Genomic DNA, 121,896 nt, shown 5'->3' with positions numbered 1-121,896 from the left:
AGCTGCAGTATTTGTGGGCAGCTGGAGTACAGGAGCTGAGTCACACTGACCTTAGACTCATTGTTGAAACTGCATTTTGAGCTCTTACCATGGTGCTGTTGTTCAGTCTTGTTTTATTGCAGCTCTCACCCACTTTGTTTCTGATGTGTCCTTTCTGTTTTTTTTAAGACCACAAAAAACAAGCTGTCCCTCTTGCCTGTTTTTGTTGCATTTGGGGTGGAGATGAACACTTGAATTGCAGAGCCCTGAAGCACTGGGGATACTTTGCCTCCCCCAGCACAAAGGTGAACAGTGCTTGGCCCTTCCCATGCTTTTATGGCTGAAACTGGGAGGTGTTGGACTCCATCCAGCTCTCTGTGTGCCTTGTGTGTTTTTCTACCCTTGCAGTTAGGGTACAATTATTTAGAGACTTGGCTTCCTTAAAATGAAGAGCTCTGGCCTTTGTTGGGGAGGTGCTGTGGCAGTGACAAGTTTGGGTCAGAGATTTTTGGTTTCCAAACAGCCTTTTGTGAGCCATGACATCCATTTTGCCTGAAGCTTTTCCTTGGGAGGAGACACAGCTCTCCTGTGATCCTGAAATGTGCTCTTGGAGCAGCAGAGACGTCTTGGCACTGCCATGGGCAGCTTTGCCAGCAGCCTGGTGAGTCAGGGTCCCCTCCCACTGCTGCCACCTGCCCTGCCCTCCCTGTGCCACAGCCTTGGCTAAGCCAGGCTCTCCTGTGACCATACAGAGCTGGAACAAACTGCCAACTTCTCTTTAACAAAGCAGTGAAGGCCCTAAATGTGCTGAAGAAAGGTGTAATAAAACTAAAAGGCAGGTGTTAAGGTTTGTGAAAGAGGCCAAAGTGATGCAAACTAAACTGCTGCCATAGGAGTGACTGTTAGAAGCAGCTTTAATAAAATTTGTATTGATTCAGGAAAACACAAATCTGACAGTGGTGGAGGTTTTTGGTAGCAGATTAAGCCAAAGTGCCTGTTAGAGAGAAATGCTGCTTGAAGATGAGAATATATTTCAGGACTTTATGTCTAAAAATACATAACATTACACCACCCTTGCCATGTCACCACAGGAAACATGGGCTGAACAGGAAACTGGAAGAAGTATATTACAGTAGTGTCTTGGAGGAAAGAATCCTCAGGAAGAAAAAAAAAATATATATATATTACATAAGTGAGAATACATAAAGTTTTGCATTTTGAAGGTAGGACAGAATAAAATCAAGCCAACTGTCCACATCCATCCTGGCCCTAGCTCCTCAGGGTGGCCAACCGTGACTGCATGGCCTCGATGTCCTCCTCCTCATCCACGGCAGCAGCTGCTGCCCCCATGGGCTCAGGCTCTGGCAGAGCATCTGTGACTTTACTGGGTGCTTTACCCAAGGCCCCTGCAACAACAAACAGGCTCATTAGTGACTGTCAGGTCTTCATTTGATTAGTGGCTTTTGGGGACATCTAAAACAACCCAACCGGTCATTTCCCACGGAGGTCAGAGCCCTGAGCTGGGCCAGGGCCAGCCCAGGGGGGTGCTGGCTGCCCAGCAGCCCTGACCTGCCAGCTCAGCCTCTGCTCCTTCCCCTCTGGGAGGAGGCTCCCAGCTCCCCACAAGCCCTGCTGCTTGCCGCGAGCTCCCCCTGCCTGCTCGGGAGGAGGCAGGGAAACAGGATGGAAAAAGCAAATGAGGGTGAGAGAAAGAACAGGGCAATGTGCCAGGCACTGAGCACAAGGTGCCAGCAGGGTGGGCCCTGCACTTGCAGCGTGCTGCAGCTGCTGCTTGTTTTTGTCACACCACATCACAAGCAATCCAGGTGAAAGGAGCATTCTAAGCATTCTCCAAATCAAATAACTGAACCAGTAAATCATTATTACTTCATGAGCTGGAAGGCAGAAGTTGTGGTTTTGGCTTTAAGAGGGTTTTTGTGTTTGTTTTGGGTTTTTTTCCCCCAAACAAGACACAGCATGTTACTGCCAGGACTCACAACACAGCCTATGACTCAAGGCAGTGCAGCAGAGTTTCTGGTTTCATTAATAACAATACCTAGCCAATCATGTTAAGTTTCACCTTGGTAAGAGGATTCACTGCATAGCCAAACACAGATCTGTAAGAACCTCAATTACAAAACTGCACAGAGAGCAGCTGAGGGATCTTAGTTCTGCCCTGCTGAGCCCCACTGAGCCCCACCAGCCAGTATTCCCTGAGAAATCAGCTTGTCAGAGCTCTCTGCCCACCACCAAAGGAGGAGATGCCACAGAGCAGGGACCTGGCTCTCAGCAGTGCCCACAAACTCACCAGCTGTAATTTCAAAAAGGATTTTGTCAATTTCTGCTTCAGCTTCCTCCTCCATCTCCTCCTGATCCTCCAGGCCTTCAAAGGTGTCTTCCAGCATTTCCTCTATAATTCCAGCCTAGCAGAAAAAAACAAGGCAGCCTATGATACCCTTGGAAACAGCAGAGTAAGAAAACTCATTTCTACTTGGGAGATGGGGTTATGCCTATCCAGGCATGTAACATGAGCACACATCTCTACAACTGCAGAGGAAAAGCAGGAAGAAAACTGAGGATTAAAGGCACCTGTTCTCACTTGGAAAACCTCAAGTTATTTAAACCAAAAGAGGAGAGATTTAAATTAGACATTAGGAAGAAATTCTTCCCTGTGAGCTGGAACAGGTTCCCCAGAGAAGCTGTGGATGCCCAGTTCCTGGGAGTGTTCCCAGCCAGGTCAGATGGGGCTCTGAGCAACCTGGTCCAGTGGCAGATGTCCCTGTCCATGGCAGGGGGGCTGGAATTACATGATCTTTAAGATCCTTTCCAACCCAAACCATTCCATGATTCCATGGTTATTTATTGTTGTTGCACACCTAAACCAAGACCCCAGCCTGCTCCAGGCATGTGAAATACAAGGGTTTCAGTCATGCAGCATGAATTGTGTAGCACACTGTAAAACTGCTCTTTGACACAGCTTGGTTTTTTTATCTGCATTTGACCCTGCATTTTTTAATCTGCATTTGACCCTGCATTTAACCCTAACCCTAACCCAAAACATTCCTTTGCAGGCCCTTCAACCTACATATGGTCAAACCATGCTGGTGCACAATGATGAAATTATTTAGAAATAAATTTATTTGAACTAAACAGTCTAGAGTGGTAAGAAAGGGAAAAGCAAAACAACTTTGGTAGTTGAAAATGTAATAGTCATAATAGAGAATTATGTATGCTTTCAAATCAGAGCACTCCCATCACATGGAGACACTGAGCTGGATGCTTTAAACCACTGACAGTGCGTTATATCTGAATTAGCCAGGAGTTTTGTGATTCTTTAAAAATTTTGTAATAAACTTAATTAGTTAAGGAGTGTTTGATTGCATTATTTTGGCTGGTATTGGTTTAGATCTGTATTGGCTAAGTGTCAGTAGAAAACCCTGAGAAATTACCTCACTGCACCTGCAGAAAGGAATTCTATGGACCTAGACCCCTTAGAGAATCTATAGTTGAAGAACAAAATAAATAATTGTTTAGTGGTTATCATACAACTAGAGATTAATTAGATGTCATAGAACAAGAATGGTATCTTGAGAGAGTTAAGGAGTCAGAGACATCCCAGAAAACTTGATTTATACATTGCAGGTGTAGTAAGGGAGCCACTTCATAGGCTTGTACTCCCCAGAAAACTTAATCAATAGTAATTGTCTAAGCAGGACAGCACATTTAATAAAGCACTGTTAGCTGGGTAAAACTCAGGTTATCCATTAAACAAAGACAGATGAGATGTTCTGCTAGTAATTAAAAGGAAACAAAACACCTCTACCATGATGCAATAAATTGGGCAGATTTTTAGGAGTGTCTATTAAAAAAATCTTGGCTGTTATAGTGTATATAAATGCCTGAAAATTGTTGTTTCTTTGAACATGTCTATGGTGAATAAATTCCCCATATGCTCTCAATTTTGGCTCAAAATTGTTATTAGGAATGTTGGTCTAACAGCTTTTTGCTGTTAGAGTTTCAACTCTTTGTGTCACCAGTATCAGGCTGGCCATGGAGTCAGAGTGTCCTGAGCTCCCTGTGACAAAGGGGCTGCCCAAGTGACTGCACAGCTCAGTAACAGCCACATTGTGTTCACCCCAGTCTGGTTTATGTGCCAGACCTTACCTTCATCATCTCTTTGGACAAGTCCCTCATCGTTGCTTGGATTTCTGGGATTTTTACTAGATTTTGCATAGCTTTCATGACTTCTGTGCTCTTCTGCAATGAACCTGCTACTCTGAGGACAGCTGTGAAGGAGAGAGGCACAGAACAGTTTGAACAATTCATGCACTGCTGAAAGCACAGGAATTATATCCTCCCTACGTGGAAGTTTCTTTACATTTAGGCATTTCAATTTAAAAATTAAATGGGCATTGCACTTCTTCACTCTTGACTAAATTCCTGGAAAAGCCCAACTTATATCCACACTGGAAAAGTGACATTTATAGCAAAGCTATAAATGTCCTGTACAATGAGGAGCCCAGGTGGTCTGCAGAGAGATTTCAACCCACCTGCACCCAGGTCACCAAAGACAGGGAGAGAGTTGCCCCTACCCAGCCCCTCAGCATCAGAGCTGCAGTGACTGCTGAACCAGGGATCTCCTGCCTGACACCAGCTGCTGGAAACCAACCCTGGCAGAAGCTCTGCTGCAACAGTTCCACAGCAAAGAGTAAGCTACAACATTAATACTGATGCAGACAAGCCAAAAATAAGCTTGTTTAAACTGAATTTAACAACACCCTTTCCAGAGGCTATTCTAACTTCTAAGCTCTCCTCATATGTATTGATACATCAAGATCAAAAAGCAGTAATTAAGGATACTTTGAAGATGTTTGAATTCTGCCATCTAGCTGTGCAGCTTCCTGGACATGGAGAACTTACCTGTTTGTATATAAAATGGTCACTCCTTAATGAAGCAAAATGAAGGTACAGCACATATTATTTTTTATTTTAGTAATTTAAGAGCCCTACACTTGTAACAAACTAACAGACACCTTGCCTTGAGTGGTCATTTTTCAAACAAACCCCAGACTGAATTTTAGATTCCTCTGTATTTCCTATCTAAGTGTATCAGAACATTCCCAGGAAGATGAAGATGCTGGCAGTGATAATAAGGAGGAGGCTGTTTTGAATTTTTCCTTTTAATGGACACCTTAAGCTACAAGGATGGTCCTACCTTCCTTTCCTGAGTGAGATGCATGGGGAGCCACATTTGAACCATCATAAAACTACCCTTAAGGTTCACAGTGTGACTTCCTGTTTTATCACTCATCCAGCATTAAAATCTACTTGGATGATGCTGGGGTGGAGGAAATGCTTTGACATTTCAGCAGCTTGTTCATCTCCACCAAGTCTTCTCCTGTCTTTACAGCTTTCTGCTCTGCTTGTTACAGGCTGGACTGTTTCCAGCTATGGAAAACTCTGCATATAGGAAGTATATTATAGCAGATTTCTGATGTGGATAAGGAACAAGGGAAATCTGCTGGTTCTGGAGGAACACAAAGGACCAAGGAGGGTTTACAGAACATGGGTGTTAAGCCAAAGGGCAAAAGGATTCATCCACACTAAGAAATCAAGCACTGCTGCCCCATCCCCATGCAGGTTGTTGGTAAATGCCCCCAGACTCTTGCTAGGGAAGCAACCATCTACAAGATGAAGAGAATTCTACTCCTGTGACAGATCCTGTCAAGATCAGTGACACAGGCTCCACCAGGACACAGGGGTATTAGGGATGCATTCCAACTGTTTAGAAATGCACACTAAGAATGTGCTCCCAATTGCTGTGAGCTCAGTTCCAGAGCATGTGATTCTCACACCACTGGAACCCTCAGGCTCTGAGGAGAGGTGTTACATCATCTGCTGAGCAGCTCATCACAGCAAACAGGGAACCAGCAAGGATGTGGGGAACAATGAGGGCAGGAACCCCAAGAAACCAAAACTGGGAGCTCCCTGATTGCTTCACAGCCCAGGGTGGGACACCCATCCAGGCAGGGCACTGGAGAAACAGCCTTAGAGCATCCTGCAGACTGAGGGGGTTACTGCCTACAGGGATGCAGGGGAAAAGAGCATGTTTGGACATGGGGGAAACTTACAATGGATCTTTTAAGGGGAATACAGGAACATACCTGAATCTTAGGGGAATGACCAAAGGTAGATTGGGGAAGGACTGAAGTGGATCAGGGAACACACAAACCTCAGGGGCCTGCAGGACCAAGTACCAGCAGTTCAGGCAGAGAAGGAGATCTGGGGCAGGTACCAGACATCTGGCCAGCTTGGACAGAGCATCTGAGAGCAGCTCCTGGAGCAACTGATCTGTTGTGTGTGTTGTGTTCTACCAGTGGACCCGAGGAAGAGCAGGTGGAGCTGTTCACAGTGTGTGAAAGCTGTGTGTGTTTATGGGGTGGTGGCAAAGGCTCTGCTCTGACAGTGTGGGTGCATGTGCCTGCTGGGATTAGGGGGTAGAACTTCAGCAGCCTCACAGCTCTGGGAGAATCTTCCCAGGCTCCTGAAGCCCACTGGAAAAAGCTGCTTTCCACAGGAGCATGGCTGCTCCCACATTCAAGCTCTGCCTGCATTTGATTTTGGTTCTGGATAAGGAAACCTCAGACCTCACTTCTACTGCCAGAGCAGTGCTTGGACTCAGGATTTGCTCTTACCAAGCTGGTTCTTCATCCCCATGAGAACTGAGTTCATGTGAGCTTTGGATGCATAGAGTTTGCTTACAGCCCTCCGAGAGCGGACCAGCTCCTTGGCCAGGATCACACACACATCTCTCTGATTCTTTTTGGCAGCATCCTTTATTGACCTCTTCACCTTCTCCTCTTCCCTCTGGATATCTGGAGCACAGAAAAACACAGCAAACAATGATCAACTCCTAAGGATATAGAAGAGAAATCAGTCATTTGTTGAGGTGTGTTTCCAATGCAAAGAATTGTTTCTGCTTGATTTCAGGTTCCTTCTGTTACTCAAGGACCTTGTTCTGGGTTGATTTACATGTCAGCTGATTAATTCAGCTAAATCTTAATAGGAAAATTCTCATTACTGAACATCCAGCTCTGTAATTTCCTTTGCAGTCAAGAGTACTCTAAAGGACTGTCTGAGAATATTATCCATGATGCTGAGCTGACTAAGAGCTTACAAAGCAAAAAAAGGTCCTGTAAGAACAAAGCACTCTGAGAGGATGACTTGACTCACAACTTCAAAATAACTTCCTGACTGTTAAACTGGCCTGATACAAACACACATACACAAAATATACATCTAACTTGAAACATCCTGTTCAAACTCTCCTGGCATCCAGCTCTGTTCAACAGGTTTTTTTAAGAGTGTGCTTAAGTGGGAATACTGAACTAAACATGGGCAAAGAGTTGGTTGGACTATTAAACACCAAAAAGGCCTTCTTAAATACCATTGGTTTCTCCAGCAAATCTGATGTGACTGTTGACAGTTCTGCCCTGCCAGGTAACACTGGCTGTGAACAGCAGGAGCCAGGTACTCCAAAAAGCCCAGAGTAAAAAATGCAAGAGTAAGCAGGGACAATATTAACTTCCTTTCTTTTCCAGACTCAGCAATAAATTAGTCACTGATGAAATGTGGATCTCAGAGTCCATAAGAAAAATTATCCTAAAGTAAATAAAGAATTCAGATAGTAAGGGTTCCTCACCTTCCTGTAAAGAGTTGATTGAAATGACCACAAGAACAATTTTTTCAAAGAAAGCCTCTGTTCAGATTTAGCTTTGAGTCTTCTTGATTTATGCCAGACAAAGTTATACACTGGAAGAATCAGAAGCTGCCCTTTTATAAAAACAAAGGCACCAACACACTCCTTCTGGCACAGGCTAACTTGGAGCCTTCAACACAGCTTCTCAGGTGGGAGTGAATGAATCCTGTACTCAAGACCAGTAAGTCTCTCAGTATCATTCACTGAGGTGTTTACCTTAAAGGACTGGCAGAAAGCTGTAGGATTATAATCAGAAAAACATACCTTTGCTGCTTTCCCACTATTATTTTCAGAAACACCACAAACTTGATGACATTTGTGTGTCAGACATGGGACTGAGCTGAGCTCCAGGTAAAAAAGAGCTGAAGTGCTCCAGCAGGAAACAGAAAGCACCAGAAGAACCCCAGCAGCACTGAGGAATTACAACACTCACTCTGTCAGGCTGAAAACAACCCTAATATTGTGTCCTGCAGCCAGGCTGGAGTAGGACAGCTGTCCCTGAGTGAATGCTCTCATGGCATTGAGTGCTGGCTGTGAGATCAGTGGCACAAGGATGCAGGAACAGCCAATCCATCTTTGAAGGGCAGTGCCAGCTACACTCCTCAAGGGAGACAAAGTCACCTCCCCAGTGCCTCTGCAGCACTACCAAGCACAAGAGGCACAAAGCAGCCCAAAGCACCTGCAAGAGGGACTCACAGCTCAGCAAAACACAAAGTTACTGTGTTACTCCAACTCTATCCACTCAAAAATTTCAATTCTGAAGTAACAAGGACACCTTTCATTTCTCCAAACCTTCCAAGCCCTGAAAAACAACCTACCCCAAACAGAAATCACTACAGCAGCACGAGTCCAACAACAGATGGTTTCAAAGAGTGTGCTGCTATTTTAGTAACTCTGCTGACTGGGCAAGCCAAGTGCTCAAGTGATCCAAGCCCACTCAGTTCATCCCAGGTGGATCTAGTGTTGCCTTGTTCAAACACATCCAGCACAGCTTTCCCCAAGGAAACTAAGACAGGTTCCAGCTTAGCATCCTTCCTTAGAGATTGCAGGGATTTCCTGTGTCAGGCTCAGGTGAAACAGGAGAGGATGGCAGAATCCAACTACAGTGAGGAACTTCTGAGGAAACCTTTGGTGGCACTTGGCTGCCATCCTTCAGGAGCAGCCTGCTAGCCTGGGAAGTGTCCAGCAGAACCAATCCATAGGTGACCCTTGGTAAAATGTGAAATCCTGGCACCAAGATATTATTTACTTTATTTTAAGGGCAATTATCAGTGTAGCAGATGGTTGGTGGTTAGTGCTGAACTGTATTTCTGTGAATGTAGGACTCTGAAACACAGACAGGTTTAGAGCTGCTAAAATAATTAGATTAATCTAATTAATTATTAGATCTACATCAAAATATCACACTACCATGTAACCTAGTATCTGTGCAGGCCATTAAAAGCATTATGGCATGTAAAAGGTTAAGAGAAACCCAAAATTTCCAGAAACATCAGTAGTGAGCACGTGGGCACTCTGCTCCTGTGGAAGATGCAGCCTCTAAAACATATTTTGCTACTAAGATCAGAGTTGCAGCTCCTCTGTGCCTGATACAGCCACACAAAGTGCCCTGGAGAAAGTAAAAGAATTCACATCCCTGTAGATCAGTTTTCCTGGGAAAGACACAAACTCTGTTCCTCATACTGGAGACAAGGACAAAGAGACTTTGTACTGCACAAGCAACCTTCTCCAACCAACTCCTACAAGTCTGCAAGACACAAACCCTGCCAGGTCACTCCAGAGGCACAGGGCTGGGGAAGGATGGGGAATGCAGGATGTGCTCTGCCAGCAACCAGATGCTGACACAAAATATCCTCCCATGGACAAATCCCAGAGACAGGCTAGGGATTTGAAATAAGAAATAAGGGGAAAACAAAACCTAGGCCCAAACCTGGTTTCAGGCTCAGGGAAGGCAGGTAGAACAAATTCTGAACTAACAGCAGTGCAATACTAAGCAACTTGTCTGCTTTTCAAGACACATTCAGCAGTGTAATGTTCATTATTTAATACCAAAACACCCACACACAGAAAATACTTTTTTTTTTCTTCCACTCTTCTGTTTGTAATTTTTCCAAGCTGACAGCAAGGTACTTTTGCTTGGCATGTGCACTTTCACACCAGTACATGCCAGTGGAACTGTCTACATGTGGAATTATTTACCATACTGATACTACTCATTAAATCAATGTGGGTGAAATTCTGGCTAATAAGTCTAATACAAGTTATCCAAAGGGATTTAAGAGCATTATGTCTTACTGGAGCATGAAATATTCATGTTCTTTTGAAAATTTTCCTAAGATAACTTCACAGAGACATCATTTTGTAACACAGACTGAGTCTGGCCCCAGGACCACATTTATCTTCCTTTACTCCAGATGTGACAGACTACCCCAAGTTATTAAATCTCACAGCCTGCCTCAATTAAAGTAAAAAAAAAGCCTTGAAGACACACAAGGAGAGTAAAAACAAAAAATGAGACACAAGTACAAACCTCTGATCTGTCTATCAATCACTCTCATTTCTTTCCTTATCTTCAAGGACCATTCATTGACCTTAAAAAGAGAAAGTGAGAGTTACTTGAAATTCCAACTTCAAAACTATGCTTTTATACTTTCATGTAACTTAAACATTCAGTATCAAAAGCAGCACTTCAAATTGCATGAGCTGCAAGTTATGAGTGATGTTAAAATATTTCATTATTCAAATAATAAAACCCCCAAACATTGCAGAGATACCATCAATTCCTGCACTGCTCTTAATGCTCAGACAAGGAGTTAAGGAGGACCTTAATAGATCCTTCCCAACCAAAACTCTTCAATGACTCCAGGATGTGATTTGTGAGTCAGATGCTCACAGCCTGGCTACCTTCCCACATCACAGCCCTGTCACTGTACACAGGGAACTTGCCACAGGGGGTTTCAGCAGCAGGGACAGACTTTGGCACAGATGACAGCCCCAAGAGTGCTACTGCCCATTTCAGTCAGGAAGATCCCCAGCAGGTCTCCAAGCCAACCCCTGCTCAAAGCAGGATCAAGTTCAGAGCTCAGACAGGCTCAGGTCTCATCCACTGAGTTTTGATACTGTTTGAGGGCAGAGACTTCACAGCCACTCTGAGCAAATGCACTTAAATTACTCCTGGGTGGGGAAGACTTTTCCTCATGGAATCCTGGAATGGTTTGGGTTGGAAGGGACCTTAAAGACCACCTATTTCCACCTTCCACTAAACCAGATTGCTTAGAGCTCCATCCAACCTGGCCTTTCATGTTCAATTCAAAACTCTCCTCTGGCCAACTGTGGTGTAGCCCCCCTCCTGTCACTGGACACACCTCAAAGGTGCCTGTCTGTGCCTTGACTACAACCCCAGCAGAGGCAGCGAGGGGCTTCAGACCCCTGCTCCTTCAGCTTCTCTTCTCCAAGTCAAAATGAGCCCAGTTCCCACAGCCACTCCTCCTGCACCACAGGCTCCAGCCCTCCTCCATCCTGATGGCCTCTGCCACCCTTGCCCAGCTTGCAGAGATCCCTCCTGAGCTGGGTGCCCACACTGGGACATTTCTGCAGCCTCTGCCACCCTTGCCCAGCTTGCAGAGATCCCTCCTGAGCTGGGTGCCCACACTGGGACATTTCTGCAGCCTCTGCCACCCTTGCCCAGCTTGCAGAGATCCCTCCTGAGCTGGGTGCCCACACTGGGACATTTCTGCAGCCTCTGCCACCCTTGCCCAGCTTGCAGAGATCCCTCCTGAGCTGGGTGCCCACACTGGGACACTCCTGCAGCCTCTGCCACCCTTGCCCAGCTTGCAGAGATCGCTCCTGAGCTGGGTGCCCACACTGGGACACTTCTGCAGAGTAGCACAGTGACTGAGCACTCAGCACTGTGACCACTCTTCCCAACACACCCTGTTTGCCCCCATTGCTGCAGAGGTGCACTGGGAACTCGTTTATTATCCATGGGAAAGCAGATCCTTTCCTGCAGAGCTGGTGCCCAGCCAGCCCCAGGCTGCACATCCCTGTGTGCAGGGATGGTTGGCCCAGTCTTGCATTGCTCAACATTTTGAGGTTCCTGCTCTGGGTTCCTCCCACTTGCTCAGGTCTCTCTGCCCTCCAGCTTCCCTTCCCCTGCCTTTGGTGGTGTTCAAACACAGCCACTCCTTCAGCAGCTCCCTCCTGGCACTTGCCAAGATCTCTCTGTTCCAGATCCTCTGGCTCATCCAGGAGGTGAGGAGCTCCACTTGCCCTGACCATTCCTCCAAGGAAGCAGAGTGAAGAGAACTTGTGCAATGAAAACTTGTAAAGCAAGTTCTCTTTGGTGCACAAGCCCAGCAGAGCAACAGATTTAGACTTTCACCAGTCTCAAAAGACTTTCTCTTGGTCATGGTGAACAGGACTGTGTTTTGACTGCAGACAAAAGCCAGCATTTGAAGTGCCCAAGCACAAAATCAGCTTAAAAACCCCCACATACATCCCAAAGCCCTGCAGAGGGGCAGAAGTTTCTAACAGGTTTCAGAAAGCTCTTGTACCTTTAGTTAAACTCTGTGTTTACAAGCAAAAAACCCCAAACCCAGAACTGAGTGCATCCTCCTCTCTTGTTCTTCAGAGCAGAAGAGATAATCCTGGAGAGTCATTGCTCACCCTGACAGAAAGCCAAGAAGGTCCCTTTTTTGAGTATGGACTACATGAGAGGAAAAAAGCAGGGGGAAGAGAGACTGAGAGAAACATGACAAGCTCTGGCTGGCCAATTGTCCTGTCTCAAATGTAACACCTGCCAGAGATTTGCTCCACAGCTTGTATTCTAGAACAAACCAACACACAACAAGCTTCATGTACAAGCACAATCAGCAACTGTCAAATGAACCACAGCAGGATCTGCAGCTTCTGTCTCTGGGGTGCACAGCCCAGCACAAACACACCATTAAATCAAGACTGGTTGTGGAAACTCTTTCACAGCTCATCCCTAGCACTGCCAGGGGTTTGACATGACTGTCCCAAAGGCACAGCTGGGTGTTTATGCCTTCCCTGGGGCTCCCAACTCCCCTCCTGCTTTGTGTAAGAGGAGGAGGAAACACCACTGACTCTTATCCAGGCTGGTCCATGCTCCCAGCTACATGAGACTGCAATTTGCTGAGCTGTAAGGAAGTCACACTGCCCATCTCACACAGACACAGGGACATGGGTGCAGACCATGGCACAAGGCAGCAATGCTGGAACGGGAGTCTGTGGTCCAGCTGAGCAGAGATAATCACCCTGAGCACAACTCCAGGCTGATGAAGCAATTCTGCTTCACTCCTGATCTAAACAAAAACATCACTCTCACAGCACTGCATCATGCCAGAGCCAGCCAGCAAAGCACTCAAGCTGAAAAGAGCCAACTCACACTACACTGGAGGAAAATCCACTTTTCAAGTTCAAATGATCCAGACATGGCATTAAAAGTACAATAAATCCCCAGCTTTAGTCAGGCTGAAATGTATCACCAGCTCCTCACAAGGGCTGAAGATATTTGCCTTGTATTGATCATAAATAAACTATCTCACATCAACAGAGGGGGCAGACAAAAGAACTGAGGGCAAATCATTGCCATCACAAAAATCTCAACTCCTCCCCATCCTCCTGCAGTGCTTGGATGGGTCCCCCTAGCCCTGCTCAGGGACTGCATCTGAGCACAGCTGCTGGCAGACACCAGCCAGGATGCAGAAACAGCTACTGCTTTTTCCTTCTAAAGCTGCAGTTAGGTACAGGAGGAAAGGAATTTTTAACTAATAATGGGTGTGTCAATATCAGTGTTAGGCCTGTGAAGTCACCATGCCAGCCTGCAGCCCCAGGGAGGGCTCATGACAGCAAGAGGACTCTTGTCACCTCTCCCTCCCCCTGTCCCATGCTGCCTTTTTAGGGTTTTCTGCAAAGAATCACAGAAACACTGGCTTAGGAAGGGATCTCTGGAGATCAGCCAGTGCAAGCCCCCTGCCAAGGCAGGGTCACCCAGAGCAGGTGACACAGGAACGTGTCCAGGTGTGTCTGGAATGGCTCCAGAGAGGGAGACTCCACAGCCTCCCTGGGCAGCTGCTCCACCCTCAGCATAAAGAAGCCTTTCCTCATGTAAAGGTGGAAGTGTGGTTTATTTTATGGCCACTGCTCCTTGACCTGTTGCTGTGCACCAAAAAGAAGGTTCGAGGTGGCTGGCACCATCCTCCAAGAGCTCCAAGATGCCCCATAGGCTCTGTGCTACTGGAAAACATGGCAAGCTCACCAGTTAGGGAAGGCAAAAGAGCAGGAGTGGCCCTCAGGCAGGAGGTGAGAACTCCTGAGTGCAGCATGAGCACCTGTGAGGGTTCCACAGCTGCCTGATGTGCCACCCACCCCTGAGAGCAGCAGCCCCCAGCCCCAGCTCTGCCTGGGCTCTCTTGTGCCACACTCAGGAGCTCAGCACACTGACCCAGCCCACACAGTGCTCTGACACAGGCACAGGAGGAAGGGAAGGACACTCCCAAAGGTACATTCCTCATTTGGTTCTCTCACCCACAAGCAACAGCCACAGCCTGCTCCCCTGGGACTCAGCTGCTACAAAGCACCAGGGAACATCTGTGACACTGCAGCTTGTCTGAGCATTCAGCTTGTGTGCCTGTCATTCTTCTCCCTGCTGCTCTTCCAGTACCTCTAATGTATTTGATCTTCCTCTCAGCAAACAGCAGATTTTTTTTTAACTCATTCATAGCTACTTATGAAAGGCAACAGTGAAATCTACCAGTGTCTTGATTATTTCATTCCACTGTGGCAGCAGAAAGCTGTTCCTGAAAACACAGTTTATTAGGGGGTTGAAAGGAGCCTTACAGACCATATAGCTCCTTCCAAGCACCCCTGCCACGGGCAGGGACACCTTCCACTAGACCAGGTCGCTCAAGGCCTTATCCAGTTTGGCTTCGAACATTTCCAGGGATGGGGCAGCCACAGTTTCCATGGGTAACCTGTTCCAGTGTCTCACCACGCTCAAAGGGAGGAATTTCTTCTTAGGATCTAACGTAAATTTCCACTCTATCAACTTGTGCCCCTTCCCTCTTGTCCCGCCACTCCACTTCCTCACAAACAGCTCCTCCCCGGCTCCCTGCAGGCCCCTTCAGATACCGGGAGGTTCTATGAGGTCTCACGGCCCGGTCCCGGCCCGGGTGCAGCCTCCGCCAGGGCCAGGCCGAGCCCGGCCCCTCTGCAGTCCCCGCCCGACGCCATAGCAACGCCACACGGCCCTGCCGCCACTCCCCCCTCAAACTCCCGGCCCCGCCGCCGCCCGGGCCCGCTCGGCGGCTCCGGCCCCTCACCAGCTCCTTGGGCGGCTTCTCGGGGGTCTTCCCGAAGAGCCCCATGGCGGCCGCACCGCCCGGCGCTTCCGGCTTCCCACAGCCGGGCCGGCCGGAGCGCGCACTGCGCCTGCGCCGCCGCGCACCCCGCCCACTCCGCGTGAGGGAGGGGCCTGAACGGCCTCGCCCCGCCCCTCGCGGCTTCCCGCCAGTCACGTGGCGCTGCGCACGGCCCCGCCCCCGCGGAGGGGCGGGAAGGCGCTGAGGGGCGCGGCGGGAGCGTCGGGCTCTGCACACTGAGCGTGTTTGTAACTCATTCACGGTCAGTCAGGTTGGGAAAGACTTCTGAGATTATCGAGTCCAACCATGACCGAACACCGCTATGGCACTGGGTGCCACGTCCGGTCTTTCCTTAAACACCTCCAGAGACAGTGACTCCACCACCGCCTTGGGCAGCCCATTCCAATGTGAAGAAATTCCTCCTAATGCGCAACCTGAACTCCACTGCTCCAGCTTAAGGCTGCGCCCTCTCGTCCTGTCGCTGGTTTCTTGGGATGAGAGCCTGATCCGCACCTGGCTGCCCCTCCTGTCACAGGGAGCTGTAGAGAGCAATAAGGGTGGGGATCACCCTGCCCCTCCTGTCAGGGAGCTCTAGAGAGCAATAAGGGTGGGGATCACCCTGCCCCTCCTGTCAGGGAGCTCTAGAGAGCAATAAGGTGCCCCTGAGCTCCCCCAGGCTGAGCCTCCTCAGCTCCCTCAGTGCTCATCACACCCGTGCTGCAGAGCCTTCCCCAGCTCCGCTCCCTTCTCTGGAACTCCGCCATCTCCGTAACTTCTTGGTGCAAGGGCTGACCCCCACTCCGGCCTTTCCCCAGGGCTCGCCCCAGCTGCCGGGGCTCTTTTGGAGAAATGCCGCTGGCCAGGCTGGCTCATCCTCACCCTCCTCTCTGCAGGGTCACCTGGCAGAAATGAAGGGACAGCTTGGAGCTGCTCTGCTGGAGCTCCAGAGAGTCAGTCCATCTCTTCACGCCCCAGTGCACAATCTGAGACTGAGAGCATTAGAAATAAATCAGTGATGCACAGAGTGCAAAAGAAAGGAAGAAGAAGGTGCTCTTAACTTAATCTAACTCTTTAATACCTTACGATTATACGTACCCGCATTATTTAATTACCAGAGACAGACTTTTTAATGAGTTACAAAAATGTACAGTTTCACCTTGGTCATCTTTCCCTCCAGAATCTAATGCAGAAAGAAGATCTAAACAAGCTTTGGAAAAGAGAGCTCTCATTTTGGACTGAGCACCAGCAGTGGGAAATCCAGTGCTAATAAAACAATAATTGATGAAATTGAGAGTGTCAAAGAGCTTTAGAGATTATTTAAATCCATTCTTTATAATAGCAGCACCAAACATCCACTGCCTTTACTAAACCTAACAAACAAGTGAATACCCTCACCTCAGTGGTTTGACATTTTCTGTTTACAATTGGTCTCCAGCTTCCAGGCACGAGACATCAGAGAATAAAACAACGCTTTAGGAATGCTTAGCATCTCAGTTAAGACACTTCACAAGCACTAGCACAACCCAGCCCCGCGAGGCAAAACATGTGAGCAGCGAAGCCGCTGACCTTGTTACAGGCACAGTCTTTGCTCCTTTGCTCCCTTCTCCGGATGTTCAACTGTCAACACGTCAGGGAAGGGCTGTCTGAGATCCTGCACGGGGTAGAAAACAATGTTACTTGGATGCTTCTGCTGCTACTGACACGAGCATTTCATAACATAAACACATCCAACTGCTTTTTCTGTCCTGCTGGGACTCTCCATACACTACGCCAGCTGCTCAAGATTCTGTAACAGATGCGTTGTGGGGAACTGCATCACAACAATTTATATAACCCAGACACGAGGGGACTAAACCTTCCTCCACAGCTACCTGCTGGTCATAATTACCTGCTCCTGTGGATGTGCCCTCAGTGGCTCTCCTGCTAATTAACCAGCAGTTTGGGTCATCCATCAAAAGAACAGGATGAGTAGAGCAACTGAGGCCATTAAAACAAGTCTTCAGCTGAAACAGGTGTGCACAAAGGTTTGCAAACAAGGTTGAGCCAGTGCACAAGAGCAGAACTGCTGGGCTGTGTGTGAAGGTGAGGAGGTCAGCCTTCATCACTCCATGAGCACTCAGTGCTCCAAGGACACAGCTTAGCACTCACAGCTTTTGGCAAATTGCTGAGGTACCAGCGAAAGGCTGCAGCGGGCTGTGATACAGCACCTCACTTGTGTGTGTCAGCACCTCAGCTGCAGCCTTATTTATACTCACAGAACTTCTCCTTTCCCTTGGCAAGGCCTCAGTTCAGTGCAGATTTCAAAACAGTCCTGAAACAATGCGGATTTCAGCTACTCATGACAAGCACATACGCTGTGCTGCTGCACAAATTGGAAGCAGAAATGATCTTTGCCCTCATTATGCCTCTCTGCTGCTCTGCTGAGGCTGTAATGACACAGACAGGACATGTACTGGCAGGTCTCAACTGGAATAAAAATTACTTTCTGGACCACATGAGAGTTGCTGATACTGTGCCCCTTGTACCTCTCTGCTTCAGTACTGCCCTGGGAAAAAGGAAATGAGAGAGAAAAAAGGACTCAGTAAATTAAAAACAGCTCTTCTGCTAATTACATGAATATCCTCTTGGGAACACACCTGGTGACAGAATTTGTTAATAAAAAGAGCATGTCCAGGTACCCTGGATAGATGAAACAATGCCAGCAGCTCTTTGAGCACCATCCTCCCAACTCTATAAAGACACTGGGAGATGGGTTGTAACTGCAATGGGGAGCTGTGTTTGCATTTCCTATTATCATCATCTTTATGTCACTATCCTCCTTTCATATCACAAAGGCAAGATTTAGGAAAGAAATAAGACAATTGAAAATATCTTTCTAGTTTAGTCTTTTCCTCTACTCATATAATCTCCAGCTCTTCCCCCCCTCTTTTTTCTTTCCAACCAACAATTCCTCTCTATTTTCAGCCAAATGATTTCTGAAAGGTACAACCAAAATCAGTGTTTCATATGGAAATATAAAGAAAACAACAGACTTATTTTTATGGCTCCAAAGAACTATCAAAGAAACCAGAAATCACTTCAGAATACCAGCACAGTTGGAAGCTGGCAATTTGTACCTTTACAAGCCACTTTTATCACTGCATGACAATATTCTGCTCTTCTCAACAGTTTACTTTGAGGCTGTAGAGGGAGCTACCCTAAAGTCTTCCTAGATGTCTGCAGATGAGGGTACTGGAGAGACAGCTGCTAGGAGAGGGTCTCCATCTGGAAAAGCAGCTTGTAATCAACTGGAAAACCACATCCAGCAGAGAAGCACCTCAACCCAGCAGACTTATGAAGGAAACAGTTCCCAGTGAAACACCACTGCCTTCTCCTTAGCCAGTGGCTCAGAGCACTGAATTCCTGCATCCCTAGGAGATGATTTATTAGTCACAAGAGTTGTGTTATATTTTTATTGTCTTCACAGATAAATCAGGCCAGCAAGACATCCGTAACCATACACACAAAATATTTATCAAAACAATTAACATTACAAATCTCCTTTTAAAATAATTTATTTCACCGATTTCTTTTTAAATGGTACTGTCTTACAACATACATTATTCAACAAAGATGTGCAGAACAGACTCTAAAATAAGAAACACTTAAATTAAGCAATTGTCTCCGATTAGAATTTCAATTTCACCCACATCCCAACTTGTAAATGTTTGCTGGAATACGCTTCTCTTGTAGGCTTGATTTTTGTGCTTACAAAAACAGCATCAAGTTTTCAGATGTTGAAGAGAACAAATTATTTGTAAGGTAAGTTTGCATTCAGTTCAACATACAAGGCAACCAAATGATTCTGTCATTAACGTTAGCATCATGTATATTTTAGTTCACTGCACTAACATTTAAACTAAAACTTCAAACCACGTAATCTTTTAAGTGACTAACATTTAAAAGGCAAGCAGTAATATCCTGAAAGCTTACAAAAGACAAGGGCACACAGCTAAGACGGGGGCTCACTCGACAAAGGCTGCGGGTGTGTGTATGGCTGCTTTTTTTTGTAGGACGCCCACCTGCAGACGGGACAGCAGTGCCGCCCACCCGCCAGCCACTTCATGATGCAATTCTGGTGGAACACGTGGCCGCAGGGCAGGCCCATCAGCAGGCAGCCCTTTGCAAAATTTTCTAGACACACCACACATTCTGTACAGTGCAACATGTCGGAGGGCCAGGCTGACCAGTCTGGCTCCAGGTCACCCGCGGAGCTGTAGGAGCTGTAGGACCTGGCTTTGCGCTCGCATGGCTCGTGGTGACAAGAGTGACTGGCACAGGAACAGGCATCCACACCTCCTTCACTGCACCCGTGACACAGGCTCAGCTCATCGTCCTCCGAGACCTCTCTGTCGCTACTGAAGACCTCTTTGTTCTCACTGTCAGAGTCACTTTCGCTGTCTGGAAAGGTTTCCAGCGTTTCCTCGTCAGAGTGGGTGCTGAGGCATTGAAACCTCCACATGGGTAAGTTTTTTATATAATCAGTTGGTATCAGAGGGTGAAGCCAGAGATCAGGGAAAGCCAACCGCTCCAAGAACAAATCTGGGTCTTCATCCCAGTCTGAGTCAAAAGGGAAGTGTTGAAAAGAAGCAATGGGATGAAACAGGTAGCTGGTGTACCAGTCCCACAGGCTCGACAGCCACTCCAGATTATTGGCATTTACTTCATCCGTGTTGTTATTGCGCCTTCGCTTCTTCTCAAAGTAATCAATTAGTAAACCATGGCCAAGGTACGTGCTGAGGAAGAGGGCTGGATGAGAGGAGTAGAACATCCAATCTGCCCTCACCCAAGAAGCCAAAGTAGTTGTGTTCGAGTACCTGAAGAGTTTTAAACTGTACTCATAAAAGCTGTCTAAGTAGGGTAGTTGCAAAAAACCTAACACTGGTAGCCAGGAAATAATTAATAGTGAATTATACGTCCCTAAAGTGCTTATAAGAACCACAAAACGCTTTATAGTGGCGCCTTGTGTAATAAACAGGTCCATCCAAGCCATCAGATTAACCAAAACTAAACTTAAAACAAATAAATCGTTAACTTCTGGTTGCAACGAGCGCAAAAAGGAATCCATGGCACGTAGTGATATAAATTCACCAGTGTTATTTCCATACCTGTAAATCCCTTCAGGAGTCCTCAGTATATATGATGGTGTTTTGTAGATACCGATTTCTGCCATGTAACTTTTATTGTCCCAGTTTTCCACGTTGACAAAAATAAACTCCACTCTTCCAGTAAACTTTACACTCAGTGCAGAGAAGAAGGCCGGAGGCTGGTCGAGGTTGGCAAACAGGTATATTTTCACTCGGTACTGGTCACTTTTGTTCCATTCTTCTTTCAAATGCTCAGAGTTGTAGATGGTTTTGATCCGAGAGGCAGCGTGGGCTGTGATCCATTTGAAGATGTGCTCCACTTCGATCTTGCGCCCGTTGTATTCCTTCAGCATCACTTTGCCCTTGGAGGTACTGGTCTGTGGAACCGACATAATGAGGGTGGATTTCAGCCAGCCCCTCCTCTTGCAGTATCTACAAAGAAAATGGCAGGTTAGATTCCAATTTCATAGCCCCAGAACTGAGTCCTTACATTTCTATTCTAAGCCCAAAAATGAGACATGCTGAGCACCTGGGAACCCTTATAATACAATACCAGGAAATAAGAGTACCCAATATTCTCTGCCAAAGCATATTTATTCTTACAATATCTTTATATCTTACAGGAATATTGTAAAGAGATATGCATTCATAAAACAGGAAGAGTAATAGTGTTAATTTTCACAGGTCATTAAAGTAAACAAAGCCATGCAGCCCTTGATGCTTTATAACTGGATTTGAATAATACACAAGCTGACTCTTTGCTTTAAAGCTTTAGTATTAAAAGCTACTTTTCCTTGGCCTTCCAGGCAAGAAGAAAACCACTCCAGTGTAACTCAATATCCCACAGCTTTCCCAGTGCTTCCTTCCATCCTGGTTTTGCCAAACAGCCGTGGGGTGAAGTTGAGCAGACACTGGTCTCTTTGCAGTTGCTTTAATGAAGCTGACAAGTGTCCACTTCCTACTGGGACCATTTTGTCAAGATGCAGACAGGCTAAGGGGTGAGGTGAGAGAGCTGGCCACAAAACCAGCAGAGCAGGAAGCACACACATGGTGCTGGATGATTTGGGCTAAAAAAAATACCCACACTGTCTGGCAGGCAGATGGGATGAACCCCAAATCCAAAACTAAAAGAAAAGGCTCCTTATGGCTGAACCCTGAGTCGTGGTGCAGAGCACAGTAACTCTCACAAGATCCCTTCTCTCATGCATCTTTCCCACCAATATCACTACACCAAATTATCTAGTCCTCCTTTAAGGAAATATCTGGCAAGCTTCAACAATCAAACTATGACAGAACCAACAGGAATGCACACTGTCTGAGAACCCTGCACATTGGGACCACCAGCCATCTTCCCTAGCTCCTCTGTGGTTTTGCTCTGTCAACATGTACTTATAGACAGTTACAACTCCCCTTCCCAAGAATCTGAATGCAGCATTTTTAGAAAGAGCCATAAGATATTACCCTGCTAATAAAGGTATGCTGATTACTGCAGCATGTAGTATTCTTCTGAATTTCAGTTGCAACCTGATGAAAACTATTCACAAGGGTTTACTCGATAAAACATTTCTTGTATTAAAAAATGAATTAATTTAAAACATGGTATTTGATCAGAACATTAAGGCTACTTAGATATGCAAAGAGAAAACACTGCCAAATTTTTAAGATGTTCAAATACAAGATTATTTTGCCTAAGCACTACAAAGCCTAAGAATTTCCTCTTATGATTAACATTGAGATTTCTGTAAACATTTAGGACTTAAGCTGCATAAGATGTGCGTATCCATACATGCCACTGGAATTCTAGACAAAGTCTCCTGTCATGTAAAGCAAACGCCTCCAATAAAATGTTTAAAAAAAGCCTCTTTTTACAGCAGCAGAGAATTATTAATAGCTTCTTTGGCTCTGCTCTTCTTTCCTGGTTAGAAATCATAGGCAAACACAGTGACTCTTGCACAGCACACTGCGTGTTGTCCAAGGGTGTGTGCCAGTTTATATATAAACATACATTTGTCAGGGAACAGGATTTGGCAGTAATTCTGGGAGGCAGGCACTGTATGCAAGGTTCATGCTAACCTGTGCTTTCCCCTTCCAGATGGTGATATATTGACTAAAACTGATCTATTCAGCTTTGTCCTAAGCAAGCACAGTTCCTTTCCCTGAATGCCTAACCTGGAAGGCCAAACTCTTCTGTTCATTCCTCTCCACTGCTGTATTATGCTCTCCACAGTCTAATCATGCATTACCCACACGATGCTTTAGGAAGCTGCAGAGCTGATAAATAATGTAATGGAGCATTCTGAGCAGACTTTAGGAGAGATAAAAACATGAATAAAGCCACCTTCTGTCACAGCTACTTTTACAACACAGCAAGCCCTGCTGCTAGAACACAGCTGAGCCTTAAGATACTCTTGGGATTTAGATAATCCTTTAAGGATATACCTGGGGTCACTGGAGCAGTTAAAAGTGCCAGTACGGATGCCGAATCTCGAGACTTTCTTCACCATTTTCTCCCAGTGGACTTTACCCACCAGTGGGCTTCTGTCATTTGCTATGACCTATTGCCAAAAGGAAATACCAGTTTAGTATCACAGTCAGCTTGGTTCCTGAAATAAAGAGCAAGTTTCAAGAAAACAGAGTGCTGGTCATGCTTGATAGTCCTTCCCCTTCTTTTAGGGCACAGAGGATGAATGTACAGCTGGGAGTCATGGTAAATGTCTTTGGAGAGTGAAGCACTAAGACAGAAATGTGGTTCTACAGAGAGAAAGAAGTGCATCATCATGTTAAGTACACGTTAAGATACCAAAATCAGTGCTAGTTAACAAAAACTTTGGTAAAATAACAAAACTATCATTAACCAGTTCATAGTGGGGGAGAAAGGAGAGGGGTGCAGCAGGTTCCTCTTCTTTGCAATAAAAAAAAGACCATCATTTTATTACAATTCTCCCTCAGAACTTACAACACACCAAAGAAACCTTGTCTCAGAGCAGCAGAATGAGTGGGAATGCATGTACCTGGTACCAGATTAAACTGCCAACAGCCATTCCTGAGCAGTGGAAACTGCTGATTAAACCCCCAGATAGTGCCTAAGGATCTTGACTCCTTCCAGCTTTGCCCCAACTCACTCTGCAACTTGATGTGACTGTTCCACCAACTCCAGTGTCCCATCTGCCATTTCAGGACGATCACTTGCTGTGATATATCCCAAGGTTTAATTTGCTCTAACCCACTATATTAAAGCTGTACTTGAGGTTACCTCACTGTAAGCTTCTCCTGACACAGATGACAAAGAAGCACATTCATCCTCTGACTTATATCTGTGCAGGGAGGGGGGAAAAACCCACAAGGAGAAGAAAACTCTGCCTGCTGCCAGCTGACAGGTAATTTTGAATGACATGACTGATCATGCACTATTCCACAAGCCATCACATTTTCTATTTTAGAAACAACTCACATGCTTCTGCAGGCTTACTGGCAGCCACTTAAAATATATTTTTAAATTAAATATTGAAACTTCCATTTGTTAGATATTTGTTTACCCGCCATTAAACTTATCCCAATCGTTTTCTGACTTAATAACCTCAAATGTCAGCTTGCCCCTGGAAGCTGGGCTGTCACCATGATTAACAGTTCTCTGTGGACATGCTGAGATTCAGCCTAGAAAGCGTGTCCAGCCTTTGAGACTCATAAATATTATCTGCTTTGTGGTAAGCAGCAGCCTCACAGAATCTTAAAATAGAAGAATTCACCAAGCAGAATGCTCTACATAGGGAAACAAACTGAAGTCACAGATTACATTTCTATTCCACTAAGCCCAAAATGTTTAAATAACACTGGAGGTGAAAATCTAGGTAAGAATCCTTCAAGTTATTCTTAAAACACACACATCATATAGAAAAGCCTTTTTGATTAGATAAATGAAACCATCACACACTGAGACAACCAGCTGGGAAATCTACTGTATTACTGTATTACATCACCCAATGTGACTGAAGCTTTGGGTATTTTAAACTTCTTTCTTTCATGCACTTCAATCAAGGGAGACCAAATTCCTAAAGACACCCTAAAGCCATAAAATATCCTTAAAATATCCTCAGAGCTACTATGGCATGATAAATGTACCCAACATGGGAACCAACCACTATGTTTTATTAGTAAACACAGAAGTAAAACTCTGGTGACTGGATTACTCTTCAATACAACTACTCAGAGATTGGCTTCTTCTAAAACTCTGTGTGCATGCTGTGAAACAGAGATGAGAGAATGTTAATGTGTGCAGGAGGACAGATCCTGCTCACTGCTTCTTCTGCCTGGCACCACAACATTCACTTTAAGTGTCAAGACAAAAATTTGTTGCAAATACAGTCACCATTATATTTTAACACCAGCTTAATTAATTTCCTATGAAAAAGTCTTTCCTCCTGGAGAAAGTTATTTATACTGAAGAACAATGACCTAAGGAGCAGTCTGTATTTTGTAACTACATAGAGGAACTCTGCTATGGTTTTGCATACTGAAGCTTCATAAAATATTTTGGGCTCGTGCTTTTTTATGTCATTATGGAAAAAAAATCCAAATAAACATGTCCATTGCAGCTGCTCTTTGCAGACAACACCCACTTACAGCACTGGGAGCTCACCATGCCAAGGCAAGGCTTTGTATTTTGGAAAGCAGTCACCACCTCTGTGCATGAGGGAGTCCAAGAAAACACTGCAGGTTAAGCAATCAAAATGTACTTCAGTTTAAATTAAAAATAACCTGCAAACACTTGTAACAGATTTTATTTTAAAAGTGTGAATTTTGATAAGTTAAGAAATTTAGCTTAAAAACCTGTGACTGAGGAGATTGGGAATTTGAATGTGGAAGAGGCCTGGAAGTTCTTCAAGCCCATGGTGTTAAAGCTATCAGGATTTTATATTTCAAGTAAGAAAAAAAAAAAAGGTTGCCAAGTCCTGCACTTCTTCCTAGCAATCACTTCCAAAGAGAGGTTAGAAATAGTTTGACAATCTACAAGGATTGAAAAAAAGGTCAAAAAAAGAGCTATCAAAGAAAGATATGTAGGAAAAAAAAAAGTAAGGAAAAATGAGCTATTCAAGTTAGGTCACACAAAGACTATTACAAGTTGTACCAAAAGGTTTTTCAGTCATATGAATAAGAATAGAAGAGGGGGAGAAACAGCAGGATCACCAAACAATGAAGATAGGATAGAAATGTAGGATAATTTTCTTTTTATAGTTAAATTAATACTGTGACTCAGTTTTCAGTGGAGGGGAGAAGTGGCTGGCCATGGACCAGTTAAGCAAATTTATGGGAAGAAACTACATCATCTGAAGGTGAAAGCAGAACTCAAATAACTTAATGCACTTAAATCAGAGTCAGCAGGGTATCTCCATCCTAGAACAAGCACACAGGATCACAGGTGAACCTGTGAAAATTTCCTGCAAACCCCTGTCAGACCAATTCACATTTTGACAGGACAGTAACAAGTTTGTAGCTATATTTAAGAGCAAATGCAAAAAAATCCCACCAGGTTGATTTCAATAGGATGCAAAACGATAGAAGTTTTAGAGGTGCAGAGACAGTTGCATTTTCCACCTCTTTCCAGCATGCAACTACTAAAGATGTATCATTCCTGATTGACAGAAACCTTCCCTGAAGGAAAAGAACTGAATTGCAAGAGAAAAAGGAAATGTAGTACCCTCTTTGTAGTTTGCTAGTGTATCATGTATTATGCCACATGGAAAAATTACATAAGAGCCACAGATAGGCTTTTATAGTGAGTGGAAAAAAAAAAGTTTTAAAATGAGCAAGAAATTGGCTACAGCAAAAAGACATCAAAATGCCAGAAAGGTGCTAACAGACTTAATAGATTTACCTTAGAGCTCAGTTCAGCATATATTCCCATTAATGCCCTTCCTGTGGGAACTTGAAGTCTCCCAAAGCCATTTGTAGAAGACATAAAACTGGGAAGCACATCTATGTGAGAAAGAGGATTACAACACCATGCAGGAAGAGCTGCACAAATCTTGTAATGCAGAGTGTCACACATGGAATTGAATTCAGTAATGAACAGGACACTTGGGGAGTTCATCAGTTAGAAACAGCAACAGGAGCAAACGCTTGGGGCTATCAGCTGCTCCACGAGGAAACAAACACAGCCATCAACAGGAACTGGCTGCAAAACAAGCAAAGCCCAGGGAACATCACAAAACAAACTGGTCGACTGACCTCCCTTACTGGGAGGAGTGTGGTTGACATCAGGACACTGAAACTAAAGGGCAATGTCAATTCATGCCCAATAGGAACAAATTAGCCCTGAATACACCCAAGCCAGAAGTCAGACACACATTTCCAAGAAGAAAACAGTCAACAGGAGTATTTGAACAATTTACAGTGTAAGAGAGACAGCAAAATATTTTCTAAACACATATTCTACAGTCTAGCAGAAAGCTGAACTAGCTCATCAGAAAGGTCCCTTTCAATCACACACTCTATTTAATGTTACAGAAATAAAGCCCAAGCTCCTAGGAGAAGGTACCTTCTAGGAGATCAGCTAACACAGATGGGAAACAAACACCATGTCTGGAGAAGCACAAACCCTCTCAGCTTTGCTTATTATTAGCTATGTTCACAATCTGTGGCATATCACATGTCAGAGTGACAAGTAAGACAATGAGGGGAACTCAATTAATCCATTAATCATCTTAATGGGCTAAGGGAATCCAATAGGATCACAGTAACCCTGCTATTTAACAAGTTCACACCACAGAATGGATCTGCTCCCTAACCCAGGCCAGAGGATCAGCAGGGTCTGAATTACCATCTCTGTAATACTATAAATGCTGAGATTCTGATTATTTCAAAAGACAATGGAATAGGGAGCTTTTGCACTGGAAGAATTCTCATGACACTGAATTACACAGAATTACCCTCAAAGAGTTCAATCAAGAAAGTAATTAGAAAAATCAGTAAATTAGAAAAATAGAAATACTTTTATCTATATGTTAAAAGTAGTCATAGTTATGACATTAAAGAACAGACTTAAAGAGCAAATATCCCAGAACCCACTTGTAAAAAGAGGACTAAGTCAGCAAGGCACTCTGCCTCTCCTGCCTAATCCAAACCCAAAGTGTACTGGGCAGGTGCATCAATATTGCAACAGCTACTTTATAACCATCACAGATCCAGCTGCTCCTTAATTTCCAAGTACCATTAAGCATTTTAAAGATTATTTTATGAAACATAGATTCTTAAAATACAAGTAAAAAATATGACTGAAATGGAAGAAGCTTGAGGAAGCCCAGCTGATGTTAGAGTTTGCTGTAGCAATGCAATATGCAAAGAAAACTCCTTTTCTGGTACCCCTGAAGTACTTGAGCATGACAGGACCTCACTTGAGCATTATCCTGTTTTCTGTGCATTTAAATCAGATTTTGTCCAATTTCTTTCAGACAGGTACGCAGAGATCTCAAAGCAGGTCACAGGAACAAGATTTGCTCTCAGGAAGTTTTGAAGCTCGCTCACAACTAAAAGTGTTCGAATATCACAAGGCATGACAGTGAGTCAGAGAGGGGCAAAAGCAGAACAAACACCTCATGTGCTCTAGCTCTCCTTCTTTTAACCAATTCTAGCTGGGCCAGTGAGTGTCAGGCTGCTCATACCAACAGCACACAATTTCAAATAGTGCAATAGTGTCATTTCAAACAGTAATAGTGACAACTTGGTTCTACAGCTCAGCCACAAAGACAACGACTCCAAGTGCTCCTCTGGGCACTAGGGCACTGTGACAGACTTTACACCATCAGGAAGAACAAAACCCATTAAGCAAGAGACACCATTCCCTGCTGCACACACACACTTCCAGGTGGTTCTGTCAGGAGCAGTCAGTCTGAGCCAGCCTCAGAGAGTCACTCTCCACATAAGGAATAAAGACATTTCAATTGGAAAAAGCCTGTGTACTTTTGCCAAAGACAAAACTTATTTGTAACTCATTTAATGAATTGGTAAGGCTGTACGAACATGAGAATTGTCTGTCTGCTTCAGTGGTTTCCAGTTTGAGACACCCATGCACTCCTCCACAGTGACTGCAGAGGGTAAATGAGCAGAGGAAACTCAATATTACTGTAAAGATTCCATGCATGACCTGGAAGATTTCTAGGGCTCCACAAAGATAAAAAGGTTCAAAAACTCTAGTCATAGAAGCCTTTTTCATCAACAGCTATGCTGCAAACTCTGCTTCTATATATAAAACAGATGTAAAAATACAATTAATTATAAATGGACTGGTAATTTACTTATTAGAAGCTTGGAAAAAAGCTCACTTATTCCAGATAATGTCAGTAAGTTTCTACATGAATGTCTGCACTTCTATTAATTCTGAGACATCTCACTTTCTGTTTATTATCTGACAATGTGTTAATGGAACTGAATTTCCACTTAGATTCTCTTTCCTAAGAATTCACAACTCATTCAGAATCCATCCATATGGACTGCAGATATCTGGAGATTTTTTGCCTTTCTTTTCCCAGAAAGAGATTGTGAGAAATCACATCCAAATAGGCAAGGACTACATCCATCACAGCATGCAGAAATTAACCACCTCAAAATTATGTGCAGTTTCTCCAGGGAGGTGAGGTGACCTGTGCACTGATCTGGACAATCAGTTATGCTGTCAGTTAAGTCAGAGATTGAGAATAAATGGCTTCTGCAATGAGTTAACACAGATACAGAGGCAGTACAAGGACTATTCTATTCCAGCTGATGGCATTCTGCACCCTTGACTGGATATGAAGCCTCTCAAGAAGAAAACTGAAACTTAAAATCAGGTATCTTGTGGTAAATGATCCTGAAGGGCTATTGGAAAAGACACAAAAACTGAATTATGTATTTTGAAAGAATTGAGTGTTTCTGCTTTGTTTCTTTTTAGCAACATGAACTGATCACCTGGCAAAATTCAGAATGCAAATAAATATGAAAATCACTCATCCTACATGCAAGCAAAAGGAAGAACAAACAAACCATCACCACCAAAATGCTATAGGCACATCCCTTGCCCTGTGACTACACCACTTGAACTAGAAACTGAGATACAGAATAGACTGCAGAATTTTATATCCATAATAATGGCCTTTGCAGCTCTACCAGACACAATCAAAATGTCTGTCCTTGTACTTCAATGCCAAGAAAAACGTTCCCTTTACTTCTCTCTGCCACTATGTTATAGTAGAGACTTTAACAATAAAAATATACATTCATTTAGATTTTAACTTCATTCAGAGAGGATTTTTTTCTGTAGATAATTTTCAAAAGCCATAATGACTACAATACTGTTGGATGTGACAGGCTTCTAGAGACTAACCAGAGCCTGGCAAAGTAAGAACATTACATGTAACTCCCCTAACCAACAAAAGCAGCAGCTCCAGAAACTAAAAGCCACCTTCCTTGCCAGCCAAAGAAGTGCACAACAGCAGCTGGCAAGCAAGAAGAACAACATGAAAGGAAAGGTGATGAGATCATGAGCTAAAAGGAGAAAGAACATGCTGCTGTCTGTGGCTCTATGGAAGTGCCACACAGGAGCTGTGAACAGCTACACTGGTAAACAAATTACCACTGGACCAGGATGCTTTGCATGTGGATTTCCAGAAAATAAAGAAACAAAGCCACAAAACACTGATTCCCCGTGTACTGACTTTGACTTTCTTCAAGGAACTCATCTGGCTGACTCTAAATCATAAACTGGCACCTCAATTTTTGTCAAACATATCAAGAAATAGTAATTGTTTCCTCTTTTTTCCTTTGATTCTCTACAGACAGTGATGGCTATCACACTCCCAGCCTGTGCCACACCAGAAATTTCATCTATATGCACTGGAAAATAAAAAACATCTTCAAAGTCTCAGTCCTCTCACAGACCATCCCAAAGTTCAAACCAACTCAAGCAGCAGCCACTGTTCCAGCTGAGGCAGAACTGCTCCTCTCCCTCTGCTCCTTCCCAGCAGCCCCCAGAGAACAGGGATTCAGGGCTCAGGATACTGAAAAGGATCTGGAGATCCTTTCTGCTTCCCAGCCAGCAGCAACAGAGCAGGGGAATCTCTGACCTTGCCCAGGGTCACCAAATCCATCCTCACTCCCCTACATGAGCATCGAGCTGCTTAATTAGCTGGAAACTTTCCACAGGATTCCAAAAGCAAAGGAGGATGGGCAAGGGAGGGAATCCAGAGCTAGAACTGGGAAGTGATGGTAAAAATCAGCTCTGCAGGGATAAGATCTAAGAAGAGTGGGAAAACCTGTGAAAGGACATGAAGAATCCAGCACAGGAGTTATCCAGGCAGGAGTTGTGGTGGGGAATGGAGCAAATGAAAACTCAAAGTGATGAAAACTCAAAAAGCAAGAATGAAAAATAGAAATTCGACATCTCTTGTGGTTTTTATTGTAGAGAAACAGACAAATAGTGTTCAGCAAGTAAATTATTCTGTAAATTCCACTAATTTTTTTTTCCACAGCTATTGTGACCAACTGAATAGCTGTGCAAATATTCCCAGAATGATGACAACATCCATCACACTGGAGATATTAAAACACAGCCTATCTGACCTGCTATTAGGATGCTAGTGGAAAATCCATTACAAATAAAATTCTGCAAGCAAGAGACAACAGAGAACTATCATATTTCACCCTTTTGAGCTGCACAGGGAGGAGGGAAGGTTTTTCACCGCATATTCATGCTTGTATTTGTCAGCTAGCTTGGGGACATGTAAACTGCCTTTCAACACTCTCCCTCTGCTTGAGGAATACCCTCCTGTATGATTTAAACCTCAAACTTGGATTCAATAAACTCCAAATGTATGCTTCCCAAAACATAAATGCCATCCCGAGTCTGAAGGGAATCTGTGCTCTGGTCTATTTTGGGATGAGATCTGATGTGCTGACAGTACAGGTGTAATAAATAGCTTATCAAGATTTAATGACTTCCTGTTCAATAGAAAACATGACGTGAGACCAGACAAACCAGGTAGGAGCTGTCAGTGGAACAATTAATTGCCTGGTGGGGAATTCACCTGTGTGAATTCCACCTAATACGGGTGTTAGGAGGAAAAATATGCCTTAAAAAATACCCTCTTGTCAACAGACAAGTTGACACAGAAAAATAACTTCTACATTTTGGTCTAGGTTACTTATGTTCTCAGGAATGATGATTAATTGCTTCAGTATCTATCCTATTGGAAAAAGTCTGTCTTTATTTTCCTAAGTGATCCCTTGTTCTCATGAAGCCCTTGGAAAACAGGCTGTAAAACTGCTGGGCACAAAAGGCTTGGGAGAAAGTTAACTTCAAGCCACTGGAATATGTTGCAGAAGCAGCCTGCTAGCCTGGGAAGTTGGCAGACTGAGATTCTTCCTGCCTTTGTGAAGAGCCAACAGCAATTTTACAAGTGCTCTAAGCCCCTTAGACAAGCAGAAACTTAAACTGGTTGAGTCTGAGCATGCAATGCAACCAAAGGGAAGAGCAGCACCAGGAGCCTGTGCCAGCTGAGAGCATCTCTACTAAAGCACCTACTTCACACATCACAAGGCTCTCACAAAACCAGGGCCAAGGACTTGCATACTCTGTGTACTTCAGTGTGTGCTGCTCTGCTTGTTTCCTGGTTCTAAAATGCCTGCTTTTCAAAAAGCAATCCAAAGAATAACAAGCTTTTTTTCCCTTCCTGTCTGTATAGGAATTCTGGCACTTCCAGCCTTTCTTGTTTTATTTCTCTATTCCTCACCTCCTGGATGAAGTTTATCTTTGTCACCATCTCCCTGTTACACATTTTTACAACTAGTTAACTACCCTCATCAACTCCTCCTTTGAAACACATTTTGGGTGTGATCAATATATATTAAAACAAAAGGTCAAATTTATATACCTGTACCAGCCAGATCCCATCTTTTGTGTCTTCTACAAGCTCATAGAAGTGCATTTCACCACTGAAGTTTGTACTGGAAACCGATTCAGAGGCCTCTTCCTCCTTGAGAGCTGAATAAAGCTCTCCTTCCATGAGGTCTCCTGAAAAAGAGACAATTGGAAAAATTCAATTAAATGGCACTGGAGAAAGATTACTTAATGAATTCTAGTAACAGTTTAACTAACTGTATTTGCAAGGTTGCTCAGAGAACCTTTCAGTGCAAAGGTATCTAAACCTTAATTTGTTACTATAATTCTATCTCCTGTGACGTGACTGAACAATTTGACCTCAGTGAGACCACAGAAGACATGAATGCTCTGTTTCTGATTACACAGATGCACCACACATGCATGAGCACACAAAGGAATAAAAGAACATCTTCTAAGGCTCATTCTCTGCAAATAACAACATTCAGTGGCTGAGAACAATTTTAGCCTGTACATCTTTGCTTTCGTTTCACAGGATTGCAATTTTGCAGCAAGCAATTTCTTAAGACTGATAATTCCAACAGACTTCCAGAATTTCACTCATTAATCCCGGACCAAAACCCGATGTTTGTGGTCCTGTTGCTAGTAAAAATCTCAGGCAGAATAATTTAGCTGGTGGCTTTTGTTTGCACAGTTGGGAAAAGTTCCCATGAACTCCAAATGCAGCGACATAAAGAGCTCACGGTAAAATCATCTGATTATGTTTCCTGCGTAATCTCATTTCCTTCTCATGTTCTGTTTCACAATCATTACAAACACTGTTAATGACAACCTGCATTCTAGTAACTAATCTACTAAGCTTCAAGAAATAAAGTCTTGTCCAAAACCAGTTTCCTTAAAAATATAAAAATAAGTGCAGCAGCTGAAACCCTTTAGGGGTTTGCAAAAATATTCGTAAAATTTAGAGGGAAAAAAAACCCAACAAAACGCAACCACAGAAAAATGCTGCAAAGCCTGTTGGTATGAGAAGTGTTTCCATGACATTTGAAGAAGTTGGTTAATACTGTTTGTTTGGAATTAAACACTTCCCTGCAGCATATGCAACCCAAACATCATGACATCATTAAAGTACCTGACAGCCAAGGAGTGAAAGTGATTGGAAACAAAAGTGAAAGTGCCTAATGCTTTTTGCTGTTGGAGCAGCAAAGCCAATAAACAACATAAAAACATAAATAAACAATGAACAGCAACAGCAAAATACATTTAAATGCCCAGGATTGATATCAATTATTTAAACCAGCATTTTTAAGGTTATATGGCAGGCACTACATCCATCCAAATCCTTCTCCCTCTCTGTCGAGACATTAGAGACCCTCACTGCCTATCCTGACTGCTGGGATTTCTCTCTCGCCTGGATCACCAGCCCTTCCATCACTGATTTAAAAGCAACTACTCCCATTTTCCTGCTTGGCTGGCACTACAGCTATTACATCAGCCCCATCTCCCAGTCCTTGGGGCCAGCTCCCTCCGGCTGCTCCAGGCAGCATCCTTACTTTCAGGGCACTTCTGCCATTCTTCCATCTCCACTGCTCTTCACCAGCCCCGAGAAGTCCATCTCCTTTACCTGGTTCTCCTTACTTCTGAAATGCCTCCCTGCCTTTTTCCGAGCTGATTTTTGTATGCAGGAACTAGTTCTGCTCCCCTTGTATAAAACCATCTCAACCCAGGGTACCCATCCCTTGCTCTCCTCAGCTATGAAATCATCGCTTTCCTTGGGGCCCATCTTGATAACCGTACCTGTAATAAACCCAGCAAACGGCTGGGCATACACGGGAACAAGCTGGCCCCAGCTGTAAACAGTAGCCTACTGCAGCTATTCGGAGTCTCTCCTCCTCGTTTTTCACGGCAGACGACATCGGGTCGCATCTGTGCCACCCGCACTGACCCGAGCGCCCGCAGCGGAACTCCCGGGGAAGGGGAGGGCCGGGCCGGGCCGGGAAGGGAAGGGCCGCTGCTGGTGCCCCGTCCAGCACAGGCCTTCCACTCGCTCGGGCTCACAACGCCGCCGGGCTGTGACCGTCACCCCCCGAGATCCCTGCGTTCCCCCCACGGACCCCCCTTGCCGGGGGGAGCCAGCTCGCTCCCCAAACCCGCCCTGCCGAGGGAAGCAGCGCCCGCGTCTCCATCCAAGGGCGGCCGGAGCCCAGGCGGGGGTGGCCGGGCGCCGACCTCCGTCCGTCCCCCCGGGTCACGGGGCAGCTCCGCGTACCTGACTTCTCCACCAGCTCCCGCACATCCTTCTTCTCGGGCAGCCCCGAGTGCCCCAGCCCGCGGCACTCCAGGATGGTCCGCAGCTTCCTGAAGCTCAGCGCCACCGGGTCCACCAGCTGCGTGGCGAGGAAGCCGCTCTCGTACCACGCCACGGCCTCGAACACCCGGGCCAGCACGAAGAGCGCCAGGAAGTAGAGCAGCAAACAGCACAGCTTCACCCACATCTTCCCGGGAGCGCCGAGCCGGAGGCCGGGCTGGGGAGGGAGGGGAGCGGGGGCTGTCAGGGGAGCGGGGCCGCGGCCCCCCCGCCTCCCGCCCGCCGCTGCCGCTGTCCCCGCCCCGGCGGAGCCGCGGAGACATAACAGTGACGCGAGCAGCCGGCACCGCCCCCCTGCCCCTTTTTCCCCTTTTCCCCTTCCCCTTTTCCCCTTCTCCTTCCCCCCGCCGTGATTCAGCACTGCGGCCCGACCCCGCACCACCGGGCTCGGGGGGCGGTCGCGTCCTTGTCCCCGGCTGCAACTTTGGACCCTGCGGCTGCGCTTTGCTGCGAGAAAAATAATATATATAAATACCTCGGATAGCGGGGAGGGAGAGGGCAGGATCCGACTCGGCCGACGCTTTTCATGAAAAGAAAAATATTTACAGAGCCAGAACTGGGGGCCGGTATTTGCAGGGCCGATGTGTTCGGGCAGTTTTAGGGCAGCTTAGTGGACAGAGTTTATTTGGATTCGGGCTTCTGGGTGTAGGGATGATCCCTGCGCTCCTCATTCCCGCACGCCAGCCCCGCTCCCAGCCCTCGGCTGGCGCGAAAGCAAATTCCAAAATTCCACAGTGAGATTCATCTGAGCGGCTCTGAAAGCAAATTCCAAAATTCCACAGTGAGATTCATCTGCGCGGCTCTGAAAGCAAATTCCAAAATTCCACAGTGAGATTCATCTGCGCGGCTCTGAAAGCAAATTCCAAAATTCCACAGTGAGATTCATCTGCGCGGCTCGGAGCTCGGACTCTGCGGCTTGGCCTCGGCACTGGGAGCTTGTGCCAAAGCGACAGCCAAAGGCAAGCGTGAGCTGCACCCCGACTTCGGACAAGGGTTTAAGTTGGGGCTGTGCTCACACTGGAAGCGTTTTGGAGCACAGCGTGGATCCCCGCTGAAGTGGATCTTTGAAGAACCGTGCTAGGCTGTACAAAGAAGTGTTGGCCTGCAAAGATACAATTTAGCCTGCTACAAAAAAAAAAAAAAGTACTAAAATCAAGCTACTGCTTCGAGATGAAGGCTCTCCTCTGAAAGAAACTCAACAGTGCTTCTGTATATTGGGTTATTTTAAGAATCCATAATTTGCATGAAAATTGGCAGCTCATACAGATGAGCACAAAAATAGCACAGCTTAAATTTAAAAATACTGAGAACCCCCCAGAGTGTACATGCTGTAATTCTGTACTATCCATTTTCAAAAAGGTACACTAATAATGATCTGGAAAAAAGCATTTAAATCATTGTACTCCTCAGAGCCTTTACAACATGTTTAAACGTTTCTCAGTGTGTTGATATTATTTTTAAAGGAAAAAACTCGACAATCCATGTTCAGCTCATTCTGTGACATGGCCAACACAGCCTCTTCCAGAAGAAAATTCATGGCACTGTGTTCTTCAGGAATGGGCTCTTTTTGGTTCTTGAAAGGGGAAGAGTGGAGGGATTGCAGATGTAGCCACTCACAAAGCTCTTATGGGCTGGTAAATGTTGTGCCCTTCCACTGCAAGTCATATACAACTTTATTCTTCAACATTTTTATCTGGAAAAGATAAAAGTAGAGTGCAAACCTTGTATGTGCTGGTACCACTCTGTTAAATACAAAGGGATTTCAGCAGCTCTGTTGGGTTCGCAGCAAGCTTCAGGTGGCAGGTCCAGGTGGGACAGAGGGTCCCAGGGGCACAGCTCCCAGAGCCCAGGTGGGACAGAGGGTCCCAGGGGCACAGCTCCCAGAGCCCAGGTGAGACAGAGGGTCCCAAGGGCACAGTTCACAGAGCCCAGGTGGGACAGAGGGTCCCAAGGGCACAGCTCCCAGAGCCCAGGTGAGACAGAGGGTCCCAGAGGCACAGCTCCCAGAGCCCAGGTGGGACAGAGGGTCCCAAGGGCACAGTTCACAGAGCCCAGGTGGGACAGAGGGTCCCAAGGGCACAGCTCCCAGAGCCCAGGTGAGACAGAGGGTCCCAGAGGCACAGCTCCCAGAGCCCAGGTGGGACAGAGGGTCCCAGAGGCACAGCCCAGTGGAGGGGCTCCCAGAGCCCAGGTGGGACAGAGGGTCCCAGGGGCACAGTTCACAGAGCCCAGGTGGGACAGAGGTTCCCAGGGGCACAGCTCCCAGAGCCCAGGTGGGACAGAGGGTCCCAGGGGCACAGCTCCCAGAGCCCAGGTGGGACACAGGGTCCCAGAGGCACAGCTCCCAGAGCCCAGGTGGGACAGAGGGTCCCAGGGGCACAGCTCCCAGAGCCCAGGTGGGACAGAGGGTCCCAGGGGCACAGCTCCCAGAGCCAAGTGCTGCTCTCTCCTTCCCAGCCCCTGCAGCCTGGGAAACCTGCCCTGCCTCAGCCAGGGCCCATCCCCTAATGAGCAGGTGGCAAAGCATCAGGAAGATGAATCCTTTGCCCTTGGCAAAAGCAAAGGGAGTGGCTTTGTCCCTGCAGCTGGTGGAGCCAAGGACAGTCAATAAAACATTTCCCATCACCTGTCTGAGGGCCTCAGGCGGGCTCTGAGCCCTGGAGTGCCCCAGGAACAGGGTTCTTTTCCAGAAGCTTTGTGAAGGCCCTTTTCTTTTGTCAGTTTTGCCTGATTTCTCTACCTTTTGTTGCAAGTGAGTGTGAAGTAACTCCCACCCGTGTGAAGTGACGGTGGGAGTTTGAAGAAGGACTTTGTATATTTAACTTTAGTTAGAAAACATTGTTGGGTTGTGGTGGGTTTTTTTTGTTTGGTTTGTTTTGGGTTTTGTTTGGTTTGGTTTCTTTGTTTTACATGAGCACCTCAGACCCTATTCCAGAGTTTCCTTTGATTCTCCCCTGTAATTTCTTCGGGGTGCCCTGGCTTCCCCCGGCAGGAAGGCACCTCACAACAATGACTCCTCTACGCTCACAGCTGAACTATTTGCAACACCAACTGCTGGGGAGGCTGTCACCAGCGTGTCATTTCCAGTGCTCATGGCCTGAGCTCAATGAGGCCCCTGCAGAGACAGAGCCAATCATCTGCCAGAACTCAAGGCCCTGGAGTAATTTCAGAAAAGTACAAATGATATTTCAAGCCAGTACCCAAAACAACCCAAAACAAAGCAGCTGCCAACACTGAAGCATCCGGATCAGGGGAGGATGCAACCAAGAACTGCAGATGAGGAGTTAACCAAAGGTCTGGCAGAGCAAACCTAAATGGATCCAGTGCCTCCCCCAGGCTCTCTGATCCTCTCTTCCCTCCCCACCTCTGCATCCCTGATGCACTAAGCTGACCCTACCAGAAAATGTTCCATTTTCTAGATGTAGCTGTCATTTGGTTTCCAGTTGCAGTTCAGAATGTCTTTGACATGTCACCTGCAAACAATCTTTCAGGGAGTTTTAATTATCTGGAAAATCTAAATATCTTAAGAGTGAATTGAAATTCATTGGGGCTGAACACAAAGATGACACACACTGGCATTTTTAAAGACCCCAGGGTTAACACTATTTAATTAACATCATTAAACAGTCATCAGTCAGTCAGTCCTATGCTCACAGAGCAAATATTACAAATGTGAAGAGAATGGAGACTATAAATTCCACCTTTAAACAAAAGCTCAAAGCAAGGATCTGCTTTTAAATAATTTTGGCAGCAAAGAAATTTTACTATAATTTAGGAGCTAATGAGCTGAAATCCTGAGAACTGGGACAGTCACCTTTCCTTGTCAGACAGCTAAATCTGCAGTCTTTATCTGCTGCCCCTTGGTAAATGGCAAGGATTCCCTCTCCTCCCCCATCCTCTCCTACTGGCAGTTGCTGACTGTGCAGCCTGGGAATACAGACAATAATCCACTTTCCAGACTTCTGGGGGGAACATAAGAAAAGTATTGTCATTTTGAAATCAGCAAAACAGAGGATTAATCATAAAACAGGGGATTAAACATCTTAATTTAATTCTTTACCATGTTAACATCACACCATTTTTAATGAGTTTACCAAGATAACAGCTCAGCAAACTAATATTCAAACGACCTGAAGGACAGTTTTCCCAAGAGCCAACTCTGCAATACAATTTACTTGGATGACAGGAACTGGACCTCGATGATCCTTGTGGGTTCCTTCCAACTCAGGATATTCTACAATTCTGTGAATTTCTGGGAATTCACCAACACAGAAACTCTTGATGTGCTTCTTTATCAACATGGGTGCATCTTGACATGTTTTAGGTGTCCCAGGAAACTGTGCCTCCTTGTAATTGATATTGAACAAATAACAGAAGCTTCTATGAGAATCTCAAAGCAATATTGCAGCAGCCCAGACATTATTGTGTTGTGGGCAGAGGAATTTTAAATCAGATGTTTCCTGCTTTTTAGGAGTGGCCAAGGGGAAGCAGATTTAGCAGAGGTGTGAGTGTGTAACACAGTGACCACTCCTGAGTGTGAAAAGGCTCCAGGCCAAAGCCCTGGCTGTGGAACCGTGGAACCCTGGCGTGGTTCGGCTTGGGAGGCACCTCAAGGACCGTCCAGTTCCACCCCCTGCCTTTTGGGTGAGGCAGTCCCGGCGATCTGGTGATGATTCACACAGGAATTCGGGTTGGGCTCAGAAGCCCAACCCCCTGCTCAGGGTCAGCTGTGACACCCGGGCAGGTGATCGGGGCTTTCTGCAGCCACAGCTGGAGCTGATGGTCACCCCCTGCGGGAGTTTGATCTGCTGTAAACACACAGTGATTAATATTAGTCAAGGCAAACCATCTTACAGGAGGAGAATAAAAAAATTAAAGCTTCAAATGAAGACGCTTTTTTCCCAGGCAGTTTGCATTTTCTGGTTTTGTACCAGTGAAAAACTTTTGTTTTTCGAACAAAAAGTTGTTGCCCCCTTGGAGAAGACCAGCTCTGTTTAACGTCCTAAATAAATAAATAAATAAGTAAGGAGCCCTTGCTTGAGTGTGCTGAGATGACCAAGGAGCCCACAGCAGAGGAGAACTTCACAAATTAAACCCCTGTGCTGATAAGCCAAAATACCAGAAGATAGTGCTTAAGCATAATTTGTGATTAAATAAAGAGCAAAAACATAGAAAAGCAGGAGTTTGGGCCAAAATGCGACCAATTACTGACACTGCACATCACACAAGTCCTCTGTTCTTGTGAGAATACTGAATTCCTGATTTTCCTGTCCCACCCAGCACTGTGGACACAGATGAAGCAACAAGACCCCAGGCTCAGACCAAGTGCTGGTTTTCCAGTTCACTTTGTCCAAATTTATCAGGAGCTTTGTTTGTACTGTGCTACACAAAACACAGAGTCCTGTGTGTCCTGGGCTGCTGCCTCCAGACCCCAAAGCTCATAGAGCCATCAGCATAAAACCACAGAATGGTTTGGGTTGGAAGAGACCTCAAAGACCATTCAGTTCCAAGCCCTTGCCATGTGCAGGGACACCTTCCACTAGCCCAGGTCACTCAGAGCTTCATCCCCAAACACTTCCAGGGATGAGGCATCCACAGTTTCCCTGGGCAGCCTATGCCAGTGCCTCCCCACCCCCACAGTAAAGAATTTTTTTCCTAATATCCAATCTAAACCTTCTTTCTTTCTCTCTGTAGCCATTTCCCCTTGTCCTGTCACTACATGCCCTTGTCAAGTCTTCTGTAAATTCCCTTCAGGTACAGGAATGCCACAGTTAGGTCAATCAAAGCTTTCTCTTTTCCAGGCTGGACAATCCCAATTTCTCAGCCTTTTCCCACAGAAAAAGTGCTTCATCCCTCTCATCAGCTTCATGATCTCCTCTGAATTTGCCTGAGTACAATTCGACCTGAGCCATCTCTTTGAGCACATTTTTATAAGCCGCTGCCAGTCCAATGCACTTCAGCCTTGTGAAAAATGCCAATCACTTGTTTTTAGAATTTTCAAAGTTTAATAGTAATAAAATGGTTATAAAAATAGTAATAAAATTAGAGTAATACAAATTTGGACGATTAGGATTTAGGACAATACAAGACAATAAGAACAAAGAGTTACAGATGGTCTGGGTATGTTTTTCTGGGCAAAATAAGCTCGAAAAAGGACACACGTTAACGGAGGATTAACCCTTAAAAGCAACAGCCTGTTGCATATTCATACACCTCATACTTGATGCATAAATTCCATTCAAACAAAGGATTCTGTCTGATTAGTGTCAGCTTCTTCCTCTGAATCCTAACCGCATCTTCAGGGCTGAGCAAGGCGGGATCAAGTTAATTTTTTCTGATAAGAGAGCAATAAATTCTTTTTCTCTGAAAGATTTAGGTGTCCTGTGGCTGCTATCTGGTGCAAGTACCTCACTCCTTTCTTTAAAAAAATATCCCACATGCATAGTTTCTATTTTAACATTATGTTATAACCTAAAACTGTATTTAACGCACTACTTAAATAAATTTATACAGCATAACTTTCTAACATAACACATACAATATTCATTTTAATATTTGTGAAAAGCCAATCATAAAATCCGCATTTTTCACAGCCAAGATCCGGAGGGACCGTCCGGGGCCCGGCGCCCCTCAGGCCTCGGCGTCGCCATGGCAACAGCGCCCCTCAGGCCCCCCGCGCTGAGCTGCCCTTCTCCCTGCCTGACCGCAACAGCATCCCCGTTCCCCAGGCTGACTCCTACACGCCACCTGACCGGGAAGCGCTTCCTGATCCTCCCGGGACACCGGAAAACACGGCCCGCCCCCCTCCCCACCGCCGGCGGCGCGTCCGAGCTGCCCGCCGCGCCGCCTGACCGAAAATCACCGCTCCGCCCTGCATTGCGCCAAGGCCCCTCGCTGAGGCGTCCCCGGCGCTGCCTGCGCGGAGAGCTCTGAGGTCCCCGCGTGTCCGCGGCGCTGCCTGCGCGGAAGTGCGGCGGCCCGGGGTGACGGTGCCGCGGGGTAGCGGGGCCGGGGCCGGCCGGGGGCCGGGGCTGGCGGGGGGCCCGGGCGGCCCGGCCGCGGGGCAGCAGGAGGAGCAGGACGACGAGGAGGAGGAGCAGCGCGGCCCGGGCGCGATGGACCAGTGCGTGACGGTGGAGCGGGAGCTGGAGAAGGTGCTGCAGAAGTTCTCGGGATACGGGCAGCTGTGCGAGCGCAGCCTGGAGGAGCTGATCCAGTACGCGGGAGGGCTGCGCAGGGAGATCCTGCAGACCGAGAGTACGTGCAGACCCCCCCCGCAACCTCCTCTGCCCAGGGGACGCGGCCCCGCTCCTCCCTCCGGGGAGGGGAAGCCTGAAATTTGGGGTGTTGTGGGCTGGACACCCGCGAAAACTTCGGGCTTTGTGGGCTGGGAGCCCCCCTGAGGAGAGCCCCGGCTCCAGGGTCCCCCATCCTGAGGGGAGCCCGGGCTCCAGGGACCCCCATCCTGAGGGTTCTGTGCCGGGGATCTTCTCCCGCAGCCCCCGGAGCTTTGGGGCGTTGTTGACAGGGAACATTTAAAAGGTGGGAGCAGGGGAGGTTTGTGTTGAATATCACAAAAAGGTTTTTCACCCAGAGAGTGGCTGGGCACTGACCAGGCTCCCCAGGGCAGTGGTCACAGCACAGAGTTTAAGGAGTGTTGGGACAATGCTCTGAGCCCTATGGTGGCATTGTTGGGGCTGTCCTGTGCAGGGCCAGCAGCCGGACTCGATGGTTCTGGTGGGTCCCTTACAGCTCAGCATATTCCATAATTCTGTGATCAATCTCACCCTCCCGGGCCTCCTGGAGAGGTTGGTTTGTTCCCGGCCAGCAGCTCTGGCGTGCCCCTGGTTTATGTTGGGTTACAGACAGGTTGTTCATCCCGGGGGAAATACAGAGGAAATAGGGCACAGCTGACCTGTTTGCTTTCCCCCTCCACTCCCCGCCCCCGTTTCTTTTCTGTTTTTGTCTCTCTTTTCCTGTGTCCCTGAGCTGTGTTCCTTTGCTGCGGCCGGCTCTGGCGGTGAAGCAGGAGGTAAACAAGCCTTGTGTCTGTGTCACAGCTGATGCTGGGCACTTGCAGAGCTGTAAACACGAGGCGTTTAAAGCTTGCGAAATCCCGGGGACGGAGGTAGTGCCGTGTTTGCTGGAGTGGGAGGGAATGGAGAAGCAGCTGAAGTGATTTACCCAAGGCCATGCAGGAAGCGGGTGATGGCTCAGGGATTAAAAATAGGAACTTGCAGGCTCCTGAAACCAAACTTGAGAGCAACTGTGCTGCTGCTCTGCTTTTGTTTTTGTTTGGATGGGGGAGAACGTGTTTGCCGTTGTTTGCCTGTGCAAATATAGGTGCAGAGCTCACTCAGGAGTGTGGATAATTCCAGGAACACAAGCACCAGTGTGCTGGAGCTGCTCTATGTGTACCCAGAAGTTTCTGTGGAGAGCAAACATGGAATTCTGATTGTGAGGTGTTTATTTGGGATGAAATAAGGCTTGGTCTCTTTGGCATTGTTTTGAGCTGTGTTTCAGTAACTGTTATTTGTGCTGGTTGGAACAGCCTGGGCTTGGGCATTGAGGACAGTCACTAAAATATATGTCTTCACAAAGTGAGGTGCTGACCTTGCTGGAGAGCTGTGTGTGTCACCCTCACGCTTGTGTTGGTCTTTGTTGGGCTGTAAAGGTTTGGCTGTGACATTCCTGTGGCAGCTCCAGAGCTTTTACTCTCTTTGTAATGAATTTAGAAGGTTCCAGTGTGTGATTCCTTCAGGATCCTCATTGGGTTTTCCATCCAGGTTGGATTTGGCACTGTCCAGTGAATAATTTCAGCACTTACCAGGTGATGCTGTCCCAGAGAGCACATCCCAAATTGAATTTTCTTCTAGTAAGTGCTCTAGAATGAAGCCACTACATTGCTAGTGCACCCTCAGATATCTAGGGACTACAATTTTGGCATCTGAGGGTGAGCTGGATTCATAGGGGTCAAAATTCTTACTATTTTCTCTTTTCTTTAACATGTTATTTGTAACTTTCTGAAAAGAACAGGTATTTTCAGCTTTTACACGCTATCTTGAGGATTTTTGAAAATGGATGGAATTGAAGGCAGCCAGACATCTTAATGTGGAAGTCTAATTCAGGGCTATGAACTGCAGAAATAGGCTCCTGGATGTAATTTCAAAGGAAAAAAGAAAGAGAAATGAAAGCCTTCACTGCTGAAGAAGAGGTTAGGACAAGATCTGAGAGCAAAGATGTATGAAAAGACCTTAAATAGGCACTGGATAAAAAAGGAAGTGGGTGGAGAAGGAGAAACAGTTGAAACTGCCTTACCCTCTAAACTGGTTTCCTTCTCCCCCCCTCACAAGTGTATTAAAATGTCTTGAGCTGATTTCATGTTAAAGCCTAAGGGCAGACCAGCCCTATGCTCAGGCCTGTGAATGGGAAGACAAATTTGTTTTCCTTCTCTGTTCTCTTAATAAATCTGTCTTCTGGAGTAGCCAAGGATTGCATATTCTTGGATGGTATAAGTGTGTCTGCCTGAGTAAACTTGGCATTGCACTCTGCTCTGTGCTTGGTGTTTGTGGGCCAATATATTTAATTTTTTTAAAATTGTGCACACACATCACAGAGAGAAGCTGTCTGTCTGTCCTGTGCACCCTGAATTAGCAGCAGGGATGGCTGCAGGCTTTCTCCTGCTGATTTAGTGCAGGTAGCTCAGAGTTTGATTGCAGCTGATGGAGAGGGGTGCAGAGGGGAAACCTTCTGTGGCTCTGATGGCTTTTCCTCTGTAGACATTTTCATTGCTTTGCTGGAGTTGGGTTTCTGTACAATGTCAGGGACCAATAATTCACTTCTTTGCTTGGGGTAAGAGCAGGCACCCCTGTGGGTTGTTTGGGTTTTAGCTTAATGGCTTTCAGAAAGTGCATTTCAGCCTTTCTGTTTCTTGGGGAATGAGTATTTCCCTTTTGCTTGTTGCATAATCTCTGGCTGGTCATTTTGCCATGGCAAAATTCATGAGACAGTTAAAGATCCTTCATGTTATTTTAAGTGTTTGTCATAAAACTTAAATAGCAACTAAGAAATTGTGATTATTCTTGAAATAATTTTGGGAGATGAACTTTTTGGAATAGTTGAGTGGAATTTTCACTTTTAATTTGGGATGCACAGAATCACTGAAGTGACTATTTCAGTCTTAGTTCTCCTCACTCATCCCCTAGAAAAAAACCCACAGAACCCCATTAGCCTTTTGCCCAGGAGATGATCCTTGGCTTCATGGGGCTGCAGGGAGAAAAAAGCATGGTAAAGGTTATTTTTGTTCTTAGAAGCCGTGGCTGTTGCAGAAATGCTGTGGAAACTTGCCCAGCTGGGGCTGGGCAGGAGCTGTTGCTGCTCACAGGGGTGGCTCAGTGTGTGACAGTGTCAGCAGCAGCTTTCAGAGGGTGCAAGAAGGAAGGGGCCTAGAAAAATGGCTGTGAAGTTATTATCTACTCCCTATGATTGCAGTTTTCTCTGGATTCTCTTTGCTCTCTGCAGAAACTGGGCTCTTAACACACTGCTGAAAGCAAAGATGTGTTAAAATATGAAATCAAAAAGGAACAAACTTAAAAAGTGAACACGTTTGCCATAAGATCCTTCTTCTAAAGAGATACTTGGGTGATTTTGTTTTTTCACATAAAGGCTTTGGGTCTGGAATATTAGGGAGACATTTCTGAGATCCTCTCCCACTTAAATTAACCTTCCCATGCAGTGGAAGGCTGCTAAGTCTGTGTCCCTAAAGAAAAAATTCTTCAACTTTGAGACAGGAGAGACCTTCAGAGGTAAGACGGGAAGTGAGATTTTTCTTGTATTTTTAAATCAAAAGCAGGAAGAAAGAACTGAAGTAAAGCACCAAAAAAATGTATTTTTTTTTTCCTGACTCAAGCTTCTGAATGATGTTTGAATCAAGGACAAAGGGGGTAAGCTGTGATGTGGTCAGGGGTCTGTAAGCCTGTCCTGTTTATTATTTTCATCACAGAGTGGGTCATACAGCAGTGAACCTGTTGGACATCAGCTAAGAAATGTCACAGTTTCTAGAGAATAAATCTCATAACAAGGCCCACAGGTCCTCTGTGGACTGTTTCTCATCCACTGGGGGGAATTGGAGACTGTTCAGAGCTTCTGCCACAAGTCAGGGAGCAGGAATTTCATTCAGCTCAGACACACAGTCCAATAGCAGTGGGTGGCTTGTGGGGCAGGAATTAACTGGGCCATCATTAATCCACATTTGCTTGCACCCTCATTTTGCTTGCACCCTGTTGAAGTTAAACATTATATTCTCATGTACCTTTAGGGGCTGTCTAAAAGCAAACTGATCCTGCAGTAGCTTCAGTGTCCTTCTGTTGTGTCCTTAGAGATTTGTGAACTGAGTGTTACTTTGAGATGTTTATTCATCTGCTGTGACTGGGACACATGAGACCTTTGCATTAAATTTTTAAACTGTTGTGCTTGTTCAAAGTTATTGTGCACCCAGCTGGATTCCTGATTCCACAGGAGTTTTCATACAGGTGAATTCCTGTACATCTGCCTTCAGTTAAGCTGATCTTGCTTTGCAAAGACTCTCTAGATTGCATTTCTTTAATACCACTTTTTGTCAGTTGATGTTGTTGCATATTAAGAGATTTGCTATTCCCATTTGTCTGTAACAAAGTTGGTGATTTTCCTCTCTTTTGTCTAGATCAAGATGGGGACTTGTCGGGGACGATTTCACTTGTTATGACACAGTGTTGTAAGAGAATAAAAGACACAGTCCAGAAGCTGGCCTCAGACCACAAAGACATCCACAGCAGTGTATCCAGAGTTGGAAAAGCCATTGATAAGGTATTTGTTTTGTGCTTTGACTGCATTCTCACATTATAGCACAAAATTTGGATTTTTGCTACAATTAATCTGAACTAAATATTCTGTCAGCTGCAGAAGCAAAGGGAAGCTGGTGGGCAGCACAGTACTTGCTTTCAGAACTCACTGCAGACAGCCTGTTCCTTCTGGGACAGCTCAAATCTCCTGATTCCTTACAGAACAGACCCTATAGACACTACAGCATGTAGAACTGTTTTGTGTTTTATCAGCTGAGCAAAATGTTTTCTTCAATGTGTGTCTCAGTAAGAAATACTGTTAGATTTTATTTATGTGTATATATATATTTCTAGCTAATTGTTACCAGCAGGTAACTCTAAAGTGCCATTTTGCTGTGTAAGTGGCTGCCCCATCCCTGGAAGTGTTCAAAGCAACTTTGGGCAATCTGGTCCAATGGGGAGACCCTGCCATGGCAGGGAGTTGAATAAGATATCTTTAGGGTCTAACCTAAAACATTCTCTGATCCTGTAAGACCAGAGAATTTTTTAAGAAAGGCATTTTGTACCTCTTAAAGGGATGTTACTGGTTTTGGGAGCCTAATTTTGTAGCAGTGCTCTTAATGAGCAATAGAGGAGATTGAGCATTTCACAGTCTCTGTGTCTAAATAATAAGATAGGGTAGCTTATCTTTGGTGTTTTACATATGAGACATCTGAATTTCAGGTTCAACAATAACTGGGATATGATTTTTGTACCTATTTTTGTAGCTAAATATTAACAATTCTTTGAAATTATACTGAAATGGTGCTACATATGTATACTTTCAGGCCATGCTTTTCTCCCTCAATTCTCTTATATAAAAGTAGTTCTGTGTGCAGGGAGTCTGATACTTGCTGTTATGGACATTTTTGTGATAGCTTCACATCAGATTGTGCCTCTGACAGGGTCTAAACATTTGTTCAGTACACAGCACTGATTTATCCTTTGGGAATCTCATTTCAACTTTGGTAGTAATGGTAATCTGCTAAAGCACAATGTAACAATAATGAGATGAAGAAACAAAGTACATAATGCTGCATTATTAGGCAGAATGTCCATGAAACTTGTATTTTTTGTTTATATCTGACTGCCCATCGTGGACAGTTCAAACTTTGTACTAAAAGCTTTAATCCACACGTCACTGTTATCCAAAGCTTAAGGATGCATCTGTCTCAAATCCTTGCTTCTGTATCTAAACCAATTAACTAGAGTAAAATTCCATCCTTATTACCAGCTTGAAGCCTGAAATAAATCTATGTAATCTTGTCCTAAGTTTTTAAACTTTCCAATTCTGCTTTAGAAAGTGGACTGTGTACAAATTCACTTCTGGGTTTAGCCATACTTTCTTCATTTGAATCCTCTGAGGTAGAAGAGCCCCAGGTTGTATGGAGAGGGTGTAAGTGTTCAGTGGAAATTGGTGATGGTAATTCTTATAAGCCAAAGAAAATGCTTGCAAGCATAATGAAGCTTAGGCTTGAGTCTAATCTCCAAATTGCTGCTTCAGTTGTCATGGGAATAGTTTTTTCAGTGTTCTGTCCTGCTGTTTTAAGTTTATATAGTGTTTTTATTTAAAAAATAATAGATGTAAATAAAACAATTTTTTTTTTAATTTCAAATATGTTGCTTGGTAAAATAGTAGAAAGGATCCCATTAATCTGCTCTGTTCCTGTTGAGTGTCAGAAGGGCTTTTTCAGTGAGGTCTTCAAAGATGAGCTCAACTGGCTGTGTGCAGTGTGCTTGTTCCTCTGGATTTTCAATCTCTCTTATTGTCTGTGGTGTTTGCATTAAAAAATTAAAAGCAGTGGGAGCTGCTCAAGTCCCCAGTTCTGCTTGTAACAAAGGATGTTGTTCTGTGAAGTTCAGAGCACAACTTAGGATTGTCTCCTTAAATAAATCCTTGGTGGAATTTTTTAATAGTTTTCCCCAACTGTAGTATCTTAAAGGGCTTACTTTAAATTATACCCCAAAGTTTAGGCCTTTTTGTCAGATGAATGTGTGTAATGTTTAAATCCAGGTGAAATTCAGCATTTCCCTGAACTGCAACCTTGGAAGCAAATCTTCCATATGTACCTAATGCACTTTCCCTTGTGCTGCTGGAAATAAAATAAATATAAATATAAAGTATAAACTATATATATAAATATAAAAACACATACATATATAAATATAAAATAAATATCAATTTTTTTTTCCAAATATGGTAGTATCTTAAAGGGCCTACTTTAAAATATACCCCAAAGTTTAGGCCTTTTTGTCAGATGAATGTGTGTAATGTTTAAATCCAGGTGAAATTCAGCGTTTCCCTGAACTGTAACATTGGCAGCAAATCTACCATATGTACCTAATGCACTTTCCCTTGTGCTGCTGGAAATAAAATAAATATAAATATAAAATATAATTAATATATATAAATATAAAAATTTACATAAATATATAAATATAAAATAAATATCAATATAAATATAAAATATTTTTTTAAAATTTTCCCAAACATGGAAGTATCTTAAAGGGCCTACCTTAAAATACACCCCAAGGTGTATTTTAAAATACATAAATTAAATAAATATAAATATAAAATATAAATTATATATATAAATATAAAACACATAAATATAAAATAAATATCAATATAATTTTTTTTTATTTTCCCAAATATGGTAGTATCTTAAAGGGCCTACTTTAAAATACACCCCAATGTCTAGGCCTTTTTGTCAGAAGAATGTGTGTAATGATTAAATCCAGGTGAAATTCAACATTTCCCTGAACTGCAACATTGGAAGCAAATCTTCCATATGTACCTAATGCACTTTCCCTGTGCTGCTGGAAACTGCACTTGGAACCTATCAGCAAAGTCTTTGTTGGCACCAGAGTCCCAAACTGGAATTGCCCTCCCCCATCCCTTCACCATAATGTACTTAAGCTTAAACCAGTAGAAGTAATTAAGTGTAATTGATGTAGTGAACTGATTCTCAACACATTCTGGTCAAAATCCTGCTGCTTCCAAACTAAAACACTCATTAGAATTGAAGGAAGCACAGCCCTTGCCTTGCTTCATGAGACTGGAGTTCTGTTTCTGTCACATGTAAGCCCTCACTTATTGTACAGACAGATGAACATCTCCAAAACACTGCTTATGGTCTTGCTAACCCTGCATGCTCAGGCCCAGATGAGTGGCCTGGTTTGAGGTTGGGAAATGTGCTAATACTGGTACTCATTTCATGTGACACAGTCAAATGGCAGCTGCTGTTGCATGTAGAATCAATAGACTTCCTATTTAGCAAGCTTGGATTGTGAAAGAACTTGCTGTATTATCTCCCAGTGGCAATTTCAGGTTAAATTTCTTTTTTTTCCATATGGGACAGGGTTATACCTACATAAAAAGTTGAGTCTGGTCAGTTTTTAAGTTATTGTAGTTGTTGCTTGTGAACTTGCCTGGGCCCTAGACTTGTCTGCCTGCAGAGTTCACTCTGAGAACAGAAACCCTTAGAGCAAAATGTAGTTCAAATTTGGTATCAAATACATTGAAGTCTGAAATGCCAGAGCTTTGTGTGTTGTTTGGAAAGTTTATCTAATAAGCTGAACCTCTTTTCATGGCAGTCCTATGTGGATTGCATGCTTCTGATCCACCAAAGGCTACCCTGTCTTCCAAAGAGCATTTTCTCCTTTGAAAGGAAATGTTTGCATCCAGTTTTTTCTGTATTGTACTGGCAATTGCTCTGCTTGCAGAACTCATCATGTCACTGTTGTTCAGCAAGTTGTTATCAGGTGGCTCATTCATCAGTGTCCCTGTAAATCAGTCACTCTTTGGAATGATTTGAATTAATCTCAAAGCATGTTTGATAGGCTGGTAAATCAGACCTATAGGAACAATCTGAGTAGTGGTTAAATGCCTTCTTTTGGGAAAGTAAGAGGAGTAAAGGGTAGTTCCTTCTGTTTCCCCCCTGAATTTTATATCTTTTATAAGGCAAACATTTTAATCCAGTCTTTGTTTTGGGAAAGCAGCCTTTTGCCTAAATTAGTGTTCATTTCATGTAAAAACTCGTGTATGAACACACAAAAAACCTTTACTGAACATCATTTAATTGTGTTGATGTGAAGAATGAGGCTACATAAATACAGAGTCTTTGCAAGTTGAACTTTCTATTATGTGTAAACAGATTGAACAGAGAAGATAAACAAATGTTTTATTTGTATTTTGGGTAAGAATTCAGAAGGGAGGAATGCACAAAGTAATCTCAACTGAGTAACTGAGGAATAAAACTGTCCTTAATCATCATCCTTCTTCATGTCCTGTTGTTATGAGTAACATGGAGGGTTGTATGTTGGTGGAAAATGTCCATCTTGTGTTTGTGAACATCTTGAAGTCATCATGCTCTAACAGGTATTGATAATGTGCTGTACATTGTATAATTCCTGTATTTAGCACATAATTCTGTACATTTTGGCCCCAGGGTTGCAAATCAAGCTTTTAAAAAATATGTATTCTTCAGGAATACTAGCTGACATACAGGTTATTTTGTGTTTTTTGGGTTTTAAGCTTTCTGGAGTTTTTAACTTGCAGAAATGCTTTTAACTGTTGAAATCTTATTAAACCCCACATGCTGTCAGTTAGCATACTGTTAGCATTTACCAAACAAAACTGAGGGTTGTAGTCACCAGCAGATCCTTCATGCCTGACAGTTGTGAAATATATAAGCCAAAGGCAAGTGATAATTTTTTCTGACATGTGGCAGTCACTCACTGTAATCTGTGCAATCAGTTCCTAAAGCTCCTCGGGACCCAGAGGAGGCAGAGCTGTAGAATCCCACATTTAATACAGACCTCAGAATCGTTTAAAACAAACTAAAAAAAGATTATTAGAATGAGAACCTGACCAGGACTGAGTTGGTCAGAGAATGACTGAGGTCCTCAGGTTGAATCATGGGACTTGACAACTTACTTTGTGTGACTTGGAAAGATCTAATGGTGGGGTTTTGTAAGGGCTGGTAGGTTTGCTGTTTCAAAAGAAAATGAGCATTTTGTGAGAGGACTGAGGTAATTAGTTTCAGCATCTCTCCCCCTGAGCAGTGAAAATGATGTGATAATGTTTGAGGCATAGGTGCAGCTTCCCTGGTTGGTAACTGTCCAGAACTGTCCAGTTTCTGCTTAGGGGATTGTGTCATTGCTAGGACTTGGAATTGCATGAAGAATAACTTATAGTCCATTATTTTTAGATTAAAGATGATCTCCACCCTGGAAGCCAGGTAACAAATGCAAGCTTGTGCATTCTGAGTCGTGTCTTACATCCTTTAGTGCTTTGTTAATGGATTTATTGGTGTTACCTGCTGGTGGTGGTTGGACACTGAGAGCAGAGTCAGCAATGCTGCTGAACCTTTAAGGATTTGAATGGTTGGCACAAATAAGAACAGTATTCCTCAGTCTTCAAGATGCTTGAGTTTTTCAAGATACAGCTTAGAGGTGAACAGCATGACAAGGAGCTTACAGGTTAAGACACCCAAGTGCAAATGTTATTAAATGTGTGACATGAATCAGTGGCAATAATTTAAATGCTCACCTCGCTCCACCATCTCAGAAAGGTGGAAAAGTCAGTTTGCCAGACTAAGGTTAATGTTTGACTGAGAGTTTGCTGAGAGCCCTGAAGGAAGCAGTGGCTTTGGAGCTGTGTGGGCAGGGATGAAAAGTCTGTCCCTTTTTCACGGTGACACAGAGCAGCATCAAAGGGGATGTAGAGGTGCTGATGAAGGAAATTAGTAAGTGGTGAGTAACAGGAAGGTGCAGTGTGAAGCTGAGCTGTGCATGGGAAGATAGCTGGTACCAGCTGGGTGTTATCTGCCCTGCCTGCTGTGACAGAAACCTGTGTTTGTGTGAGGCTGGTGTTCCCATTTGTGCAGGGCTGTGGATCCTCACAGAGCCACAGCTCCTCTGAATTCCTTCTTGGGAGAGGGCTGCACTCATCAGAGCAGGCAGCAAGCAATGCACTGGCTTCTAGACTCTTTATTTTGCAAGAGGCTTCTTTAAAGCAGTAGGTGAGGATTTTTATTAAAATTAACCTGCTTGCCCTGATCATAAAACATGTTAGCAGTTAAAAATCCTGGTTTATATCTTGGATTAGAATAAATGTTGCTCTCCTGCTGCCAAGAGGCAAAGTGCCAAGCAGTGCCAAGTGTTAGCAAGGAGTCAGCGTGACAATGTCTTCAGTTATTCCTGGAATATGTCCTTAGGCCACTGGCCTAAAAATACATGGCACTGGGATCATCTGGGTTAGTTCTAAAAAATATCTCTTGGATCTTCAAAGCTCATCCTGTTGTTGGGATGTTGAGGTCATCAGAGATTTGAATTTTGTTGTTTGGATGTGGGGAGAAATGATTTTTTTTGCTTTTTCAGCATTGCTTAGTCTCCAGATATGTAAAAAATCCTTAAGTTAAAGTATTACTTGCAATTTGGTGTGCTTGTACTGGTAGAGATACATTGATGACTCTGTCTTGATTCTAATGTAGGTGATTTTGTGTTCTGTTCTCTAAACATTTTCAGTTTTCATATATGCAGGTACTTCCTTCATCATGTGGCTTCATCATGGACTCAAACCCCTTTATTAGCTAACTAGGTTTCTAACTTTCTAGTTAAACTTGTAATTTGTTGCTGTAATTCCTTGTAGTGAATAATATTGACTTGAAAGGAGCAAGCTAAAAGATTTCTTCTTCTTCCTACACAGGAGGTAATGAAGGAAGCTGCCATGTATTTATTTCACTTTGGAGATAATTGAGGGCCAAGTGAGTAATAGGCAGAAGGCATCAGGGTGGAGACACAGGTGTCCTGCATGATTAAAGAGAAGTGATGTGGGGTGGTTTGTTGCAGCCTATTAACTGTTAATTTGTGTGTTTCAGAACTTTGACTCGGACATCAGCAGCGTGGGGATCGATGGGTGCTGGCAGGCTGACAGCCAGAGGATCCTCAATGAGGTGATGGTGGAGCACTTCTTCAGGCAGGGAATGCTGGATGTAGCTGAGGAGCTCTGTCAGGTAACAAGTGTGGGTGTTGAAGGTTATCCACTGAGGAAAGCAAAGCTTTGTCTTAGCTTCCTCATTTGAATGTTCCAGATGAATATTTAAACTGTCAGCCAACCCATTGGTTTTCATGCTTTAACTAAAAAGTGCCCTTTTGTTTTTTCTTTTCTTTCTAGGAATCTGGTCTATCAATAGATCAAAGTCAAAAAGAACCATTTGTGGAGTTAAATCGAATATTGGAAGCATTAAAAGTTAGAGTTTTGAGACCTGCACTAGAGTGAGTCCACTCATTTATTTTCCTCACTTTTTAAAAAGAATGCTTTTAACAGTTCTTTAGTTTTTTCACTTTCAGTACTCTCTTTAGTGTATTCTGATGTGTCCCTGCTTGTCCTTTGAGAGGGGTAGTGAGTGAATTTACTGAGTGAATCTTTCCTTTTCCATCCCCTCTGTGTCACTCCCCATGGGAAGTGATTAACTAAGGGTCTCTTTCTTAGATTAAGGGTTCACTTTAATCACTTGTGGTGCTGCTTTAAGGAAGAAACATCACTTGGAGGAAAAGTTGTTGGCCAATGATGGTGCTTGACCTTCTGTTGGATCATTAGTAACCTTATTTTAAGAGGTCCCATTGTGAAGGATACCAGGACTTAGTAAAGGTGTTGGGTTCCATGAAGCCTTTGGGGTGAGCAGAACTTGACTTGGATCAAAGTTCTCACTTGTTCTTCAGTCACCCTCCCTTTCCAGACAAGGGACCAGAGGGTGGGAAGAGCCTGGGGCTGACAGTGGCACTTGTTAATGAGATTCCTCCTGAAAAAACAATAAGAAACCCCCTGAAACCCCCTCATCCTGTTTTTTTTTTCAAACTTTTCTAAGCTTAGGTTGCTCTCAAAAGTAAGACAAGAAATCAAAACACAAAAAACAACCAACCAAACAAAACAACCTAACCAACTTTAAAGTGACCTTTTAAAAATAAAAACAGTGAAACTAAAAAGAAATTCAAAATTTGTCCTTCATTTCAGAGCATAGATCTTACACTTGAGATAGAATTTTTTGCATTATTCAGTTAAGTACATTTTCATATTAAAAACATTTTCTTTTCCCTTTTACATGAACCAACATAGGTGTGTCAGTTGAGCATTTACTGGCATCTAAACTGAGTGCAGGGACACTCTGATATTCAAACCCTGGTGTTCATTGACCAAATCCTGGGTAATGCCTCTGGGTCATGCAAAGTTTGACCTAAATAGTGGGTCATTGAATCTAGTTACACAGGTGGAAAGCTGGGGTGGTTTATTGCTGTTGAATTGGCTAATTGAAGGGAAGCAACTCTGATATTACAGCTGAAACAAGATTTACTGTCAGCTACAACACATACATCTTGTAGTTCAAATAATAGCAGAGCTGTGAAGGATAGTCCCTGAGGAACAGTAACTTGCTGTTATGAGTGTTCCCCTGAAATCTCTAAATTCATTTCAGCTCCAGTTTGCAGTGCTTTAGGCCTTACTCTTTGCTACTGAGTTGTATCATGCAGTTTCTGCAATGTGTTAAATGTTTTTCAAACAAAGGAGAAGGCATGGTTGTCCCTCAAAGGAATTTTTATTTTCCAGCTGCATGGGCAGACAATGGGGTGTATTGTCAGCACAGTTTGTGTGTTGGCCTACCCCTCCCCATCTTATTTCTGTCTATAATGTTTATTCTGTTTCAACTGGACAGTGCAAATGCTGTCTGCCTCTCTTGGCTGCTGCTGGGCACAGAGGGGCCTTATTTATAGTGGTGCTGCTGATATAAAAACCATGGCTCTTGGGGAGGATGATCAACATGTGACAAAATGTCATGGTTTGAGCTCTCTGGCTGAGGGGGTAACCAGTGCATTAGCTGCCCACAGAACTGCTGATGCTTGTGAAGGTATTTCCCTTTTATTTCCTGGCAGACACAAGTGTGCAGGAGGAGGGATAGAAACCAGTGCTGTGTGAATGGCCTCCATATGACAGAAAGTGGCACTGTGTTCCTTGGGCTAAAATTGGCACCAGTGAATAAAAGTTCAGCCTGAAACAGCCCCAGACTGGCCCATTGCAGGGTCAGGCTGCTGACAGTGGTGTTGAGGCAAAGTGTCACACAAGGATGACTAATTACAGTCTCCTGAACCAGGAAGTGGAGTATAGCAGGTTTTATCCATGCAAAATTGTGAAAAGCTGGGATTAAAAGCCAACCAGTTTCTCTGGCTCTGCCAGCACTCTCTGTCTGTGCTCAGCTTCACTCTGTGCTGGAAACAAAGCAAACACAGGTGGCTCCTGGTCACTGCCATGGGAAGGGAGTTGTCAAATTAATGACTTTTCAAAAGGACCTGCTGAGGTGATGGAAATTAATATTTGTGTCTCAAAAAAAAAAAAAAAAAAGGACCCTAACAGTATTTGTTATCCAGGTTTTCTTTCTAATACAAATTTCAACACTTCAAAATATGACCTTTCAGATTTAAATACAATGTGACTGGCCATAATTTTTTTGTTTTCCCATGTGGGGTGTGGAAGTTGACTTTTATAGAGGCCTAATCTGGCCTTGCACTCTGAGCTGTGTAATCTTTGTATGCCTGCAAGATCCCATTAACTTCCTCACTGTAGTTTGGTGATGGGAAAAGGAATCCAGTTATTTTTCAGGATATATTCTGGCCCTTCAGAGCCCAGGTTGGGCCCCTGTGTGAGGTCCTGGTGGAAATGACTTGGAGGCTCACAGATTTGGCTGTAATTTGTAAAAGAGATGCTCTCTTCTCTTCTGCCTGTAAACAGCAAGTTGCACAGGTCCTGGTATTTGCTGGGTCCTTGGGGATTTAAACTTAATTTAATCTTTAGTAGGCTTTGGTAAATTCATTTTAACATCTAAATCCCATGTGGGAGCTGAAGGGAGTCCTGTGGTTTGCAAAGTACAGTGTAAACTTTAAAAAAATTCAGATGGATTTGAGTCTCAGAAGTGAAAATGACTGGGTGTCATTTTGAGAAGAGGTAGGAAGACAGGTGATGTGATTACTAATAATTTTGGGCAGTGGTAGAGAATATGTGGATTGAGTGTTTTAAACCTCCCTTGCTGGTTTTTTGTTTTTCTGTTGGAAATAGGAACAGCATGTCCCAGACTGAGCACCTCAGGCCTTGCCTCTGTGGTTGCTTTCTTCTGATACAAATTTGTGCTGCCACTCAAAGACCTAAAAATGGAAAGCCTGCCTAAAAGCTAATTTGGAAAAATAGACTCGACCTCAGCAAGATGAAGTACTCTGTCATGTGGGTGCAAATATTGGCAGGGAGAGGATGGAGCTCTTTTGATGCAATAGAGATTAATATCTCATTGATGGCACTGTGGACTAGTCTTAGTGTTTATTTATAATAGATTTTGTCCTTCATCTGCTTATTAGTCTATGGTTGTTAACCTCAGGCTCTTGTTTTTGTAGCTGGGATTGTACTTTATTGCCATAATATCCTGTTGTCCACTGTGCCCACTGATCATAAAAATACAATTATACTCCCCCAACTTATGAAACCACCCCAAAAATGCACTCAGCACCCATGGTCAGTGAGTGTGCTCTTCACTCCTTCCTGGTGGAGATTCAGGAAAATCTGAAACTGCCTGAAACTGGGGACAGTAGGGCTTGTTTTTAGTTCAAAGGCTCCATTTTTCACTGTTTCCTACTGAAAGGTTACTGTGTCTTTACAAAGCCTTGCCAGTGAAGTCAGGCTCCTGATACTTCCACCACAACAAATTGAAAGTGGATACTTGCTCATTAATGCTACATCCTAATGCAGAAGGCTGACTTGCTTTGAAAGCCTTCCCAATACAGTAAGAATGCTTAATTTTCTCATTTTAGTATTGATTGAAAAGAAGCCTCACATACCCTGTTTTTTTTTTTAAGGAACACAGACTTCCTCACTTCCTTGCTAAAAAGTGAAAAGCTTTTTGCTTAATAGGGCCCCCACAGTGAAAATAGTAGAACTAATTAACACTAATGAGAAACAGATGTACTGGAGGACATTGAAACTTGAGGTTCTTAAGAGAAAGATTGGATTGATTTAGGCCTGACTAAATGGAATCAAGGAAAAAAAAAAAAACAGTACCAAAAAAAACAAGAAGGGGATGGATAAATTCTAAATAATGAAGAAAAACTTGTATAAAATGCTTTGAAAATTTCAGTTCATTTTACTCTCTGTATGTTTAAGAATTCTTTCATGTTATTTAGGAGCCAAACATTAGTGTTGTCATGGTGAAAGAGACACAGAAAAGGAGAAATATTTTTATTGTCCAGGTTGAAAATAACACAGCAAAGTTTAAGCAGGGTAAAGTGTAATATTTAAACTGATTTCCTTCCCCCACTGTGAGATCTTGATGTCAGTCTTTGAGGTCCCATAGATGCAGTTCCCCTCTCCAAGCAACAGAGGCACACACACAAACACAGTGCCTTGGACAACATGTTTGCTGTATGAGGACGTTGGAAAATGTTCTTGGTCAAACTTCTTGACATGCAGCTGAAGAACTGTCAGTAATTGTTAAGATTCAGAGTGCTATTAATTGAAATACAATAGACTTGAGCTATTTCTGCCTTATATTGTGCCTAATTTAGTCCTGTCTTTCCACCAGTGAATGTTGAATTTTGCAGCGCTTAACCTCTACAGCAGCACCAGAATTAACATCGTCCACATTTTGTGCACCCTGTGTAGCTCCATCACTTGTAAAGGGCCTTGCCATTTTCTGTGCTCTGTAGAGGCTCTCAGAAGTTCAGGGAACAGTCCCACTTGCCTTGAAATAGATGCAGATAATAGATAATTGCAGTGATTTCATCTGCTGTGGGCTGCCATTTCATGACTCTGGTGTCACGTCCCATTGTACCTCCTCGTTCTTCCAGGTGGGCGGTCTCCAACAGAGAGATGCTGATGGCCCAGAACAGCTCCTTGGAATTCAAACTGCACAGGTTATATTTCATCAGTTTATTGATGGGTGGAACAGCAAATCAAAGGGAAGCACTTCAGTATGCGAAAAACTTCCAGCCCTTCGCCCTAAATCATCAGAAAGGTACATTTTTGGTCAATTAAAGCATTGGGATATAGCACCTTGGAGTAAAACATGTTTCAAATATGTTTTACTCCATTCTTTTCAGTTTGTTAAAGGCTGCTTCTTTTTGGATTTATCATGTATAACCCAGATCCTTACAATTAGAATTATCTTCTTTCTTCTTTTTTTAAGAGGGCTCAAAAATAATACCTAAATGATTGCACATTTGCTGAAATTTAAGGTTTTTGACTCTTTAAATAAAATGTAGATTGCATCTAGAATAGGCCTGCTGCCAGAGTCAAGTGCTAAAAATGCAGAGGAATGTTCTTGGAATAGTCATCTGCTATTTTCTGCTGCGTGGGATAATACAAAGAGAAATTAAACTTTTGAAAAATGGAGATCATGTGAGTAAAATGAACCATCTCAAACTGAATCCAACAAAGTCTATTTTTTAAGAGTACTGTGTGTGTCAGAAAGCTTACAAAAAAACTAAAGCTGCTAGAAGCAAATTCCCAGGCAGCACACCCTGGCAACTCCCCAACCAAAAAGTAGCAGGAGTGGAGCTCTCCTGGCTGTCATGGCTGTAATTGTTTGTGTGTATCTGCCTGTTTTCCATGTGAAAGCTCCAGCTGGAGACCCAGTCTCTTGTTTGTTGTACAAACTCTGCTGTTCCTGGTCCCTCACAGATATCCAGGTTCTGATGGGCAGCCTGGTGTACCTGCGGCAGGGCATCGAGAACTCGCCCTACGTTCACCTCCTGGATGCCAACCAGTGGGCTGACATCTGTGACATCTTCACCAGGGATGCCTGTGCTCTCCTGGGCCTCTCAGTTGAATCCCCTCTCAGTGTTAGGTATGCTGCTTTTCTCTTGCTTTTGAGACCAGGTACTTCGTGGTTTGGTTCCTGTTTTTTGTTGAAGACAAAAGAAATGACTTTTTGACTAGCTTGCCTTAAATGCAGGGTATAGTTACAGTTAACAAGTCTGCAAAGATTAAAAAGCAGAGGTTCCTGTGTGCTGTACTTTACCCTGCACCACTGCAGCTCAAGAGGAAGCATTTCTGGATGGAATTTATCTTCCATAGTTTAGACATAACTGCTAAAGATGAGGATGGCAATCAGCCAGTTATTCCCACAACAAATGTGTGACAGCTGTCCCTGCTGTTCAGCTGAAAAATAACCCTGAAAATGTGGCCATGATTCCATCAGCATTTGATAATTTTGTTTGTTTTTTCTTTTTTTTTTCCACACATCACTAGTCATCTTCTTAAAAGAATGCTCAACAGTTATGTTGTGGTTTCAGCTGCTAAAATTTCTAAATTGTCTGCTGGGCCTCTTTTGCAAAGAAGAAAGAGGCACTTTCAAACTCAGTAGCTAATCTGACAAAATGCAAATCTGTAGGAGGCTGTTGGAAATATGAAGAAAACCCAACCAAATCTTCTTCTAGCTTCTTTGAAGATAAAACAGATTAGCTGCTATTTAGCCTTTGCATGTCAGTTCCCTCAGTACACTCCCCTCATGCTCTAATTTTCATTTAAAATTTTAAACAGAAAATAAATGATATTGTGTCTTTCTAGGCTGGATTTGGTACTTAGCAGAAGCTTCACTGCTTCGGGGTTTTTTTTTTTTTTTTTTTTGTTTTTTTGGTTTTTTTTTTGTTTTTTTTTTTTTGTTTGTTTGTTTTGGCTTTATTTTTTCTTTTTACTGTTTCCATTCACTATTGTTAGACTTCTGTGCTTGGTTCAGAGCTCTCACATTGTTAAGCCTTTTGCTTTTCCTGTTTGTACCTCAGTTACAAAATACAACAGAAACAACAAAGGGAGCACTTCAGACTAATTTTTCTACAATAAACTTAAAATTGTTTTTCTACAATAAACTTTCAAGTTTCAGTTGGAGTATTTTATAGGTATTTAGAGCTTAAATGGTTTTTTTATCTTCCTCTTGTTTCATGCAAATAACCAGCACTCCCTTAGATTTTCATTGCTCATGCACTGATGCTGCAAATGCAGTTTTCAGAGCACATGGCCAAGAGATTTTTGATGATGTAGAAAATCCCTATTCCTGATGTTTGGAGTGGTGGGACATTTGCTCTGCTCCTGGTGTGGAATTGATTGTGCTGAAATGTATTTACTGTATAGGTGCTATTGATGCTCTTGTCATAAACAAGGCTGTTCTCAACTGGTGTGACCTTGGAGTGCTGCAGATCCTTTAGGAATTAAACAAGCTTGAAGTGAAATCCCTGCTGTAAAATATTTTGCTTTATTGAACATGAGTAGAGGGCACTTTCTTAATGCTGATTGGCTTCACCAATATGTATCTAATCCTGTACAGACCTCATGGTCTGAGTTATTATGTGGAGACAGCAGAAAAACTCCTGTGTTATGGAGGTTGGGGTGTGGGGTCTTGAAGGACTACAGGAATTTGAATTTACTATCAACCTGAGTTTTTATATTCTGAAAGGGCTCTTCAGGGATGTTTTCACACAAATACTACTAGTCTGTGTGTTAGACTTCTCACAGGATTAACACAAGTTACACTCTGGTCTGAATTAACAAGAAAGCCAAGTGTAAGAGTTAAAATGGCCAGTTGGAGGTGAGAGATATAATTTATTTATATATATTATATATATATTAGCTTAGGCAAGAGATCCACAGGTTTCAGGTAGAGGAAAGGCATGACTTATGTAGACAATAAAACTTGCGCAAATAGTAAAATAATCTGCCAAACAGAGCAGGCTGATAGCAAGGTCAAATCCTCTTTCTGTTGCTGGTGATTTCCAGTACTGTCATTAGACTTAAATCCATCAACTCATCTGTTAATTCATGGAAAAGTCTGTCATAATTTCTTTTGTAAAATACTGAAATGTTTCTAGATAATGTGCTAAATTCTGGTAGTGGGTAAATCCCAGAGGAGGCTGAACTGTTTGTTGGGACACAGACTTTGGGCAGTTTTATACTGCTGTTCTTGTCACAGGCCCTGGTTTCCTCCCTTTCCTTACCTACCTGCTTTTTCTGCATTTCTTTCCTTGGTTTATGGTGAAGGTGGAAAGACATGTTTCTTTACATGATAATTATATATAATTAAAGGATTATGGGTTGTGTGTGTGTGTGGGTTACATGGAAACTCTTGTGCTGCACATACTCCACCATAGCTGAGAGCAACATCCTGTATAAATTAATGTTATGTCTTCCTCCTGTACAGCTCAAAATCAAAGTGGGTGGTAGAAGAAATCAATTCATTATGAATCTCAGAGGAGGGATTAACTGTTATTTTCTGTCCACAATGTAGTACCTGAGGGCCCCAGCCTAAAACACATGAATAATTGATAACCTGCCCCAAAACTCTTGCTTGTCTGTACTTCTAAGTTCCCTTCAGGTATAACAAGATGTAAATGAAAAAATACAAAAACCTTGTCTCCCAGTTAACCTTTAAAATAGAAATGTGAGAAGTGTTGGTTTCCTAACATGCTCCTCATATTAACATGTCCTTTTTCTGCAGTTTTTCAGCAGGTTGTGTAGCATTACCAGCTCTAATCAACATCAAGGCAGTAATTGAGCAAAGGCAGTGCACAGGGGTGTGGAACCAGAAGGATGAGCTCCCGGTGAGTGGGGGCTGAGCTACCCCTGGGGCAGATTTCTAAGGGCAAATGCTGTTTTCAGGTTTGTTTTGTGCTGCATGATACAGGATGTTTTACATGGCCACCACCTCCAGCAGCTCTGGGACTTGGGGATCTCTGCTGCCCAGGGCTGGGGCTCACAGACACCCCCAGACACTGAGGCAGCAGCCACACAGGCAGCCCCAGACACAGCACTGCCCTCAGCAGCTCCCACACAGCACTCACCTGAAACAAAAGTACAGACAGCCAAGATGCCTTCCTTCTCCTTGGCTGGAAATGATTGCCATTCACATACCAGTGAAAGCACAAACTCCAGATTCACAGGCAAACATGTGCTGATGGATCCTTAATTGCAGCATGGCCCTCCTAGCCCCTTTGACACCCTTTTCCAGCTGTTCCTCTGCAGTCTTCTTCCCCTGCACTTTCTTCCTACAGTTTTTATAGTTCTGCTGACCCCTCTCCTCAGAGACCCTCAGGTTTAGATTTGTGCCTGTTGCAAAGTCCAGGTTTGGTTGCAGTTTCTTGATGACCTCTCAAGGTTGTTTCTTCTTGTTATCTCCATTATTTTTGTCCATCAGGTTTGTACCTCTCAGTTTTGTTTGTTGCCCCTCCCCTTTCACTTGTTATCCCCTCTCATATTGGAAGGATCTTTGATAAATGACCTTAAAAAACTGATGCTCTCACCTTCCACTTACCCAGAGATGTTTCTGTATAACTGGGAAGAAAATGGATCCCACAGAGACACATTCACTTCCCCTAGCTAGGCTTGAGCTTAGTCCAGGGCTTGCTTTGCACTGGCTCTTTATCAGGCAGACAGGAGATGGAAGAATTACTGCTGCATCTGGGGACACAGGAGCTGGGATCCAGTGCATTATGCTTCCAGCACATCTCATTTAGATCAGTTGAAATGAAGTTCACTTGTTATGAAACCCCAGTTTCCCTTTATAGCTCCTGCCAAGCATGTGCAGCTCTCCAGTGACCTGCTCCTGATTTGGAAAGGAAACTTATTTAGTGCAAACTGGGCATGAACTGAGTTAGCCTCTTGCACTGCAGCTGGAAGAGATTCATTTATAGAGTAAGGAGGAGTGCTGAGTTTTCTCCCAGCTGTGTTTTCTGTAATGCTGAGAGTGTATCCTCTGAGTGTGACAGATTCCTGCCTTGCTGTCCAGCCAGGAATGAATAGCTAGGGAGCATTTGGAAAAAGATTCCTGTCTGATGCAAATCAGTTAATAATTCACATGTGTCTCCTTGCATTTTAAACTGAAGGATCTGTAGTGTCTTCTGCTAAGGCAGTATGGGGGTGGGAAACCTTATTTTCCTTGTGCAAAGACAGATTAAGTAGCATGAAAAGGTCACATTGTCAGGTTTTGTTGAAGGTTAAACCTTAGAACAGAGGACTGCTCAGAGCCAGGTGAGCTCTGGTGTGATTTTTGCAGTTCTCAGTTAATTACTGAAGTCACAGACCTGTTCTTCTCTGTTATATGTCCCTTTTTGAAATAATTCTGTACTCATGGCAAGAGTTGTGCTGCACAAGTATCTTCTGTGTTGGTACTGAAAATCAGTGATTGTGATATGCTTCATTGTTCACATGACAGCAAGGTGTTAGCAGAGCCTTTCAAGAAGCTATAGAACATGAATATAGTCAATCCAAGGGTTTTTTTCCCCCTAAAATCAAATCTATAAATTACTTTTTATTTCCTAGCCAGTGATTTCCAGAAAGTCTTGATGGGTCACCAGCTCAGTTTTCCTGCCAGAGCATAGATCTGCAACAAAATTTGCACCTGTCCTTTGGCAGAATATGCTGTTTTGTTGTTACTCCCCATCCCCAACATAAATCACCATTTTAAGATCACAGTTAAGTGTTTTTGGCTGGGATATTGTCAGGCATCCACACAACGGATTTTGTTGCTTTCACAGCTGAATTGTGAAATCTGTTAAGTAACTGCCATAACCTGAAGGGAATTTATCTAGAAATGTAATTTCCTGAGATAAATGATGTTAATTTTTTTCACAGATTGAAGTGGACCTCGGTAAAAAGTGCTGGTATCATTCAATATTTGCCTGTCCCATTCTTCGTCAGCAAACAACAGATAATAATCCACCTATGAAATTAGTCTGTGGTCATATTATATCCAGAGATGCTTTGAATAAAATGTTTAATGGCAGCAAGTAAGTACCGTTCTTTTATTTCAAATAACATGCAGACAAGGACACATCTTAAGACTAGAATACTGTGTTTTGGGAAAACTGAGTCCATAATGATGTGATTGATGGAAGCTTGTTAATCTTGGAGAATGGCTTGAAAGCTGCATAAGCTGGGTTGGTGCACTGGAGAAAAGCATAATAAACCCTCTGATGTTGTTGAAAGTGAGCTTGCATGAAGGAATGCAGCAAGCAGAGTAATTTTTCACTTTGTTGCAACCATTGTGTTGTCTTAAATTCAAACTGAAAGGCTTTACACACACAGTTTTTCCTTGGGAGCAAGGTTAGTAATGCATGAAAAATCTCTTGAAAAATAAAATTAAACCTCTAGGGGAAATATGGCTTAATAATTGAGCAAGGAGGGGAATTATAACTGTGGAAATACTCCTCCTTAGATATCTGTGGCATGCTTCAGGCTTTTGGGCAGAAGGAAATGGGAGAGAGAAATCTCTACAGATTTTCTTGAGGAAGAACAGTGGTTATTTGGATTGAATATATACAGCTTCTGTGGAGGCTGTCAGCTTAATTTAGAGCTCTAAGTCATTCTGGGAAATCCAGTGTGAAAATAACTGAAGCTATGAATGAAAATGTCAAGTGATGTTTGCATTCTGTGCCCTGTTAGAAAAGCCTTAAGGGATGCCTTTGTGGGTGACTTTGGGTGACTTTAGCCATTTGCAGCTGTAAACTTGCTGCTGCATCATTCCTGTCCCTGATCACTCATTCCTGGTGCTTTCATTGATCAGTTTTACTGACAGCACAGCTCTGACAATATTAACTCTGGAGAGGTGGGTGGGGGAAGAAGGTAAAATGCCCAAACGTGGGAGATGGGGAGCCAAATGGATCAATGCTTCAAAGTAGAATCAATTTCTTCAAAAAGAAGAAATATTGTAAGTAGGTGGGATTGACTGAGGGACCTCAGCAGGGAGACCAGGCTGACCCTTCAGTCAGAGCCTACAGGAGCTGATCTAAGTGGGTTGGAAAATCACAGCATTTTGGGAACACTACAATGAACTGGATATTGAGGAAGCCACAGTGAAAGCTACCAGCTGATTTAAAATTTCTGCAAGGCCAGGCTGGATGGGGCTCTAGGCAACCTGCTCTAGTGGAAGATGTCCCTGCCCATGGCAGCAGGGTTGGGATGGGATGGTCCTTAAGGTCCCTTCCAGCCCAAACCATTTTGTGATTCTAAAATGCAACAAGCAAATCCACAAGTAGGAATAATAACTACAGAGAAATTGCTCTTTATGATAATCCAGTAATTCAGGGGCTTGTGGGTGAAAAGGGAGAGACTATAACTAGAAGGAGAAGCATGGTAAGTTCTCTCTCAGCTAAAGGGGACTTTTCTTGGAGCCAGGTAAAGTGCTGTGGCTTAAGAGTGCAGTTGTTTCCTGCTGCAGAGGGAAAACTCAGTACCTTTAATGCTCTGTTGTCACACATTGCCCCAGTTCTAACACATTGTCTTTGTCCCCAGGTTAAAATGCCCCTATTGTCCAATGGAACAGAGCCCTGGAGATGCCAAACAGATATTTTTCTGAAGAAAAGTTACATTATGCAGTTTGTAAGTGACACTCTGGATTTCAGGTGCATTTCAGGAGAAGTAAAACACTCTTGTTCCCTATTATGCAGCAGACTGAGGACTCCTATGTTTGTATAAGCTAATGCTACAGAAACTTTGCCAACATTTAGTATATACATACCAAGTGGAAATGCTACAGAAATATTATTACCATAGGGCTCTACTATACTCTTGGTCTCCATACCTGATCAAGTTACTACACCAGCAGTTGTCATTCAATGCAGGTTTTTGTACTTAATTATATGGTGACTTTTTACTTTTTAAAAGCAGAAATTGATCACCCCCATTTGTTTAATATTCTTCCTGCTATTATTCTATCATTTTATTGATAACTGTCATCTTAGAGAACGTTTGTGGACAAAGTTTTATTTCCTGTAATGTGTACATAATTAAAGGTAAATACTTCAGAAAAAAAAAAGTTTGATAAATTGAATAGTCGTTATAAAACTAATTTGTATTTTTTTTGCTGAAAATGCTGTGATATATTCTGAGTTTTTCTTTCAAACATTTTTTCAACTTTTACATAGAATTCAAAGTAAATGTGCATATATATAAAGTATATAAAATATATAGCCCCAAGGGGCTACCTGTTGAAATCCATCACTAATTTATAAGGGTGATGTGTGGCTAAACTGCTACTGGGGCAGAGAAGGAGTAGGAAATCCTGTTCCTTTTCACGATTGAAAAGCGTTTGTGTAACAGAACATTCAATAAATTCTGAAGTGGAAATGCTTTTAGTTGATGACATTTGCTCTCTGGCCTTTGTAGTCATGTTCTTTGAACTTTGTATTCAGGATTAGGCTATAAATGTCATGTTGCTGTATAGTTTAATAGTCATTATAGTGTGCTATTTATAAACAGTTATCAAAACCAAATAAATTGTAGAAGTATTCATTGTTAAATGGGGGGAAAAGCATGTTCTGATGCAATCTACTGATCACAACTCTGCACTTGGCAGAACTGGGCCCTACATCATATATTAGGAGGTAGCAAGTTTTCTGTAGCTTGAGAACACTTTGCTTCTAGCCTTGTTTTTGTAGTAGAATATTACTGCCATTGCCACTTTCTCTGCTAAATTTGTCATATTGTTGACTAGGTAAATTTGTACTCATAAAGGAGACGTAGATCACGGCAGTTAAATCTTTTTTAGTGTGCATATATTTGTATTTATTGCACTGTCCTATAGTAGGGCAAGCAGCCATAAGGCATGCAAAGCTACTTGTAAAATTATATTTCTGTATTGTGTAGTTAAAAAAAACAGCAACCAACCAACCCCAAGCTTGTCTGGTTGAACACTGACACACTGGTTGAATGCACTAGCACAATGCACTACAGAGAAGACCGTCTTTGGGAAATCTACACCTTTTGAATTTGTCTGTCACCTGATGGAGAGACTGAGTCGGACTCTTGTGGGATCAGTGACAATGGACAAACCTACAGAGACATTGTAAAGTGAGGAGCGAGTCAAGGCACACAAATTTTAAACTTCAGATGTGTTTGATACATGTGAAAAATTCCAGGTGTGTGATTTTCTGCAAAACTTCCATTGTATTCACACTGAGTTCCAAACAGCCGCGTTACCGAGCGCTGAAATCAACAATAAACGGGTGAGGATATTATTTTCCATGTAGGTTTTCTAGTCTTGCTGAAATTGCTTTTAATATTTGCTTTTGACTCTAATTGCTTAATGCTTTGGATCTATATGAAATGGCATATGAAGTAATTTCAAAACCCAACAATAACAAACCCCCACACAACCAGCCTGAAGTATGATTGCTGCATCTTTCTGAGTTACACTGATGGTATTTTAGCACTGGTGTGAACACCAGTACCTGTTGATAGCTTAGAGCCCAAGGATGGAACAGTTATTTAATGGAAATAGGGTAAAAATTCACCTTGGTTATTAAATATCACCTTAACTTGTGCATGTTATGGATCCATAGCTAATTCAAAACCTCTGTTCTCACCAGATCATTGCCATTCTTTTTCCCTGTCTGACTTAAAAATCCTTGCCTGCAGTTGTGCAGCTCCACCAACAGATGCTGCTCACGGTTCAGTACTGAGAGCATGTGTGCTCACTCTAACAGGAGGCTGTGCTGAGCATTTGGGAAGCAGTTCTGCTCTTTGGTTGGCACAAATAATCCAGTTTGCCCTGTGTAGTGATGTGGGTTCTCTCCTGCTACTGCTTGCTGTGCTTCTGGTAACTGGAGAGCAGGCTTGCAGGGGAAGAGTGAATAAAACTCTGTGGTTTCCATACCTAAAGTATAGTTGGCATCTGGTATGTGTGCATTGTCCCTAGTGGGGTGGGAATATCCACAGTAAAAAATGGATTTGATTTTGAAGCTTCAGTGGGACCTGTGATGTGTCTCCATTTCACTTTTGGACCAGATTGTGAAGCCTTGGGCTAGTCCCTGAAGTAGCCCTGTGTGTCCCAGGTGCCTTTTAGTGCTTCAGGATGGGAGCAAAGACACTCAGTGTGTTTGTATCTGTATCCAGATCAGCCTGTCCTCCTTGGGCTGTGCTGGGCTGGCAGCTGCTGCTCCTCCCCTTTGCAAGCTGTCAGAACAGCAGCTCTGAGCAAGTGCACCCAAGTTAGTGGTGTGGATGGGCATCCAGTCAAGAATTTTTTGACCATGCTTATATAAAGTTTAACTTGTGGCTCCTTTGAAAGTAATGGATGTTTATAACTTGATTTTCATACCAGCAGCTTGTTTGTAGTGTCAGTTCAATGTCTATTAATAGACTTGGATTTTAATTTTTGCAAATGCCTTAAATAGGAAATGTATTGCAATGTGTTCTTGTGGTGTTTCAGGTCTGACTTGTGTTATAAAGCATTATCAAAACTTCAAAAGAGTTGGAAAGGAAAGCAGCACATAACCTTTTTAAACTTCACAGGTATTGTTCATTTTTGATTGTCATTTACACAAAGTTCATGTCCTCACCTCCTGTTAGTACTCTGGATGTTCGTCTGCTCTCTGAAGTATTTTTTAATTAAGTCTTTTCCTGCTGTGACCTCAGCACTGCACATTGCAGCTAGGTATGGCTGAGCTAACAATCCTCCCTCCTAAAAGCAGTGTTCCTCTGTGGAAACATTGATTTCAGTCTCCTCCTGTGGGGAAACTGAAGTGGATGCTGTGTGTTCCCAGTAATGAGTCAGAGCTTCTGATCTCTGTTAGCTTAGACCTGTGTCCATCCTGTTGCTTTGAATCTTTCTTCTTGATGCTGTACAGGATGGCTGCTGCTAAAATTCAAGGTTGAAGTTACTTATCACTCAGAGCCAGCTTGCCAAGGTAAAGGCAGTAAGTTTGGGTTAGATTTTGCTTGCAAGGTTTGTTTGCCCACTGCAAGGTACAGTTTTTCCTTCTGTGCTTATCACTTCAGAGGTTGATGTGTCTCTTGGGCAGGGAGGGATAACCTGGTCCTTAATCCATCCCAACTCTTGCTCCTTTCCTTTTGTGAGTAGGAGACTGAAGTGTAGGGAAAGAAGCTGTTGAAATGAAATTTTAAGAAGAAGAGTCTGGCAGCAATGATTTGTAGTGAGTAAAGCTGTAACATGGTGTTACATCACTACTCTGAGTTTACAAAAACGAACATATGTGAAATGAGAGTGACTTTATTTCTCTCCATGACTTCAAGTTTGCATTGTTAGCAGTCCTGTGGAGAAATACAGGAACTGGAGCTGTTCACAGCCTCCTGTGAGCTCTTACTGAATCCTGCTGGGTCTGTTTGTAGGAACTGGGGTTTCAGATCACACTGACTTGTACTTATTTTTACAGGGCAGCTGTATCTGGGTTTTCAAATGCAAAAGCCCTGAAGTGTTGTCCACTTCCTATTCCACCTCAGAACTTTTCACTTTCTAGAGAAAACTTTTCATTTTTTGAAAGGAGCAGTGTAGAGTGGAACAAAGACTGGTGGGTGCTCTGACCTGGGCTGCAGTGAGCAAAGCTTCCCTGATTTGGCTTTTAAAAGGAGATGCCCTTTTCTCCTGCATTTCCTCTGCCTGGTGTTTATTTTCAGACCTGGTGGCACTCCTGTTGGTTTCTTTCTTCTTACTAAATGTCAGATCATGGCTAGGACTTTTCCTTTGGCTAGAGAAAAGGGATGGGGAAGGTGTAAATAATGTTTCAGTTCAAGTCTTGAGCATCATCCATGAGACATTTGCCTGTGGGGAGAGGAAATAAATATATGAATGTAGCTATTTTCACTGACAATTCTTTCCCCTCAGAACTGAGAGCAAATCCACTATTTTCCAAGGTTTCTGAGTTATGTGGGAGATTTCCAGGAATGTGAAAGACAAACAGATGTGGTTGATCTCCCATGACAAAAATTTACATGTATTCAATTTATTCAGCACAGCTCAGGATGGGGATCTGGTGATGGATAGGTAGTGCTGACCCTGCACATTTTGATGTCAGATGAATCAGAAGGAAGAAACCTACCTACAGGAAGGTTGTGTTTCACTGCCTATTTACTGTTCTTCCAGAGGTTTCTGTACTTTTTTCCCCTGCCTTATTTTGCTTTTCTATGTTGAATGCTGCAGAAGCAGCAGCAAGGGCATGGTTTTGGGGGTGGATTCCAAGCACTTGCACAAAATGCACCACAGAATTAGTCTGAGCAGCCTGGGAGGAGCTTAGGTTACTTCCCTGTGACAGGTCATCTGTCAAACTCTTGGACAGACAAAGCTTTTTGACTTCAACTGACCAGTCCAGTTACTGGCTCTGTGGGGTAATCTTGGCTGTATTATGTATCTGGAGTTCATTTATCAAAATCCTTTCTCTTTCAGAAAGGTTCACTGAATAAGTGAAGCTCTGTATGGTGTAAAAGCAGGGGTCTGTCAACAAATTCTGGATGCTCTGTGCTTTGGAGGCATCTGCTGATGTCATCCTCATCTTCATAGGCTTTTTCAGCAAGCATTTTGTACTCTTTTTTTTCCTTTATTAGTTGAGGTTATGCTTAAATTGTGCACCAGCTCTTGCTCTCCCCACCATGAAGTGTTAACTCCTGGCTTGTTTGTCTTTAGCCCATCAGATCCTGAGTTATGAGTTACTCCATTATTAGTTTGGAGCAAATGTGCAGTTGGGTAACCTTGACCTCTGAACAAATGCATTCCTTCTGCTCCTCTTTGAATGTCATTCTCCATGCCAGACTCCAGTTTGCCCTGTGACAGCTTCCAGCCTGCACCTTGCTCTGTCAGCTCACTGGAACTGGAACCTCTTCCATGTGCTGTAACCAGAAGCTGTCAGATCTGTAGGGCCTGTCCCACAGCAGCTTCCTGCATGCACTAACAAGCACCTTTGAGCTGCTTCTCTGCACTCCAGCTCAGCCAGTTCCCTTGTTATTAGTGCAAGCAGCAGTCCAGGCTCCTTGCCCAGACATTGCCACCCAACCACAGACCCAGCCAGTTTGCCCTGAACTTGCATGATTTGTTAGAGGTGTGTGCATGCAGGGCTGGAGATGCTCTTGGCACTTTCCCTTCTCACTGCTGCACTCACATTTGCAATTGCTTTTTAGCATTTTACTGCAAAATATGTTTTGGTTTTGCCTTCTATTATTACCTTATTAGTAGGGGTGCAAAGTCTTCTACAGAAAATCCAGGTTGTAAGTGGATTATAGAGAATGTTGTTCCTCAGGTCTAGCTGTTGGTGGAAAACTTTCCAGGCTCTTAGAAATGCAAGGTACAGTGCTGGGTGCAGCTGAGCTGGAAGGGGGCTGTGACAAGCTGATCAAGGGACTGTGTGGAAGGGAGAGCTGGCAAAGGAAAGTCAGTGTTGCTTTGGAGAGCTGTGCTGGGTCACTGCCTCTGCTGGAGTCTTCTGTGGTGAAGTTGGTCATTTTTGGGGTATTCAGTGAGAAACTGGGGCAGTGGCTACCAAAGGCTTTGTTTTGGTGCTCACCCCAAGCTGTTCTGCTCCTCTCAGCCTTCTTAACTGCTGCAGAGGGGATTGTGCTGCTTTTGCAGTCAAGGTGGAATCAGAGCAGTTCAGTGCAGTGCATTGGGTGTATTTGTAAAACATACTAAAATTTAAGGGGCTCAGTGATAGAAAGCCTTGTGTCAGAAGAGACAGAAGGACAAGTTTTACCCCCTGGGTGTCTTGGGATGGACAGCAGTCCACAAACATGCAGGATCTCACTGAAAATCCACAGGTGGAGAGCTGGATTTGCTTTTAAACTCCCTTCCCTCACAGGCTTATGCTAACTCATGATATCTGTTGCAGTGCTACTAGAGGTTAAAAATGGGAAGTTTTCACTGTGCAGTGGGTTTGGAGCTGTGTTCAGGGGTGTAATTACCACTGTCAGCATTGTAATTCTTTTTTAGAGGTTGATTTCCTGTGCAAATGAAAGACTGCAGAAAAAGCACCAACCAGCAAACCTGACAAAATGACAAAAAAACCCAAACCCAAAGATTCCCTACTCCCAGTTCTTCACTGCATCAGTCTTGCCTGGATCAATATTGCTTCAGGACTGGGGTCTTAGTGCAGCACTGCACAGTGGAGCATTACTATTAGTAATGTCAGCTATTAATGCCCAAATATATTTTTTTATTGCTTGGGGTTTTATTTTTCTCTGTTTATCCTGTGTTAGCATTCCATGCAGTAGCAAGGACTTTGTTCTACATGTGTTCATCTTATTGAAATGCTTTTTTGAATTTAAATACCCATGTCCTGTTTCTCCCCACAGGATTGTCCGCTGTACGCTCCCAAGCAGTAGAACAGGCAATAAATAATTAATCTCTGGGTCAGGATGTAGTAATTTAATTTGAAAGAATAACAAAGTTGACAGACATTGCAATACAGAAGAATGCTTTTGCTCAGTTTTCTGAACAGTTTCTGTTCAATGTTCATACATTTAATTTTGTTGTGTGCCACATGTCACATTCAGCGACATCGAATAGAGAAAATACATTTTCAGGGCAATGCTTCCCATGCAAAACTCATGGCCTTTTGTTGGGAAAGAAGCCCTGATGCTGCAGTCAGATCACTGCACCTCCTTCCTACAAAATCATGGGAAAGAGCTGGACTGAGAGGGGAAGGGCACTCGGGAAGTGTCAAGATGATTTGTTGGAAGATGTCCAGGCAGTGACTATAACAGGAATCCTTCTCCTGCACTGTGTTGTGTTATCCCACACCTCCCAAAGCAGCCAGCAGGGACAGGGCTGTGGTTTCAGGCCTCAGGTGCACCTAGAGGGCGTAGGTGCGACCTTAAGTTGATACAGCACGATGGTGGTGGCCAGGAGCAGGAGACAGAGGCCTGCCAAGGTGACACAGAGGAAGGTGAGACAGGAGGAATCCAGGTCTTCCTGCATTCTGCTGTCTGCAGGGATAGAGAAGAGGGAAGGTTACAGCCAGCTCCGGTGGAGCCAAGGGAGCTGCCCAGGGCCCTGCCTGGGGTGCCTGAGGCACAGAGCTTCCCCTGGGCCTGCAGTGATGGTCTGCTGCTGTCAGCAATTTCCTGGCAACTGGAGGGGGGAAATGTGGCCAAAAGTTTTCCTGTGTCCTTTGATGAGGCTAAAAGCAGACCTGGGCACTGAGGCTCTACCTTCCCTCCCCCTGTTCCTGGTGTCCCAGGCAGGGGAGATGCTCATGCTTTTTCCATCATCCTTAGCCTTTCGTATGGGGGGTGAAATGAAGGAATTTAATCCTTCCAGCTCTGCTAAAGCTGTATGGATTTTCACTCTTCCCTCATCCCAAAATATCTGCAGGATTCCTCTTGGTATCAGTGGACAAGGGTCCAGCTCTTCCCCTCTCCCTCCCTGCATCCAGGCTACTTGGATCTGGTGTCCTCAGGCAGGAGTCCCCTTCAGTGATGCCCCTCTGGGTGGTGGGTCTGGGTGTGCTGGGTGCCACTGTAGTGGTGACTGTAAGTGAAATGGATGAACTCAGCATGTAGGGAAATACAATAAAACAGATCTCTCCTGCCTTTCTGCTCTCCAGCCTGGGCAGGGCTGTTCCTGTGCACAGTGAAGCCCTCAGCGCTGGGGGATCTTTGTAGAGCCAAGTGTGGATAGGGTCTCCCTAAGGAGGGTCTCCCAAGAGCCAAGGGGGAGCTGCAGCCTGCTTGTTTCTCACTTTCTGACACCATCCCCACAAAGCCTGAGCCTGGTGGTACTTTTGGGAGCTGTGTGTGTGCTGAGGAAGGAGGAGGTGGTGCTGGACTTGGCTTTAATGCTCTCCCTTCAGAGCCGTGGGTGGGGTGGGGAAGTGGGGATGGGGAGATGATGTTGGGTCTGCCCAATTGTGTTTGCTTTTGGGCAGGAGCTGTGCCAGGAGGAGAGGTGGGAAGCAGGGAGGCTCTGGCAGGAGGAGCAGTGGGTTGCTCACAGGATGGCCTGGGCAAGCCAGCAGGGACATGGGGTCTGGGGAGGGATGGCTGGTTCCAAAGGGCACGGGCAGGAGGTGCTGGGCATTTTGGCAGGGCTGGGTGAGGCTGGGGGAAGGTGTTGCTGACCTGGGAGGAAGGCACGCTGGCCAGGGCTGAAGTGCAGCATTTGGTTGAGATTCATCACGCAGAAATAGCTCCCCTGGTCCTGTGGTGTGAAAGATTTCACTGCCAGCCGATGGATCGAGCTGTCTTTGCTCGCCTCAAAGCGAGTGGATGTTCTCTGACCCCCTTGAAATGTGGCCCGAGACACGGAGCTGATGAAGACAATGAAGTGAAGGCTCCCACTGCTGTCCTGGCGGATCCAGGATGCCCCATGGTTCCTGTCAGTGTGACACTCCAGCTCCAGCTTCTGTCCCACCTGGAGCTGGCTGATGTCCTTGGGAGACCTGAGCTTGATCTCAAGTGACTGGCCATAGATCCCAGGGCAGCCTGCAGGAGAGAAATCCTTGCTGGAACCACTTGGGAAGAGTCAAAGGCTTCTCTGAGGAAACCACCCCTCCCTCCCTGTCCATGGGGTGGGAGTAGAAATGGAAAGGGAAGCCCTCAGTGTCTGGAGGATGTGAAGGTTTTCTTGGAGTCCTTGCTGGGATGGTGCATGGAGGGTGCTCAGCAATCAGCCAGCTGGGCTTGAGAGATGGGTGCTGCCCTTCCAGTGTCTTCTCAGGGACATTACACCTTCCCAGCTTCTCTGAAGTGATAAGCTGTTTAAGCTCCCTGTGAACACTAATTTTTAAACTTCTCCCTCCCCTCTGGAAGCACTCATTGGATCAATCTCCCTTCCCCGTGCAGGTGGTGCTGCAGCCGCCCCTCTGGCTGCCCTTTGCTGGCTGAGGTGATTCTGCCTCTCCCCCCACAACTACTGAGCACACCTCAAGGTCAGCAGTTTTGGTTTGTTTTTTTCCTTCCCCTTAATTATTTACCCCAATGTCTTGGATTCAATAGAAAGGTTTTCCTTGTTCCTCCCAGTGAAGGGGCTGTACAGTCCCGTGTCCGTACTCACAGAATCCCAGAGTGAGCAGCAGGAACAGGGCAGGAGATGTGTCCATCTTCTCCTGGGGTGCCTGTGCTTGGGCTGGTGCAGAGCAGCTGAGATGGTTTTTCTCTCTTGGCTTGGGAGGCTGTGTCACTCTTTGGGGAGGATGTGATGTCATCAGGACTCCAACACCAGAATGCATTCAGTTCATGTCCAGAGTCTGGGTCCCTTTAACCTCATCATTTCTTACAAGCTTGTTTCTGGATGACTTTCAGAGAGATCCAGAGTGATGCTGCTCATGGCTGAGGTGGGATCAGCCACTGCAGCCTGCTCTTCCCTCCCCACAGCTTCTGTGCAGACGACACAGAACTGCCCCATGCTTTGGTGCAGACCCTAGAACGCTTTTCTTGGTGGGGATTCTGCCTCCTTCTCTTGAGCACATTCATGGAGTCCCGTGTGCACGGCAGAGCCTGCAGTCACTCAGATCTTCCTGGTGTAGATCCATGTGTATTGTTTATCTCCAAGCACGGGTTTCTGGCACACTGATGGTACTTCTCTGTTGTTCTTGTTGCACTTCTTTGTTCAGTTCTTTGCTGTTGCTCAGCAAAAGCCTTTTCATGAAAGGTAGTTGGTTTTGGAACTGGAACCTGTTGAGATTGCCCCTTGCACAAGTGAGTGTTTTGTCTTTGTTTTTAAAACTCGTGGTTCTCTTCTTTAACCACAGGGTCTTCTGCTCTTCAAAAAAACCCTTTTATGGTTCACCAGAGAGGGCTCTTGCTGCTGCCTCCAGGTGACCACTTGCACATGGGGATGGGTGATGCTTCCTGGACCTTTGCATGCATAGAAAGAATCATTTCACCAGAGTGCAAGGGGCTGGGCTAGTGTTTGATTGAACTTTCCTGTTAATTGCTTTTCTGTTTGAGGGTTTTTTTATTACACCTTTGCAAAGAAGCTCTGTTTTTCCTCATCTGTCAGAAGCCAAGTGCTGCTGAGTTTGATGCAGTTGCTCTTGGGGCTGATACTCAGAGCATGAGATGACCCAGGCATCTTCTCCTGGAGTGTCTGTCCTTGGGGACAGTGCAGCACAGCTGAGATGAACTTTGTCACTTTGTCACTTGGCTTGGGAGGCTGTGCTGCTCTTTGGGGGGATGTGATGTCATCAGGACCCTCTTGGGTAAAGTGACAATGCTTGGCCTCTGTGACAAAACATTGAGGAAAAAAAAAATTTCTGAAGAAATTAGTTTCTAGTCCAGAATTTGTTATTTGCTTCTTCTTTGTTTTGTCTGCTTGTGGTTCTTTTGTCTCACCACGGGTTCCTTCCGTCCTGCCCCAAGCCCTCTGTGTGCTCCAGTGGCCCTTGCTGCTGCCTCTGGGTGACCACTGGCACAGGGCAGTGGCTGACATTTCCTGGAGCTTTGCATACACAGGCTTTCCTGTTGATTATCTTTCTGTGTAAGGTTTTTTGTTTAATTTCTTTTTTTTTTTTGCCAACCCTTTGCCAAGAAGCCTCTTGATTCCTGGCTCTGTCAGAAAACAGACGCCGCTCTTTGTGCTGCTACCGACAGCTGAGTTATGGAAAATGGTTTGGGAGCTGTGGTTATATCACTGGGCATCAAAGTGTGTTAATGAATGGAGAAAGCTGCTGCTGGGATGTGTGAGGGTCACTGGGGCTGTGTGAGCTGTGCCCTGCAGAGTGTGGGTTGGAGGATCAGTGTGCAGATGTGCTGAGCCATCCCAGAGCCTCCTGAGTTTGGCACTGGGCTTGAAGGTGATCAAACAACCTCTCTGAATCAAATAACAATTCCCAGAGCAAACAGATCCTGCTACTATTCCTTCATCAATTGGAAGAGGATTTGGATGTGGGAGTCAGTAGCACAGCAGGAGCTCACTGCCCTTCTGCCTGGGCTGCAGGAATGTGGTGGGATGTGTAATGTGAAAAAGTGGAAAAGAGAACATGAGGAAAGACCTATAGCTTTTTGGCAGAAACACTTGGAGTTATAACTTTTTAAGAGAAATTTTTTAGCTCACACTAATTCAATAAGAAACCACCCAATAATTAAATTGATCTCATAGCCTCAATGTTGGGGCTTTTCCTTTATTTTTATTTTCATAGTGTGTGTAGTTCTGTGGAATTGCCATTCAGTATTTGCTTGCTATTGTTTAGATACACTTATCTAATCCTGATTTTTTTCTTTTTTTTTATCCTTACAAACAAGTAAGTTTGGAAGAACTTTGTTTTTCTTTGATATTCTCTCTTTCCCATCTTGTTTACAGAGGACGAGACTATCAAAGGGTTTCTTCCACTCCTTTTTTGTCCAGGTTTTTATCAGCCCCGTGACAAGAATTCCAGAGTACCCGCAGACTCTTTATCTCAAACACCTTCTTGGCATTTTCCTGGCATGTGGGAGTGTTACTGGGCCCATCAGCAAATCCCTGGGAAGACACCTTTAGATGATTTTGGGCTGTGGTAAGCTGGAAGCTGAAGTCTGCACCCTAATGCTCAGGATGGTGTATTAATCACTGGCTTTTCCCTTAGCCAAGACTTTTTCAACCCCTTGTTTATTATCTTCCTGAAGGATTTTAGCTTTTCTGAGACTAGGAATCGAAGAAAGAAAGAAATAATGGTCATGAATATGACTAGAATAATTTTATTTTATGTGTCAGTTCTTAAATTGCAAGCATACTAAGGAAATATGAAATACAGATCTGAAAAAACAGAACTTACAGTAGTCCATAACATGTCCCCAGAATATCAACATGTTAAACATCCTGCTTAACCAAAACAATTTTTTTAATCACTCAGGCATTTCCCTCAGAAAGAAAGCAAATCCCACTTTCCTTACTTAGGCCAAACTCCTGCAGAAATAGGAGAATCAGGGGTAGCAGCAGAACAAGTGTGAGGGGAGCAGTGAACCTTAGCCCCCAGGACTGTAAAAACCTCAAAAGTAAGGCAATTAATCCATATTTAGCTTCTCAAAGCAGTCTTGTATCCCATTACCTGAAACAACAAAAGCCCTAGGAGAGAGGCACCACAACCAGAAGATGTGTTGAGTGAGGATAATTATTTCTAAGGCTTTGTGTAGCAAATGCCACCTCTGGCTGCATTTTGGGAGGAAATCACACAGAGCCTTGAGCAAAGGTCCAGCTCATGCCCTTATTTCTCACCAGCTTCTCACTGAGGTGTGTCAGCACCAGGATTGGCCTGGCTCTAGTGCCTGAGCCCTGCCCTTGGGAGCAGAGGTGGCTTTTGGCCCCTGGCATTGCCCAGGGAAGCTCAGGGTCTGGAAGGAGCTGTGCTTGACCCCTGGCATTGCCTGGAGGAGCTCAGGGTTTGGAAGGAGCTGTGCTTGACCCCTGGCATTGCCCAGGGAAGCTCAGGGTTTGGAAGGAGCTGTGCTTGACCCCTGGCATTGCCCAGGGAAGCTCAGGGTTTGGAAGGAGCTGTGCTTGACCCCTGGCATTGCCTGGAGGAGCTCAGGGTTTGGAAGGAGCTGTGCTTGACCCCTGGCATTGCCTGGAGGAGCTCAGGGTTTGGAAGGAGCTGTGCTTGACCCCTGGCATTGCCCAGGGAAGCTCAGGGTCTGGAAGGAGCTGTGCTCACCCTGCAGCTCACAGGAACTCCTGCTCCTTGTCCGTGTGTCTGTACTCCCTGTCATCTCCTCAAGCCTGCCAGGGCAGAGTGACTGAGGTGCTATGGCCTTGTGGATAAGGTAGGAGATGGATTTCTGTGCTGACAGCTCCCAGGAGAAGATCCAGCAGCCAGGAGGAGCAGATGCTGATCTGTGCTAGTTTGGTGTCCTGGGTTTCGTGGGGGGCTTCCCGTTTGCAGGTCTGGAGAGAGAAGAGGGTTTGGTTTACTCAGATGGGAGAGGAGCAAGAAGACAATTCAGGCTCCTTTAGCCTTGGGCTGCAGTCAGGGAGCTCCAAGAGGAAGCTGCAAAGTGTTCCTAGATCCTCCTTGTGCAAGTGAAAGGTCTGTCTCCATTTCAAGCAGTGACAGATAACAGGAGGGTATTCTCAAGACACACTGATGGTCAATTCTTATATTAATTAATAAATAAAGTGGGCTTTATACATTTACCTCTGACTTCTGCACACTCCTGTCCTCTCATTAAGCCTTTCTCTACATTTAGAAAAGAATGAAGACGGAAGAGCTAAGGGTTTGTGGTTTTTTTTGAGTTAGACAGGGTGTTATAATTGCAGAGAGATTTTTTCTTGTTGGAACGTGTTGCCTGCAGAGAAGTTTGAAAGGAGGCTTTCCAGACAGCCAATGTGCATCCAAAATGATAAAAAATGACAGCTTTCCATCAACTGAGAGTTTTATGCTGATCTAATGAGTTGGGGGTTTGGCACCCCTTTTCAGGGAAGATTAATTGGTGGTGGAAAATGAATCCTTGTGCTGGCAGCAAGGATGGCAGGCCAGATCCTGGGGAGCTTTGTAAGGGAGTGAATTGCACTGCTACCTTCCACAGAGCTTCCTTTCACTGAGCAGGAGCTGCTCAGAGCAGCAGGAATTTCCTCTCTAAATCAAACCTGAAATGTGGTACAATAGCTAAAACCAGAGCTCTGTGTCAAGCTGAGGGGCTGCTGAAGGAGAACCATCCTGGGGGAGATGATTTCCTGAGGCCCCACTGCATCAGGGCAAAGTGGGAGAGCTCTGCAGGGTGTTTTTCTCCCCACAGAGACAGAACATCCTTGCACAGAGCTGGCAACAGGGGTTGAGATAAGTGAAAAATGCAAACATTCTCCTAAACAAGGCTGCACAAAGAGCTCTTCCTTATCATTTCTCCCCTGGAAAGGCAGACGAGGATCAGGAAAGCTCTGGGTGTGATAAATATCCTCTGTGAAAGTGACAGTCTGTTCATTTTACAGACAGCTTAAAAAATGCAACCTGCCTTTGAAAGAAAAATAAATTTGTAGGGATCCATTTCCTACTAATGTTGGGGTGGGACTGTATTTTAATTTGGGGAACTAAATGGCAATTACCTCTTGTACTAAAAAACCTATGGATGTATAACAAGGAACAGGAATTTATCTGGTTTAAAAGATGCTTTGATTGGCAAAGAATGAGGCTCCAGAGGTGGGAAAATGCTGTTCCAAAGTTTCTTGGCATCCCAGCTGTTCCAAGCACTAGCCCAGCCCTGCGTGCCTTTGGGCAGTAGTGGGGATTTCTTGGTGTCTCTCTTGCCACAAGCCCCAGGGTGCACAAAGCCTGCAGAAGTGCTTTCATTCAGAGCAGGAGGAGTGACAAACCAGATGCAGGGAGGTCGATTTGCAGAAGCAAAATGTGTGTGGGGAAAAAGCATTTCCTCTCCCAAACCCCAGGACACTGCAATTCTCATTCTGATTGTGATTTCCTGGTCACCCAGGCTGAGCTGAGGAGGCAGGAGGGAAAGCATAAAGAAAAGGTTCCTGTGTGCCCTAGGAACTGGGTTATCCCTCAATCCATCCCTGTCTGCACTGGTGTTTCTCAGGAGAGTCCTGTGAGGCTGCAGCAGCCCCTCTGCTGCTGCTCCTCAGTGCCTGGGGGGACACAGAGGCAGGAACCCTGGTGCTGCTGGTGCAGCATGGTGCAGAGGGGGATCTGGGGTGCAGGAACTTACATGTGACCCATGGGCACATCTGAATAGGCAGTGATGGTTTGGGGAGGGGAAGGGATGGAATATGGTCACCCCCGAGCTCGAGTTGGGAATGGTGCATTGGAAGCACAGAAATGTGGTTGGTTATGAGCACTGGGAGATGCACAAAGCTTTTGGGCTGCCACAAACACCTTCTGCCCTTCTGTTTTGTATCTGCTGCTGGGTCAGAGCTCAATGATTTGAATGACTTAATAGTTGTAAAACCAAAGAAAAAGCCCAAACAGATAAAAGACCCGAAACAAAACCAAAAATAGAGAACGGGAGAACCTTCTGTTCCCTTTTTGCCCTCAAGTCATTGCTCAGGCTCCTCCCAACCATCCTCTATCAAATAAAGAATTTTTAGGTTGCTTTTTGGCACCTGCCTCCTTTATCTCTCGAGGGTGAGATGTTGCCAAGTTGAAGAGGAAAATGCCAGTGCCTGTCACTCACCTCTTACACCTGCATCTTCGTCTTCTGGTTTCTAAGAAAAGAGAGAAAATGTTTTAGTTCAAAGGTGCCAAGTGACAGCTCAGGAAAGAAACACTCCAGTGAGGTAGGGCTGGTGCTCCCCTGCAGCTGATATCTTTAATAACAGATAAACCAAGCCTCTTCTTGAGGAAATCCATGCCAGGGAGTGGTGCTGCAGCTCGTGTTACCCCAGTAATCCACTTAAATATTTTTATGAATTAACCTTTGAGGTGAGTAGCAGCAGCAGAATCGGCCTGGGAACACTGAGGGTGAATTATTTCTGTTTTCTGGCTCCAGTGACTTTGGGGCATTGCTGAAAATCCCTCAGCAGCAATAATTTCTGCAGCAGGTGAGTGGCAATGATGCCACTCACACCCAAGGTAATGATGCTCTCCTCCATTCCAGCCTCTATGTTGTTACTTTGGGGTAGATTAAGCTAAATAAATTAATTATTGAATTTAATTATTTAATTATGGCCTAGCTATTAATTTTAGACTAAGGTAAAAATCCATCCTGAAGGGCTTGGCAATTGCTGCAGAAATTACCTGCAGCTGAGGGCTTTTCACTGATCATATTGTGATGAAGTTTCTCATCTGGTTCCAGTTGAGATGCCACTCTCATCATCTGCTGGAGCAGATTTACTCTGTTAGGTCAGAATGTTTCAGGCTCTGGGGCTTTAACCTGTGACACACCCATTTATGAGCCCAGACAGTTGGTAGAGTAAGTACTGTCTCTTTCTAATCTATTTTTCTTCCTTGAAACGCTTTTCCAACATAAATAATTTCCTGACCGCGTGATTCTAAGTTGATCATTCTTTCTCATCCTAACCCTAGTGATGAGGATTAAAATACAGGCACTGATTTTAGCAGTGGTCCTTGTCTTGCATTGGCTGTGCTCTGATTAGCAGCTACCTCCCAAGACTGCCAGAACATCCATGTCCCTGAGTGCAGGGCTGTGGGCTCAGAACAGAGATGGATCTGGAGAGGGTTGTGGGGAGCCTTACGTTGGCACAGCACGATGGTGATCACCAGGGCAATGAAGAGCAGGAGGCAGGCACCTGCCAAGGGCCCCCAGATGAAGATGTGGCAGAAGAAATTCAGATCTCCCTGTATTCTTCCCTCTGCAGGAAGAGAGAAGATGGAATGTCCACCAAGTGCCCAAGACAGTTCTGGTGTCAGCGTTTTCCTGAGGACTCGAGGGAGGAGACGTGGGCAAAACTTTTCCCCTGTTTCCTGCTGAGACTAAAAGCAGCGCCAGCCCCCAAGGCTCTCCCCTCCCTCCCCATATCCCTGGTGTGCCCAGACATGCTCAAACTTTTTACAGCATATTTAGATATTCTTAGGTTGAATGAAACACTGGAATTTAATCTGTAAAGAAGCTGTGTGGATCTTCTCTCTCCCTCCCAATCCCAAAATATCTGCAGGATCCCCCTTGGTATCAGTGGACCAGAGTCCAGCCCTTCCCTCTCCCTCCCTGCATTCAGGTTACCTGGATCTGCAGTTGTGAGGTTGGGCTCCTCAGTGGTGCCCCTCTGGGTGATGGGTCCTGGAGTGCTGGGTGCCACTGTAGTGGTGACTGTAAGTGAAATGGATGAACTCAGCATGTAGGGAAATACAATAAAACAGATCTCTCCTGCCTTTCTGCTCTCTTACCCCTGCCAGGGCACAGGTGCTCCTGAGTTCAGCTCCAGGAGAACTTCACAGAGCCCATCCTGGAGGGGCACTCCCCCAAGGAGGGTCTCCCAAGAGCCAAGAGAGGGCTGCAGCCTGCTTGTTTCTCACTTTCTGACACCATCCCCACAAAGCCTGAGCCCCCTGAGCCTGGTGGTACTTTTGGGAGCTGTGTGTGTGCTGAGGAAGGAGGAGGTGGTGCTGGACTTGGCTTTAATGCTCTCCCTTCAGAGCCGTGGGTGGGGTGGGGAAGTGGGCATGGGGAGATGATGTTGGGTCTGCCCAATCATGTTTGCTTTTGGGCAGGAGCTGTGCCAGGAGGAGAGGTGGGAAGCAGGGAGGCTCTGGCAGGAGGAGCAGTGGGTTGCTCACAGGATGGCCTGGGCAAGCCAGCAGGGACATGGGGTCTGGGGAGGGATGGCTGGTTCCAAAGGGCACGGGCAGGAGGTGCTGGGCATTTTGGCAGGGCTGGGTGAGGCTGGGGGAAGGTGTTGCTGACCTGGGAGGAAGGCACGCTGGCCAGGGCTGAAGTGCAGCATTTGGTTGAAATTCATCACGCAGAAATAGCTCCCCTGGTCCTGTGGTGTGAAAGATTTCACTGCCAGCCGATGGATCGAGCTGTCTTTGCTCGCCTCAAAGCGAGTGGATGTTTTCTGACCCCCTTGAAACGTGGCCCGAGACACGGAGCTGATGAAGACAATGAAGTGAAGGCTCCCACTGCTGTCCTGGCGGATCCAGGATGCCCCATGGTTCCCGTCAGTGTGACACTCCAGCTCCAGCTTCTGTCCCACCTGGAGCTGGCTGATGTCCTTGGGAGACCTGAGCTTGATCTGAAGTGACTGGCCATAGATCCCAGGGCAGCCTGCAGGAGAGAAATCCTTGCTGGAACCACTTGGGAAGAGTCAAAGGCTTCTCTGAGGAACCCACCCTCCCTCCCTGTCCATGGGGTGGGAGTAGAAATGGAAAGGGAAGCCCTCAGTGTCTGGAGGATGTGAAGGTTTTCTTGGAGTCCTTGCTGGGATGGTGCATGGAGGGTGCTCAGCAATCAGCCAGCCGGGCATGAGAGATGGGTGCTGCCCTTCCAGTGTCTTCTCAGGGACATTACACCTTCCCAGCTTCTCTGAAGTGACTCCATTTACACTTCTTGCAAGGCCTCTTTTTTCCCACCCTTCTCCCTCCCCTCTGGAAGCACTCATTGGATCAATCTCCCTTCCCCGTGCAGGTGGTGCTGCAGCCGCCCCTCTGGCTGCCCTTTGCTGGCTGAGGTGATGCCACCCTTCCTTCCAAACTCACCGAGCACACCTCAAGGTCAGCAGTTTTGGTTTGCTTTTTACCCCTTTAGTTATTTACCCCAATGTCTTGGATTCAATAGAAAGGTTTTCCTTGTCCCTCCCAGTGAAGGGGCTGCACAGTCCCGTGTCCCTACTCACAGAATCCCAGAGTGAGCAGCAGGAGCAGGGCAGGAGATGTGTCCATCTTCTCCTGGGGTGCCTGTGCTTGGGGCTGGTGCAGAGCAGCTGAGATGGTTTTTCTCTCTTGGCTTGGGAGGTTCTGTGACTCTTTGGGGAGGATGTGATGTCATCAGGACCCTCTTGGGTAGGGAGGTGATGCTCGGCATCTGCGGCATAACAAGGACAAAAAAGATTCCTGAAGAAATTAATTTCTTGTCCAGAGTTTCTATATCCTTATCAGCTCTTAATGGTGCCTCAAGGCTTTTTCCTGGATGCCTTCCCTAGAGATCCAGCGATGCTGCTCATGGCTGAGGTAGGATCAGCCACCACAGCCTGCTCTCCCCAGCCCCCTGGGGACCCACAGCAGCTCCAGCTCTGCAGAAGGTTATGGATGAGTCCCTTGCTTTTGGTGCAGGCTGCACTTTGCTTTTCTTGGCAGGGGTTCTGCCTCCTTCTCCTTAGCACACTCAAGGGGTCTCATGTGGGTGGCAGAGCCCAGACTATTTTGTTACCTGGCAAGTGGGACACAGGTGTTTCATGGCATAGAGACACAGATCATTTATCTCCAAGCACACGTGCTGCTGGCACACAGCTGGGGCCTTCAGGTGCTTGATTGTTCTCTTTGCAATTCTTCTTTGTTTAATTCTTCTTTGCAATTGCAAATCTCATCGTGCAGGGCAGGTGGTCTGTGAGCAGAAACTTCGTGTGAGAACCCAATGTCCAGCGCGTGCTTTGCTTTTTGTTTGTTTTACCAACCCGTGGCTCTCTCACCACAAGTGTTTCCTCTCTGCCAAAAATATCCCCTTGTGTGCCCCAATGGCCCTTGCTGCTGCCTCCAGGTGACCACTGGCACGTAGGGATGGGTGATGCTTCTTTGAGCTTTAAAAACACACAGTAACAACAGCTTCACCAGCCTGTGAGGGGCTGGGATGGTGTCTGATTTCTTTCTTTCTTCCTGGCTTTCCTGTTGATTTTATTTTTATTTCCACTACACCTCTGCAAGGAAAGCCCCTTTTCCCTGGATCTGTCAGAAAGTAGGGCTTTCTGTTGGGGCTCAGAGCTGAATCACTGAAAACAGTTTAGGAACTGGGTTTATTTCTCTGGTCTTCAATGCATGTTGGTGAGTGAAGAAAGCTCATGTTAGGCCTGCTGAAATATGTGAAGTTTATGCTTTTGTTAGGCTGGGAGACTTGTGATGTCTACCTTAAATAAAGCAAATAAAAGTAAAATGGAAATGAATGTGCTGGCCAATGAGGATGGGACAAAAATTTCATCAGTTCTAGGTTCTCACTCTGCTGCAGAGTGAGCACGCAGTGCATGTCCTCAGGGATGTGAGGTGGCTGTGCTGGGAGAACCTGTGCATCTAAAGGCTCATCCAGGAAGGGCTACTGCCTTTCTTAACAGGGATATCTCATTTCTTTCTTGTCTCTGACAAACAGTAAATTTTCTATGAATCAGCCCAGGGTACCAAAGTGGTGCCCAGATATTCCTCTCCTCTGTGTGGAGGTGTCCTTGATCTTGGTCCTCTTTGCTCACAGACTGAGCTGATTTCCAGGCAAGGCCACCTTTTCCCCTGCTAATGAATATATCCTATAAAAGCAAGGCAAAACCTTATTGTCAGCTGGGAGATATGGCTGAAGGAGGGCTGGCACACATTTCTTTTATATCGATTTTTGTGATAAGGTTTTGCATAGTATGAAGCTATTTCTATTTGGCATAGCGACAAAGAACAAAAAATAAAGTTGCAGTGACAGTCATTTGATTAGGAAAAGCTCCAGAACACAAACAGGACCTCTAGGAAAATGCTCAGATTTAAAATCAACACTTGTATAAATAATTTAGATTCATTAATGTAAGTTTGATAGTGATGACCAACTCTAAAACTGGGCGGAGGAGGTGGGGACTCACATTAAGTAAAGAATCTCCTTGATTTTTTTTATGTTCTGGTTTGCCTATTTGTCCTCTATACAGGATTTTAGAATAGGCTGTCATTGTTTGACTGAGGACCTAAGCCAAATCAATGAACACCAGCATTGTTTTATTAGTAATTTAGTTAGAAATTTCTGTTGTATCATATCACTGGTATGATATGACTAAGGAAAAAGAAAAAATACTCAACCAGTACTTCTGCAAAGCATCATATAAGAGAAGTCAGGAGACCAGACAGGTTGATTAGAAAGTAGAAGTAATTTCTTTTTTTTCCCAAACCTACATATAAAGTTTTATTTTACTCTCAGCTAAGGTTACAGGACTCTGATTATTTTGCACTCTAACCTAAGTTGCTTATGACTGAGGTTTATATTTATATACTAGGGCCAGCCTAGGTCTCTATTTAATTAATGTCAAATAATTAGTGGAGGACAGGAGCAAGGAGACAAGAGACAAAATCATGCAGGGATGAGAAGAGTAACAAGGATTCACCTGGTTTTGATCAGGGCTTAGCAGGAGGTGAATTTAGAATTCATTTTCTCTGCTTTCTTACATCCATTTGACAGAGAAGGAATGGGAAAGGAGAGGGAGCTGAGGCACCAGAGCTGGAGAACCATGCTTGGATATGTTTGATTTCTCAGTTGTGGAAAGCTCTCAGGGGCTTTTTCATGAGGTAAGAACCTCTTTGGTTTCTCAGTGTCAGCCATAGCAGACATGGCCTGGATGTGCCCCAGTATTGAGAGGCTGGAGCTCCTCTGGGGACATGGGAGTCATGTCATGACTGGTGAACACCAAAGGAGCACCAAAATGACTGTGCCCATTGTTCTGCTGCCCATGGAGTCTCCTAGTGCTCCAGAAGGACATCCCATTGCCAGGCAGTGATGCCACATTCCTGAGGATGAGCAGGTGCTGGTGGATCCCTGTGAGGGGTCAGTGGTGCCAGCTGAGGGGTGGCACCAGGCTTTGCCACAGCACCACTCACTCTTCCTGTTCCTAACCCCTGGAGGATTGCATTAAAATTTTCCATTCCCTTTTCACAACCAAGAATGGAAAGTTTCAATGAAGACCTCAAAATTTAGTGGCAAATTACCAGCATTGTTTTTCGAACAGAGGGAAAAAGACCCTGTTGAGGCTGTAGCACGCAGCTTTTCCGGTGTGAAGCTGTGGTTTGTGAGCCCCTTGCTGCCCCCCCTTTTCTTTGCAAAGCTGCAGCACTCAAAGGGCTTTGCAGAATGTCAAGTGCAACAGCCACCAACCAGGCACTCACACTGTTTTTCCACTGCAGCCAGTGTTTCCAATTTGGTGGCCAGTACTGCCCACTGCTCCGGGTGCTCTGTGTGCACGTCACTTACCTTAAAATCCAGAATGCAAACCACAAACCCTCCTGTGCTCTCACCTCTCCTTGGTGCAGCCTTTAACTGACCATAGGGTGGAAACTCTCCACAATCTCCAGGCTTGTTGGTACCTCAGATGAAAGTTTGATAGGAGACCTGGATGTGTTGTGAGTTTTCCTTGTGGGAAACTTCCTCTCTTGCTCAGTACATCAGCAATTTGTGGTGGTATCTTTTGGGGGCTGGTGACAATGTGCCAGTGCTCCAGCTCCAGTTAACAGTGGACAGGCTGCTTTTCTGCCTCTTTAATCTAAATACCACAGATTCAAACTAGAATTAAAAAAGAACTTTATGTTCTTCTAACTCTGTATAGACTTAAGGTAAATTTCCTGCTTGGCTCCAACATATACTTTTTTTGTCTGAACTGTTCAAGTAGGTGAACTGGTCTGGTTATCTCATTTCCAATTCTCACAATCAGGTTTCTGTTGGGTTCCAGGCACTGTTTGATTGTTGTCCTCTGAGTTCAGCTCCCTTCCAGGCTCTCCTAGCCTTGGTGCAATCTCCAGAGCTGATGTCTTCTGTCACCAATCCAGAGTCCTGCCGTGTCTGGTCTCCTTTGCTGCACACTGGCCTTCTTCCCCAGCCACCCTGGGCAGGAAATCCTGGTGGAGATCCCTCAGGGAGTTTCTGGGTCCATCTGTGTGGTGCAGGACTTCCCCAGGCAGGGTATTGCTGTGCATCTTTACTGTTAAAGTCTTTGAGAGGGAATTAATTTCCACAGCTAATGGAAAGAGAAGAAATGTTCCCACTTCTGTTCTCCATCTCTCCTGCTGGCAGAGCTGGCAGGATGGAAACCCATGGCTTGCTGGAGACAACTTGCTTCATCCATTTTGTGGTCCTATTAATGGTGTTTGCTGGCTTGTACAGCTTATTTCTTCTAAATTTTGCATTTATTTGAAAAAACCCCAACCCCCTCTGTTGATTCAGACCTGTAAGATGCAGCCCTAAGCCACAACACCCTGTTCAAAAGGGGCAGGGTGGGAGGGATGGTGGCATCAAAAAGCAGCAGCTGGTTTAATGCTCTCCTGCCATCAACAAAACAAACTAGATTTGGTGTTGAGTTCATTTTTAACAGCCTGATCCCCACCAGCACTGCAAGAGGAGTGTGATTGCTCTTCCCATGCCTGTTCTCCTGCAGGCACCACTGCACTCCCTGTTTGTGAGTGTTGGACTCAGAGGACAAGTGGCAAATCACATCTAAACAAATCCTGCAAACTTTATTTTATGCACATTAATTTATTTTCATTTATATGTTGCAAATACAGAACTGCAGAAGGATTTTATAGAGAGTGGGCAATACAGGGGAAGGTGAAATTTGGAGTAGGTGGCTCTGAAGTGTTGCATGAAAGGAAAACCAGCCCTGACTTGGCCATAAAATTTGGGTTAAGACAGGTACTACCATGGGAATATCAACTCTTTTCCCAGCAGGAAAAGCAAATTGGATGTCAGCAGGTAGGAAGGAAATTAGATATAAACCAGAGAACACAGCTTTGCCATTGTGTGGTCCAATGGACCACAGCCAAGGCATGGTCCAATGCACTGCATAAATCCTGAGTGCTGTGGGCTCTTCTCACCCCTCATCTCACGGAAGGGGCTCAAATAAGAAGTAGTAGAGCAAGAAAAGGTTCAAAGCAGGACAAAATGTAGGATCAGAGGTCTGGGATGGATTTTGTTTGTTAAGCTAGGACTCTTTACCCTGAAAAGCTGATTTAAATGGATTTACACTAAAGGTCTCCAGGGTAAGGAGTGGCTGGAAAGGAGTGGAGAGGGGTTGATTATTCTCTGCCATTTCCAATACTGAAAGTAAGGGGCAGCAGGTGAAGCTGATGTTGGATGAGGCTGAAAGCAAAAGAAATCCTCCCCCTGGGTGTCCCTGACAAAGGACACTGTGGATGCAGAGCCTGGACAAATGCCTGGGAGAGAGGCTCATTGTGGGTTACTCAATAGACAGCAACAGGCTCAGGAAATCTATTTAATTAAAAATGGACTGAACATTAAGGGAGTGTCATATATGATTTTCTTGTCATTATTACTTAGCTATGTGCTCACAGCCAGTGTTGGATACAGGATTCATGTCTGCATGAATCTTTGCTTTGAACCAAACCTGTCATTTTTATATTCCTAAATATGAGATCTCATTACAATGTGTCATTTTAAGGAAGCCATTTGTTACAAAACTCCACATCCATTTCCTCTGAAATGCTATTAATTTTCCAATTATCTCATTCTTTAATGTTGGGCACTTTAATCTTCCTTAGCTGTTCACCCTGCACAAGGACATTTATCCCAACAAAAGATCCTGTGGTTTTTCACAGGAGAACATTTATCCCCCTTGGAAAAGGGATAATTGCCAGCAAAGATGTTTGACTCTGGGCAACCACCTCAGTTTGTGTTCCAGCTTTAGGAAAGCAAGGAGTGACCCAGGTTTGGGGACCAGGAGAATTTGCACAGAGGCATCTTCCTTCCCCTGGCATTTCCTTGGGGATGTCACCTTGGGCTCTGCACATTGGGATGTGACCCATGTTTTTAATTGTATCAAAATTGTCCTGGCTATGGCAGTGATGGGTGTCAGATTAAAATGAAAGGACCTGAGGAAAGGCATCAATTACAGTAATGGCTGTTCCACCACTGCTCTGACTCATTTCCTCCTGCATCCAGGTGACTTGAGACATGTATTTTAATAACAGGAATGTCATTTGCAGCTCATTGCTCAGGGCAGGAATATACAACCCCAGCCCCCAGGAATATTTTGTGTTAGGAAATACCCTAGCTTGAATTTTGCATTCAGTGTTGATGTTAAGGCATCATGTTTTGAGACTCCAGAGCTGGGCATCAGTGCAGCCCAGCACCTCTCCCTAAGGCATCAGTCAGTGAGTTTACCTCGTGCTTGTGCTGGATGATTGCACTTGGGCTTTGTTGAAGAATGGCAGCAGTTCTTCTGTGACCCTGCCTGTAAGCCAGGAGCCCCCAGAGCTCAGCATCCCTGCTGTGCCTGAAGAGGGGTCAGGAATTGATAGGACAAGGGGAGCTGGCCTCAGGTTTAGCCAAGGGAGGTTCAGTTGGATATTAGGAAAAATTTCCTCACTGAAGGAGTGGCTAAGAACAGGAACAGGCTGCCCAGGGTGGAATCACCATCAATGGTAGTGCTCAAAAAACAAGCAGACATTGCACTTTGGCATTGAGCCATTGGGTCAAAGGCTGGACTTGATGATCTTGGAGGTCATTTCCAACTGAAACGATTCTCTGGTTCTGTGCTCTGGTGGCACTCAGGTGTGATGCTGCCATGTGGAAGAGCAGCATGCAGGCAGCTCCTCTGAGAATGCTGTGCCTGTGCCCAGAGGCAGCTGCCCAGCAGGGAGGGTTTGAGCTGCATGTCATGCTGCCTGCAGAGCCCACAGCCCAGCAGGGAGGGTTTGAGCTGCATGTCATGCTGCCTGCAGAGCCCACAGCCCAGCAGGGATGGTTTGAGCTGCATGTCATGCTGCCTGCACAGCAGGATGTGTGCTGGGTGAGATCACACACCCAGCTCTGGGCACAGAGACGTCTCCTAAGCCACAGCCCTCCTGCCTGTGGAGCCCTGTGGGGAGGGAGGGTGGTTGCACACCAGATTTTGGTGCCTGACCTCCTGGCTGGATGCTCTAAGCAGCAAAGCCAGCGTGGTTTGCAGCTGGGGCAGGGTCAGGCTGGCTCCTCTGAGCACTGCCAGGGTGCCCGTGGTGGTTGGCACAGCCTGGGGGCTCAGCACAGAATCTCAGAATTGTTTAGGTTGGAGAAGAACTTTAAGGTCATTGAGTCCAACCCTTGACCCAGCACTGCCAAGGCCACCACTAAAGCATGTCCCCAAGTGCCACATCTTCATGTCTTTTAAACCCCTCCAGGGATGGGGACTCCACCACTTCTTCCACATTCCTTCACTTCTTTCAGTGAAGAAATTTTTCCTAATATCTGATCTGAAACTCCCCTGGCACAACTTCAGACCATTTCCTCTCGTCCTGGCTTTTCTTTGGAGGCATCCATTGCTCCCAATGCTCTGCAGAAGGAATTCCAGAGTTTTTTTGGTGTTTCCCAGCAAAGCTCAAGGCCTTGGAAAAAAAATCAGTATTGCAAAACTTCTCCAGATTTCTCCAGGATCAAGTTTTTTTCTGCCTGATGGAGAGGCTCAGTCCTGGGCAAGACAAAACTTAGCCCTGACTCATTGCTGGGGCCAAAAAAGGCCAAGGAGACAAAATTTGAGATAGCTGTGTCAACCTGGGTGCCTGAGAGCTCCCTCCAATCCAAGGAGCTTTTGGGAGAGCATGGAGAGGGCTTTTGTCACTGTGATATTTTCTGAAAAATCCTCTTTGCCAGGATTTCTTCTCCTGAGAAGCTGAGAAGCCTCAGAAAAGAATGAAAACAATAATTATCTGATTCCTTCTCCTGTGTTTGCTGCTTTGGAATGTGGCTTGGACATTGTTTACCAACAGGTGCATGTTTGATTGGTTCCATGTGAATTGTTTTTAATTAATGACCAATCACAGCCAGCTGTGTCAGACTCTGAGGAATCAGTCACAAGCTTTTATTATTCATTCTTGTTAAGCCTTCTGTCTGTATCCTTCTCTTTAGCATAGTTTTAGCATAGCATTCAATATAATATAATATAATATAATATAATATAATATAATATAATATAATATAATATAATATAATATAATATAATATAATATAATATAATATCATATCAGCCTTCTGAGAACATGGAGTCAGATTCTCATCTCTCACCTCATCCTGGGGACCCTCACAAACACCCCTGGCTTTGCCATCTGAAGTTTCCTTCACTTATTGACTTCCAGATGAGCCATTCAGCTCTTAGGGATTTGGGGGTTTTATATTAAGTGAACTAAATAATTTTGCTGTGTGAGATCCCTGTTGCAACAACACTTAGATCTGTTGTACTTGACAGAGAAAAGATTCTGAGCTTGATGTCATCACTGGGGGTATTTTTTGGAGTGTTTCATATCTGGTTTTCATTTATTAACTAGATCAGAAAGTGTAAATAGCAATAATGATTCTCTCTTAAAATTGTGATGCAGCCCCCTTTCATGCTCATGTGCATCTTAAAGGCTAAATGAGAAGTTGAACTTTAGTAGAAAAACACAAATGCCTAAGGGAGGAATGTTAAAGGCTTCTGTCATCTTGCAAACATTTAAAGCACGGGTGGGTTTTGCTTCATGTGGAAGAACCATTGGTGTATGAAGTCAAATTAACCTTTCTCATAGCAAGGTAGTGGAGGAGCAAAATACAAAACTTATATGAATTTATTTTTGACTTGGTCTAATATGTGTTCCACTTAAATGAATGCTGGAATAACAAATATTTGTTTATAATCCCACAGAAGCTGCAGATCTCACCCTGAGTGCACTCATTATAGGTATATTGATATACACAAGTACTTGTTATTTCAGCAAATAATATATACTTTAATATCCAGAAATTATATTAAACAACAATCAGAATAATATATTAAACCCCCCAATTTCTTGTTTATATGAGCCAAAAATTTAACACATTGGTATTTTTGGCTTAATGAAGTCCAGAGAAATAGGGGCAAAAAGTACTAATGCTACGAGGAGGTAGTTTTTTTATTCCTAGAGGGTTTTTTTGGGGGGATTTCCTTGTAGTTTCTGGGACACATCTGATTTATTCAGTGACAGAAAAAGACATTTAGAAATTCCCACTTAACAGAGCTGACCTGAAAGCTTAGAAGCCCTGCTGTTAATCCATTCCTCCTGCCAGGACAACATATTTAATAAAGAGCTGCAGTGCATGGAGCTGTTCTGGGCGAGGATAAATCTGAAGGAATTTAAACAGCCTCCATGGATAAAGTATCTCATTTTTTTTGCACAGATTTCAAGTTGAATAATTTAATAGAGGTTTTTCAGCCTTTCTCCGTTACTGTGCCTTACCCAGCAGTTTCTAACTGAAAAATTGTTTTTTATATGTTAGGAGCTTTAAACTCAGAGATAACTTTACTCTTCTGTCAATAATTTTCTTTCAGTTGAATGTTTTCAACTGCACCTGATTTGATTTACTTTTCTGCATCATAAAATCACAGACCATCCACATAAAAATGACTGAGCAGTTTAAAAGAAAAAAGAAAAATTGAGCACTTCCAATATTAGATTAACAACTGAGCTATTCTGTAAAGACTGGCATATTTTTAAAAATGCATTTACAGAACTGTAGCAAAACCATGAAGACTATTTACTGCAATGCCTGAAGTACCTGTATTTATGCTCTGTATCTATGTCCTTTGGATATTTTAATGTTTTCAAGCTCTGAACTTTTCATTGAGAGAATGACTGGATTATAGTTTTATAATACAGAATATGAATTCTATATATTCGTTGTATATAGTCTATCTATTCTATATTTTATTTATATATAGATATATATAAAACAATATATATGTTATATATATGTTATATATATAACATATATATATGTTATATCTGTTCTATAGCATGTTCTATATCAAATATATAATATATACTATAAAATATCAAAGAAATAATAGTAATAATAAACCAGACTATTGCAACATATAATTTTTGATCTCTTTTACAATTGCTTTCCCAATGATTTGTGGGGATGAGCACAACATAGGTGAAGTTTTGTTCTTGAACCCATACATCTGCAAAACCCTCCTTGTCCTTTTGCCTTTGTCCAAATTTTGTGGTGTCTCCTTTTGTCATTTAAGAGGAAATGGTTTATTTACATTTGAAGCGAGATATTTGATTTATATCTATAAAATCCTGTTACTTTTCCTTTTAGGTATGGCTGCTCCTTGCTGCAGGCAGGATGGCGACAGTGGGAGACAGGAGAAGGCTGATCCATCATTGGAAGGAGTCAAGGAATAAATTAGGAGCCCTCATGTGCCAGGACATGGTGGCATGAGTGACACTGTGATGGACAATGCTGTCACCTGTATCTCTGTCCCTCTGTGAATCCAGGGATCCTGATTTTACAGAGATGCACAGAAACACTTTCCCATTCATTTTCAAGTTGGGAACCTTGTGCCACACCAGAACATGGCATCCCTGACCCTTGGCTGGCATCATCACTGTGCTCTCAGCAAAGAAGCTGCAGGAACTGGGATAATTTTCTCAGCATCTTTCCATGGGTGTTTCTGTTTTGTGCTTATTTATGCTCTGGGAAAAAAAGTCTACAAAATGAGTATCTGTTTTTATCTACCAACTCTCACAATTGTGAAACCTGCTGCTAAAATCTCTCCCAGTTTTACTGTCTAAAGCACTCTATTGATGATTATAGAAATTACTGTTATTTTTTCATAATTTCTACTGGTAAACTGCCCAAACCTGTGTTTCAACAGGCCAGACAACATCTTTGGCTGTCACTGTTCTCTCCTGTTTTCACTGCACACAGGTGATGGAGAATCTGGGTGGGTTTTGGGTTGTTATTTTTGGGGTGGTTTTGTTGTTGTTTTTGTTGTTGTTTTGGTTTTGTTTTCTCCTAAATACAAAGGAAAAGTGAAAACTAATTGGGGAATTCAGACATTAAGCAAGTTTTTTGCTGTGGGTGAGCAGAGAGCCAAGGAGTAAATCCCTCTCCTTTGTGCTTGTGTTGTTGGAGTTGGTACAAGTGACTGAAATCCAAAAAAAATCCACCAAGACAAGAAGGTGCTGTCCAGGGGAGGGGTTTCAGTCAAGGTCAGACACTGTGAGGATGTCCTGAGTGTGGGGAAGAAGGAGCAGGAGTGGACTGGGCAGGGTTATCCCGAGGCTGCTCACCTTCCTGAGGAAGAGGAGGGTTGGGCTCTGCAGCCTGCGTTTGCTGCTTGGCCATGGGAGGTGGGAGAGCAGAGCAAGGTGTGGGCATTGAGGTCAGGACACCTCAAGAGTGAGAAAAGGAGCTGGGATTTCAAAGGCAGCTGCAGGCAGAGGGAAAGCCCCTGGTTTTTTTAAAGAATAAACCTTTGCTCATGAGAAGTTTCAAAGGGGTTTTCTTAAAACCATCTGCTTCTGGGGCAAAGCTCTGCTCACTACTTGCAGGGCAGGAAAATGATGGTTTTAGTTAATCTGAGCTCTCCCAGAGGATAAATTGTGATGTGTGGGTGTCAGAGATGCTCAGAGTCCCCCTCCCTGCTGCACCTGGGGTGGGGTCTGGTGCTGGTGTCCCCACAGCCATCAGCTGGGTGGCCTGAGAGCCTGGGGTGAGTGTCACAGCCTGGGAAAGCTGGCTCAGCATGACCCACTGCCAGCTTTATTTATCCACTGCATCATTTAGGGGAAGCACCAATAGCTGGGCTTGAGACCAAGCTCTACAGAAAATTCAGCATTAAAGAGGAAAGCAGCAGCACCTGCAGCTGGGAGGGAAGGGAGGGGAAGGCCACAGTGGTGCTGCTGTGCCATTGTGATGCTTTCACACAAAAGCTCATCCCAAGACTGTGTTAGCCCCAGCCCTGGGGACTCTGGACCACCTTCCCCTTGCCCTCCCAGTAGCTGACACGGGGCTGGTGCCTGTGTGGGAGCAGATGTGGGGCTGGGGGTGCACCTGAGAGCGAGTGCTCGCTGCCTGTGCCCAGCAGGATGCCAGATTTCCAGTCCCAGCTCTGCCTTGGCACCCTGGGCAGCAGCTGAGCCTTGTTGCCATCCCTGGGGAGACCCTCCCTGCTTCTGGCATCACTCAAAACTCAGCACCCATGGGCATCACTCAGTGCTCAGCATGAAGGGGTGTCACACAGGGTTCAGGGCACAGGGGTGTCACCTGGGGCTCAGCACACCCAGGCATCCCTCAGGGCAGTTCCCACTGGCCATGCTGGGCTCAGGGCCAGCCTCTGGGGGCCTCTGTTTGCTCTCAGAGGTGCTGTTGACCTTCAGGCTGTGCCAAGTGTTTGGCCTTGTGTGCATGGCTTTGTCTGGTTTTCCTCTCCCACCCCTGGCTGTTGGCAGTCTCCCATGGGAGAAGACACCCTCCCAGATCTGCTCCTCCTGGAGATTTTGCTCTGCTTTAACTCTTTCCTGGCTGGAGGCCATGGTTCCTTGCTTGCCACACAACTGTGTGGACCAAAAGACACCAGCCTGTAGAACAAAATAACTGAGTGATATTTTCACTTTTGGTATTGAATAAACCTGCACAGGATCTTTAAGGTTGCCTCTGGCCCATCCCTGCTGGTTATCCTTAAAGTGTTCATTACCAGATTTTTATCAATCAGTATTAACAGGAGCTAAAAAAGCACTTTTGTGCTGTCCTACAGATGGACACAGAGGAGAGCCAAGGAGCTTTTTCACAGCTTTCCAGCCCATCTGAGTCCCTTTGGTATCGTGGATATTTTCACCCCCAATGGGGGAAGAGAATGATGCATCTGACTCCATCTTATCAGAAGGCTAATTAATTACTTTATTATACTATCTTATTCTATATTATATTACACTATATTACATTACATCTAAGCTGAATCTGCCAAGCACTCAACTCTGCACACACTGCTCTGAATCTCGTGACTGTCAGCCCACAGTCCCAACACACACACACACACCTGGCCCTGATAGGCCAAGGAAACAAAACTCCATCACTCTGGGTAAACAATCTCCATATTGCATTCTACTTTTGCACAAACACAGGCACAGCAAATAAGAATTGTGTTTTCTTTCTCTGATGTTCAGAGAATGTGAAACCCAGAAATATTCTTGGGAAGAATTGTGCCTTGCTTTTCTCTGTGAAGAGAAATGTGGGGACGCTTTGGTACCAGCCCCTTTTTCCCTGTGCAGAGCCAGCCATGGCATTTGTCCTGCTCAGTATCCTTTGGGAAGTGCTCAGGATGCTGCAGAATCCAGCTTGGTCCTTCTGCCAGCTGTTGTGTCCAGGAGAATGTTGAAGTCATGCAGGAAAGAAATGTCTCTCCTGTGATACAAGCCCATGTCTGTCCCCTGCCAGGTCCTTCCTGGTCATGTCCAGGCAGTGCTCAGGCTCCTGCAGGGGAGGGTCTGTGGCTTCTCCCTGCCTGCTGAGGCAGGGAGGGCAGTGGGATTTACTGGGATTTACTGGGATTTACTGGGAATTTACTGGGATTTATTGGGAATTACTGCCTGTGGACGCGAAGCCGCAGCCTCCGCCGCAGACCTGGGAAGAGACAAGAGACAGTGTCCGTCAGTCCTGTGCCCCTGTCCCAGCTGTCCATGCCCTCCTGGGCTGTCCCAGGGCCTGGCCCCCTCAGGAAACTCACGGTGCAGGCGGCAGGCGATGGGGACCAGGCTCAGCAGGAGCAGCAGGACAGCAGCAGCCAGTGGGATCCAGACCAGGGGACTGCAGGCACCTGGGGAGAGGAGAGCACTCAGCACCTGGCACCACCCTGCCCCAGCAGCTTTGGGGATGGAGAAGGGAGGAAAGCAAGGCAGAGGGGTGGTGAGGATGTGACCATCACCCTGGGGTAACCTTTGAAGGATGCACCACAGAACCACAGAATGGGTAAAGGTGGAAGAGAGCCCAGTGGGTCACCTGGGCCAACCTCCCTGCTCAAGCAGGATCATCCCAGGGCACATGGCACAGGTTTGTGTCCAGGTGGCTTTTGCGTATTTTTGATAAGGGAGACTCCATAACCTCTCTGGGCAGCCTGTTCTGGTGTTCAGTCCCCCTCACAGTGAAAAAGGCACTGCAGGGAACTTAGCTCTGAGGTCCTGAGACCCTAAACTGAAATCCATCCTACCCCTAAACCTGTGGATGTCCCAGGGAATCCCTCCCAGAGGCAGAACTCAGCTCTATCCAGGGCAGTGAGTCCATCTGGACCCAGACAGCCACTCCTGCAGGGTGACACTGTGGTGGCCCCCACCCCAGGACAAACCCCAGCTGAGCCCTGAGGAGCCCAGGAGCTCAGCAAAGCCTTTCCCAGGAGCTGAGACAGAGCCATACCTCCCCTGCTGGCAGCTTTCCTTTTGGTTGTCCGTGGCAGAGGCGTTTTGGACACTGGTGTCTGTGTGGTCTTTGGAGGCAAAGCATCAACTGGGGATAAGGAGAAAAGGAGGATGCTGAGTGTGGCAGAGGGTGCAGAGATCTCCAAGAGCAGCCAAGAGAACCAGCCTTGAACCAGCCCCTTGTGCCTTGAACCAGCCCCCAACAGCGACCCCCTCACTCAGAGGGGTGAGCTTGACCTGACCTGAGCCTCTTGGGGCTCACAGAAGTTACCAAGAGCTTTTAAAAGTGTTAATAAAGTAATGTACCAGGTAAAGAAGGCTCATGCAGGGAAAATCCCCCAATTTTCTTCAGTGACATTTGCTGCCAAGCATTAGCTCACCAGAATTGCACAAAGTCATGGGTAGCAGGAGATTTCAGCAGCACTGGAATGCTTTAAGGGATCCCTGGATCTTTTCTTTATTCACATTGCTCTAATCTTTGCTCAACACTTGATTTTTTTTCCTGATAAAATGAGGGTAGGATTTATTATGGTGTGTCTAAACTACAATGGAACACAATTGTTTCTGAATAAAGTTGGCCAGGAAAATATGCCAGTAATGTCATTAAATAGCTGAATGTCTGACTGGTCAAACCATATTTATTCAAAATTTTAGGTGATTGAAAACTTTTTGTTCCCTGTAAATTCTTACAGAAGCTACCATTCTTTTACATGAAAAGATGAAACATCAGGGCTCTGGGATTTATCTGGACAACTTCTCCCTTAAATTATAATAGACTTAGGGAAAAGAAACTTAAAGACAACTTGTTTTATCATGAGAACTAAAAGGAAAAAACGAAAATATCCAGCCAAGCCTGAGTCTTCCCAGAGCACCTGCTGCTGTTTACTTTTTAATTGGTGTCCTTGATCAAGCTGCATTTCAAGCCTGTTTTTCATGCTTTGCACAAAGATATGTGCCCAGCTGTTAAAAAACAATTCTCCTTTATCTTAAACCAGCTTTTCTCTGAGCTTGCAAGAAACCAAAAGGGATTTCTCATCCAGTTCAAGGTACAGAGTGTATTTTGCAAAAAAAAACCCAGAAAAACTGGGACACTGGGTCCGCTTTAGAGCCAGAAGTGGCATTTTGCTTAAATAAGTTATTTGTATCTTAGTTAAATAAGTTATTTGTCTCCCTGAAAGTCTGCAAAAATAGAGGCTGAATCCCACTTCAAATACATTCGTTTTTCTGCATCAACTACTGCTCTGTGGTCAAAAGGAAAATAGGCTGAAAAGAGCTTCTGTATGCCCCAGGTGTCTGTAAAGCCTCTCTCCTCCCATGACACCTGCAGAAAAATGTTATTCCTGTTTGGATCTCCCCAGGGACCCTGGGCTGTGGCTTTGAGGAATAAATCCCATTTCAGTATTTTTTTTTTTTGAGGGGGTGGTCTTGAAAGCTGCCATCAGATCCACCCCAGAGATTTCAGGGGTGATGCTCTCTGGCCTCAATGCTGCTCTTGTCGCTTGGAGTGAGAGTAAGGGAGAATTATGGGATGGAAGGAGCTGTGAACTGAGCAGGGCACACATGCAACCTCTCATCCAGACTACAGCAGGGAATGAGAAAAACACAGGGCATGGCAATATCAGGTCCTGCCAATGAAATCCCAGAGCACCAGGAGCAATGCTGTGCTCAAGGCATGCCCACAGCAGAGCAACTGCTGATGGCAAAAGGACTATCACACGAAGCTGACCTAAATTTTAGCCATTTTCTGTATTTTCTGCTTTATCCGGTCTCAGAGACAAAACCCAGAGCCCCAACCTTGCAATTCAAAATTGGGAAGAGTCTACCAAAAGGAATCAGCCCTTTCCCAGGCTCATCACAGCCTACTGGTGGCACATTTTGGAAGCCCAAGGGTGCTGCTTACCCACTGTGAGCTGTGTCCCAGTGCCCAGGAGGAGCTGGGAGGACTGGGACATGGAGCAGTAGTAGATGCCGCTGTCTGAGGGATGCAGGCTGCTGATGTGCAGGCTGTAGGAGCTCTGGGACCCCGCCTCATGGACACTAAACTTGCCCTTCTCCACATTTTGGCCATATGTGGCTTTGCCCATTGCGTTGGAGAACAACAAGAACTGGAATTGTTGCCTCTCCTGGCTCCAGCGGTACCAGTAGACCCCGGTATGGTCCTTCTTCAGGTCACAGGGGATTTCAGTTTTATTGCTAGTTTGGGTTAGCATATGCCCTGGAGTTTGGGTTAATAGTAGAGTTGTATAAAAACCTAAGGAAAAAGAGAAATGTACAGTTATTATTTTAACCTCATTGTTTTTCTTTCGTGCAAAATACAGATTTTCTTTCTGGGTTCAATAAAATCACAGTAGACACATAGACCAGGGGGGTCACATGAGTGAGAAACAGGAGCATTTTTATCAGGATGCTCCCATATTCCCTCAGAGGCCTTTTTGGGTTCCCCAGCTATTGTTTTGGCCAAGCCAAATTATACAAGCAGATTTTCTCTGTAAATATTCCTATAGGAAGGAGGCTCACTGACAGGGAGAGGGATGGAGGGATGGTTTTGAGGGTCTCCTGGGGGCTGTATGTACAGGGAAGAGCATCCCTGCCTGCCCCTGTGAATGCCCCTCTCCTGCCCTCCTTACCTTTCTCATTTTTCAGACATTTTACTCCTTTTTCAACAAATTTTAGTGCCTCTTAACTGATTTGCCAAATTTTTCTTCTAACAGATACAACACAAACATTTCAGGAGCAGAAAAAGAGACCAAAAACATGCAAAACATGTCAAAATGAACCACTTTGATATTAGTTTTCAGACAATAATATTTTTCAAGGGAATTTTGAGACATGGGGAAGGAGAGGGAGTGAGGGGCAGCGGTGGGGTTCAAAGCTTTGGTTTGGGATCACATCTCCCTGTTTGGGCTTTGCAGCTTGGTGGAAATTATCTGAGTCTGGTTTGGCCCAGGCAGATGTGAGGGGTGTCTGTGAGAGTGAGGATATGTCCTTGTGGAAAGGATAACAGGTAACTTGTGATCCTTGCTGTTCAGCAAACAGTCCTGTGAAGCTGCAGATACTTTGAGCCCGAGTGAAAAACAGCTCTCTGGAGATAAGGACACTCCTGCTTCCCCCATCTCTTTCCCAGGCATGTTTTGAAGCTGTGCAAAAAGCTCAAAAATACATGTTTCTTGTCTTTTTTTTTTACTTTAAAATGTTCCTTTTTCTTCAAAATCCTGAAGTTGCTTAGGGCAGTTTTTTCAGCCTCATGCAGCCCTGTGGTGTGGGGATGGATGGGGATGACCCAAGAACATCTGAAGGCATTAATGTGTCCCAAGGTCCTGATGTCTCCCATGTTCCCAATGGGACAGGCAGAGGAGAGGGCTTTGGTGACTGACAGGGGTCCAGAGCCTTCCTCTGTCCCCACACCAGTGACCCCAGTGCTGCAGAGCACTAACATTGCAATGCCAATATTCCAGTGTTACACAGCAGCTGCAGCGTTTCACCACATCCTCTGGCTCTGTGATAGCATTAATGTCTCTTTTTATTAAAATATATAATTTTAAGGCTTTAGAGAGGTTTAAATTCTCTCAGATTAAGAAAGAATTAAATTTAAGGTTTAAATTCTCTCGGATTTTGTCCTGGCAAACACCTGTGTGGTTTTTTAGGGGATGAAGTGTGTGTGGCCACGGCACATGGGGGCTTCAGGGTCTCCTTGACTGCCCTGAGGTCTGGCTCTGCTGGGTATGGGAAACATAACTCTCCATGAAAAACTTATCCTTGACCTGTTGGAGACACTGCTATATAAGTCAGAAAAGATAAGAAGAGATTCTGGAAGACCTCAGCTCAGTGCCAGTGGTCAAGCCAGGAGTGAGCTGGGATGGAGACAGAGGAGAAAACTCATCCTCAGTCATCCCTTCAACCCAAAACCTCTCTGTTCCCTTTCCTGGTGAATATTCAGGGGGACCATGGGGAATCATGGTGCTTTCCCAGACCAGCCTGCAGCAACTTAAAAATTACCCCTTTTCCTTTTGCATGGGGCAAAGCAAACTCCCATTTATTGAGGTTTTCTCAGTGGGTTCCCCACCTCACAAATCTAGAGGATATCAGAACCTGTAAGGCAGAATGGTTTTACAACACTTCATTCCAGCTGTGGCCCTTGGGAAATACTCAGTCTTTGGATGATTTAGAAAATTTGGGATGTTTGCCATATTTGTGTTACATAGGTAGTGGAGAAAGGAGCTATTTTAACTTCTCCATTAGCAGCTTCCTACAGCCCATCTGCACTGAGGAGTAAAAACTCTGTGGTGTCTCTACCACTATGTATGGAAATATGAATAGAATATAGAATAGAGTAGAATGGAATGGAATAGAATAGCACAGAATAGAATGGACTATTTCAGTTGGAAGGGACCTACAGCAAGCACTTTCTGACCAGTTCAGGGCTGACCAAAACCAAAAGCATGTTATTTATAGAATGATCCAAAACTATTTGAAATAGGTAACAATACCCTGTAGATCTCTACTGTGATGGTATATTTAATCTTCCATCATCCAGCTGCTGGATTGTGGTGGAGGAGAGGCTCCAGCAGGATTTTAGGTGCCCTCAACCCCTAAGAGATGTGTCCCTCTTACCTGGGATCTGGAGGCAGATGCAGAGATGGAGCCATGGCCGGGCCATGGTGGCGGACTCGGTGACAGAGGGGTTTTGTGCCAAATCCCCCTTTCCACTCGCTGTCACCTCTTGGTGGCAGGGCTGGCTTCACCTCAGGAAGTCCTTGCCCCTCTCTGTGCAGATCTCTCACCAGCAGCTGCTAAAGAGCCTCAGCCCGGCAGCTTCTTCTGCGCCAAGCCCCAAATCCAAGAGTCCGTCAGGGCAGCGCCCTTTGCTCTCCTCCAGCACTTCACAGGGTACCTTAAATCCCCTTCAGAAAAATAAAACCAAGAAAACTCACTGATTTTTAATTTCTTCAGATTTCTTAATATTTCACCACCTAGTTATTCCTTCTTCTTTTAATCTACGTCTATGCTATCAAAAATTTACAAATGGGACCATGGTCTTAAAGATAAAAGAAGGGAAGGATGAATTTTGGCTGGTTTTCTCCCTGTTGAAATAAAAAAGCATTCAAAACAGGGAAAAGATGCAATTTGATCAATTTGTTTCCTTCAGCAGAATTTATAGCAGGTGTTTTTCTCTGAAAAATGCTGAACACCAGACCAACCCAACATAAAGCAGAGATGTGAAGCATCACAGAAAGCTTTGAAATCAAGAGCAAGAAACCTCAAACAAATTTGTGGCTGAAAAACCACAAAAATGAAGAAATTCTGCTGGGGCTTTCCACCTCAGAGCATGTGCTGCTTCGGTAGCTGTGACAGCATGCAGCTCATAGGCAGAAATATTTAAATGATAAAGTATCAGAATGACTTTGAAATGTCTGGGAGGAAGAGGTTTGAAGCACTTGGGGTTTAGGATTCAAAGACAAGTACAAGAGGTGAAACTATGGAGATGAACTGGTGTCAGCAGACTTCAATATTTTCATGTTTGGGGAAAAAATAGAAATTATTTTTACTTATTTGCTGCCCACTTGGCTGCCAAGTGAGATTCAGTTTTCTTTTCTGTCCCTCTCATGCACATACTTGTGGTCCTTACCATGCTTCAGCATCTCCCAGAAAAGGAAATCTCACATGGGGGCACTGAGAAACCTCTTCCAGGATAGAGCTGGCAGATGAATAGGAAAAACAATATTGCATCTTGTACACTGTGAGCTTTTGGTCTGTTTTATACCAGATTTTTCCGTGCTGCTGTAACACATCCTCTCCCCATTTCTGTTTAAATTAATTTCCTGCTCGAAGCGGGTTGCTAGCTGCAAAACCCTTGCCACAAAAGGCTCATCTGCTAAACTTTAGGGTGGGCTGAATTGCTCCTTAACTCTTTCCTGGCAGGAGAAGGCAATTTTAGTGTTTTCAAACCCATTTCAGTGCTTTTAAGCTCTTGTTTTCAGAGCTGAGCCCTTGATGTGGGTTGCAGCAACACTTGCCTCTGCTGTCCTCACCTTCTGCTCATCTGTCCCCTTTTGTTTCACATCACCCTGAGATTGGGCCCTCCCTAGAATGAGGTGAAACACTTCTTTTTATTGAGGTGGGGTGGCAGGGAGTGCTTGGTATGAGAAATGCCACTGCAAGTGAGTTTTCCCTTCATCCCTGTGGTGAAGTCTGTGAGGTGAGCCCAAATCCCCAGCTGCTGCAAAGGTTAAATCCCTCTTTTCCCACTGCTGCTGTCGCCTGGAGCAACTTCTGGCTTCCTGGCCAGGACAAGAATTTTTCCCAGAGGTGGCTTTTGCCATCTTTACAACTTTGGATATGGGGGTGTTACACTGGGATGGCTCCCCAGGAAATTACGGCAGCTTTTGAGAAAGCACAAGAAATATATGAAATGTAAAAGCATGGTGTACTGGAATATAGATTAAATATAATTTTTCAAAAATTGCTGTTTATACTCAGTGAAGCTGTTTACCAGTGGCCAAGCTGTTCTCAGGACTGGCTGTTGCTCCTACAAGAAAACATTTTGGAGGAGGGAATTCTTTGTCTGGCAGCAAAGCTCTGACAAAAATCAAAGCAGTGCGTGAACGTGCAGGAGACAGCTGCTGTTTGTAACATCCCCACATTGTTTGGGGCTGCTGTCCTGGGAAGAAAATGGGAGGAAAGAAGGGTGTAAGTTGATCTTATCTGTTCTCACAAGCAAGATTTGTTGGTGACCTTGCTGAGGAATAGCAGCTCCTAATCACCAGTGTTTGGCTCATGGCTGGGCCGTGCTGGGGGGAATAGTTGAATTTTTGTGTATTTGTACTACGAAGCTGCACAATTTCCAGGGGAATTTTATTCTTTTTCTGAAATTAAAGACAACCATCCCTGTCCCCAGCCCAGTTATGTCCTCTGAGAACTCATCCTGGTGGGAAACAGCCCCTCTTCTTTTTTCCAGCTTGCATCCTGTCCACCTCACCACGCTGAGACTAATTTCTGGTGCTTTCACCAGATTTTCTGCATTTTTTACTCTTTCTTTTCCCCCCTATTATGAATTTTCTACAATAAAGTGTTTGTTTTGGGGGGCTGGAGCAAAGCACTGGTGTAGAAGAACAGGGTTTAGAGCCAAGAAGCAGGACCTGGCTGGGGTTTCATATCTGTTAAACTCCCATGCTGCAGAGGAGGTTAATTGCAGCTGGGCTGTGAATGCCTGGCTAGAGAAAACAGCTATCACAAAAATAGAGAAAAAAATCATTCTCTCTGTGCTTTTGAGGTTAGAAGGATTGATTTCAGGGGTCAGGGAAGGCTGCTCAGCCTCCAGGCCAGTCCAACACAAGCTGGATGTGTACTATGTAGAAATAGGGGCTGCTCTGGGGGTAAAGGGGTGCAGGATTGAAACTCCCGGGGCTCCAGCAGCTGTGAACACTTTTTTTCCTTTTAAAATTTTTAAAAAATGGTTTTATTCTAGTGGAGGCTTTAGCTTCTGGAGTACTTCATTAGAGGTAAAAGCAGTAATGAAAATGATAGCATTTTCACTGAGTGAGATGATTGGTACCTTTTTCTGAGTGTAATAGCAGGAAAAAAAAAATAACCCCAAAACCCCAAAACAAGTGGGTCAACTTTTCTAAACTTCTCCAAGCTAAGATGTGGTTTGTATGGTGAGGCTGGGGGGGGTGTCCATCTGCTTTTGCAGGTGCAGATTTACTGCTGCAATTCAGCTGATGCAATATCACTGTTGAGGCTCCTGACATCTCAGGGGCTAACCCCAAGGTCCATGTCAATGTATGATGAGCTGGGGTGTGGCACAGAAAAATGCTCTTTTTAAAGACCAGATGCCAAAATGGATCTAAATGATGATTTGTGTGAATTTTCCTGTCATTTCATCCCTCCCTGGCAAATAGATCTGTGCTTGGAGGGTGGTTTGGCAGGAATGTGTTTGTTACAAGTGTCAGGTGTGAGCTTCTTGTGTGATCTGCTCACAAACCCCAGGTGCTAATGGGGTGTGCAGTAAATGAGGGGGCCATGGGGGGATCTGGAGGGATGGATGGTCAGAGGACAGGCTCCAGCTCTCCCTCTTCAGGACATTTGGTGCAAGCAGGAGTTTAGCGTGAGCCACGATAATCCTGGACCTCCCCTAACAGATAAGGGGCAGTGCAGGTGCTGCCGTGTGATTTCAGTTTCCCTAATCAGTGTCGAAGAGGATAAGGAAAGACAAAGAAAGTGTCCTTGGGAAGGCAGCACACGGAGGAGGAAAAGCCACCAAGGAAGTAAACACAGGTGTCATCAGCCCCAAACAACGACCTGCCATGGCTATAAAAATCACCGGGCTGCCACCTTGTCACCACCTTTACCTTGAAGGTGCCGGATCTGCTGGACCTCTGCAGAGACCATCTCCAAACTCCTGGGACTGCCGGAACGCTCAGCCGAGGATTGGTGAGATCTCATTATTGGGCTCCTACTCCATCTCTCCTTTGCTTCACCTGCTCCCACATCCCTTCCCCGCTCCCTCCCGGGAGCCGGCGGCTCGCAGCAGCTGCCGGCCCGGCCGCGGCCTCCTGTTCCCACCTTCCCCTTCCCTTGTGCCCAGGCTCGGTGTCCCCCCAGGGGCCTTTTTGGAGAGGTGGGTTGCAGGGTTGTAGGATTGTGGCCTTGCTCTGTGGAGGGGCTGAAGGAGTTGTCAGTGCTGGTGTGTTATGGTAGTTTTGCCCTGAGTCGGAGCAGTCTCAGATCTTGTCCCCTTTGCTATGATGAGTGACATTGTTAGCAGTTGGAAGCTGGAGCAGTTTGTGCTCCAGAAGTGTCTCCCCCCAATTTGGTCACCAGGGTCTTTCCAGGGCCCAGATGCTTACCAGCAGCTGTGCCAGCAGTGGGAGAGCTGGTCGGAGGAGAACAAAAAGCCCAAACCCACTAACAAGTGTAAGAAGCGAGCGGCTTTGCAGGGTTTGCTGATGGTAGGCAGGGAGTTGTCCAAATTGCTGAAGGAGGCTCTTGAGAACGTGCAGACCTTGGAGCAGGCCAAGGAGGAGCTCAAAGTGCAGGTGGACAACCTGCGGGCAGAGGTGCAGGGTCTGTGTGGGGACTCTCTGCGGAGCGCGGTGGAGATCACCCGGCTGGAAAGCAAGCTGGGCTATGAGAAGCTGAAAACGGAGGAGCTGAAAAAGGAGGTTGGCAAGTGGATCGGGGAGACCCAGGACGCGCAGAGCGCGGTGAGGGCGGTCCTGCAGGATGTCCAGCGGGACCGGGGCACTGGCCCCGATCACAAGGTGTGCCACGCCAAAATCCAGGAGCTGGAGGCAGAGCTGGGGGTGTCAAGGGGCATCGTGGCTGCCATTAAAGGCAAGAGGACCCAGATTGGGACTGGTGATGGGGAGGACTCCCTGGACCTGCACCCACCCCACTATGATTATGAGGATGATGTGTGGGGTGCTAACAGCCCCACCAGGCCATCCCCCTATGCTCCTCTGCGGGAGGAGGTGTGCCAGCTGCAAGCAGGGGAGGCAGAGGCTTCCAAAGATAAAAAGGTCCCCCACGATGAGCCAGTCAGCCATGTCCCACTCCAGCCCATAGACACCAACAGGGCTGTGCTCTGGTTTACTCCTGAGCAGCTTAAGACAGTGGGGAAGATGCTGGGGCCACTGACAAAGGAGACAGCAATTAACTGGCTGTCCAGGGTCCAGCGTCTGCCCAAGTGCCAGAGTGGCAGCTTTGTGAGTGACCTGATAGACATTGTGAGAAAGTCCATGAAACCAGATGATTTTGCATCACTGCCGGGGGATGTGCAGATGGGCAATGTCCCAGACATTGGGGATGTCCAGCTGGCCGTGCTGAAGGTGTTCTTCCCAGAGGTCAACCCCTTAGTGCTCTTCCACCAGGAGAAGCAAAACCCTGAGGAGAGGCCCGATGCCTATGTTAACCGTAAAAAGATGCTCTACCAGATGGCTGGGCTGCCTGGCTCAAAGGACTTCCCCCCTGATTTTGACAGGCCTGAATTCAAGGAGCCACTGGTGGTGGGGCTGACACCCCCGCTGCGGGTGATTGCTGGTGGGGATGCAGCCAAAAAGCCTCTGTCAGAGCTGGAGCAGATCCTGAACCAGAATTTTGAGCTGCAAAAGCAGGCATTCCCGGGGTACATGCTGGGGGGGAAGAAAGGGAAAACCTTGGGCATGCCTTTCCAAAATGCAGGGATGAGAAAAATGCAAGGAGACAACAGAAAAGATCCTGATAGCAAGGGGGGGATGGGGAAGGAGAACCAGCAAGGGCTGAGGTTTCAGAAGTCTAACCCTTGGCGGGCTGAGCTGAGGAAGCGCTTGATAAAATACGAGAAACAGGAGGACATTGATGGCTTGCCGGATGCGGAGCTCTTCCAAAAACTGGCCCTGCATGAGGCCAAAAAAACCAGCAGCTCCCACCTGATTGACCCGGGGGCTAAGGCTCAGCAATAGGGCTGCCAGGCACCCGCATCGCCCCTTTTTGTGGCACCGATTAAGACCGATTTGTGGGGGCGCCTGATAGTTGATACAACTATTGGAGGGGGGGTGCTTGGACAAGTGATGTTAATTGATACTGGTGCCTCTTATTCAATTCTGAACATGGCCCCCGGCAGAGCCGGGATCTTCCAAACCTCTGAAATTATTGAACTGACAGGGCCCAATGGCCAGAAATCCTCAGTGCCCTTCACAGGGCCCATACCCTTTGAAATTGGGGCTGCCAAAGGGTCTGAAAAATTTGGGAAAATAGAAATGAAAGGAAAGCCAGGAATTTTAGCCATCTCCACACTGACAAAGATGGGGGTGGTGGTGGACCTGGCAAACCAAGCGTTGCTACACTGCCCACAAATTGATTTGCCCGTCATCCCAGCAAGCCACAGGGTGATGTCAGTGAAAGCCCCTGAGATCCTGGTCCACCCTGAGTGGGAGCCCCGGGTGAAACGGGTCACAGAGCAGTTCCCCCAGGTCTGGGCAAGGAGCAAGCTGGATTGTGGGCAGATTGATGCTGCTGTGTCCATCAAAGGGCCGGATCCGCCTCCTCAGCTTCAGCCCTGGTACCCGACTGAAGCTGAGGACAGCTTGTGGGACACAGTCAAAGCCTTGCTGAACCAGGGCGTGCTGGTGGAGCAGCAGAGCACCAGCAATGCCCCAGTGTGGCCCCTGAGGAAAGCTGATGGGAAAACGTGGAAGCTGACAGTTGATTTCAGCACCCTGAACCAAGTCACCCCAATGCAGACCTCCACGGTGGTCAGGTACCCCAACATCATGGCAGCCATCTCCCAGGGCTCCCAGTGGTTCTCGGTGCTCAGCCTGACCAGCCCATCATTTGCCATCCCCTTGCACCCCGACTCCTGGCACAAGTTTGCCTTCACGATTCGAGGACGGCAATTTGCTTTCACCAGAGTCCCTCCGGGTTTCCACAGTGCCCCTGCCATCTGCCATGCCCGTGTGGTGAGGATGTGGGAGCAGGTCAGCCACCGGGAGAGCGTGCTGTCCTGTGCTGGTGATATCCTCATCCACACCCGGACAAAGGAGAAGAACCTGGAGGTGCTGGCAGAGGTGCTGGGGGCTGTCCAGAAGACAGGCTTCAGGATCAGCCCCACAAAGGCCCAGCTGTGCTGGAAGGAGGTGTCCTTTGTGGGGGTGACCCTGGGGGAGGAAGGGCGCTCACTGGAAAAGCAGAGGGTTGAGCTAATACAGAAGATGTCAGCCCCATCTGATGTCACCACCCTGAGGTCCTTCCTCTTCCTCCTGAGGCTGTGCCGTGAGTTCATTGAGAGCTATGCAGAGAAAACAGCCCCCCTTTGCCACCTCCTGAAAAAGAACACCCCCTGGGAATGGGGGCCAGAGCAGGAAGAGGCAGTGAAGACCTTAAAGGAGAGTGTGGCACGAGCCCCCACGCTGGCACATCCCCGGGGGGACAGGCCCTATGTTCTGCAGCTGGCCAGCACGGGGATGGGGCTGCAGGCCACCCTGGGCCAGCAGCACAGTGCCAAGCTGCTCCCTGTGGCCCACGCCTCGCGTCTCCTGACGCCAGTCGAGCAACAGTTCAGTGACTATGAGAGGGAGGTTCTAACCTTAACCTGGGCCCTGCAGCACTGGGAGTACCTGCTGGGCTCGGCCCCAGTGCTGCTGAGGACCTCCTGCACCCCGGTGAGGTACCTCTTGTTGGGAAAGGGGGATGAAGGTCCCCTGTGCTGCCCCAGGATGGCCAACTGGGCGTTGGCACTGACCAACAAGGAGGTCCCCGGGGACCTCTCCCCTGGTGCCTACAGGGTGGTAGTCCGTGCAGAGAGGGATGGGGAGGAGCTGGGAGAGTCCCTTACTGACCCCAAGCCGCGGCGGGCACCCCTCTTTGAGAGCAGCCTCAGCCTGGAGGAAGCCAAGGAGAGAGGCTACGTTGTGTGGTTCGTAGATGGGTCCAACTACCACGAGGAAGGGGTGCCCTACACGGGCTATGCCGCTGTCAACAGGGGCACGGGGGAGGTGGTGAAGGGGAGGTGCCTGCCACACTCCATCCAGGCCGCCGAGCTGGTGGCTGTGATGGCTGCCCTGGAAAACACACCCTCAGACAAGCCACTGGCCATATTTTCAGACTCAGGTTGGGTGGTGCGTATGGCACTGGAGTGGCTGCCCCTCTGGAGGGAGAGGGACATGCAGTCTGCTGATGGCAAGCCTGTCACCTATGCCAAAAAGCTGCTGTACCTTGCAAGGCTGGCAGAGCAGAGGGCGCGCCCGGCACAGATCATTAAAGTCAAGGCCCACAAGAAGGGAACAGAGGAAGCCAAGTGGAACAAGGAGGCAGACGCCAAAGCCAAGCAAGGTGCCAAGGAAGGGCTGATGTGGAAGGCCAGCAAGGTACCAGAGAGTGGCCCAGTGTCAGTGGCTCCCAGCAGGCACTGGGAGAGTGTGGATCTGGTGGGCTTGCAGGCACAGGACCCCAGGCTCAGGGAGTTAGCGCAGGGCAGGGAGTACAAAGGGTGCAAGGTGTGGAAAGATGTCTCAGGGCTGATCCTGGCACGGAGGGAGGGGGCAGATTTCCCAGTCTGGGTGGTGCCTGAGCTGGTCCGGACAGAGCTGGTGGCCCTGGCTCATGAGCAGGGGCATCTGGGGACAGACAAGACCATGGTGAGGCTGCAGGGTGCTGGGTGGTGGCCTGAAATGAGAGAGGATGTGGAGAGGTATGTCAGCAACTGCCTGACCTGTGCAGCCAACAATCCCGATGCCAAAACAGCCAAAGCCATCCTGGGCCACCAGAGGGTTTCTGGGCCATGGAGCAAGTTGCAGATGGAGTTTATTGGCCCTCTGTCCCAAACAGCCCAAGGCAATAAGTACTGCCTAGTGGTCAGTGATATCTTCACCAAATGGGTGGAAGCATTCCCAGCTCGAAACAACTCAGCCAGTGCAACTGCAAAGATCCTGGTAGAGCACATCTTCTCACAGTGGGGCATCCCAAAGGAGATCCACTCAGATCATGGCCAGCGCTTCATCGGGGAAGTCACAAAGGGGGTGTGCCAGGCCCTGGGAATCAAGCAAAAGCTCCACATCACAGGGCATTTCCAGAAGCCAGTCTCAGCAGAGGGGCCCAACCAGCCACTGAAGACAGCACTGAGGAAGCTTGTGAGCCAGCAAAGGAAAGACTGGGATCATAAGCTCCCACTGACCTTGCTGGCACTGAGGGGGTCTCTGGCATCTCAAACACTTTCCCCCACTAAATTTCCTCCTGCAAGAGACCCGAAGTTTCTGGAACACTGGTGGCAAGGAGGGGAGCCCCCGGATGAAATGCAGCCCCGCGTGCTGATGGACAGGTGGGTCCAGGACATGCTGAGGACGGTGTCAGCCACCTACCACCAACTTGCCTCAGTGCAGGAGACCAGCATCCCTAAGATGGATAAGCAGCTGGGAGTGCTCCTGCGCCCCGTGGAGTGGAACACAGGGGACCTGGTCATTTACAGAGGGGTTAGGGAGAAGAACCAGGTGCTGGAACCCCAGTGGCTGGGGCCTGTTAGGGTTGTGAACAAGGCCAGCCCCTCTGTGTACCAGGTAGAAATCAGAAAAGGGGCAAAAAGGCAGGAGAAGTGGTTCCATTCTTCACAATTAAAAGCATGGAAGGGAAACTAACGGGGCTGGAGAGCCCTCCTTGCTTATGTTTTGCAGATAAAGGAAAATGGAAGGCGATTGTGACCAGCGGGAAGGGCGATCTTCGTGGCATCACCAGCCCTGTTTGTGCTGCGGGGAAAATGCTTTCAAATTTGTGATTGCAGGATTTACTTTGCTTTCTGGTATGTGCATAGTGCTGAGCACCCAGTGTGTCCAACCGACCCATCAGCATCTTGGTAAAAATATCATTCATTCTCACTTAGAAAGGCACCTTGACACACAGGCCACAGCCCAGCACAGGCTTAGGAGGCACACAAAAACTGGGACTGATTGGCCCTGGTCCCAAGCTTACATAAAACACACAGGAATCATGGGATTAAATTCTAACAAAGGCTTAAATTTGTCAACAGTGGTTATGCACGGGGCAGAGGTGTACTTGGAAAATGAGTGGGGCTGGGATAGCACAAACAGACTTCCACAGCTGCTGGGAAAGGTGGGACAGCAAATAAAGGTGGGGTGCAGGGTAATTAACGGATCCACTCACCAGCGAGTAACTCAAATCTCTGTCACTGAAATAAAAACTAAGAAGAATCAGAACAAAATCTGTGCTGTGGAGAATTTGGACTGCTGGTACAATTTTACTTTGGTCCAGCCAGTCTTTGTGGTTTGCCTTTGGGCACACAACAGTGTGGGGCTGTCCTTTAAATTTAAGATCAGCACCACAGCACCCTCCTTTGCTGCCATTAAGATCTCAAAGTGCCATTTTTTGGCCTGGCATGCACCCCGTTATGTTGAAATTGGCAACCAGGTAAAACTGGAAATTAAATACTCCCAAGAAAGTGTTGCTGACCCAATGCAAATTAATGGCACCACCGTGACTGTCACAGCCCCTGACAGCCACAAGTGGATCATTCCACTGACCTGCCTCTGTGAGACCAAAACACTTGATAGATCTGAATTAGATATGGAGGCTTCGTGGTATAATCAGGATTATGGACGCTGCCCACACCTGATCATAACCCTCCAGGTGTGGTGTCAAGGAAACCTGAGCGTAGAAATGTCCCCCAAACTCGGAGGAAGGTGGTGGATAGGAGGCCCCGAAGGATTCAAAAAAGAATTTGCCATCATTGCTGTGTTGCCCCCTTTTGTTTCCAAAATAGGTCCTTACGTAGTTAAGAAAAATCACATCCAGGAGCTGTTGACAGGGCCTGTCCGGTCACTAAAGAAGGTGGTGCTGTCTCTCTCCACTGTTAACATTTCCTCTGTCAGCCCACACTGTGCCCCTTTCCTGTCCACTCTGCACACTGGCTGGCTGGCATGGCTCCACAGCCGCTCCCTCCAGGCCACCCGGGCCAGGAGGGACCTGCTGGCCACAGCCCTGGGAGGAGGAGCTGCTGGCCTGGGAGTCCTCAACAGCATGGATGCTGAAGTCTTGGCAAACAAGCTGGAGACGGTCACCTCGGGCGTGCAGGGCCTCCTCAAGCCCCTGAATTCATCCCTGTCCAGCCTTGGGATGGGGCAGTGGCTTGTGTCGGAGGTGCTTCCCACCTGGGAACAAATAAGTGAGAAAGACCATCAGGTGCTGTTGCGAGCCCTGGGCATGGAACAAAGTAACGTCTCTCTTGCTCTTAGCTGCATCCAGGCCCAGATGTGGGTGCAGAGTGTTGTTGCAGGCATCCTGAGAGACGGTGACAACGGCGTCCTGCCCACCGAGATCCGAAAGATCGTGTGGGACGCGGCCACAGAGAAGGAGCGGCAGCTCCAGGCCTGGTGGAGGCTCGTCAACTTCACCCACGACCAGGCCCTCAACGCGGTCATTGCTCACGTCCTCACTGTGGCAGAGGCTCGCATTGAAAAGGTTTACCCCATCGTGGCCCTGGGGGTGAACACCAACGGGTCTGTGGTCTACCCCCTGGAGCACCGCATGTGGGCCAGGGTGTCTGACGGGAGGTGGGAGACGGTGGATTTGGAAGCCTGCATTTTGGAGAGGGGGCTGGGATTCATATGCGAAGATGATGCCCTTAAGGCGAGTGATGTGTGCTTTGACACCAAAGAAGGGGTGTGCCACTTTGAGATCAACCCCCAGAGCAGTAACAAAACCATGTTAGTGTACGTAGGGAAAGGCTGCGTGTGCTTCAGAACGACGTGTAAATACGTGCAGATTAATGAAGCTTATAACCAGACTGTGTTTAGCGACTCAAATATGTGTGCTTGCAATGTAGCTACTATTAGAGGCTGTGATTTTGTGTATAAACCACCCATGTTTACCACCCAGTTGCTAATCAGAAACTATACCTTGTATCGTAGTATAGCCCCGACCCCCATCGGTATGGATTTATCACTTGTAAAAGAAATGTTAGAGCATGCAGATTTGCAGCAGCTGCTAGAAAATGCCAAGGCCCAAGCTAAAAAGATCCTAATAACGGTTCACCACGATGGTAAAGTTATAAAACAGGTCATGGAACGAATTAAGAAGGCGGGAGAGCACCACTGGTGGGAAGTTTTTTTTGGCTGGTCCCCCACAGCCACTGGCATTTTCAACACGCTGCTGCACCCCATTGTAGTCATCCTGCTGATGCAAATCTGTGTGTGCTTTGCCATGGTAGCCACTTGTTACCGGATGAGGCAGGTGAAGCTCTGCTTTGATAACCAGGTGAAAGGAGCAGGGCTGGCCAAGAGCCTCCTGAAATAGTCAAGGGCAAGACTGGGTTGGCCTCTGTGTTTGCCACCAAGAAGATCTTTTAGCTCCGCTGTTGGCTGCAACCCAGTAGGCGTTGAGCGGTGGGGACACACGCCATGCCAGACCTTGATGACAGGGATGGCCTTCTCTGTTACCAGAGGGCCACCCAGGAGGGGAGGACAGGCCAAGCAGCCTGCAGGCTGAGTCACAGAATGGCTGAGGTTGGAAGGGACCTCTTGAGAGGTTTCATTTAGTCTGAACCCACCTGCTCAAGCAGATTGCCCAGGACTGTGTTCTGCTGGGCTTTGACCACCTCCATGGATGGAGACTTCACAACTTCTCTGGACAAACCTGTTTCATTGTTTGATCACCCTCATAGTAAAGAAGCAAAAGTTAGCATAAGTAGCTTGTTTTTGAACTTCCCATCCCCAAATAGTAATGTTAAGAAGCTGCTCTTGTGTGATTTAAGAGTCCTTAAAGCAGGGAGATAGGGGTAATGAAAGCCAAGGACACTCTCGGAAGGTTGCGGTTTATTGCAGCCCCAAGACACAGGACCAGTCTCTGTTTCAGCCCTCACATTCGAAGAATGAGTCAGAGCTCTTCAGTTCTCGGTCTCAGAGTTGTTTATTGTATCTTATCTATAAAAATTTTTCTCCTGCCTTGCTGAGGTCCATCCGGCAGGACAATTCCAGGCACACTGCCTGCCCCCGGGGCGGTGTTATGTCTTTATACTAAAAACTATGTACAACATGTTTACAATTACTGCCCAATACCTGTCACCTATGTTAGACAGTGAGCTTCTACTCTAGACCAATCTAAAAGTGCCAACATCACAGCAGAAGGTGGAGGTAAAGAAGAAGAAGAACAAAGGCTGGACACACCCAAGTCCTTGCATCTTGTCCCCAAAACCCCTATTCTAAAAACCCCAAAATCTACTTTTTAACCTAGTGATAATTTTATTATTACACTACTTAAACTTCTGTGGCTTTCAGGTCTTCATACAAAGCTGGTAATTTGCTCCACGGGTCATAATCAAACCCACAGGTGTTCTGGGCTGTGTGCCAGGGTCTCTGAGCCCCCTGGCAGGGGTCCTGGCTACTCTGGACACCCAGAGGGATGTCCTGAGTTCCAACTGTCTTTGGAAGGAAAGAGAAGGAAATGTCGCACCTGAGCTTGGAAAAGCACCCATGGAAGACAGCAGGGGTGCAAAGACTTGGAGAGATGGTAAAAGATGAGCAGAACAGAAGACCATGTTGTCACCATGGACTTTAAGGAGCTGAATCCACATGGACCTTTGCAGCATCACCTCCAGGTTCCCAAGACTCCCAGCACGCCTGGCCAGCGGATTGGTGAGATCTTGTTTTTGGAGCCTGGACTTCACTGCTTTGCTTTGCTTAGTTGTACATGTAGTCAATAAATCTGTCTGTTAGAGAGTGGGCTGTCTGTTCAATCTCTGCCTCTCACTCACTACCCAGGCCTGTACCCTTGGCTAACTTGGGAAAGAGGAATCCTGGTTAAAAGAAAAAAAATGTGGGTTTCCCCCCCTCTTTTATAAGCCCAGATCTCTCACTTGCTTTCTTGTCACAAAGATTTCAGCCTTGGGCTGCAGGATGGGGCTCTCAGCTGATGCACAAACTCATTCCCCTCTCTCACTCTGCCCCTCCTCACCTGCATCTCTCCCCTGCCTCTGAATACAGAGAGAGCCTCAAAATACACGTAGAGGGTCTCAAACAATTTTAAAACATGGACAATTTCAAGAATTAGATTAACTACCTCATTTGCAGGCCATGTTCAATTTAATCTCAGATGTGCTGCACTCTCTGAGAATGGGGCAGGGAGTGGGGGGCTAACAAAGACAAAAAAACTCCTTGCAATTTAGGTTGAAGTAAATAGATAAAGTCCTTTAACCTAGCAGAGACCGAGTGCAAACTGAGAAATTAATTTAAAACCCACTTTTCGCAATCACCAGGCTGAGAAGTGCAGAGAAATATCATGGTGCTGCAGCATAGGTGTTTTAAAGAAATACAAAGCTTTCATAAAGACACTTCCCCTTAAAAATATTAAGCTCATGAGAATATAAATATATAAATAATGGTCTAAACCCACAGAAATCCATTTCTTTCCCTCCAATAACTGCAAATACACCCCTTTCACAATTGGGATGGGAGTTTGAACTCTCCCTTCACCCCTCCCACCTTGCTGGGAAAGGGCCATAACCTGATCCCCTCTATGCTTTGCTGCTCCCTTCAGTTTCCCCATCACAAAGCCTCACAGAAAACACAGAGTTATTTTGGTTCAAGCACCTTCTTACCTGCTAACACCTCACATGTTTCATGAGAACTAATTTTCCAAGGAATAATTACTCTTTTACACAAAACCTTTACCCCTTACACCACAGAAAATTCCCATTATCCACTTCCCATTATCCATTTTCAATCCCACACATGCACTGTGAGTGTGGCCCAGCAGGGATTAGCCCTGGGATGATGGGATAGCCATAGGGAAAGGGTTCCTACAGCTACACACAGCTTTTGGCTGAGCACAGAGCCCTGCACATGCATCCTCTGCAGCTGCACTGAGCTGCTCCCTCTGCACAGCCAGCTCATGTGGGCATGTGGGTTGGGAAAGTTCAGAAAAATGATGAAGTTTCCCCCCTTAACTAACATTTGCTTATCACCACAAACCAAGGAGGGCTGTTTTCACAGCAGCAGCACCACTGCTGTGGCTGTGACACGGACAGGACTTCAGGATCTGTCTGCTCTTCCTGCAGTTTCAGTAGATGCCAGAAAAGATTCTACCCAAACCTGCCTGCACTTCTGAGTCAAGTGGGTAACACAACTGGATTTATTCCCTGCTCTTTTTGTCCCTATCCTCTCTGCTTTGGGGCAGAGTGGACTCTGTGCAGCCCCTGTGAGCAGTGGCCTGTGGAAGCCCCCCATCCACCCACTGTGCTCTGGCTTCCCTCAGCTCCAGCTAGGCACATCAAAGAGGTGGTTTTCAGCTCTAGCCCAGCCTGGCTGCCTCTGTGTCAGGCTGTGAGCAGGTCACTAGCCCCACTGACCTGGCCCCATAGCAATAATTCAGATTAAATTCTGAAAATTAGGGCTTAACGTGCTGCTGAGAATCAGTTTTGACTCAGCCTGAACAAAGTTTTGTAAAAAGAAGCCTTGGTGGAACTTCAGACCCGCTGGGGTCCTCTTAGGAGTCTTAAAAAATGCCCATAAGGGACAGGGACAGACATGTACCAAACACATCATTTAAGACAAGCTAAGTGCTGATCTCTGGATATATCTCAGGAGGCTGCAGAGAAACTTCTCTTATTTCTCTTGTGTACCTGGTGTGATGGACATTTCCTGCTGCAGAGGATCCTGGTGGCTTTGCAAGGTGGCCTGCAGCCACACAGGTGCCACAGCAGCTCCTCACTCCATTTGAGCAGACACAGAGTCTCCACCCCCTCCAAAGCACAGGTGAGTGGAGATGTCTGAGATATCAGATCATGGCTGCATGGGGCCATCTGCAGAGCCAGCCCTGGGGAAAGGACCTGGCAGATGCCCTGAACCCAAACCTCTCACATGGGCTCCTCTCAGCCAAGGGCAGAAGGGATTTGCACCTGGGTCCTTCCCTGGCTGCGCTTGTACCTGAGCACATGGCTCAGAAAAAGCTCAGACTTTGATTTCCCATCCCCAAACAGATTACAGCATTGTATTTTCACAAAAATGTTCAACAAAGCTTGGAGCTTTGGGGGGGTTCTGCCTGCGAAACCCTAAAGACCATCAAGGTTAATTTCATACCTCTTTGGGCAGATTTCTCTGTCAGAGCTGCCTCTCAAACCCACCATCAGCATTTTAACCACAGTCACCCTCTGGTGTTAACTTTGCTTTTCAGACTTGAGGCTTGGCCATGGCTCTTTTTCCTTCTCTCTCTTCCCTCTTTCCCACCTCCAACTTTCACCCCTTCCTGCACCAGCTGCTTTCCACCCTCCTTAACACCATTTTTCTTGCTTCTCAAGTGTGACTGTCACTCCAGATCATCTTTCAGGAGTGAGAAAGCCCCAGGGACGGTGATAAAAGGGCAGTGATATAACCTGGCTGATCACAGTTTATGGGCATGATGAGCTCTAGGCAGAGGAATAAGGAAGAGCATCAGGACTGAGAGGCACAATAAGGAGAATTGGTTTGAGAGCTAAAATGCTGGGTAGCTTATCTGGGATGTGGGACAGATGATGGTTTGTGTTGATTTTGTATTCTTTCATAGAGTCTCAGAGAAATTCTGTGATGTGCCAGCACTCAGCATGAAGGGAGATGCTTGCTTTATTCCTCACTAGAGCCTCAGGAAGTGATCAGATTACATCAGCCTGGCTGAGAAGGGTCATGAATAACTCAGCAGGGAGTTAGTTTACTCTTACGAGTGGTGAAATGACTGAAGATGTATCCTGCAGTGGGAATTCTCGTGGGTTCACTCATCTGCTTAAAAATAAAACACAACTGAGACAAATTCCAATTTTGAGAGATACCTATCATTAATGTGACTGTTGGATTTGGCATGGCTAACAGAAGAGTGTAATTAAGAATTAGGCCTTCTACAGCATGGGACAATCAAAGTGTCCTCCTTCCTCTAGCTGCTCTCAGCACCTTCACCAGTGGAGAGGAGTCACAGATATCTGGAAAGAGAATAGGAAGTCATGAAGTTACTTGAAATAGTGCAGGCTAGAAGATATGGGGGAAAATATCTACCTTAACAGCCTTTAAGTTATCCTTGCTCTCCATGAGCAAATGTAAGGCTACAACATTTTCCTGCTGCAGAGGATCCTGGTGGCTTTGGCCTGCTTGCCTATGCTTGCCTAAGCAAATGGCATCAGAAAGTCTATTAAAAATGGCTAAAAAAAGAGAAAGAAACAAAGGTTCATTTGTTCTAACAGCCCACCCACCAGTGAACAAGAAAGCACCACCACAACAGCAGTGGTGTGTGCGTCCCCACTTCCTTCACACTTCATCAGAAACCTCATCTGTAATCCTAACCCAGTGAGCTGCCAGAGCAGTAAAATCACACCAGGAGGTGAGGGAGCTGTGAGATGGGCAGGGAGCTGTGAGATGGGTGTTGGGCAGCAGGGAGCTGTGAGATGGGTGTTGGGCAGCAGATAATGCCACGGAGTAAGGCAGAGATGGACACCAGCTTCTGGGGGCTGCTCAGCTCCTTTCCTTCAGCAGCTGCTGCTTGGAGCAGGGTGCAGAGATGAAAGGCAGGCTGTGCAGCCCCCTGCTCACAGGGCAGGGCAGGCAGGGGCTGGCTCTGCTGGGGCTGCTGCCACAACACCTCCACCACAGACACCCCCAAACACATGCGGTCAGATTTCTGCACTTGTTGAGCTCAGAAAAAAAAACAACAAACCAAAGAAGAGATTAAAAAGAGCCTTAAACAAACCTGAAGGCAGGCAGTGAACAGCTGGCATCACCTTCTCTATCTGATTTGAATGGGAATTTTCTGAAAGCAGAGCCACTTTCATAAAATCCTCTCAATTTAAGGGCAATTCTAAGGAAATGGGTCCATCTCCTTCTTTAGGCTGTGATACCCTCAGAGAGTGACATGGAATAACTGAGCAGGGAAGAGCATTCATCCCAAGAGTTTTCAAAAAATATCACAGAACTGTAAATGCTTGAACAGACTCAAATGCCAGCAATGCCAAGTTGCTGGCCATTCACAGACAGCTCCAAAATGCAGAATTTATTTAAATCTGATGGGATCTGATGCTGTTTTTCAGGATACAACTCTATTTTCAGGGTGCTGATTTCACATCAGCTTCCCAGTTATCCTGCTCTGGACAGCACGGAGCAGGGATGGAGCTCACATGTGAAGAAGCTGCTGGTGTACACTCAAATTTGAACAGTTCACACAACACAGGTGAAAAAGGTGCCTTCCCAAGGGGCTCTGAGCTCTGTGCACCACGAGCACCACTGACATGAGTTTAGGGCCCAGGGACCTCAGTGCATGCCCAGATGCTGCTCCTGAAGTGGAGCCCAGGTGCTGCCCGAGAGAAACCCACAAAAGCTGAGCCCACGGTGCCCTGATCTGAACTTGCATGAAACTGCAGCACCAAAACTTCTATTGGCCTCTAAGAAGTGGGAAAAAGAGCCAAATGTTGCAAGATGCTGAGAAGTCTCATGTTCAGTGGTGACACACCACTTTGCCCAGCCTGAGTGACTCATTTGTCCAGGCAGAAATGGAGTTTCCTGTGCTGCAGCAACATGGGGAGTGCAGAGCAAGAGAGGGGGCATTAGTGGGGTGCAGCTGAGCAAGGCAGAGTGATTTGTTGTGGCTTTTTTAAGCACAGCAGCTGGCTATGCCCCCAGCATAAGAAGGATGTGGATCTGCTGAAGTGAATCCAGAGGAGAAGATGCTCAGAGGGCTGGAGCTCCTCTGCTGTGGAGACAGGATGAGAGAGCTGAGGATGTTCAGCTTGGAACAGGCTCCAGGGAGACCTTCTAGCATCTTCCATCACCTAAAGAAGCTACACACATAGACTGACATGATACAGTTCCAAAAGAAACATTTTGAGGGGAAAAAGCATACCTAAATGCAAGAGGTATCACA

The 121,896-nt window shown here is 45.6% G+C and overlaps 6 protein-coding genes and 1 gene segment (V, D, J or C); 2 read left to right on the top strand and 5 right to left on the bottom strand.

Annotated features, from left to right (window-relative positions):
- Positions 1-875: 875 nt before the first annotated feature.
- Positions 876-15,238, bottom strand: CHMP3 (charged multivesicular body protein 3). Its single transcript, XM_071447388.1, has 6 exons — positions 15,082-15,238; positions 10,269-10,329; positions 6,675-6,854; positions 4,144-4,265; positions 2,288-2,402; positions 876-1,385 (listed from the first exon to the last, which is right to left on the bottom strand). The coding sequence occupies exons 1-6, from the start codon at positions 15,124-15,126 to the stop codon at positions 1,249-1,251; spliced, it is 660 nt and encodes a 219-aa protein (XP_071303489.1). The 5' UTR covers positions 15,127-15,238; the 3' UTR covers positions 876-1,248.
- Positions 15,239-16,173: 935 nt separating this feature from the next.
- On the bottom strand, positions 16,174-35,401 carry RNF103 (ring finger protein 103). 4 transcript variants are annotated; one of them, XR_011682306.1, is made up of 6 exons: positions 34,382-34,726; positions 32,147-32,286; positions 22,686-22,801; positions 20,268-20,678; positions 17,376-17,665; positions 16,174-16,771 (listed from the first exon to the last, which is right to left on the bottom strand). XR_011682306.1 is itself a non-coding variant. In XM_071447386.1 (5 exons), exons 1-5 carry the CDS (start codon positions 34,605-34,607, stop codon positions 16,741-16,743), a joined length of 924 nt encoding a protein of 307 aa, XP_071303487.1. In that variant the 5' UTR covers positions 34,608-34,725; the 3' UTR covers positions 16,174-16,740. The 4 variants fall into 4 exon arrangements, 3 of the variants coding, with proteins under 3 accessions (XP_071303487.1, XP_071303485.1, XP_071303486.1); XM_071447386.1 differs by lacking the exon at positions 17,376-17,665 and having other exon boundaries at positions 34,382-34,725; XM_071447384.1 differs by lacking the exons at positions 16,174-16,771; positions 17,376-17,665 and adding an exon at positions 34,956-35,401 and having other exon boundaries at positions 18,559-20,678; positions 34,382-34,637.
- Positions 35,402-41,371: 5,970 nt separating this feature from the next.
- RMND5A (required for meiotic nuclear division 5 homolog A) lies at positions 41,372-67,377 on the top strand. The gene is made up of 9 exons (XM_071447161.1): positions 41,372-41,737; positions 46,182-46,324; positions 53,223-53,357; positions 53,519-53,619; positions 58,222-58,388; positions 59,054-59,219; positions 61,863-61,965; positions 63,995-64,149; positions 65,654-67,377. The coding sequence occupies exons 1-9, from the start codon at positions 41,596-41,598 to the stop codon at positions 65,715-65,717; spliced, it is 1,176 nt and encodes a 391-aa protein (XP_071303262.1). The 5' UTR covers positions 41,372-41,595; the 3' UTR covers positions 65,718-67,377.
- Positions 67,378-72,621: 5,244 nt separating this feature from the next.
- Positions 72,622-75,235, bottom strand: LOC139599730 (T-cell surface glycoprotein CD8 alpha chain-like). The gene is made up of 4 exons (XM_071447292.1): positions 75,138-75,235; positions 74,204-74,566; positions 73,524-73,613; positions 72,622-73,069 (listed from the first exon to the last, which is right to left on the bottom strand). The coding sequence occupies exons 1-4, from the start codon at positions 75,181-75,183 to the stop codon at positions 72,927-72,929; spliced, it is 642 nt and encodes a 213-aa protein (XP_071303393.1). The 5' UTR covers positions 75,184-75,235; the 3' UTR covers positions 72,622-72,926.
- Positions 75,236-77,761: 2,526 nt separating this feature from the next.
- CD8A (CD8 subunit alpha) lies at positions 77,762-84,392 on the bottom strand. The gene is made up of 6 exons (XM_071447351.1): positions 84,297-84,392; positions 83,366-83,728; positions 82,685-82,771; positions 82,200-82,316; positions 81,179-81,209; positions 77,762-78,941 (listed from the first exon to the last, which is right to left on the bottom strand). Exons 1-6 carry the CDS (start codon positions 84,340-84,342, stop codon positions 78,896-78,898), a joined length of 690 nt encoding a protein of 229 aa, XP_071303452.1. The 5' UTR covers positions 84,343-84,392; the 3' UTR covers positions 77,762-78,895.
- Positions 84,393-97,009: 12,617 nt separating this feature from the next.
- Positions 97,010-103,664, bottom strand: LOC139599713 (T-cell surface glycoprotein CD8 beta chain-like). The segment is given in 5 exon segments: positions 97,010-97,756; positions 97,860-97,949; positions 98,543-98,632; positions 100,445-100,795; positions 103,156-103,664. Coding segments are annotated over 5 exon segments (618 nt in total).
- An 8,261-nt stretch (positions 103,665-111,925) lies between these two features.
- LOC139599719 (uncharacterized) lies at positions 111,926-117,014 on the top strand. The gene has a single exon (XM_071447276.1). It carries the CDS (start codon positions 112,696-112,698, stop codon positions 115,318-115,320), a length of 2,625 nt encoding a protein of 874 aa, XP_071303377.1. The 5' UTR covers positions 111,926-112,695; the 3' UTR covers positions 115,321-117,014.
- Positions 117,015-121,896: the final 4,882 nt, after the last annotated feature.

Source organism: Agelaius tricolor, unplaced genomic scaffold (assembly GCF_023055355.1).
Source record: "Agelaius tricolor isolate 1412-34295 unplaced genomic scaffold, bAgeTri1.0.p SCAF_24, whole genome shotgun sequence".
Lineage (NCBI taxonomy): Eukaryota > Metazoa > Chordata > Aves > Passeriformes > Icteridae > Agelaius > Agelaius tricolor.
This window is presented reverse-complemented; position numbering and strand designations above follow the sequence as displayed.

Bases quoted from the DNA above. Each gene is read 5' to 3' on its own strand.
- CHMP3 (XM_071447388.1), bottom strand. From the start codon at position 15,126: ATGGGGCTCTTCGGGAAGACCCCCGAGAAGCCGCCCAAGGAGCTG. The intron at 10,330-15,081 runs GTGAGGGGCCGG...TCTCTTTTTAAG, and splicing joins AGAAGCCGCCCAAGGAGCTG to GTCAATGAATGGTCCTTGAA. The intron at 6,855-10,268 runs GTTTGTACTTGT...TCTGTGCTCCAG, and splicing joins GATTGATAGACAGATCAGAG to ATATCCAGAGGGAAGAGGAG.
- RNF103 (XM_071447384.1), bottom strand. From the start codon at position 34,607: ATGTGGGTGAAGCTGTGCTGTTTGCTGCTCTACTTCCTGGCGCTCTTC. The intron at 32,287-34,381 runs GTACGCGGAGCT...TCTCTTTTTCAG, and splicing joins GGAGCTGGTGGAGAAGTCAG to GAGACCTCATGGAAGGAGAG. The intron at 20,679-22,685 runs GTATATCCTTAA...TTTTCTTTGTAG, and splicing joins AACTGCTCCAGTGACCCCAG to ATACTGCAAGAGGAGGGGCT.
- RMND5A (XM_071447161.1), top strand. From the start codon at position 41,596: ATGGACCAGTGCGTGACGGTGGAGCGGGAGCTGGAGAAGGTGCTGCAG. The intron at 46,325-53,222 runs GTATTTGTTTTG...TGTGTGTTTCAG, and splicing joins TTGGAAAAGCCATTGATAAG to AACTTTGACTCGGACATCAG. The intron at 64,150-65,653 runs GTAAGTACCGTT...CTTTGTCCCCAG, and splicing joins AAAATGTTTAATGGCAGCAA to GTTAAAATGCCCCTATTGTC.
- LOC139599730 (XM_071447292.1), bottom strand. From the start codon at position 75,183: ATGGACACATCTCCTGCCCTGTTCCTGCTGCTCACTCTGGGATTCT. The intron at 74,567-75,137 runs GTGAGTACGGAC...TCTCTCCTGCAG, and splicing joins GCTGCTCACTCTGGGATTCT to GCTGCCCTGGGATCTATGGC. The intron at 73,614-74,203 runs GTCAGCAACACC...TTTCACTTACAG, and splicing joins CCAGCGTGCCTTCCTCCCAG to TCACCACTACAGTGGCACCC.
- CD8A (XM_071447351.1), bottom strand. From the start codon at position 84,342: ATGGACACATCTCCTGCCCTGCTCCTGCTGCTCACTCTGGGATTCT. The intron at 83,729-84,296 runs GTGAGTAGGGAC...TCTCTCCTGCAG, and splicing joins GCTGCTCACTCTGGGATTCT to GCTGCCCTGGGATCTATGGC. The intron at 81,210-82,199 runs GTAAGGCTCCCC...CTCTTTTCTTAG, and splicing joins CACCATCGTGCTGTGCCAAC to AAACCAGAAGACGAAGATGC.
- LOC139599719 (XM_071447276.1), top strand. From the start codon at position 112,696: ATGGAAGGCGATTGTGACCAGCGGGAAGGGCGATCTTCGTGGCATCAC.